We start from the raw sequence: 144,179 nt of genomic DNA, 5'->3' as shown, positions 1-144,179 counted from the left end.
ATTTAGTGATGAAATAAAACTTTAAATTGTAAAAAACTTTCCGGAGCTTATGGCGTCTTCTCTGCTGCATTCTGCCTCTGCTTATGCCGAAATGCATGCTGGGATATCTGCCTTGCCAAGTTGACACAAGTCACCAACCAGAGCATCCTCGGTAAAGTGGGCGTGTCGAGAACATCCGGGAATTTTAAGCGTTCTTGGCGAAATGTGAACTTTGTATTGGAACAGTACTTGGGCTGCGACTGATGACGTTTCACAAGGACACAAGAACGCAAGAACACACAAGAACGCTTATTGAGAAACGGCCATGGTCTCTTGGCAAGGAGCTATGGAAAGCTAACCTAGCTACAGTATTCTATGCGGGTGAACAAGATGGCTGCCTTTTGCTTTTCGTCGAGAGCTCTGAAGGGGCGTGGAGGACCTCTAGAGGCGGGACCATCTAGGTCAGTACAGAGACGGTATGTGCAGACAGACTGATCACTACAACCAAGAGCAGAGGCTCCTCATCCAGCTGTGTCAAAGAGAGGTGTAGTTCATAGGCGCTCGAGTTCCGCAAGCGGGGAGGGAAGCCGGGTGACGCGTAACGCGTCATCCGGCTTCCCTAAAAATGTGAGAGATGCCTGATAGGTCAGGCAGTGAAGCTCCAATTTCAAAAAAATTCTACGGATTCTAAAACCTTAGGGGCGTGAGATTGATATATATTCATATTCCCCACGGTAAAGCCGTCCTTTAAGGGGCTTTCATATGTTGGAAGTGAGAATTCAGAGTAATCACTCGTGAAGTCCCTTAATTTCAATCAAGAAGACTACTGTCCATTCATATTTCTCCCTATTCATGTTATCCAGTATGTGAGGAAAAATCATGAAAAAAAGAAAAAAGTGGATCAGACCTCAAGATTAACCAAGCAAAAGAGAAAGAGCACCACTATAGAGTCTATAGAGCTAAACAGTCACGTGACTTTCCGTGACGTCTCAAGCCCCGGAAAAAATAGAAAATTCGATCTCCCTCCCTTCCCAGTTTTTATTTTTTGTTTTTGCTCCAAGTGAAATGTTTTATGGTCACTCAGACTCATGATTCACTCACTGGTTGGAGGACACTGCACAGGGAAAAGGACACATTTTCACCAGGCTGCCATCACTTTTAGATATCATATAAAGGTGCTTTGTAGAATTCTGCCTCATTCGGGGTGGCTCACCTGGTAGAGCGCGTATCACTAACGCTTAGTCCTTTGCCACGTCATCCCCTCTCTCTCTCCACCTTTCCTATCTATCTACTGTCCTGTCAAATAACGCAAAAGTGCCCCCCAAAAATAAAAATAAAAAAGAAGAAGAAAAAAGAAAAATAATTCTGCCTGATTCAAAACGCTGACATGTGTTCCCTGTGCCAGGATCTTGTCGCTGGCAAGTTTTCCACAATAATTTATTTACGCAGCGTGCGGTATCAGGATGATAGCTATTGATTTGGATGTCTTTTGGCTCCACGTTAGGGCCTGGCCATTTCTCAGTCATTGTTGAGGGACTGTTGCTGGGGGGGGGGTTGCAGAGTTTAGTACACTCCAGAGGATAAAACAGAGGAACGGCATATTTTTCTTATCAATATTTTTAAGATTTTAGAGGAGATTTGCCAGTTGGTCATCAGCCTCTTGCAGTGTGTCCAATAAAGCTCTTGTTGCCATGTTGAAATCGTCTCACTCACTCTGCACAGCACAACACTAGACACACCAAGAGCAATTTAGAGAGAGAGTGGCGTCAGCAAGGGACCAAAATGCGTGACTCATTAGCCAATAAATAGCCAGGAAGGGGTCTTGCGCTACTTTTCAATGCTAAAATAAAGCTGATAATGTACAATTTGAAAAAAAAAAAAAAAAATCAAAGTACAACACAAACTGTCCATTTTGCTGCAACTCAACAGCGCTGCTTAATCCAGAACCTTACTTCCTGGAACTCTTGAGAGTAAAAAACGGGTCCATTGGAGTGAATGGAGATGTCGCAACTCTTGTCTCTGGACACACCCACACTGCCTATAACCATTTTGTGATCCACTGTATACTCGATTACTCTGCTCTTTGATTGACTCAGCTCATTATCTTATTACAGCAAAAAACTTTATATGAGAATTGGAAAATGGATAAATGAATAGAAGTAAGTACATCAGGTCCCAACACCCGCCCCCCCTCCCTTTTTTTCTGTTTTCCTTTTTGCCAAGCTCGCTACGGCCACTTAGAGGTTGTTTTTTGGGCTGGATTTGGCCTGCGGGCCGCCAATTGACTAGCCGATTACATTCATAAATATTTCAATGCAAAGAATCTAGGTTAGCCTAAATAAATCCAAGCTTAAAAGTGGTGAAATAATATTAGACAATATATTGAATCACAGCTATATGTTTTGTGAGATAAATAATTAAGAAAAAACATGAAAAAACAAAGATGCTATACAGAATATGGTCTATTATCCTGTTTTAGATGCTGGCACAAAATGCAAGCTACAAATACAGTAAATGGATGTAATGATTAAGCCCATGATATATTTATGAGGACCACACCATCAATTGAATGCAAATAAGGATGTTTATTAAGGAATATGAATGATGAAGAGGAGACTGTGATGAATGGAGGATGCAGAGATGTGGGGAAGGTTTTGGGCCTTGGTCTCCGGGCATGGCAGCAGACCCCCAGGGACCCTGAGAAGGAGTGGAGAGAGAAGGAGATTGGGAGAAAGGGGAGGGAGGATAGGGCCCGTAAACGAGAGTGAACAGGTATGCTGCTCCAACAGTTCCAGTTTCCAGTTTGTTAAACATCTGTTTTAATCTCTAGATCTGTCTTCCTCAGTAATAGTCTTTCCATGGGAGCCGCTGTCTCCATTAGGCAGTGGATACAAAAATGGACTTACATCATAACTCTGCTGACAGGTATCATCATGACCCAGCTGCATCTGGAAATCTGGAATATACTCGCATCTCACAGATGACCTAAGGAGAGAGGGCAGTGGACATGGGAAAACACAGGAACTCCCTAAGTGGGAAACAAACTAATCTGAACTGGCGTAATTAGCTCTTCCCCGCCCCCCCCCCTTTTTTTTGCCAACTTCCTTCTTATCAACTGACTCATGCGAGAACTCGTTTTTTTGAGTGTTCTTCAGACTGCCAACATTTTTGTGAAGTGAGGTCATTTTGTCCAGCCTCAATTGTTTGTTTGAGTTTAGCCTTAAATTCAGGATTAAGGTAAGGTTTAGGCAACACATTCTCACTCCCAACTCGTCAAAAACTGACGAGTTTGGTCAGGACCCCCCATGGTGTTATGTGTTACAGTAAAGCACTGGGTACTCCTTTTTCATCATTTCTCCACCCTTCCCAAACGCCACCTTTTTTCGACGCCACCTTTTTTGGTAATGTTTCGATGCCACGAGACCGTAGCCAACAACTTGTGTTAAGAAAAGCGTTAAATAAATGTACATTATTTAAAACACTGGGGATTGAACCACGGTCGTCAACACGAAGGAAAACGTATACCCTGACCACAACACTTACTCGTCAGTTTTATTTCATTGTCACACTCCTGTGGATGTCGATTTCAAACATTGTGGCAGTTCTAGATGTCTATTGGACTACCCTGCATGTTGTGGGAGCTCTAGAAGTCTATTGGACTACCCTGCATGTTGTGGGAGTTCTAGAAGTCTATTGGACTACCCTGCATGTTGTGGGAGTTCTAGAAGTCTATTGGACTACCCTGCATGTTGTGGGAGTTCTAGAAGTCTATTGGACGACCCTGCATGTTGTGGGAGCTCTAGAAGTCTATTGGACTACCCTGCATGTTGTGGGAGTTCTAGAAGTCTATTGGACTACCCTGCATGCTGTGGGAGTTATAGAAGTCTATTGGACTACCCCTGCATGTTGTGGGAGTTCTAGAAGTCTATTGGACTACCCTGCATGCTGTGGGAGTTCTAGAAGTCTATTGGACTACCCTGCATGTTGTGGGAGCTCTAGAAGTATATTGGACTACCCTGCATGTTGTGGGAGTTCTAGAAGTCTATTGGACTACCCTGCATGTTGTGGGAGTTCTAGAAGTCCATAGGACTACCCTGCATGTTGTGGGAGCTCTAGAAGTCTATTGGACTACCCTGCATGTGGTGGGAGTTCTAGAAGTCTATTGGACTACCCTGCATGTTGTGGGAGCTCTAGAAGTCTATTGGACTACCCTGCATGCTGTGGGAGTTCTAGAAGTCTATTGGACTACCCTGCATGTTGTGGGAGCTCTAGAAGTCTATTGGACTACCCTGCATGTTGTGGGAGTTCTATAGAAGTCTATTGGACTACCCTGCATGCTGTGGGAGTTCTAGAAGTCTATTGGACTACCCTGCATGCTGTGGGAGCTCTAGAAGTCTATTGGACTACCCTGCATGCTGTGGGAGTTCTAGAAGTCTATTGGACTACCCTGCATGTTGTGGGAGTTCTAGAAGTCTATTGGACTACCCTGCATGCTGTGGGAGTTCTAGAAGTCTATTGGACTACCCTGCATGTTGTGGGAGTTCTAGAAGTCTATTGGACTACCCTGCATGTTGTGGGAGCTCTAGAAGTCTATTGGACTACCCTGCATGTTGTGGGAGTTCTAGAAGTCTATTGGACTACCCTGCATGTTGTGGGAGTTCTAGAAGTCTATTGGACTACCCTGCATGCTGTGGGAGTTCTAGAAGTCTATTGGACTACCCTGCATGCTGTGGGAGTTCTAGAAGTCTATTGGACTACCCTGCATGTTGTGGGAGTTCTAGAAGTCTATTGGACTACCCTGCATGCTGTGGGAGTTCTAGAAGTCTATTGGACTACCCTGCATGTTGTGGGAGTTCTATAGAAGTCTATTGGAATACCCTGCATGCTGTGGGAGTTCTAGAAGTCTATTGGACTACCCTGCATGTTGTGGGAGTTCTAGAAGTCTATTGGACTACCCTGCATGCTGTGGGAGCTCTAGAAGTCTATTGGACTACCCTGCATGTTGTGGGAGCTCTAGAAGTCTATTGGACTACCCTGCATGCTGTGGGAGCTCTAGAAGTCTATTGGACGACCCTGCATGTTGTGGGAGCTCTAGAAGTCTATTGGACTACCCTGCATGTTGTGGGAGCTCTAGAAGTCTATTGGACTACCCTGCATGTTGTGGGAGCTCTAGAAGTCTATTGGACTACCCTGCATGTTGTGGGAGTTCTAGAAGTCTATTGGACTACCCTGCATGTTGTGGGAGTTCTAGAAGTCTATTGGACTACCCTGCATGCTGTGGGAGTTCTAGAAGTCTATTGGACTACCCTGCATGTTGTGGGAGTTCTAGAAGTCTATTGGACTACCCTGCATGCTGTGGGAGCTCTAGAAGTCTATTGGACTACCCTGCATGCTGTGGGAGTTCTAGAAGTCTATTGGACTACCCTGCATGTTGTGGGAGTTCTATAGAAGTCTATTGGACTACCCTGCATGCTGTGGGAGCTCTAGAAGTCTATTGGACTACCCTGCACGTTGTGGGAGTTCTAGAAGTCTATTGGACTACCCTGCACGTTGTGGGAGTTCTAGAAGTCTATTGGACTACCCTGCATGCTGTGGGAGTTCTAGAAGTCTATTGGACTACCCTGCATGTTGTGGGAGTTCTATAGAAGTCTATTGGACTACCCTGCACGTTGTGGGAGTTCTAGAAGTCTATTGGACTACCCTGCATGTTGTGGGAGTTCTATAGAAGTCTATTGGACTACCCTGCACGTTGTGGGAGTTCTAGAAGTCTATTGGACTACCCTGCATGCTGTGGGAGTTCTAGAAGTCTATTGGACTACCCTGCATGCTGTGGGAGTTCTAGAAGTATATTGGACTACCCTGCATGTTGTGGGAGTTCTATAGAAGTCTATTGGACTACCCTGCATGCTGTGGGAGTTCTAGAAGTCTATTGGACTACCCTGCATGTTGTGGGAGTTCTAGAAGTCTATTGGACTACCCTGCACGTTGTGGGAGTTCTAGAAGTCTATTGGACTACCCTGCACGTTGTGGGAGTTCTAGAAGTCTATTGGACTACCCTGCATGTTGTGGGAGATCTATAGAAGTCTATTGGACTACCTTGCATGCTGTGGGAGTTCTAGAAGTCTATTGGACTACCCTGCATGTTGTGGGAGTTCTAGAAGTCTATTGGACTACCCTGCATGTTGTGGGAGTTCTAGAAGTCTATTGGACTACCCTGCATGTTGTGGGAGTTCTAGAAGTCTATTGGACTACCCTGCACGTTGTGGGAGTTCTAGAAGTCTATTGGACTACCCTGCACGTTGTGGGAGTTCTAGAAGTCTATTGGACTACCCTGCATGTTGTGGGAGATCTATAGAAGTCTATTGGACTACCCTGCAGGTTGAAAGATTACAAAAAATGGATACCCGATGCGTGAAAAAGTGACGCCAAGGAGTCCTGACCAAACGTCAGTATTTGACGAGTTGGGGGAGTGAGAGCGGGTTGCAATGAGTGTTCAGTCAAGTTCCTTCCAAGTACACAAATGTGTGTGTTTATGCATACTTGAGATTGTCTGTGTTTGTGTACGAGTGCCTTGTGTGTGTGTGTGTGTGTGTGTGTGTGTGTGTGTGTGTGTGTGTGTGTGTGTGTGTGTGTCTCAAGCGTTGCTAAGGCACAAGCCCAGGAAAAAGAAGCCGAAAACTATTTATACAGGTCATTTCCTCCGCAGAGATGAACCCAACCCCTTACGTTTGGCAAAACGCTTGACATGCTGCTGTAGATGTACTCATCACATTGTACATCTGTTTAGTCTCATACCCTCCGAGAGCTGCAATTGATCCCGTTGATCCATGTTATAGATCAGCGGTGGTGATATGGAACAGGCGAATAACTTAGTGGCCGTGTCCGCTTTGTCATCCCCTGCTGCTTTCAAAGCTCATTTCAAAATGTGAGAACCAGACAAACTTTGAAACATCTCTATGATTCATTACCTAAGTAGGAGGTACAGTCTTCTAATTAGCTGTTTCTGCACTGTGGGAGGGCCCCACCACGTCTTGTTTTGTTTGTGAATTACAATGGCAACCATAATGGGAAAAACATGGGTGTTTATGCCTGCTGAATGTCCTTTATTTTGTTAAGTAAGTCTCAAATGAAAGGTGAAATTTAAAAGAAACAAATGTTAAGTGTTCCAGTATCTGGTAATGATTTATGAACTACGGTAGATAGATACATCACTGTTTCAAATTCTGTTCTGTTCTATTCGATTCAATCCTATTTTTGATGGCACCATCCATCTACTATGGGGTCCATAAGCAAGTTAGGAATTTTGAAAGACAAACGCTAAATGGGAAGCAGACATCTCTAACAGCTGGCGAAGAGAAAGGAAGAAAAGAAAATGCAAAAGAAAAAATGTTTTGAGCCCACGAGGAGGTATAAAATGGAAATGTGTTGCACATATGCGGAGCACAGCTGCAAGCTATCTATCAGTGATCCCATTTCCTTTGATTCCCCTCACTCTTCTCGGGATTAAACCGTGCTAGTCTGGAAGGACACCAGGCCCTTCAGAGGAGCCACAATGGTGGACAGACACTGGGAGTGACGTGGCCTTTCAGGCTTATACCTGGATCTTCATCTGACATGCTGCATTTGTGCAGATATTGCAAAAGCTAAGTAAACAAAGATGAAGAAAAAAAGTTCAGCGAGAAAATACAAGGCCCAAGGGCATCCTGTGAAACCCTCGCTTGAAACACAGTTTTCTCTGGAGCCTTCACACAGTTTTATCATTGTTCCAAGCTGTAATTTATACGTTTGCTTTAGATGATACAAATTGCAAACCGAACCAATAAAACAAGAACATTCGATCCCTCACATTAACCCTAAAAACTACAAAGACTGATGCTGTTCAGCCTTCATATGGAAACATCAAAGCATTTCTAGAAGGAGGAAAGAAAATAGTCCTTTCTTCAGTCTCCGGCTTTCTGATAGCCAACCCAAACATTAAACAATGTTATGTCATCATCCCAAGCTCAGATATTATCACTGGACTCTTGGTGAAAGCTTTGAGCTACATAGTTTCATCAGCTTCAAAGGAAGAGTGGCCGCAACCTCTTTTGATGAGCGGTCACTTCCCAAGGTCATGACTGCAACAGCCCAGCAGAGTGGCCTAGCAGGTAAAGGAGGTTCTCCTCTCGTTAGAAAGTGAAAGCCAATTCCAAGATGTTTCCTGTAAATATGTAATTTGTGGTCTTGAATGCATATAAAAACTGTATACAAAATATGAAAATTCTCTTTCAAAACAAAAATGTTTTTTTTTTTTTTTTTTTTTTTTAGTAGAGGTAAAGTGGGCAGAGTCAGCAATCTCCAACCAATCATAACAGAGCTCAACAGTCACGTGACATCGTGACATCACGTGACATCGTGACATCACGTGACATCGTGACATCACGTTCTGTTCCGGATGAGTATTTCCCATTCATTTTTCTCATCACGTTTAGAAAAATCCTTATCCCAAGATTATCCAATCTTCATCTTCAGAATGTGGGCAGCATACTGTTCATATCGTTTGCATGACGTTGCTCAGAACACTGGACAGGTAGATAGAACGTGATGTGACCACGCCTGTAATATCCTATAAAAAACTGATATTATTTGAGACTGTGTTGCCAGAGGCTTTAACAGGTTAATCTCAGTGAGCAACCTCAGGTTGTACTGTATATAACTGTCTACTTGAAATACACTATTTAAAACTCTTGCGCAAGGTTACTTCAAAAGTAAATGTATACATTGTTGATGGTCTGCATGTATGCAGAACATCAACAGAGAGTATAATTATTGCAATGTGCAGTCTTAATGTAGGTTAACAGTCTGTCGTTGCCTCTCCTGAGGCAAGGCTGTACTTTGATACATGTCTTGTTGGGGGCTCTTATTTGGATGAGATGATTACTAAAGCAGTAGAAAGTGCAAACAGCCAAATGTCAAGGAACAAGTCATCCCAGTCCAAGTGTCATTACTCAATTATTTCTCTTTGAAATGAATTCACATGGCTCCACATTAAGAAACCACTTTGGGCAAAACGCTCACTAACATGGCCAATCACGTGATGCACACATATTTCCATAGCCATTTTGGGTTTGGAAAGAGATGCTGGAATATTCCTCTCTTAGCTTTCCCATGGCCACCCTCAAGCCCCTCGATTACCCCTCTTCCTGCTTCCTGACATCGATGGACCGACCGGCCACACCTCCTTCCCACACCACCACCCACCCATTCTCACTGGGAGGTCAGCTCGAAGATAGGACCAGATACTGTCGATTCAGAGCAAGAACAAGTCCTGCCATCTATACGCAAGCTACCTTGTGCACTACTGATGTTCTAGAGCAGCGGGTTTTCAAGGTGGGGGCCGGGGTCCCCCTGGGGGGCCGCCAGGAGGCACTAGGGGGGGCCTCAGCAAATGAATGGAAATGCTTAAAAAACATCTTTATGGGAGAATAAATGATTCATTTATATTTGTTAATACTACAGTATAATAAAAAAAATATATATATATATATTTTAAATAAAATTTAGTATAGTGTCAACAAATATAATTGAATCCTTTCCTTCCACATAAAAATCCCATTTGCCATGATGACAATTAGACATGCCCATCAGTCTAATTGCCTACCAGTCGTAATCACATTCATTGTCATTTCCCCCTGGTGTGGGTAATACAGAAGTCTGACTCTGGAACAATGTTTATAATGGAAAGCAGATAAGAAAAGATTTGAGATACAAATGTACTGTAATTATTAGGTTATTACACTACTAAAAGTAAGTAAATATATTCTGAGGTATATGGAAGTGATTTTTGACATTTCCAATAGTATTGTCACTGGGTGTTTAAAGACATCTTGCAATAGGGGGGCCGCGGCCAAAGGCTAATGTTATTGGCACGGAAAATGTAGGGAAACTCTGTTCTAGAGTACGACTGATATTCTCAAAGGATTTTCACGTGGACACTTGGCTTATGGGTGAACGTATCTTTTACCTCTGATCGCCCTGATCACTCAAGGGTCCACAACTTGGTGTTAACAGACAATTTTCTATGAACGTTCTGCAAATGTCTGCCCCATATAAAGTTTGCTGCTATTTCTTTGGCTCACACACAACTCCGCAAAAGGAGGCAGGGACTGAATGTCTTTCCAACACTTAACTGCTGCAGTAACTAGCTTCTGGTGGTGTATCACATCTCCCTCTCGTTCTGCCAAGTGTAGCCGCACAGTCTCCCGCCTCTGGAGCTTCTCTGACTCACCAATATGACTGAACAATGGCCGCCATTGAAGTCTCAATGGGTGTCTTTAATTGACAGCTGGAATCTATTAATGCTGGACCCGGGGTAGCCATGGCTACTCCACAATAACCTACCTACAGTACTACGTACAGATTCATGAATAAAAAAAATCATTTTCAGCGGCGGGGTCAAGATGGAAACACGGTTGGACTTCGTTTCATGCTTCTAAACAGTGGGAGTGGATTTAAAAGGGCCCTTCAGAGTTGCAAATGTTTCGGGGTTGACTCACTATACTGTCGCCTTTTCCAGCCCTGGTCCATGAGTGGTATTTACCTCGAGGAGTTATAATTTCCATGATTTGGATAAATGAGTTTGGCCCGCTGGACATCTGGAAAGCATTTGTGCTCATCAGGCTTATAGTTTTGTTCTCCCCTCGTCTTCATGTCATGTACAGTGCTGAACGTGTTGCACATTGTGCCCAGAGTCATTACACTTGACTGATAGTGTGTGAGACACTGATAGTTACACTATTTATGCAAATCTGATGAATTTCAAAGTGTCAACCCACATGTGGTTTTGTCAGAGTTAGCGTGAACAAACCTATTATAGCCTACTGTGTGTTTTTAGCTGCGTCGGTCGGTCGGTCCACAGAAGGTTCACCGCCATAGTTTAGCGGGCACAGTTTTCGCCCTATTCACCTTATGTAGCACCGCCCACTTGACCCATTGTATCACGACTTCCTGTTCAAAACGCCGGCTGTTTTACCTGCTCAAACCCAGTTTGACTCACATTATGAGTCAGACTAAGTTTATGAGAAAGAGGAAGTGTAAATACAATTGGAACTTCCGATTGTATTTACACTTCCTGTGTCTCTCAAGCCAGACTGTCTCTTCTACATAAGGTGAATAGGAGACTGAAATTGGGCATGGAGGTCAAGGGGGGATTTGAAATGCAGGGTAGCAGAGGCAGAGTGGGGTGGGCTGTCCCCGCCATCCTGCATTTTGGAAATTCGCATATGTGGTCGCAGCTATCGAAGTCGCTCTTGTTTTGACTGTTGCTATGAAATCACACTGTGAGTTCAAGCAACATGGATATCAGAACCAGCTTGATTGGCCAAGTATGTACACATACAAGGAACTGGACTCCGGTGCTTTGCTCTCAAAGTACTGTAGGCTACTCACACACAGAAACAAGAAAGAAAGGTATGCACAAGTTAAAACAGGCAAAGCATTTAGGATGGCACGGTGGCTCAGTGGTTAGCGCTGTTGCCTCACAGCAAGAAGGTCCCGGGTTCGAACCCCGGGCCGTTCCAGGTCCTTTCTGTGTGGAGTTTGCATGTTCTCCCCGTGTTCGTGTGGGTTTCCTCTGGGTGCTCCTGTTTCCTTCCACCATCAAAGAAAGACATGTATGTTAGGGTTAATACGCCTGTCAGTGCCCCTGACCAAGGTACTGGCAAAAGAACTGGAGTTGGTCCCCGGGCGCTGCACTGCGGCTGCCCACTGCGGCTGCCCACTGCTCCTAGTTCTAGGAAGGTTCCTAGTAGAGGATGGGTCAAATGCAGAGGATGAATTTCCCCATGGGGATAAATAAAGGATCTTAACTTAACATTAGCAAACATTTACAGTAACTACTACTACTATACAATAAGTGTGGTGTAAAGCAGTGGTTCTCAACTGGTGGGTCGGGACCCAAAAGTGGGTCGCGGGGCCGTTTTGAGTGCGTCGCGGATGTGTGCATGAAAATAAAAAGTTCTTCTACTCCTTGAGGATGGCGGCGTTCACGGCCGACATTGCTGTGTTTCAGAGGCTGTAGCTCAGGCTCATCTTTAAAGCTGATATATCCTCTGAAACTAGAAGGCCTAAGGCATCCATTGGTATCACACATGTCATGCTACTGTAGCTGCGAGCATCACCAGTTTAAACTTGTTTAAAAAGCATGTAGACCTAAAAAAAAGAAGAAAATCCAACATTTGGGTCACTAAGAAAAATGTGGGTCGTGAGGCTAGACCAGTTGAGAACCACTGTTGTAAAGTGTCTATTTTATACATATATATGAAGTAAATGTGTAAATGTAAACAAAGATAGACAACCGTTTGCAACGAGACAGATTTTGCAGTGAGAAATGACAAAGATTCTTGAAGAACACCGTTACTATGACACAAGAGGTACAGTATCTGACGATGTTCATCAGCGTGTAATCATGAACCACCCGATAGCCAAATAAAAGGCTGTACAATGCAGTTGGCATGTAGCCAAGTGTTTCACGGAGGAGGAGAGCAACACGTCAGACCCGGCATGTTCTCTGCTCTGCAGGTTCACTTGGGGGAGCAGTTGTTACGTAATGGCCTGAGGCACGCGGCAACTGCTTCAGCATGGAGTAAAGAAAGCAGCCTTTTCAAAAGATGGATTGCTATAGTGCAGGACTGCATGCGCCTTCACAGTGACGGCTGTATTCAACAGATTCAAACACTCCAGGGTTTTGGAGACAGGTCAAAGGGTCTCTGTCCAATTAGCCTAATTGGGGTGCAGTGATTGAACCAGGGCCACTCTGCGTCATCTACAATGATTTATCCTAGTCGCTGCGCTTAAGTGTGTCGTCGTGTAGCCATTATGCAATCAATCTTGTTCTTCTTATTAGTTTTCCTTTTGTTCTCTGTCCGTCTTTCCTTCTTCTCTCTAACCCATACATGGGCAACATACGGCCCACGGGCCGTATGCGGCCCGCGGGCGCCCCCTGTGTGGCCCGCGATGGATTTTTTTTTTATTTATTTTTTTACAGTGCACTTGAACGCAACATGCAATAAGTGCTGAATAAGTGTCCAAATGTTCATGTCATCCTGGGCAATACTCTTCTGTTATAGCATTTCAGTCTGAAATATGGAATATCTTTCAATAATATTTATGACTAAAAGGCTCAAAGTAATCTCATGCGTAAGAAATGACTGTTCTACATTGAAGTAGAAATTTAAATAATTAACTTGTTGGTTTTGGATTTATTTAGCTTCAAGAGTGCATTTTTGTTCTTGTGTGACCCTCAACACAGGCTTTGAGAATCCCGGGCCACTTACTGATACTTATGCTTAAATTAACCCACTCATATTCTGGTTTATTTCAAGAAAAACATTTCGGCTAGTGGAAATTCTAATTGGCTGGTAACTTTAAAATCTAGCAGCCATATATTGGCAGGTGGTGAAAAAAGTTAATTTCAAGCCCTGCAGGGAGAGCAGGTGGTGACATAGGAGTGAATGAGGAAAAGGATCAAATATTGGTGTTTAAGACTGAATAATGACATCACAATTGTTAATTTAAAATGAGTTATTCCTCTAAACCTGGCTTCAAATGCCCCAAATTTTTCGTGCTGGTAGCGAGGACATTTTTTGATGCCCTCTCTATCATCAAAGTTGCCCATCCATGGGTTATAGCATGACAATATTTGTTCGGCCCCCGGCAACAATCTGGGTTTCTCATGTGGCCCCCCATGAAAAATAGTTGCCCACCCCTGCTCTAACCCATTGATACCTGATGCAGCATTTGTGTGTGTATCCCTTTAAGAGCACGAACCGCGTTAACGCGGTTCGCGCTCTTAAAGGGGTACGCACACAAATGAGGGATATACACGCAAATGCTGCATCAGCTATCAATGGGTTAACTAGATCAGTGGTTCTCAAATGGGGGTCCGCGGACCCCCAGGGGTCCGTGGCACTTTGCCAGGGGGTCCGTGAAAAGTTTTCAAGTAATTTTTTTTTTTTTTTTTTTTTTTAACACGTTCACTGCCAATGACGTGTTTTTACGTCAAACAAAATCCAACCGTTCACTGCCAATGACGTGTTTTTACGTCAAAAAAATCTATTTTGTTTTTTTGACGGTGGGATGTGCATCTAACCCTTTTACATCTCTTATATAAGTATTGGACGTGTACAACGTGTACAACCCATTCCACCGACCCACTAAGTGGCGACAGTGCTTTCCTGACTAGAGGAAGGCAAGCAAAAAGCAGTGTGACGAAACCATTCTCTACTGTAAAATGGATTGGCGAAAACGCTTTCACTTTCGCGCATTATCGCGCTGGGAGCTGGCGGTGGGGGATTCCAAAAATAGACTGGGTGGAAAACACACTTTGAAACACGCAGCATAAAGCCTAGAATCGCACAAAGCTTCATCAAAGCTCTCAAACCCAAGAAACAAGTGAGCCCTATCCACACTCGCTGCCAGGGAGGGAGGCTGCTCAGACTCGCAGCAGCAGCAGCAGCAGAACACTCGCTTGTGACAAACGCAGGCTGAAAGCCACCAGACACGCCCACGGAGGGAGGAGTTTGAAGGAGAGGGCGTTCAGAACTATATTGTTTAGATGTCTGATCTCTCACTGATGCCAAAAATAAATGGTTAAAGTGACTGTTCTGCCTGTTTGATTGAATTTCACAAAACTGCGATTATCTCAGCTTTCACTCTCAGACGCTGAAACCATGCTGTACTCAACGGCTAATATCTACATAACTACTAACTCTACAAACTAACTCTTTTAGACAGAGAAAGCACACATTCTATTAGTACTTTTGTGAACTTTGTGTTCACAAAGTCGAAGCAGAAAATAATCCTCGGCTCTTGTAAAATGAGCCAGAATCCTCAAAAAAACCCTCTGGCAGAACCTACCTACAGTAAAAAAAAAAAAAAAGGCTGGCAGTGAATGTGTTAATAAAATGCTACATGTTACTTATTCCTTCTCAAACTACTTCCTACATGGTGCTAGTCTATCAAAATATCTTGGCTGTCATTGATTGTGTTGCATAGTGGTTTTCTGTACTGTTGACAAATTGTGATATTGTAAGTCGCTTTGGATAAAACAAAAGTGTCTGCTAAATGACGTAATGTAAATGTAATGTAATAAATAAATAAAAAATGTTTTTTTTGCAAAATCTTCATAGTTCAACGAAAATAGTTTATGCTTTAAATCTAAAATGGTTCATGGATTACATTCTAATAACAAACCTATCAAATTAAAAGTCAAGCACGTTACCGTGGAAACAATTAAGCTTAGCCCAAAATCACAAATCAGAATGAGGGGGTCCCCGGTATATTTTCTATCTTGTAAGGGGTCCTTGGCTGAAAAACATTTGAGAACCTCTGAACTAGATAACTAGAGATAACTAGAAGACGTGTAGGCCTCTTCAGTTTCATTGGAAAACAGAGGCATACTTTTTGTGAAAGTATTTCACCATCTGTCTTTCGTACGCAGGACCATCCATCACCAACATTCCACTATATCTCAAGCATTAGTTATGAGTTTTAGTTCTTGGCTGTAATGCAAGTGGCCAGCTGATAATAAATCACTCAAGTCTGCAGTCTCTGTACTGCAATTTCAGTCCAACAAAAAAAGAGTAAGAAGGCAAATATGACGGTTAACTTCTTAGCTTATTAAATTGGGTTAGAATAACTATTGTCAATTGCTATAAAGCATGAGGAGGACATTTCTCAAAAGTAGACAAACGGTGAGGGGGGGGGGGGGGTTGATTCTCTATTGTAGTCTGAGCAGATGCCCTCCTCTCTCACCACAAGAAGCAGTCATCATTACGCCAAAACTAGTTCCCATGCTATTTGTGAATAAAGCTTGCTTGTCAGATTTTACCCACTGGTCTCTCATGATTGAAACAAATAGTAAACATGGTGTTCCCCCACCCTTGGGTCAGTCCCATTTGTTGACAATGCTGCCCCCTAGCAGCACAAAGTCAACCTTACAGTGTGACTAATGAACAGATGGACCGATCCATAGTCCCCCCCCTTTTGTTGGGGGACAATAAGACAGCCCCCCTGAGGAAACAACCCATCCCTAATGAAGAACCAAGCAAGAAAGAAATGAGCCTATACCTACACTATATATTGGCTCCAGTATTTCTCAGGTTAAAAGTTTAAAGGGCATATTATTTGCCATATTGCCGACAGCAAAAGGAGAATGTGGATGCCTTTATCGTCACTGTGCGTGCCCTACAAAGAGCGCTACAGCCCTCGCTGCTACTTAGCTTAGCGCTACAATGGTAGTGAACAGTACAGCTGCCTATCCCCGTTCAGTCACCCAAAATGCACATTCCAACAGTGCCAGAAACACTCACATGTTGTGACTCGTGTACTCACCACGCCATGAAATAATAATCCAAAGTTACTAATCCAAATAATTACAAAGTTACGTTAGCAAACGGTCATTTTCGAAGTAAATCCACACACTCAGAACTCACAAAGATTGTGTCATGAGGCGCATGTGCTGTGTGCAGTGTGCATGCGCTGTATTGATGACTGAGTCTGCACAAATATCCACAAATATACCTACCCTCCAGTTCTCCAGGAATATTACCTGTGGCATGTCTTACATTTGACCTTGTTGACCTAAAATAACTGGAAAATACTGTTGGGTAGCTCAGGTGCTCCACCTGCTGCTTGGATCCTCTCCCTACCACATTTTTTTTAAACCATTTTTAACGGCTTAGTACCTGAGGTACAAAACTGCTCTTGTCAATCTGGTATAATCCTGCTGCACTTAAACAGCTGTCATTGAACCACTCCTGAAGAAGAGCAAACTTGATGCAACCGTTATTGCTAACTAGGCCCATCTCCAATTTACCATTCCTCAGCAAAATATTTGAAAAACAGTTTATTCTCAGCTTAATAACTATCTAACATCAGTCTTCTAGACATGCATCAATCAGGTTTTCGGTCTCACCATAGCACAGAAGCAGCAATTATGAATGTTGTGAATGCTCACCATATAAACACAGACTCTAAAAAATGATCTGTTGGCCCATCATATTTTAATAGAGAGATTGAAAAAGTGGGTCGGCTTATCTGGCCCGGTTCTAAACTGGATCTGATCCTACATTACAGGGAGTTCTTCTTCTGATGTAAAGTCTCGAATGTACAATTAGAGACTTTACCTCAGACAGAGTGGACATCACATGTGAAGTAACCCAGTCCACTAGTTTTTAATCTCTTTATAAATATATTGTCATAATTATGATTCACAACTGTACATATCCCTATATCTCGATCATCGATCGTGTGAATGTATCAATATCATCGATACATTCACCATGTATCGATGTTATTCATGTATAGATGTCAGAGAACTTTTTGCAACTGAACAAAGATAAAACAGAAATACTCATCTTTGGTGCAAAGGCTCACAGACAGAAAATTGCAGATTGTCTCAGTTCTCTGTCTCTGGAGAGTAAGAGTGAAGCCAGAAAATCTGGGTGTAATCATAGACAGTGATCAAAATTTTAAAATCCATATCAATCAACTCGCAATATCAGCCTTTTTGCCATCTAAAAAATATTTCAAAACTGAGGGGCTTTTAATCAAAAACAGACACTAAGAAATTATTTCATGCCTTTATAACAAGTGCTGTAATGGTCTATTCATCGGCCCCTCTAAATCAGCTGTGCACAGTTAATTCAAAATGTGGCTGCACGCGTTCTCATTGGAACTAAAAAATCTGATTATTACACCTGTTCTTGGAACGCCCTGCCTGAGGACCTGAAAGAGGCCCCTGCATTGAACACTTTTAAATGCTGGTTAAAAACCTTTCTTCTTACAACAGCTTATCTCTAACTTATGCACGCAAAACACAATATTTAGTAAATCCATTTTCAAACAAAGAGAAATGAAAGGGAAAAAATAAGAAAGGAAAAAGTAGGCTAATGATTTGATTTTTTCCTGGGTTGTCTCTCTGGAACATGTGAGGCTTTGTGTGCTGCCGCTCTAAAAGAGCCTTTGTCACTTGGTCAAAAAGCAGCTCGCACGTAGGAAAAAATGCACCATTGACAGCCAGCAGTGCCCAGCTGGACGTGTGAGAGGAAACCCATTCAGCAGTCACGCTTCCAAAGTAGAAAACGGGGGATTCCCATAAAACTGCTGGCCCTTCTGAAGCCAAACCCCCTTTTGGAAAAACACAAGGAATTCCAGAATATGAAATGTATATCTGTAGTCCAGTTACAGCTCTCAATCTCACTTAACTGGACTTTTGAATGAGTGCCCATCAGGGACCATGACATTACCATCAATTCAGGATGGAATCATTCTCCACTTACCATGTAATGCTACATGAGTATGACCATATAAATATTACCAGTGCAGGCATGTCAAATCACTCAATTATAACAGATGCATGGTGGGATCCTGCTTTAACTGTGCAGAGGAAGACTGTAGCGTGTAGCCTATCTATCTAGCCTATCCTATGCCTACATAGGATAGGCTAGATAGATAGGCTACACGCTACAGTCTTCAGCACAGAGTTTGGCTCTCTGTGCTGGTTTTGGGATGCAGAGGGCAAATGTCACCATTTCCTGCTGTTATGGTTGAAAATTATAGGCATCACAGTCTATCACTGCATGGCAATGAAAACAGACCCTCTTCCTGCTTTCCTATGATTAGTGGAGAGGAGTGCCAACATTTTGAGAGCAAACAAGGAAGAGCCAATCAGCAGCTCCATATCAGAGTGAATGCTTATACTGGAAGGTCCTAATCTCACAGGAGGGATCAGGCATGGCAGGGAGATGGCAAAGCCATCACTGGTCAGGAGAGAAGCAATGTTAATAAAGGGAGCAAGGGGATCTTCATGTCAACAAAGATTTCCACCTTCAGTTTCATTGCGCCATAAATTAGAGGGTGGATTATAACCTCTGACACAGGAACTCTCTGTCTACCTCTCTCTTTCTCTCTCGTTATCTAATGAAATGTTTTTTTTAATTCATCATTCATTTTATTTTTTGAGGGGGGGCATCAACTTTGGTGCCAAGCATTCTCAGAGATCACTTGTCAATCAAACAGTGTGGGTGGTGCTTAGATTCCGTTCCTGTAGGTGGCACTATTTTCTTCATCTTTGCAGCAGTGTGTGTGTGTGTGTGTGTGTGTGTGTGTGTGTGTGTGTGTGTGTGTGTGTGTGTGTGTGTGTGTGTGTGTGTGTGTCAGTGGGTGGGTGCGTGGGTGCAGCTGTTTTTCCATTCTATTTCCATTGTGTTTGCCATCTTATCTTGTTTGCTTATCAGAGAGTTACTTTCAGAGAGTGTGTCTTTGTCAATGATGTGTAACGGCTGCGGCGGATGTAGCATTAGCATTCCGGCTCATGGAGTTAGCTACTACTACTATATGCAGGCAAATAGCGTTTGTGTTGAGGAAAGTAAAGTGAAAACAGCTCTTTGTGACTGATGGTACATGGAGGCTGGGTTTACCCAGGCTATGTGCTCCAGGATGGTTTACCCAGGCTATGTGCTCCAGGATGGTTTACCCAGGCTATGTGCTCCAGGATGGTTTACCCAGGCTATGTGCTCCAGGATGGTTTACCCAGGCTATGTGCTCCAGGATGGTTTACCCAGGCTATGTGCTCCAGGATGGTTTACCCAGGCTATGTGCTCCAGGATGGTTTACCCAGGCTATGTGCTCCAGGATGTCTCAATCCACTCAAATTGCATTATAAGTGGGTGGAGCAAACATGACATGATGACGTTGCTGAAAAAATGTGTAATAGTTCAGACGAGAGGTAAAACTCAGATCTCACAGGTTTTATTTCAAAAATAAAATGTATGCAGTTCAACATGGAAATATAATAGCCAATACTGACCTCTAGTAAACATTTAATTAATTGGTAATATAATTTAATCCACTGTATTATTATTATATTATTATTATTATTATTAGTATTATTAGTATTATTATTATTATTATTATTATTATTATTATTATTATTATTATTATTATTATTATTATTATTATTATTATTATATATTTTTATTTTCTTAAAATATAGCATTTTGAAACAGAACTTGGCTTGTTTCCCTTCTCTTGTTTTTGTTTCCTTAACCTTCAAATTTTTATTTATATTGTATGCTTTGTACGGATTATTATTAATATTAGTTTAATTTCTGATGTAGAGCCCCTGTATAAGCCCACCTAGGGTTTCCTGTCTCTATACCCACACATCATTTTGTTGTTTTCATTTTGTCTGTTTCTGTTTTTAAATTATGTACAAAAAAAGGTTTGAGCACTGGATTGCAAGTGGAGGATCCACACTATCACAACTTACTCAGGAGAGGAATTTGAACCCAGACCAGCACAGGAAGAAAGAGTCTTTTAATATTAACCATGAAATGCATTGACTCTGTGTACATGCAGACCGGTTTCAGGACAGTCATGTGCTGTGCAGGATTGTCATGGATGGTCTCTTGTTTGCACTGGGTGTGAGCCAAGATAAGATGGTAAGAATTTCATGCTAAGCGGTAGATTCCCTGCCTACCAACATGAGGGAGGTAGGCAGGGCCGTAGTATCACGGAGGAAAGTGTGGACAATTCCAAGGGCCCTTGACTGACAGGGGCCCAAAAAAAAAAAAAAAAAATTACAGTGCACCTGAACGCAACATACAATAAGTGTCCAAATGTTCATGTCATTCTGGCCAATACTCTACTTCTGTTATAACATTTCAGTCTGGAATATGGAATATCTTTCAATAATCTTTATGACTAAAAGGCTAAAAGTAATCTCATGTGTAAGAAATGAAGAAGAAGAATTGAAGTAAAAAATGTAAATAATTAACTTGTTGGTTTTGGATTTATTTAGCTTCAAGAGTGCATTTTTGTTCATGTGACCCTCAACACAGGCTTTGAGAATCCCGGGCCACTTACTGATACTTATGCTTAAATTAACCCACTCATATTCTGGTTTATTTCAAGAAAAACATTTTGGCTAGTGGAAATTGGCTGGTAACTTCTAGCAGCCATATTGGCAGGTGGCCAAAAAAGTTAATTTCAAGCCCTGCAAGTAGGGCTGGGCGATACTCGATGTATCGCGGCTTGTGCCACGTGAGATGTAGAAATTACTATATCGCGAACATTCGAGTATAATTGTCACGCATTGTTTATAACTTAATTATGACTCGCTTCACGTTTCCTCTTGTCAGCTCTCCCTCTCAAGGGAGAGCTCTGTCACTCAGGAAGGGAGGGGGAATCACATGGATACGTCAAACGCGTCAAACCGCATCAGACACACCCGTCCCAGCAACCAACCCAAGCAGCTGGCGAAACATGGCCGCCTCCAGTGTGGCTGTTGACAGTTTCAAATTATAACAAAACAACCACTATTGCAATTTGCAATACATGTCCCGCAAGGTTTCTGAGATTAGGGGAAAGTCTGAGCTGGCGTTACGCTAAACCAAACGTTGGGAGGAGGCAGCGGATTTGTTTGGCGTTAACGTTAGCTGTTGTGGTGGGGGCTAACGGGGCTAACGTTAGCTAGCTGCTTGTGGCTACCTAGTTGCAGGCAGCGCTCCACAAGCTCGTTGTGACCAAAATCCCCGCATTTAAAGCACCCAACCCTCAGCAAAATCTGGCCCTCTGGTGGCGAGGACATTTTTTTGTGGTCCTCTCTATCATCAAAGTTCCTGGGTTACGGCATGACAATATTTGTTCGGTATTATTTCAATTGTCACACTCGTCGATACATATTTGAGGTTTGTTTATTAATTGGGAAAAGGACCACTGGAACAAACGCCACGAACATGATCCGGCTACTTTTTCAATCTGACTGGCTACTCAAAAGTTTGGGGAACTCTCTGATTTAAAATGAGATATTCCTCTAAATTGGGCTTCAAATGGCCAACATTTTCCGCCGCCGGCCCGTGGGCCCGATGTGATATCCTTTCATGGGGCCCGAAATCCCTGGCTACGGCCCTGGAGGTAGGGCACAGGTTCGCGTCCCCCCTGTTACCTCCAGCTTGGTCGGGCGTCCATACAGGCACGATTGGCTGTGTCTGCGAGTGGGAAGCCGGATTGGGGGTATGTGGCCTGGTCGCTGCACTAGCACCTCCTCTGGTCGGTTGGGGCGGAAGGGAACTCGTGGGAATAGCGTGATCCTCCCACGTGGTATACGTGCTGCCGGTGAAGCTCCCCGCTGTCAGGTGAAAAGAAGCGTCTGGCAACTGCGCATGTGTCGGAGGAAGCATGGTGCTAGTCTACGGCTCTCCCCAGATCGGCAGAGGGTGGAGCAGGGACCGGGGCAGCAGGGGGAAATTGGCCAAGTACAATTGGAGAGAAAGTCAGAAAAAATAGAAAATACAAAAAAAGATGTTCATGCTAAGATAACTGCAGACTGGGCTCAAAGCCAAACCTCTGTAGTTTTTCCTCATCCATTGCAAATGAGGTTTGGGATTCCTGCTGCTGCTTGGGTATTTCCGTGTGGCCATGTAAGTGATGATATAATGCGTCTCTTTGCTGCCAGTAATGACATGGCTTAATGCATGTACAGTCCTCCTGAACATACAACACACTCATTTAAAGGTGCTTAACCATCTTAACACTGTTTTGAGTCACTGCTGCCAACTGAAACTGCAGGTTGTCTTGAAAACAGTCAGCTGACTAATGCCTCATGTTGGAAAAGGCAATGAGCAAGGGATGCTACTGTACATGTACATGTACATGTACATGTACATGTACATGTACATGTACAGTAGTCCTGTATTAGTATTTGCAGTAGTATGTGTGTACTTCCGAAGAAGCTCCCATAATTTAACATAAAAAAAACCTGTGCATGTGCTGTCTGTATATTATGTGTTGTTTTGTATGTATTTGTGGCTTGTTTATTACCTCCGCCAACAGATTTGGCCGAGATGTTATGTTTTCACCCGTTTGTTTGTTTGTTTGTTTGTTTGTTTGTCTGTTTGTGGGCAGAATATCTCAAAAGGTTATGAAAGGATATTGTGCACCAAACAAATTGACACAACACCACAGAACAACAGAAGGCGCCTAACTTCCTCACTGACTCATGTAACGCCACAAAACTTTGTAGAAAGGTTGGTCATGGGCCAAGGATGAACTGATTAACTTTGCATGCCCAGCCCACTGGCCAAAAGGGGCGTGGCCTAGAGTGCCCTCTAGTTGTGTACTGTATGTTGTGGGTATGTTCTGTTGTGCACTGTGTGTGTGAACTCATTTGTGGTTATGACTAGTGTTGTTTGATCTTTTTCCAGCTTTCTTTTCCCTCTTCCCATCTTTGTAATAGATTATGCGATACTTATTTTATGTCTATTCATTCAAATGTGCCATGTATTTTTGAATGTCAACCTTGGAAACGGTCATTCGTATGCACTGTCCCGATTAAACAGATCAATCACAAGGCATCATGAATCAGCCAATGGTCCAGCCATGCTCAAATCCTGAATTCTGACCGCTCGTTCAAGCCATAACAAGAATGAAGACCACACATAACATATGGTAAACAAACACAACCATAAGCATAAACACTAACAGCACGTGATGTGTATATCAGTGGAGAGAGAGAGAACGAGAGAGAGAGAGAGAACGAGAGAGAGAGAGAGAGAGAGAGAGAGTGTGCGTGTGCGTGTGTGTCTGTGTGTGTATCAGTAACTGGGTTTCCATCCACCTCTGGATATTCGCATTTACCCAAAATGCGAATATAAACTTGAATGGAAACACCAGAAATTCGAATAAACGTCGAAATATCGCATAAATGTTTTTACGCTTGTAGGGGGTGGATTTATCAGCGTATCGACAGTAGGAAGATGCGAACTTTTGCAATGGAAACAGATTTTGCGAATTAACGATGACGTACCAGCTGTGACTTCGCTTCCGCTTTATGCTACTCCAGGGGGAAATGGTGGCGATTAGCGCCAGGCAGTCTGAATGAAATTGAATGTAACGTTCCCAATTCTATGTATTAAATTCTAAAAAACGACCCTCAACATTTGGGAAGGCTAAGCCACACAACTAGTTCGTTATAATCTAACATCATGCTTTGAAGGCGACTTTACGACGATGAGGACGGTGATCATCACCATCACCGGGTGATGACTCAATCAAAGCAGGTCTCCGCTGATAGAGATCTCTTACAGGCACACAGGCACGTTACGCCTCCTCCTGACGAGAAGCGCCACCGACTGCTCAACCTGCCGACTCCCAAAACTCGCTAAACAAAACTGAATGGAAACATGCATGAATTCGCATTTTATTTTGCGGATTTTCACAAAATTCGCTTGAATTATGCGATACATTTGGATGGAAACCCAGTTACTGTCTTCAGCATGGACGACATGGCCGTACATCTGTGTAGAAAAAGGTGGTGTAAGGGGCAGGAAACGGAGTAAGGCACACCCGGGATCAACAGAGGCACAGCAGGCAGGGAAGAGGAGGAAAGCAGAGGGGAAGGAGGGGCTCTGTGGGTCGTTGGATGGGACGTCCCAAGATGCATTGCGTCACAACACACACCACATGCAAATGCCACTACTGTGTGCATACTGTAGCACACAGCCAGTTGACACAGCTGGAAAGATGAACAGCGTGTGTCTTAATCAATGGTGTGACACAAAGCACACCGCCCTTCTCCTGTAAAGATGCCTTCTCTGTTCTTGCTCCAACACAACATGGAAGCAACATCAAATTCTCCACAAGGACACAAGCTTCCTATTCCAGGATCACAGAGGGCTGAAGGCAGAAGGCAGGGAAACAGTACATGCAGTAGTAGTACTAGTAGTAGTAGTAATAAATGACAAAAAAAAATCATCTGTATGTGTATATTAAATGAAGTGCAGCATAGGCCATTTTCCCTAGAAGGCACTGAATTTAAAGTGTAACACCCCCAAAACACTTTTTTTCAGCTTTTAACCAACATAAATGTATGTATGTATGTATGTATGTATGTATGTATGTATGTATGTATGTATATATGTATATGACTTTGGGGGTGGTGTGTGAAGAATTCTGGTCAAAATTTGACCAAATATTTTTTTATTTTTTTATTTATCATTTATTTAGATAGGGACAGATACAAAAATATGTAACATTTACCCAAGAACTGATGTCATCTATCACAACATGTTTTACTAATTTGCAATGTCCCTCCCTAGACTTTTTCTGGAAAGAAAAGAAAAAGTCTAGGGGGGGACATTGCAAATTAGCTTAAGTAAAAAGGCGACATGTTTTTGTATCTGTCCCTATCTAAATAAATGATAAAAAAATAAAAAAAATAAAAAATAAAAACTCTGAGAACACATTATTTGGCCTCCGTACTGTTTAGGGTCAAATGTGGGTCACGAACATTTTTGAGAAAGGTTGGGAACCGCTGCCTTTAAAGATACCAGGTTGAGCAAAGCGGATTTCTGTGTCCTGGAGCAGCATTTAAAAGTATCAGGGATGAACAGCATCTCTGTTCCAGTGGGGAAACCGCTGGTAAACACCAGTTATTGTTGTCACACTGCCTCCACATTACTCACGATTACCTAAGCCGAGCAGTCTAAAATTAAATGAGCAGAGGGGAAAAGTTGCTAATTTTGCTGGAATCTGGTCTTCTATATTGAATTAGACTATCCTGTATTATGTAATCTGCTGAAGCCAGGGACAAACACCCTCAGCCTGCATGCATTGGAATTGGACCTGGTGAAGGCCAGATCGTATTGCATTTGCTATCAGTTTATCAATCAATCTTTTATTCCTAAAAAGTAAAGCAGTGGAGAGGCAACAAACAATACAGACATTAGCAGAAAAACATCTCACAATATGTTTGGGGTGAAAAGGCCACCACAGAGTGTATAGTATGCCTTTATGAAAACAGCTACACAGATTGTTCCATAAGAATACAATTTAATAAAGTGAAGGTTGAACTTTGGTAGTTCTCTCTCTCTCTCTCTCTCTCTCTCTCTCTCTCTCTCTCTCTCTCTCTCTCTCTCTCTCTCTCTCTCTCTCTCTCTCTCATCAGGTCTGAAAATCTTCTTCTAGCAGATATACAAATGTGAACAAAGCAGATTCTGACAGAATATAAGAAAAACTGCTACTGTCGCTCATGTTGTTAAGTGAATCACTTTCTTTATGTTTACTGCTTTGTTCGAGTTCATTTAGTGGTAGAGATGTGATTTTCGGACCTGCTCAGCTTCACCATACAATGGCAGTGAATGGTGAGAAAAAACACAATACTCCAATTGTCTCTGTCTCTTTAGATAACAGAGGATCACCGATTTTGGGGTTATATTATGGCCAGGAAGCTAGACAACCCATTTCGTCGTTTAGTCGACTGGGCCTGATGGTTGAGAAAACAAGAACATTGGATTGCTGGACGTGTCACATGGCTCAAATCAACCATTTGGAAAACATGAACTACTGAAGGAGGAACTGGAGGCAAAATGCTTAATGTCTGTGTCACTTTTCATGTTCGTCCCTAATGAGGCCGCTTCTAAATTAGCTGTACATGTCTGCATGCGCTGTCACTTTTGTAAGAGTTGATTTTGTCATGTTCATCATTAAACCCTCCAACTCCACATTGACATTGCATTAGGGTTATTGTAAAAAAGAGAGAGAGAAAGAAAATGCAAGATCCTCCTGACTTGTAAAAAAAAAAAAAAAACACATACTATAATGTCTTCCAAGCTGTAATTCCAAGTGGAAAACTCTGGCTTTGTGAGTGGAACATGACGTCTCCAACAGAACAAAAAAGTTCTGCATCCAACAACATTGCATCAATTATCAGCAGGGGGAAAGATGAAACTGAAACGTGCAGCCTTCACTGTGGGTGAGGTTTGGCATTCTGTTGTTCACATTCAGAGCCACCCCAGAGCGGCTCGAAACTCCACCAAGAAGCTGCAGGCCAAAGACTTTCCACATCAAAGATGTGAATGAAGCATAGCAGGCATTTCTAAAGAGGTGTAACTTGTTAGTTATTTGAACGACATAGACACAGCATCCCTCACTATGACCTCCGCACCTCCAACCTCCTACTTTAGAACGTCATGATCAATAGTGCGCACTGCAGCACCGAGATTCACTTTTATTGTCATTGTACAAGTAGGCTACAACTAAATTGTGTCCGCAGCTCCCAGTGTGATGCATAACAAACGAAACAATGACGGGGGCGAGCTGGAGGTTCAGCTCGGCGAGCTGCAGGGCGGGCGAGCCCATGCAGCGGGCGAGCCCACGCAGCGGGCGAGCTGCGTACGTGAGCTGCAGGGTCACCTTGGCGAGCTGCAGCGTGGTCAAGGCCACGCAGCAGTCGAGCTTGTGAGGAATCGAGCGCGCGAGGTGCCGCGTAGAAGAAAACATGCCATGTTTTACATAACCTAAGTTGAAGTCGTTTTCCTAGTTTGCCCAGTAGTGAATGTACATTTTGAAAAGCATATTATGTCTGCATCTGCCAGTGGGGCCATCACGATATATATATCGCATATATCGGTATCGGCAATCGGCAAAAGAGTTGGAAAATATCAGCATATCGGATAATATCGTCAAAAAGAAATCTATTACTGTGCATCCCTACTTCCTAATTGATTGAGTCCTCATAGAATGGGCATTTCCCAAGGCAGAGAGAGGTCAATCAATAACCAGTACAAGCCTCTTCATCACACTGTAAATAGAGCCAGTGAGCGGGGCCAAAGCACCAAAGCGTGACCTTTCTACAGTGAGTCCAGGGAGGCGGAGAAGAGCCGTGCCTCCCAGCTCCTGCTTGGTCCTCCTGGTTAACTAGGCATGTGATCAGCATAGCTGTCTGCTACTTAGTTTGTCCTGCAGTCCGCCTGCTCTGCTCTGCTCTCCAGGGAGAAAACACCCGCAGGCTGCTCACTCAACACCCACCCAGGTCAAGGTAAGTTACAGCGCTCGCTGATCTACAGACCATGTTCAAGATTGATGTTATGTTAGGTTACCAGCCTGTTAAAGCCTGTCTGTGTCTCAATCCCATAGGCCTTTGAGACTAGTCTACTGTTTATTCTAGTGGACAGGATGATAGGTTTCTTGCCCCCAGAGAATTGTGCTCTTGATACTGCCTGTGGGCTACGGGGATACAGTTATGGCTCTCAACTGTGAGAGGGTCCCAACCTGTTATTAGAGACTGACACAATGCATTTAGGAGTTGTTTGAAACACAACTTGTTTCATCTTGCACCACAGCTGCCCTTCCTAGACCTTCAAATAGGAACATGTACTGTGGCTTGAACGGCATTAAAACAGGGAGACATGCTTGAGCTGTGTTGCACTTTTGCTGCTGAAACCGATACATGAGTGTGTCTACATACTGGACATTAGGGGTGTCAAAAATAATCGATTATAAGATGCATCGCGATGCGGACGTGCACGATTCTGCATCGATTCACAAATGTAAAAAATCGATTATTAAAAAAAATAAAAAATAAATAAAATAAAATATAATGGAAGTACATGCAGTTGTTTATTTGGATCATAATACAATGCAATTCCAAATGCACTTTTATTTTAAAAGTAGCCACACAGTGAGAAAAAATAAAGTGAGAAAAAATAAATCATGTATTGGGGAAAAAAAGTGATGGATCGATTGAAGATGCATCGAGATGCATCGATAATCGTAATCGAATCGAATCGTAGCCCTCTGAATCGTAATCGAATCGAATCGTGAGGCCAGTGAAGACTCACAGCCCTACTGGACATGTTAGTGCTGAAACCGATACATGACTGTGTCTACATACTGGACATGTTATCAGGCCTAGCCTTCCTTTTGCAAACATGAGGAGTCTTTCAAATGGACACCTGTTGAATCCTGTGCGTTTGCCGCAAATATAATGCGTCCAAATCTTTCAATCAGAGCACACACTACACAGTACAGTCAGTTTAAAGACGTGATCGCTTTGGGAATAAGGACAAAGGATATTGTAATGTAATTGGAGTTTGTTTGGTTTGCTTAGTGTTGCCTTAATGTCGCAGAATGAGATGCCAGGTGGCTCACACCTGCTAAGCAAATACATATAGGGCCTAAGTATACATACCTGGAAGTATGATACCCTCCTTATGCATGAAGATGGCTGTGGGAAAGCTGTCTGAAGTGATATTCCACTGGTAGAAGAATATAATACACACATGTCAGATTCTAGCAATTTCCTAGATGTGATTTTGTTTTTTCATAGCCAAACTGGTGTGCTTGCGCTTGCCATTTGTTGCCATTTACAGAAATAGAAATTTAGATTACCGCATCATTTGACCATTGTTTTATGTGACCCATGACAAACAAAACAATTACGTGATGTCCCTGAACATTCCCGTGTGTGTGTGTGTGTGTGTGTGTGTGTGTGTGTGTGTGTGTGTGTGTGCGCGCGCGCGCGTGTGTGTGTGTGTGTGTGTGTGTGTGTGTGTGTGTGTGTGCGTGTGCGTGTACGTGCGCATTGCGCTTACGTATGCGTCTGAGTATTGCTCTGCCAACATTTGCTCATCTTCTGAAACTAAATCAATCCATTGTGAAGCTGGACCATGGGACATATTTGGGTAGGCTCCATTAACAGAGACTGCAGACGGTGATGAACCCAGCAGTGTGATGGCGAAACTGTGCCAAGCCTACGCAGATCACAGGGAAGCAATAGGGAGCTGTGTCAGGGCCTGAAAACTAGAACTTTTGATAACGGGTTCCAGACATTAACGAGTTATTTTCTCTTCGCCGTGTAAACTGGCAATATGTAGTTCTTGTGAAAACTCTGACAACACGTCCCACTTCGCCCATGGCTATTACGTTTTCAGCCAACAGGCAACAGCCATGTGTGAATAGAAGAACAACAACAATGGAGGCCCTTGATGGGCGCCCATTGTTGTTGTTTGTGCTGCAGACTCTGCTGAGCTTATTTACTCTCCTCCAGCAAAGTACAGTTATACAGTAGTCCAGGGTCACTCGGAGTAACAACCACATTTTATTGTCCGTCCAGATCAAATCATCTGTTTTCGAGTGCGCTTTCGCCATGTTCGCTTGTTTGTACTCGCCTCGCTAGAAGGAAGCATGTTGTACACAGGTATGTGGTGTTATGTTAAAGTACCAATATAATAAATATAATAAAGTATCAATACAACAACGTACGCGTTTCAGCAAGAAGCCTTCGTCAACGCTGATGAACGCTGGCGGCGGCGGAAATTTGAGGCAATTTGAAGGCCAATTTAGGGGTATAACTCATTTTAAATATTCCGATTTTAACCAGATTTAGAGGAATATCTCATTTTAGGATGAGACTTTGACAAACATACATACAGTATACCTGATTCACGTTGACTGACTGATATATCTGTCAGACTGTGTGCGCCTGTGCTGCTGCTGTCCGTCTGCATGGTTGCTCTGGCTGAGTGGAGTGCGCACTGCTGGAGTGGGTGGGGACGGGCCACATGCGTTTTTGGGTTGGTGCCTTCAGGGGCGGTTTAGAAAAACACTGCTCCATGCAGAGACCTATTACAAATGGTGCATTCAAGGCCAAGAGAGCTCGGAAAAGGCATTTCTCTTTGAATGCTGCCTTCAGTGATGGCATGGAAAGGGCAATTCCCATACAAAGCACCATTACAAATGCATTCATGGTCAGGAAAGGGCACTTTTTATTTTATTTTTTCATGTGTCTGAGCTGTTTGTTTTGTTCATGTGCTGTTGGAATGAAAATGAAAAATGTATTATAATAAAAAAGAAAAAAAAAGAAAAAAAAAAAGGGCACTTTTTACAGACTGAAAAAAGGCAGGGGCTCAAGCCCCCTTTCATGTCTATGTGTGCACGTGCCTGCTACAGCATTTTCAATCACTTTGTCGTATGAACGCAGATCGGAAAGACCAAAACGCAACAAAAGTTTGCCGTTTTCTCCGGAGACCGTTCTCTCTGACTCCTCATATAAACGGGGCCTCGGTGTGAGGCAGAGAGCTTTTAAACACCTGATGTGGGCAAACACATAACGTAAGTCACTGAAGTCTGACCCTTCTTGATCAATACTCTGCTCTGCTCTGCTCTGCAAAGGTGAAACAGCAGCAGCCTAAAAATCCATGCATGCAGGTTTCAAAGTACTTTCATGTGATTTTGAGAGGAATTAATAAAGCAGCCACCCTCCCTCCCTCTCTCTCTCCCTCCCTCTCTCTTTCCCTCCCTCTCTCTCTCTCTCTCTCCCTCCCTCTCTCCCTCCCTCTCTCTCTCTCTCTCTCCCTCCCTCCCTCTCTCTCTCTCAGTAGTAGCTACTATCTGTTGAAACCCCTGTACTGTAGCTTATATATGATTTACGCTGACAGGCTACAGCTTATGATCACAACCTTAAGGGCAATATACAGCAACACTTTCCGGGCCAGTGGCCGGCAACAATCCATCAATAACACACACACACACACACACACACACACACACACACACACACACACACACACACACACACACACACACACACACACACACAGCGCGACTGATTCATAGGCCGAAAGTTACTGCTCTGCATATAGACCTATCACACATCCTGGCATGGAGTATGATACAATAGCAATGATATGGCATATCATGGCATAGCTAGCATACAATAGCCTATAATATCCTAAAACAATCAATGTCAAGTACTAGGCTACTTGTAGGTAGCTATAGGAGAGAGATGGGGAGGGAGAGAGGGAGAGGGAGACAGGGGAGAGAGGGAGAGGGAGACAGGGGAGAGAGGGAGAGGGAGACAGGGGAGAGAGGGAGAGGGAGAGGGAGACAGGGGAGAGAGGGGGACACACCTCTAGTCTCCTGTGCGCCGTGAGGTGAGGGGAGGCTGCCCAGCGAGAGTGGCTGTGGGCGAGAGATATGCAGGCCTTGATAGCACTTCACACTGCAGCCTGTGAGAGATGTAGACAAGAAACATAACAATATCTCAAATTGTGGTAGTACAATGCATGCATAATGTGTGATTATCCCTCTACTCTTTTGTTCCTGCTTCTGTCAAATTCTTTAATGAACACTGCTAGCTCTGCATTGTGAGGCTCTCTCTCTCTCTACTGTATTATTGTTATTGTGCTTATTGTAGTTACTGTTTCTTGTTTGTAATGTATCTGTACTCGCTCTGGTGGCAAACCATGTTTCCCCTCGGGGATTAAGAATAAACACCATACCATACCATACTCTACTACTACATGGCTGAGAGAGAGAGAGAGAGAGAGAGAGAGAGAGATACATGGCTGAGAGAGAGAGAGAGAGAGAGAGAGAGAGAGAGAGAGAGAGAGAGAGAGAGAGAGAGAGAGAGAAAGAGAGAGAGAGAGAGACACACACACACACACACACACACACACCTCTCCTGTGCGTACGCGAGGTTAGACGAGACGGACACACCTCTCCTGTGCGTGAGATGAGGGGAGGCTAGCCAGCGAGACTACTTCGTAAGTAGCTACACTGTGTGGCTGTGGGCGAGAGATATGCAGGCCTTGAGATAGCACGTCACACTGCAGCCTGTGAGAGATGTGTGAGTATTCCCAAACAGTCAACATAGCAAATAAATAATACCAATGGCCAAATACTGTACTTACCCATTACTGCGACGGTGGGCGTGCATCTTTGCACAACAAAGCTCTCGAGGACAGTTCTTCGCTGTTAGCATCGTTCGTCCCTGACGGGCACTTTGCTAGCCAGCCGACTTTTGGGAAAAAGTGGAGACGGATAGTCTGTTTGTTGGTATGTTTTTCGTGTCTCATGCTCCTTTTGAGCCTTTCGCGCAGTGCGCCACTGCTCCGTTTTTACCATGTTTAGTTAGTTAGTTAGCACTACCCAATGGTTAGCACTAGCTGCTAACTTCTCTATTAACGCTAATGGTAACGTTAATTAGAGCAACTTTCACACCGCCACGTGGGAATTTGGATACACGCGACGCACGTCACCTCAGACCGTCCTTTCAAATTAACAGCATGGATGCATGATACAGATACAGGCACACAGCCCACACACAGCCAGGAAACCAAGCATACTATTATTATTATTTTTATGCATTTGCAAATAAAGTGGCTGCATTCGTTGGTTAGTAGGCCTATTCCAACGCACACACACACACACACACACACACACACACACACACACACACACCATCGACCATCTCAGTGACACACACACACAGGATGAGGCCACACTTGGTGGTGTTTTGGAGGTCCCCCAGTGGTTCTCAATCTCAACCTTTTTCATATTTAGTCCACATTGTGACCACCATTGATGACACTTTCTCTCTCAGACCCAAATAGAATGTTTTTATTGATATAAATGATTGTGTCCAGAATTCCATGACTAAACAACACGTTCTCACTCCGACCACGTAGCATAAACTATCTGTATTGTAGGAAGAGAGATGAGAGTGAAACCTATGATCAACAGTCAATCTTCTAATCTACATTATCGAATTGCGTTAACTTCTTGTAAATTAAATAATGCCACCCCTGGTGGTCCCCGGACCCCACATTGAGAACCACCGCCCTAGAGGTGGGAGGGCACCGGCCCGGTGGATAACCTGTGCCTTGCTAACAAATGTAAAGAGAGAACAGACACTCATTTCTCAGAAAGAGAGATTGTGGTCAAACGTTTAAAAAAAAAATCCTTAACCTTCCCTTTTCACGGTGCCACAAACCTTGCTTTCCACATTTTTTGGTAGGTCACAACAAGTGACAAGATGACAGTTTAGAAAGTGTGACGGTTTAAAAGCCATCTGCACACTGAATCACAGAGTGAAAGTAAACACTCACTGTGTTGCGGTCTGTAAGTGTTTTTTAACAGCTATAATGACCCCTCATTGCAGACTGTCATTATAGCAAATGGGCCTGTTGTATGGATGCTGCTGGAATTTACTTGAAAAACCCTTGGAGGTAGCTTCAGGGATGCTTCAGTCCAGGAGGTTGCTGTTCCAACCAGGTTTATATTGTATTTATCACAACATTGGAAATAAAATAAAAAAAACTTGCTACCAGTTCTATCAGGGGTGGATGGATGGAGGAAGGAAGGAAGGAGAGATATACTGTGTGTATATTATGTAGGTACAGTGTATGATGTATGGCATTATGGTAGCCTATAACAGACTTTGAGACTTGACTGTGATAACGAGCAATACTGTCAATAAACCAGGCTAGAATATAAATGAAACATTAGACTAGACTGCACGGAAAGAAGGGAGAAATGAACAACTAAGTGATTTCAAAAGTTAATTGTATAAATGGAATTCAAAAACGTATCTTTGGCCAAAACAATAAATACTGTATTGTATCTATTGCTGACTAACTGATTATGCTGATTATGATGATTATGCTGCACAATGTTAGGAAAGGGCAGTGATCAGTGATTCAGAGAGAACACATGCTGCTATCAATCTATTTTTAAATAAACAATCGAGTGCACGTTTATAGGGGTGTAACATTCACAAAATTCACAGTTCGGTTTGAATATTTCATTATTTTCACAGTATTTTAAGTGTTTACATTTTATTTCAATTCATGACAATGTTTTCAACACCTTTCGTCTCAGTTTTAGTTTACCCAGACATCCTTGTAGAAGACTTGCACTGTTCAGCAGTGAAAGATTTGTTCGTTTTGCAACGCATATTGAACCTAAAGCCTCGTACCTAACCGGTCCGGTATGAATAGCCGTACAAGTTTACATTCACTTTTTTTCTCTCTGAACGATAACCGGCACTGCAAAACTCCGTCACCTCTTTCAAATGATTATTACGTTGATGTTTCTCTTCCCATGTTGTTTCCACCCTCATACCTCTCTCTCAACAGTCTTTCTTCAGGTTGAATAGCAGCATTATTTCACATGCTCTGCAAGCACATAATTCTATCTTTTATTACCCCACTGTAGGCCAACACCGGCTTAGGGGCCTAAAGTGCACCATGATGCCTGGCATGACTGAGGGGAAGAAGCTGGATCTTTCCAAGCTCACAGATGAGGAGGCCAAGCATGTGTGGGAGGTCGTCCAGCGAGATTTCGACCTGAGGAAGAAGGAGGAAGACAGACTTGGGTAGGTTGAAAAGATAATAGCTGGTTTATTCCTCTTCCACGAAGATCTGCCTCTACTCCCAACAATGTCCGATTAGCTCAGTCTTTTGATGCTGGACTCTTTGCCAGGGAGTTAGCCTCACTTTGGACTCTTTCCTCTCTCTTTTGGGGGATTATGCTGTGTGACCTTTGGAATTTTGAGAGTAGTATCAGACTACTAAGGCCATATGGCCTTAGTAGTCCTTATAAGGCCAATTCACCCCCCCCCCCCCCCCCCCAAATGCCAGCGTAATTTCGCTCGAGTTGGGATATTAGGGGTACGGTGGTGCAGTGGTAACCGCTGTCGCCTCACAGCTCGAAGGTCCTGGGTTCGATTCCCACCTGGGACGCTGTGGGCGTTGGAGTTGTGACCCCCCCATTTCTTCAGTGCCTACTGCCCAGGTGGGCTATCTCGTCGAAAGGGCCTTTCTGTGTGGAGTTTGCATGTTCTCCCCGTACCCCCCAGGGGGTTCCTCCGTACATAAACCCCCACTAAAAACATGCAGAAGATCGTCATCCGACCAGTGACGACAACATCTGAAGTTGGTCCAATGAAGGTCCTCGGGCGCTGGAAAGAAATAGCGACCACTGCTCCTGGCCTGCCCCCTGGAGGAAAGGACAAGCCTGGATGGGTCAAAGGCAGAGGACATATTTCACCGGCCACCGTCAGCACGAGTGTGTGTTGTGGCCGCATGCATGTGTTGTAGTGTGTTCGTGTGACAATAAAGACGGGCTGCCGTCTGAAATCGTGTTTTTAATCGTGTTTTATATTTCATCTCGGGCGACGAGCGAATTTTCTCCCTATCGCTCTGTCTCTGTCGCTCGGACGCCCAGCGATTTTTCTCTCGGGCGAATATACGCTCAATCGCTCGTTTGCATTGACTTTGTATGTAAACTCGATGCCAGCGAAAAACTTGTGTCTCTGTATTCTGTGGTACTTAAATACCTCCCATTGAATGATCTCTGTGACCATGCAGTGGAAATCAGGGCTTTTGTCCATTCAGACGGATATCCCTCCAGCAAACGTGCTAATTCTGCTCTTTTTAATCAGCATTTCTGTGAACCAGGATTACAAGTCAACTGTTGTGCCAGAGAGAAAAATACACTGGCATGCTGTTGACTTGTCCTCAGATGACGGGCAGGAGAATATTGATGAGGATGTCGATTCTTCTGAATTAATTGTTAATTCGAGGCAAGAACTCTTGTTACTGCAAGTGACAAAGGGTTACAAGGAATTCAGAAGTTGCTGTGGAAAATAACTTTGAACAAATTTAGCAAACTCAATTTTCCTAGCCTGGGTAAACCCATCCCCCACGTGACCTGCTCTCAGACCTGTTCTCAGTCTAGTGACTGGGAACTGAGAGAGCAGGTCACGTGGTGGCTGGGTTTACCTAGGCTACAATTTTCCATCCAGTGTGTTGAACAAAGAAAAAAGACCGCAGTGGTGGCCCAACAGTTAGAGAAGCGAGTTTGTGAACGGAAGGTCGTCGGTTCAATCCCCAGGATAAATCTGTGTGGGGAAAGTGAGAATGCAGTGCTTGTCCCTCCCTCATTACCACCACTGAGGTGCCCTTGAGCAAGGCCCTTAACCCCCAACCACTCCAGTGGAGCTGCTCAGTGGCCAGCAGATCAGACTGTGGTTGTAGGCTACTGGTCAGCTTCCGTGTGTGTGTGTGTGTGTGTGTGTGTGTGTGTGTGTGTGTGTGTGTGTGTGTGTGTGTGTGTGTGTGTGTGTGTGTGTGTGTGTGTGCGTGCGCTACTGGTCAGCTTCCAGGTGTGTGTGTGAGAACAGGGCGGTCCTATAAAAGAGAGCATTGCTCTCAGTGAGACTCCCCTGAATAAATAATAATAATACATCGGATTTATATAGCGCTTTTCCTAATGCTCAAAGACGCTTAATAAGCGTCTAAATAAAGGTATTAAATAAAGGTTTAAAAAAAGCTCCTTGGTTCCACTTACCTGTGGCTGTTCTTCTGAACTTCATGATGGCTTCATTCCAGTGTACTAGCCTGTGTGAAAAGTACTATGAGTGCACAATAACGCTGTGTTAGCCCATAGTGACAACATTATGTGCTTTCAACGGTTTCAAACTTTTGCACTGGTTATTACACGGTTATTACATGGGAATAGGCCACTGTAAAGACTTAGTGTGTTGGTCTCAGATGTTGGCTCAGTGCACCGTAACATGTCAGCCCGGGCTTAACTGAACCATTCACATTCCACAGGGAGCCAGTAATCACATGACCTGACATCAAACCCATGCATGTAATGCCACATAATTGGTGATCTGCCGTTTTTATTTTTTTGCCCACTTAAAGAAGACGGATTCGTCAAATTGTCGGTTTCTGTTTGTATGCTGGATGATCAACCGGTTCTTGTGATGAACCCCTAACTAACCCTGGACTCAACATGAGATCCACCATTTGAAAAACACCTCCACTTTACAATAGGACCATTTAGTTGCTATATTCTACCAAGCATGCCAGAACGGTGGACTCACTCTGTTGAGACGTACGTCAACAACAGCTGATTCCAGATGACTTGCTTCTGACTCAGAGGCTGCTGCTCTGTCTGTCACATGGCTCGGGCAATGGGCACTGATGGACGGTATAGATATCAGACTGTAGGAGGAAAGGCTTTGCTGATGGACGGTGTAGATATCAGAATGGGGTGGGGGGAGTTGCTGGAATGTCCTCATATCCTGCATTGTGGATGAGGATCTAGCAGCAGCTGCCACTGGTTAGCTGCACACAAAAAGACTTTTCACTTAGCATAATGTGACAGGGACTGGTGTTTTGGGTAACAAGTTAGGCCAAGGTCATTCTTCAGTTTTTTTTTACAGATTATGAAAGTGCAGATTGTAAGCTTTCAAATGATGTGTCATACATTCAAATCTGAAAATAATTTAGTTGAAGAAGATCATGCTTATTTGAGTATTCATACTCACTAAAAGTTCATACTCCATTCAGACTTGGACTTGACTTGTGAGCGTCTCTGCGATGCATTCTGTCTATCACATTTTGCAGCAATATCGTATAGAGCAGTGGTTCTCAATTGGTGGGTCGGGAGACTCGGGACCCAAAAGTGGGTCCAGATGACTTGCTATTCTGAGTGGGTCGCGGATGTGTGCATGGAAGAAAAAGTTATTCTACTCCTTGAGGATGGCGGCGTTCACGGCCGACATTGCTGTCTTTCAGAGGCTGTAGCTCAGGCTCATCTTTAAAGCTGATATCCTCTGAAACTAGAAGGCCTAAGGCATCCATTGGTACCACACATGTCATGCTACTGTAGCTGCGAGCATCACAAGTTTAAACTTGTTTAAAAAGCTTGTGGACCTAAAAAAAAGAAGAAAATCCAACATTTGGGTCACTAAGAAAAATGTGGGTCGTGAGGCTAGACCAGTTGAGAAGCACTGGTGTAGAGGAAATGTGGCCCTCAGCTGAATGTGGAAAAGTCTCTTCTCTTGTAACAGAATTGTTAATATGTCACAAGGCCAATGTTAACGATGCTGCAACAAAATGAAAAACAACTCTCTCCCTTTCTCTCTCTCTCTCTGTGTCTCTCTGTCTCTCTCTCTCTCTGTCTCTCTCTCTCTCTCTCTCTCTGTCTCTCTCTCTGTCTCTCTCTCTGTCTCTCTCTCTCTCTCTCTCTCTCTCTCTCTCTGTCTCTCTCTCTCTGTCTCTCTCTCTCTGTCTCTGTCTCTCTCTCTCTCTCTCTCTCTCTCTCTCTGTCTCTCTCTCTGTCTCTCTGTCTCTCTCTGTCTCCCTCTGTCTCTCTGTGTCTGTCTCTCTGTGTCTGTCTCTCTCTCTGTCTCTCTCTGTCTCTCTGTGTCTGTCTCTCTCTCTGTCTCTCTCTCTCTCTCTCTCTCTCTCTCTGTCTCTCTCTGTCTCTCTCTCTGTCTCTGTCTCTCTCTCTGTCTCTCTCTCTCTCTCTGTCTCTCTCTCTGTCTCTCTCTCCTTCCCAAATAGAAGAACACTGTTCCTCTTCTTCAACAATTGCAACCACTTTAGGTTTTGTTCCGGACTTCCGGTGCCAATGTTCTTTTTCAGCCGTTTGTTTTCCATTCCGATTTTTATTCATGTGGTTTGCTTTAAAATCGGTCATGTCTGGATCCTGTGAAACCACAGATATGCCGGATAAAATGACACAACATATTTTGGAAATATTTCAGAGTTTGTTTTCGGCACACAAAATAACACAGAGTTCATATAATCTGATATAAATTCACATAAGTTTTATTTCCAAGGTTTGTTTGGTGTAAAAATTCATACTGGGAGAGATAATTGTGAAATTATTTGTTTATATTGGAAGTTATCGGCTTTTTCCAATAGGACTTTCCAAAAAACAAAACAAACAGACAAAATACAGTCTATCAGTGTAGGAAATTAAAAAAATATTTTGGGCGCAAATTTTGCCCCCATGGTCTAAAAAATAGGGGCATTTACAATTTTTTTGGGAGCACTTAAAAAAGTAATTATTACTGCATAAAGTTGCTAAAGCGGATTGTGGACAACAGCGTACTCTTTGTGTGAGTGTGTTTTCTTCATCTTCTTCTGGCAACCAGCTTGCAGGTGTTAGAGATGGAAATGAATTGAATGAAAATACAATTATTTAAATCATAGGGCAATTTCTGCCCCTGGATCATGGTTTTTGGGGGCATTCTGACTTCTGAGATTTCTTGGGGGCATTTTTGCCCTTGCCCCTGGCTAAATTCCTACACTGCAGTCTATACTGCATTAGTAGACATTTTTTTCTAAATAACTCCTCCTGTGGCAGCCTGGTAAACCAGCCAGTCACGTGAACTCACATTTCATTTTGGTCGCATAGAACGAAATGAAATGTGAGTTGACGTGACCGGCTGGTTTACACAGGCTGCTCCTGTGGAGCATCACTAAAGGAAACAGGTAAAGACTGGTAACTCCTACTCTAGCTGTTTTTTTCTGCAACTCACCCAGCATTATGTCCAGCATGTGACTGCTGCAATTGATATTTGTGTGTTTTTCTTGGTTATCTCTCTCAAAATTTGGTTGGTTTGGCTAAATTGGTTTGGCTGAGACAGAACCGGTCTGTTTCTGGATACGTAGGGCCCTATTCTCCCACAGGCCTTCGGCACTAAAACGGGCCTTAACCGCAAAAAAACGTGCCTTGCGCCTGTTTTGGGACGATATCAATATGGCTTTACGCTGCCAAATGCGCTTTAGGCCGAATGGGCGTGGCGCAGTCCCAGAATGGGCCAAAGTGGGCGTGTCGGCCTTAAATCTCGGCGTACTGATATCTTGGCACCTGCCTTAAATTTAGCGCTTTGCGCCTTTGAAAACCAGGCCTATTCACTGCGCCAGTGCACTTGTGCCTCTCCCCTGTCACCCTTCTCTGTCTCTCTCTGAAACCAGGCCTATTCAGTGCGCCAGTGCTCTTCTGCCTCTGAGTCACCCTTCTCTCTCTCTCTCTGACTCCCTCGCGCAAACAGACACAACACATAGCAGCACCCAGCTTCCCATAGGAAATAGCAGTTGTAAGTTTACTGCCTGTGAATGTCCACTCCCAGCATGCAATTGGGTCCTCCATTTCGCTACTAAATAGAGCCGAAATAGATATAAAAGGTAGATCTAAAATAATGTGTAATGGTAAGACAACCTGCAATTGTCGAACATTTCAATATTGGACCAAATAAAACATGAAATGAAACACCACCCTATGTGAAACATATATGTCCTCTTGAGCCTATATATACCCTGTGTGGATTTAACGTGATTTAGGTAAGTGACAGCGGAACGCGCTTCGGAAGCTTCTACTGTCATCTGCTATACTGTGATGTGCGCTCCAATAACTTCGCCCTACTCCACATTTAGTTTTACAATAAAAACACATTTATGCAATGACTTTACATAATGTAGGGTATATTTATGTGCATCATTCTACCTGCAGCAGGGGAGAGAAAACGATATCTTTCTGGACAAACTTTCACCAATCTAATAGGCTATATTTTTCTAGCTGATGCGTTTAGTACATTATTTTCACTTTGATCTTGCTATAGTGTAGCGTATTTACATGCTTGCAGTATTGAAACTGCAGTTAGATTGGTTTGAGAAGCATAATAATATGGAATAATAGCCTATAATGCAGACAGACAGGCTGGATGAAGGGAGGGGGGGGGGGCAGAGCGTTTGGCTTTCGTCTGGTTTTGCGGGATCACTGGAATTGGAGCTAAAAAGGCAAGCGTGCGATTCGTTTATTGCACTTATCCAATGAGCATGACGGTGCATAATTTTACGCCTAAAAGGCGTGGTTGTAATGCTTTGGGCTGCATCTAGCGCCAGCACGACGATATCAAGTGCGCCTTTCCACGCCCACTGCTTTGATCTGCGCCTGCCGCTCGGCCTAGAAACTGCGCCGATGCAACGATAGGGGCCGTAGGCTACAGGATCAATCTGCGGTTCTTTTCCCACCCTGATTCAGGCATTCAACCAACATTGTTCTCTGCAAAACAATACTTTCACTTGTCTGCCTTGAGATTTAGTCAAAGGTTTCCACACAAATTTGTCTTTCATAGTCCTTCGTAGTCTACCTATGAGAACATTTTCCTTATGTGCAGCTGCCACAACAAAATTAAATGTGGGGTTTGAAATATTCTATCTCTTAAATTCAGAAAGCTATCATGTAAGAGCTGAACATCTGTGATGAATGTGTGATTAAAAGCTTGAGTTGTCCCACGGTCATTGTTTTAATGAAGCAGATCAACAGCTGGACTGTGTAGTCCAGTAGTTTATCATTCTTGGGAGGAACATGGTAGAATCAATTATTTTTGGTTTTCAGTTTTGGTCAGTGAGACGAGCGAGTTGCAGTAGGCTTGACATGTTAAGTATTGTTTGTTAGAAATGTCTGATGTGAATGTTGGCGTTCACTCAGCAAAATCTTTGCTGGGTTTCTGCAGACTAAGGAGGATGGTTAGTCATCTGAGTAAGGACAGATGTACGACTGGTATCTGTATCACTGAAAGTACGGAAGTATATGGAACTTTTCAGGATTTTATTTCAGAAACACAGCTTCCTCTCGTGATTCAATGAGCAGGAGTAAACTCAAAATACAGCAGCATAGTACTGTGTAAACAATGCTAAATGCTAAGTAATGTTACATAAACACAAGTTTCATCCATTACCATTAAATAAGTGACTTTTCACATTTCCTGTCTGTCTGTCTGTCTGTCTGTCTGTCTGTCCAACCCGATCTCCCAAAAAATTGTAAAATAGCAACGTTTGTGGACAAACGTTGGTATTTTACAATGTCGGCTAAGAAATTGTAAAATGGGAACGTATGCGTCTACAGCGGTGGGCGTGGTTTGGGCGTGTTTTACGGAGATTTTCTGTTTCTAACCCCTCCCCCTACTCTAATCCTAACCCTAAAATCTCAGAACGTTACTATTTTACAATTTTCGAGCCGAAATTGTAAAATAGCAACGTTGGTCCATATCGTTGGTATTATACAATTTTCTGTGAGACTGTGTTGGTCTGTCTGTCTGTCTGTCTGTCTGCCTCTCTGTCTGTCTACCTGTCTGTCTGTCTGTCTGTCTGTCTGCCTCTCTGTCTGCCTGCCTGCCTGTCTGTCTGCCTGCCTGTCTGTCTGTCTGTCTGTCTTAAGGTGACCAGACGTCCCCGATTTTCAGGGACAGTCCCCGTTTTTGGTGACCTGTCCCCGGCTGGAGCTGTCCCCGAAAATGTCCCCGATTTTCTACTGGCGTCTGCGGCCGATATTACTCTAGCTCTATTAGGCTCATTCTTAAATCTAGAGTGAAGATACTTATAGGCCGGCAATCCTCAAAGTCCGGACTCCGGTCCGCATCCGGACCGAGACGCCGTCCTATCCGGACCGAGCCCTATAACCTACAAATCATTGATAACTTACATTTTCACGGAGCGTTTCTATTTTAACCGGCACATGCTTTTCTAGTCTTTACGGTAATACTGGTTCATCTGCCAGGAAGCTCACAGACCAATGAATGCGCTGTAAATCATTGCACGTGATGCTACTCGGCCAATCAAATAAGCGAATCGTTTCTCCCTGTCGTTTCCTAGTGCTGCTGTGAGAGTGACACATGGACGGAGGGGAGGCGAGACATAGAAGTAATTTCACATGGCGTGGTCAAAACAAATGACTCTTACATGTCCATTCATTGTTCTTACGGGCAGTTCAAAACCAGTATGTCTCGGTTGAAGTGCAATCCGATCCTGACCTGCCTATGGAAGCGCCACACATGAGCAAACACGTACACACACACGTACACACACGACACCAGCGCACACACACATTCACTTGCCCGACGGCATGAGAAGTTTGCATTGGGAACGCTCGACAGACAGACACAGACACAGACAGACACAGACACAGACAGAGGGGGCAGACGGATAGATTGATATATGGATGGATGGATGGATGGATAGATAGATAGATAGATAGATAGATAGATAGATAGATAGATAGATAGATAGATAGATAGATAGCTCACTTCTCTAAAGAGAAAAGGTGGAGCTGGAAGTTTGTTGGCTTGATTTAACAGTCAGTTGTATACAGACATTGTACCATTAGGCTACTTCAGTCATTGAGTTCAATGGCACTGAATCATAATGCAAGCTACGTTACAATGTTCCGGTCCTTTGCTGAAGGAAATTTTCTCGAACTGGACCTCTTTGAATTTTAATTGAGTGCCCCTGAAACTGTAAGACCTACAGCATCCATTGGGACCAACAATGCCATGCTACCTTGTTGGGAAGGAAGGAAGGCTAAATAATGAATTTTGAAAAACCGGCATGGTCAATTTCAAAGATATCTGAATGGATGGATTCTATGAGTACCCATGAGTCTCCCCTTTACAGACGTCACTGGCCAACCATTCAAGCAGGAAGGTTGCAGGAGGCTTACGGGCGGATTAAAACCATATCAAAGCATCTCATGTCTATGTAGCCCACTGATCAAGACATCCAACAAGTGTTTACAAGTTTTTCTGCTTCCTGCTCTTCCAGGAAGACATTGAAAAAGCAATTAGCACTCCACCGAAAATACATTTTGAGATCTGAGGCTATTCATCAGGGCCTCTTCGGTACAACAGCCATGGGCAAAATAAATGAAACCGGAATCATCCCCCTTTTTTATTTCATAGGTAATAACATTGGATATTTTAATGATATATTGATTGCCGGACTGGAAATGTCCCCGATTTTCATTTGAGAAATCTGGTCACCTTAGTCTGTCTGCCTCTCTGTCTGTCTGTGTGCCTGTCTGTCTGTCTGTCTGTCTGTCTGTCTGTCTGTCTGTCTGCCTGTCTGTCTGCCTGTCTGTCTGTCTGTCTGCCTGTCTGTCTGCCTGTCTGTCTGTCTGTCTGTCTGCCTGTCTGCCTGCCTGCCTGTATGCCTGTCTGTCTGTCTGTCTGTCTGCCTGCCTGTCTGTCTGTCTGTGTCTGCCTGCCTGTCTGCCTGCCTGCCTGCCTGTCTGTCTGTCTGTCTGTCTGTCTGTCTGTCTGTCTGCCTGCCTGTCTGTCTGTCTGTCTGTCTGTCTAGCTAACTATCTAACAAATTCACCTCAAATCAAATGAATGACTTCCTTCACGTGACGACATAATCGGCGTCTTGGCTGTAACCAATCAACTGAGGGGAGATGGAAAATAGCCTGCAAAAGCTAAGCTAGCCACCTGTGGGCTGCTGCTCAGGTCTTTCTCTGGAAACCATTATGCTATGCTTTTAGAGGAGTCTCTGCATCTGTGCCTGTTTGTCCCGCTCGCCGTTTCTTTATTTCTCTCTCTCTCGGCTTTATAGTGTGGCGTTTATTATGACAAATGGTCAGATAGCCTCTTTTTGCTTTCATTAACTTGTAAAGAAAGACACACACACAAAGACCGGGAGATGTTAACAGTAAGAGGAGAGAGTCTGACGAGGGACGAGCAGGAGAAAGATGCTCCGAAAGAATCAAAGTAAAAGAGAGAAATGAATCTGGAGAGGGGATTATTAGTGTCAGCGGACATGAGATCACCATGTATGGAAACGCATACAGTGACTCAGGTCTCCATAGCGGTGTGTGCTGTGCTCTTAACTCATTGAATGCCAATGACGACAGCTGTCGTCAATTCAAATACTGACGTAGAGTGCCAATGACGACGGTTGTCGTCAATTGCGTTTTTTGACGGTGGGACGTGGATCAAAGCCTTCTGCCTCTCCTGTACAAATATTATAGCTATTGGAGGTCTATAACCTATTTTACAGAACCCTTAGGTGGCGACAGTGCTCTCCAGGTTAACAGAAAGGCAGAGAAAAACAGAGAATAAGTCATTGAGGAAACGGAAATCGCATTGCATCCGTATGCATCGATATGCATGAAGCGTTTTAACGTTAGATGTGCCTGCAACAGGCAGCAGCCAATCTGCTCCCACAATTGAGGTCCTCCACTGCTGCGACAGCCCATTCGCATGATCATCGTTATTATTCTCAACTGGAAGCATACAGTAGTAGCCGGTGACAAACACACGCGGAAAAAGCTGGATGTCGCCGCGCACCCTTCACAGTGCAGTCAGAGCAAACTCAGCAGAGAGCCACCTCCCATACAGGGAGGAGTGTGCAGTTGAGGCGAGGCGAGGCGAGGCGGGGCGGGGGGGGGGGGGGAGAGCAGCACACAGCCACACAACACCCAGACAGACCCAGGCAGCAGGACAGGGTTGGCAAACGCAAGCCAGAATATCCGATGCCCACCAGCAGCAAGAAGCTGCAACCAGCAACGCACGCAGGGGCCAGCTAAAATAACCATATATATATGGTTGCAGCTAAAACTATTATTCTGCCAAACAAAATTCCCTGGCCTAAACTGTTTTATTGAAGGAAATTATTTTTGAGGTGTGACTACATTAGAAAAGATTAGCTTCAGAGTCAGTGATGTGCTTGAAATGTTTAATTTCACAAAAGGCCAATTATCTCAGCTTCTAGGAAAAAATTACTGTTTTTCGATGAATCAAGCTATCTTCTCCGGCTCATAACTAAAGAACGGAAAATGGGATCAATAAACTTTTTTTTGCAGATGATAGAATAGAGTCTCATCGTTCTTTGTGTGTGTTCAGTGTTTACAGAGTAATATCACACAATATTCTGTGGGCCTCGAGAAATCACTGAAAACGCTCTGAAACTCTGGCACTGGGAGCGTCCGTTCTCCAAAAGTGGCTGGCACTCAATGAGTTAAGTGACTCAGGTCTCCATAGCGGTGTGTGCTGTGCTCTTAAGTGACTCAGGTCTCCATAGCGCTGTGTGCTGTGCTCTTAAGTGACTCAGGTCTCCATAGCGCTGTGTGCTGTGCTCTTAAGTGACTCAGGTCTCCATAGCGGTGTGTGCTGTGCTCTTTAAGTGACTCAGGTCTCCATAGCGGTGTGTGCTGTGCTCTTAAGTGACTCAGGTCTCCATAGCGGTGTGTGCTGTGCTCTTTAAGTGACTCAGGTCTCCATAGCGCTGTGTGCTGTGCTCTTAAGTGACTCAGGTCTCCATAGCGCTGTGTGCTGTGCTCTTAAGTGAGCGTCTGGCTGCAGCAGCAGGATTCCTGAGCTTTGTTGCAGAAACACGGCAGTTCCTGGTTTGAATCAAAGTAACGGGAGCGACGCGACTGTGAACTCTGAACAGTCCACACAGTCCATTAAAGCAGCGGAAAACATCGGCAAACAATTGTGTTATATTGGGTTTTGAATTGATATTGTTAGACCTACTTAAACCGCCAGATATACTGTAGCCTAATGTGAGCGCTTTCCGCTGCCGTTTGAAATCTCATTCATTCTCGTCACTAGAATTCAAATGACAAATGTCTGATTCCCAATACCGATTCCACTAGTTATTTATACAGTTTAAAGTTGCAGAGTCATGCTGAGGTTTTTCATTCATTAATTTCCCATGTTTGGCATGCTGTCACACTCATCGTTGATATGGAATCCATGTACCGACGCAGCTTCGCCTGGAAGTTGCCTACAGCACGGATCTTATTCAAATCACAGAAGGGCATGCTGTAGTGTAGTCTCTGGGATTGAATGTTTCAAAGGAGGACAAATTGAACAGATATTACTTTTAAATCACATGACTGATGTCCAGCAGCTGCTGAGCTATCTGCAGAAGGTTAGATAGGGTCGTTACAAACGTTCCCCTTTCATCCCTGTGAGCTGGGCATGATTGAAAAAGGCTTGGGGGAAAAAGAAAGCCCAACAATAAGCATCCTCTCCTCCTCAGTGGGTGTTTGCCAGACTCTGCTGCTCGCACTCGATGGCATGTGGGACTTGTTAGGTGCTGCCGTCAGCAGCATCTTGTGGCACTGAGTGAGGCTGTTGCTTTTCCAAGTATCCCATAAGTCTGCTTCTCCTCTCCCAAACTTGTGCTCAAGAAAAGTCATGGAGTCATTTGTAATAGACGTGTAAGGAGCGGCCAAGAACGTCGGTGTCATACAGAATTAAGGAAGGATCTGTTTGTTGAATGGGATTTGGCTTCGCCTCCTTGCTTTTTTCTCAGCATTTTGAGTAGAAGTCTGTGCCTGGAGTTGATGCAGGATAATTATTATCTGATGACAGAATATTTTTGAAACATTCATCATGGAGTTCAGGGCAACTGCAGTTGAACCAAAACGTTAAGGGCCGTTAGGGGAAACTGGAAGGATGACAGGCTCAGTCAGCGCTGCATATGTTTTATGTCTTAACGTGCTTTTATTTCTTATTTCTTATGTTTTTATCTTTTTTTTTACACTGTCTCTTATGATTATGTATGTTTGTTTGTTTGTTTGTTTGTTTGTTTTTTGGTAGTTCTAGCCTAGATGACATGAGGCTTGTGATCGAGAATACCAATGCATTTTTATGTAAATGGTAAATAAACTTGAAGCTTGAAACTCAAGTGAAATAGCTCCCTTACTTACAACAGAAAAGTAATAGATATTATGCATTAGTCATTTTAAAGATAATTGTGTTGCTATGCCAGCTGAGAGGAATTTGAATAATTATGAAGGGGACGATTGGATTGGTAATTAATTGAGGTATAATAACTGAAAATGTAATAGTGAAATGTGTTATGCTGCTTGCCTTGAATAGTTATCTTACTGTAAAGTGTTACTGAGGAGCTAATGCATTACCAACATACACTGAGCACAAGGGCAGAGAAACGTGAGACCATCACATGCACTAACACACACTGGTGTTCCTGCTACTGCTTCTTTTATGCACAACAGAACCACAAAGTGTATCTGTTCAATGAAACACTACGTTTCCCCCCATATGAGACTTCAAGACAGACACTGTTTAATTTAATTTAATTTAATTTTGACCTGATGATGCCTTTTAGAAAATACTAGACTATTTGAAAGTCAATGTAGTGTCGTTTCTGGGCTCCTCTATCCACCCCAAAGTATACATTTGACTACTTGTGTTTGCTGGGTAAGGCAGATGAACCTCTTGCACAAGGTCACACACTTCAAGACACTAATCAGTTGCATGAGGATACATTAAAAGTCCTTCTCCTTAAAGGAACACTCCGCCCATTTTCAACCAGCTTTGTATCATTAGAACATCAGTAGTATATCAGAAAACTGTAAACGGTCTGTCATTTAATTTGACAGTTATTGAGTGTTAAAGTGTGGACCAGTGACATCACTGGTCCACACTAACTCAAATTAATAACTCATTAACTCAAATCAACTCTCAATAACTGTCAAACTAGATGAATGATGAATAGTTTGACAGTTATTGAGAGTTGATTTGAGTTAATGAGTTATTAATTTGAGTTAGTGTGGACCAGTGATGTCACTGGTCCACACTTTAACACTCAATAACTGTCAAATTAAATGACAGACTTCAAAACCGTTTACAGTTTTCTGATATACTACTGATGTTCTAATGATACAAAGCTGGTTGAAAATGGGCGGAGTGTTCCTTTAAAGAAATGCCCAAATCTATTCATGTATTAATGAATCACTTATTTGTTTGCTTGATATTCTTGCTTGCATTACTCTGATGTCATTCATTCTTTTTAACATATGGTCTCTCTTGAAGACAGCAAGAAAGCAATAACTGTCTTCTGGATAAATGATGGCATTTATTTGGGCTTTATAGGCTATTTGTGTTGCCATATACAGTATACAGTATTTGATTGTGCTGACTGGAGAGATAATTAGTAGAGAGAGGGGCATGTAACCCGGAGCCAGTTGCGTAGCTAATACCACTGATATGTTACCAGATGTGAATGAAAATCCGCTGACGGCATGGAAAACAAACCTTTGTTCTTGCAATTTGTTTTGTTTGCTGGTGTTTACCTCGCAGGCTGAGGCTATACGCACTCCGGCGGCTCACACAGATTCTTTACGCACTGCAGCCTGATGCCTGTAGTAGGGGTGGGACAAAATATCGATACTCACGGTATCGCGATATTTCCACTTGCGATACGTTATCGATACACTGGCACCAAGTATCGATATGTTTATTTAAAAAAAAAAAAAAAAAAAATGTAATGTAATAAACAGGCTAAAATATTATGCTGTGTGTGGTAATTGAAACATAGTTTCAAGTTGACGTTTATTTATGTTTGTAGTTGAAACAAAAACATAAATACTGTAGGCTACATGAATGGAAATGTTTGATCATTAATATCTACTTTTAGAAATGATGTAGGTAGGTTATATGGGTTTTCTTGTTTTAATAATAATAATAAAAATACTTAATGTGTAACTTTTCCTCCGTGGTATCGAAAATGGTATGAGTGAGTGAGTGAACTCTGAGAGAGTTCATGTCAATTCTGCTAATAAATACATAATACCTGCTTCTTGCCTTTTAGGGGTATTTTTTTCTCTTCAGTTACACAGATATCGTGATGTATCGTTAGGGATGGGTATCGTTCAAAATTTTTCGATATCGATACCGTTTCGATACTTTGATTTCGATACCGGTTCCTGAACGATACTTTTTTCGATACCAATTTTTAGAAAAATCAATTTTAACAAAAATAAAACTGCATTACACATTGACAATTATGATACCAATCAAGTTTTACAGCAGAAAGAAATAAAACCTACTGTATTTAACATAACTTTAAGTTGTCTAAACTTATTGCTGTCCCTACAAAAAAATATTGGAGTACTACAAAGGAAAGACATATAAAACAAATAAATCAGTGCAATAGTTTTCAGTGCAAAACGGAGAGTTGCAAATCAGTGTTTAATGCTCACTGATGCAACAGAACGCTATTCTTGTCCAAACTGATGACTGATGAGACAGCTCCACTTCATGCATGGAAGACAATAGTTGAGCATTGACTAGCCTATCAATATAGCCTAATGGCACAAAGTGAATCCCATTTATATTCAACAAACTATCATGACATCAGCGTTTGTTAACGAGTTGCTAAAAATACACAATAGGCGATAACTGCCCGCTTGCAATAATTGAAGATCTAACGCTAGCGTTGCACATCAGTGGTTAATGCTCACTGCTGCAACAGAACGTCATTCTTGTCAAAACTGACGAGACAGCTTCACTTCATGCATGGAAGACAATAGTTGAGCATTGACTAGCCTATCAATAGCCTATAGCCTTAATGGCACAAAGTGAATCGCATTTACATTCAACAAACTATCATGACATCAGCGTTTGTTAACGAGTTGCTAAAAATACACAATGCCCGCTTGCGCATAACGTTAGGGCGCCAATTAATTAAACGATCTAATGCTACAACTCACAGCCAGACTGTCAGACTGAGGGATCTGATAACCGCTAACAACAACAACTTGCGGTAAGCTGACCCACCTCTCGATTATTTCTCTTGTCTGTGGAAACCAGTCCTTGTTGTTTCTGTTTCTTTCCCTGCTTTTCATCATCTTCGCCATATGGTACTCCAGGATAGGACTAGCTTGAGTGGCTAACGCTAGTTCCACTTCTTGTATTCTGTCTCCGCAGCGCACGCTGCCTGCCTCAAAACAAACACACACCGGCTAAAGTGGGCGTAACTTTTCCTGCATGCCTCTACATGACAGCCAATCACCAGCCGTATTAGAGCGTGGTGTGCAAGCATGTCGCATGCTTATAGGCTCAATGACGCTGTTTTGTTTTGGTATCGAAAATTGGTATCGATTGAAAAGGGAGGCTTCGATACCCCTTAGTATCGATGTTTTCATTTCGGTGCCAAGTAAGTATCGAAACTCGATACCAACCCCTATGTATCGTAGGTTAAATTTCTTCCAATATATCGATTATCGCAGAATCGCTGTATCGTGATAATATCGTTATCGAGGGCCAAGTATCGTATCGTGAGTTACTCCACGATTCCAACCCCTAGCCTGTAGTATGATCAGGTAGACTGAAAAGCTTTCTCTAGGCCGGGACATCCATTCAGACAGAGCTGCTTTTAGCCTCGTCTATCCAGAGGAAATGTTCAGAGAGAAAACAGGCCAGAATCTTGACAGACACAGGTGTGTGTGCCATCAGACGCAGGTGTGTGTGCTATATGTAACAGACGCAGGTGTGTGTGTGCTATATGTAACAGACGCAGGTGTGTGTGTGCTATATGTAACAGACGCAGGTGTGTGTGTGCTATATGTAACAGACGCAGGTGTGTGTGTGCTATATGTAACAGACGCAGGTGTGTGTGTGCTATATGTAACAGACGCAGGTGTGTGTGTGCTATATGTAACAGACGCAGGTGTGTGTGTGCTATATGTAACAGACGCAGGTGTGTGTGTGCTATATGTAACAGACGCAGGTGTGTGTGTGCTATATGTAACAGACGCAGGTGTGTGTGCTATATGTAACAGACGCAGGTGTGTGTGTGCTATATGTAACAGACGCAGGTGTGTGTGCTATATGTAACAGACGCAGGTGTGTGTGTGCTATATGTAACAGACGCAGGTGTGTGTGTGCTATATGTAACAGACGCAGGTGTGTGTGCTATATGTCAAAGTTACTGACATGGCAGATTTGGATGGGATCACATTCATGGATGTGATCCGGTACAGATTATATTAATCCACCTCCTGATCTGGGGAGGGAGGGTTGGGACTTAATAAACACATTTAAATATTACCTTGTCATCCAAAAGCTTACCTGTTATTGTCTCTTCTTGGTCAAAGGAATTAAAAAGTCCATTTGGCTCTGCAGAAAGTTTATATTTGCAGCTTCTTCTTCTTCTTTTTTTCCTGTTTTTGTCCCATTTGTTCACACATGTGCACAGCTTCCTCCTTGTGATTAAGAACTCAATTCCAGAGCCGTGTAGATAGAAGAGTCACTCCCGACATCTCCATTCACTCCAATGGACCAGTTTTTTTACTCTCAAGAGTTCCAGGGAGTAAGGTCCTGGATTAAGCAGCACTGTCGAGTTGCAGCAAAATAGACAGTTTGTGTTGTACTCTGAAAGCGTCCCCCCCCCCCCCCCCTTGAATCAAATTGTACATTATCAGCTTTATTTTAGCATGCAAAAGTAGCGCGAGACCCATTCGTGGCTGTTCATTGGCTAATGAGTCTCGCATTTTGGTCCTCCGCTGACGCCACTCTCTCTCTAGACGACACATACTCAATTAAAATGAGTGACACACACTCATTGAAAACATCTGTACCTTTTACATTTTCTTCTCTTAGGGACCTGAAGACCATGATTGAGAAGGAAGACACCAAGAGAGAGTTGTTGGGCAACCAGAGCAGCCTGACTGAGACTTACTGCATCCGCTGTCTGCAGCCCTACAAGTTCCTGGCTAGTAAGCGTCAGTGTCTGGACTGCCACCTGTTCACCTGCAAGGCCTGCAGCCGCTACAACAAGAAGGAGCACGGCTGGGTGTGCGACCCGTGTCGCATGGGCAGGTAGGAAAGAGCAAATCAAACCAGCGAGGAGAATAATTAATCTGGGGTCATCATAACTCTGTAGGGGTGTCACAATATATCGTCCCACGAAATTTCGCGATAGTAAAACATCACGATATGTATCGTTGAGATGAAATCTCATATCGCAAAAAAAAAAAAAAAAAAAAAAAAAATTGTTTTTAATAGATTAAGAAACGTCTTTGTTTGTTGAAGTTCAATGTGTGGAAAGTAGTTCAGTTGAACAAGTCTCTGAAGAGACACATGAGAAGTTATACAGGAGAGAAACCATTCAATTGAGTTTCTGGCAAAACTGTTTACTTAGATTAAGAAAAGTCTTGTTGTTTGAGTTTGAAGAAAAACTGAAGATGCATAATGAGAATTTATACTGCTGAGAAACCTTTTAGTTCAAAGTAAATCTAAGTGACGGTGTAACTCATTCTATTTCAAGTTAAGCCTTATCTCCAATCTCATGTTTTTTCTAGTTGTTATTGTAATAACAATTTCCCACAACAGCATGTTTTGTATTTGTGCATTTCAAATAAAATACTACTTTTCCAGTCATATATTGTCATTATTCAAGTTTAAAAAATATTGTTAAAATCGTATCGTATCGTTATCGTGAACCCAGTATCGTGATACGTATCGTATCGTGAACTGAGTGTATCGTGACACCCCTATAACTCTGTGACCATTTTCAACTCTATTCAAGATTCACTTTAATAACCACAGTAAGTAATCAGATTACAAACGAGGAATTTGACTTTGTGCAAGTATGCAGCTCAGCGGTCACATCGGTGGTAGAAGAGGAAGCAATACAGAAAAACACTCACAAATTATGAAGTGCAAAATATAAATTCACATACTGTATGATGGGGGGGGGGGGGTTAGGATAATGTCCAGGGGGAGGGGGGGAAGTGATAAAGTCCTTATTTGTGGGGGCTTTCGGGGGGTCTCAAGTCTTTTTCCATCATTCTGATCAATTCTGACCAAAATCTAGTCAATTGTTTCACTATAAAGCTACCAAGTCTTGCTTGTCTGGATGTGGCTTTCCAATAGAATCATATAGGCCCACACAATCAACGCCAAAAACACCAAAATAATGTTTTTTTCCCGCCAACATATTGATTGCTTGCTCATCATCAGACATCCTTTTTACTCTGTTTATTGCCTTGTTTGTATCACAGAAAGTAGTCCACAAGCTCAGTGAGATTTATTCACAAAATGTCTTTACGAACGTGCATCTAAAGCTCAATAATGAGTGGATTTGATGAATCTCATATAAAGCACACATGCAGCTCTAAAACCTACTCACGGCTCAAGCTCTGCTGAATACATGGTGGTGAATATAAGCTCACCTCAACTGGTTATGGAACTATTATAGCGCCACTATTTTGTGGTTCAGATGAGAGTGAGTACTGAAAAATCTTTTCACTGTTCTCTGACTGTCTGCCAAACCCCTCGCTGTGTAGCTGCATAGCTGAACCTGACACAAGAAGTCCATCATACTTTGATCATCATCATACAAGTCCAGAGATTCTTGCCCTTGCTTTGTGCAAAAACAGATAAAATGGTGTATTGCACTTGTATTTGTATCCATATTTGTCTCTATTTCTACAGCTGCTCTTTGATTAATCTCATCAATTATTCACCCTTTTGTGAAGCAAAAATACGTTTAAACAAGACCTCCAACCGCATTTCCAACGTCAATTTTGAAAACGCCGCCGCGTTTCCAACATGAATTTGAAAACATTGCTTAATTTGAAAACGTTACTCAAATAAAACGACTTGGGTTAGGGTTAGGCAACTAAAACGACTTGCTTAAGGTTAGCGTTATAACAAACCAAATAACAAAAAAAAGTTCAATGCGACTTACCATAAGTAAGTACGATAAGCAAGTACCATAAGTACATGTATCTAGAAATGTTCATGCAACATGTTCTTGGTTCACAAACGTTGAGATTCAACATATCCGTGGTTTGCAGAAACATAACAGAACATTTTATTCTGTGTTTGAACAGAGTTCTGAAGATCGGCACTGTGGAGTGGTATCATGAAAATGTGCGAGCCCGCTTCAAACGCTTCGGCAGCGCCAAGGTGATGCGATCGCTCTTCAAGAGGCTGAACGGAGAACAGAGCACCCTGGAAGGTGAGCAGGCCACTGCTGAGTCTCATTGTCCCAATGCCTACGTGTGTGTGTGCCATCTGTTTAGAAAATAGTACTTCTAAGTAATAGTACTTGAAATATAAAAGTAGGCTAGGTTTTCTTGTGTGTGTCTTATGGTTAGAGGTTTGCCCCAAAAAATATCCATTCTCCATTCTCTCACTTCAACACGTCAACCCAGTCTGATGTCTCCAATTGTGCAGTGCGTGTCTAGATTATTATGTTACCTATAATGATAAGTTTAACTGTATAGAGCTGAACAGTCACGTGACATTTCTTGCCCCGGAAGAGACTTCATTTCGAAAAATCCCTATACAGTATAGACCTTATTCGATTGACCTCACTTAGTGCCCTCTAGTAAGAGAGTGGCGTCAGCTGAGGACCAAAATGCGAGACTCATTAGCCAATGAACAGCCAGGAATGGGTCTCGCGCTACTTTTGCATGCTAAAATAAAGCCGATAATGTACAATTTGATTCATTTCAAGGGATGAAAAACCGTTTCAAAGTACAACACTGTCTATTTTGCTGCAACTCGACAGTGCTGCTTTTTTTACTCAAGAGTTCCACTTTCTACTTCCTGGAAAAAAACTGGTCCATTGGAGTGAATGGAGATGTCGGAACTCTTCTATTATACGGCTCTGACCTCACTCACGTACGGGCACGCCCACCGCCGCCATGTTCTCGACATAGCGCTGCAGCTCTTAAGTGACAACCTATGTGAGAGCAGCGTTTATAGGAAGCTAGCCGCTGTTAGCGTTACCTGTATCGTTCCAATTGTGTTCGGATGGTGACCTGCGTTAGGCATGGCTGTAGTAATGACAGCAATAAAGTCCCCGTGGTTTGTTTCGATCTCAACCGTCCACAGACGTGAAGGGAGCGAGACTGAGGATATGTCAGCAGCACAGGAGAGGTGTGTGGATAGTTGGGAGAGACAGGTGAAACTTTCTGACAGCTCCTCACAGCAAAGTCTGTTCACCTTGTTTTTTCTTTTGTTTATTATTACAGGCATTAACGGCAGCATACAAACAACAACTCTGGGGTTTTTATTGCTGTCATTACCATCGCTATTTTGTAATGGAACAGAAACGACAATAAGGCCGATACTATAGTCGTCAGCTGCAGGACGGTATGTCAACAATATGGCGCTGTCCGGGATTAGCGAATAAGGTCTATAACGAGTTTTAAGGCTGGAACCAAGCTAACCCGTGACCTACTGAATCATGAGTGACCATAAAACATTTCAGTTGACGCAAAAACGAAAAATAAAGACGGACGCACACACGCGACGGAGGGAGACCGATCCATAGTGCCCCCTTTGGTGGGGGACACATAGCTCTCTCTCTCTGTCTCTCTCTCTCTCTCTCTCTCTCTCTCTGTCTCTATATATATATATATATATATATATATATATACAGTATATTTAAGCAATATAGCATGAGAGCCAGTGTGTTGTGGCAAATATATCCCGCTGATCAGTTGTTATCCCACGAGGCCGCAGGCCGAGTGGGATAACTGCTGAGCAGCGGGATAAATGCCACAACACACGCTGCTCGAGTGCTATATTGCTTTTATAAAACGGTTTCCAAGTATGATAATATAAATATAATAATAATACTATAAGTCCGACTGGCATGGTATTCTGATAGAGTCAGTTGAAACACTACTGTAAGGCGGGACTTCTAGCAAGAAGATAGACGTGCGGGTGATTTGATTGGATCGTTCTGGAGACTGAAGTTGACATTGGCCAATCCTGGCGCTTGCTGAGAAGCTGAGAGCTTTTTGCAAAGCCCGACACCAGAGCCGTATGCCGACACCAACTAACGTTACGTCTTATTTAGAAATGCGGGGTTAAGAGTGAGGGCGCGCGAGAGAGGGGTTAAGACATTAGCCCGCGTCTATTCTTGTACAAAACATAATTTTCTGCGAAGTATTAGTAAAGTTATAAGCGAAGATCGATTCACAAGGATCTGACAGCTGTCTCCGCCATTTGTTTTTTCTACACTGCCATTTGAGGTAACCAAAGCCTTTTAGTAAGAGAGTTGCCATGGCAACTCAATAACCCATGGCCATGGGTTATTGGAGTGGGTTATTGGATTTATACAATGGCTGTGAACCAATCAGATTGCTTGATTTGAGAGAGCCGTTTTATAAATATATATATCGACCAGATTTCAGTGTACACTTGCTCAAACTGAAAGCATTAATAACATTAAGAAAGCGATTCAATCAACAATTGAGCGACACAACAATATATGGGGTTATATCACGGCCATGAAGTTCAACATCCTTCTAACTCCAACTGTTTCACTGAAGCTGCTCAGTGGAACAGTTGAGGACTGTGGTTGTAAATGTCCAGAAATGTGACACGGCATGAATCCAAGGTTACAAAAACGGTAGGATGTCAGGTCTCAGGTCAAGGTTACGACCTCAGCAATTATCCATCTGTTTCTCTCATTCCTTTACAAGCCCTCAGGTGACACTGCAGGTCAGAAGAACTGAGTCTGCCGGGCTCAAGGTGCATCGCTGCAAATCTGCTGGAGCTTACCACCAGAAAGCTCCAATAAATGAAAGACTTTGAAAAACATACTATACTGTAACCACATGGAAATGATGTGCGATGCAGCCGCTTGAATCGAGATTCAACATCTTGATATCAGTCAAAGATCACTGTGACAAAGTCATCGCTTGTGGGAATTGAGTATCAGCGTTCAAGTTCAAGAATTATACTTGCTCCTAATGTGTTATTTATCATGTGGAATGTTTAGCTTGCAGCAAGGCACACAACAATATAGCCTACATAATCCCAAATAACAAAAGGTAGAAGCAGGCCAAATACATTTATTTACAGTTCTGCAAGTGTTATGGCCTCCCTAAACAACTTAAGGCTCAACTGGAGACGAAACATATAGGATGCCAAGAGCGCCAAGTCACAAAAAAACAAGGTTTTATTTGAGAAGAAAATAAAGCCGACTCAAAGCAAAAAAGGAAAGCAAACAGAAGGGGTTGGAGATCACAGCCAAACGGAACAGAAGTTGGGGAAGATAAGGGCCAGCCATGCAATGGGCCATGCGAACCCAGCTCTTCCCCCTAAAGAGAATTTCAACTAAACTGTACCATAACAAAACCTGATCACTGAACTACCGGTGATCTCCAGCCCAAACTCAAATAACAAAACTCAACACTCTGAAAACATGCTGATGGGAAACAATAGGAGAGAAAAGGATCCCCCAAAACAGCTGTCCTGCAAGCTGAGTGTCTGTCTGCCGCCCGCTGCTCCTCAGCTCCTCCCCTTTTAACTTAACTTTAATGGTTAATCGACTTAATTTGCTCCAGACCAGCTAGAATAGAAATCAGGTAGAGGAGAGCGAGACAGCATGAGAGAGAGAGACACAGGGAGAGGACTAAACACACCCACAAGCAGTGACGGTGAGTGCCAAAGTCACACCCTCTTCCGGGTTTGGCATCCACACCAAGGGATTTAATCCGCCATTAATTTTTCCATAGATATTTCATAAAATGCTTGTAAATATAGTTTTACTTGGTCAAGCCAAGCGATTCAGCTATATATAGAATCAGGAGAGACCAACATTTCATTCGGGGAAAAAGAAAAACGATTGAAAAACGTTTCAATTTTTTTCCTTTGTTTTGGTCCAAGTGAAATGTTATATGGTCTCTCCTAATTCTAAATATAGCTGAATCGCTTGGTTTGACCAAGTATAACACATTTTTATAAGCATTTTACAAAATGTCTTCATCAAAGTGATATATGTCCTTCTTGAAGTTTCCTTTCTCTTTTTCAGACAGTAAGCCCGCCTCAGGAGACAGAGCAGGGATTTAATCTCTTCCATCTTTTCTGTTCTTTTCTGCTTTCCGCCTCGGGCCTTTCACAGCTGCTGTCTGTCAGTCAGAAAACGTCTCTGCCGAGACGAGGCCCGGGCCTGGTCTCCAAATGTCAGCTCTTTGTCCTCAACTGACCAGCACTAGTAGAGACTAGGGATGTAACGATATACACTCAACTCACGATTCCATACAATTCACCATACTGAGTTCACGGTACGATTTTCTGAACAAAATGAGATTGCAGACAAATTATGACTGAAAAAGATTCCTTTAATTATCTCTGACAAATATTTTCTTCTCTTGATCAAATTAAAGAATCCCTTTTTTCTCCTGAGGTAGGGGAAAAACTGCAAAACACAAACTTTGCAACGAATGCCTATTTCCTTTTCTTTGTCAAAGAAAAACGGGGGAAAAAAGCATCGCAGTACATTTTTCATCTCCCCGATTTGAATCTTCACACATTAGTAGCGATTTGTAACTGTCCCGCGATGAAATGTTACAGTAGGAACACTGGGCTGTTGAGTCACATGCTGCCTGCTGCAGTTCAGGAGACAACGACATTAAGCGAGATGACTGATGAAAGCGTTTGTTTGTTTACTGCATGTGTTTAAAGTCTGATGCAGTGACGATCCTGGCCTTCATCAAAACCTTGTCATGAACGCGCTTTTGCCAAGATGTTCATACACTTGACAAAGCAGTGACACCATCCTGCGGCTACGTTCACACAGCACATAAAGCACGTCTCCATGAAACACACTGTATATCAGCAGTGTCAACATTTTCACCATTATAATACACAGCAGGTTTCCCGGGTGAGGTCATCTCATCAGGGGACCAATGAAATGTGGAGATACAGCCGGGTGCCCTGGTGCTGCTTACCCTCGCCGAGTTGCCCTGGAGGATTTGGGGAAAGCATGCGGAGCGAGCTGGTTGGCTGGCTCGGACCAGCGGATCTTGTGATCATCCAGTCACATGTCTCCCATTCTGCCTGCTGCAACTGAGTGATCCAATCCTGCAGAAACAGACAGAGAGAAAGAGCAGGAGAGAGAAAGCGGGAGAGAGAGACAGAGCAGGAGAGAGAGAGACAGCAGGAGAGAGAGACAGAGAGAAAGCAGGAGAGAGAGACAGAGAGAGCAGGGGAGAGAGACAGAGAGACAGCAGGAGAGAGACAGAGAGAAAGCAGGAGAGAGAGACAGAGAGAGCAGGGGAGAGAGAGACAGAGAAAGAAGGAGAGAGAGCAGGAGAGAGAGAGAATAAAGACTAGTTTCAGAGGAACTCCCCACATCTGTGAGGATTATAATGCGGAATGCAGCTCACAGGCTGTGCAAGGATGCAAACTAGCTATGAAACATGCACTCATACATTAAATATGCATGTGAACAGATGCAGCATTATGTTCAAAATGATCAACAACCAGCAGTCACAAATAGACTCCCATAGGACCAGCTGGCTTACGTTCAACATGCATGACTGTGTGTACACGCACACGCGCACATTCTTTGGACTATATATTTCACTGTGGTCCGTCAGGCCCCCAAAGCTCTGAGGGTGTCGTTGTCTCTACATTGAGAGGAGATGAGATGTAACAGTGCTGCTGACAACACTGTCTTTGTTGACATGAGGGGCGCGCAAAAAGGATTTTAAGTCAATTAGTCGTCTATTTTGGCTCCTTAGTTTCCTGAGGTTGCTTTTGTTAATTAATTCTATTTGGAAAGTTAAGCAGCTACGTAAATGATCTCCATCTGTACGGGCGTATTAGAGTTAATGAATGGCATCGTTACTTTTCATGACTCATTAACTTTCAATGAATGAATGAATGATACAATGTAATGAAAACAATCAAATCAGTGTCCACGATCATTTGCATGAAAGTGGAATTGAACACCACCCGAATCAAACTCTCTCTCCCTCTCCCTCTCTCTCTCCCTCTCTCTCTTCTCTCCCTCCCTCCCTCCCTCTCTATCTCTCTCCCTCCCTCTCTTCCTCCCTCTCCCTCTCTCTCCCTCCCTCTCTCTCTCTCTCTCTCTCTCTCTCCTGTTTTCCAGAGCCAGATGAGTTTGATACTCAGAGTATCCCCGAGGTGCACAGTAAGTAGACTCATGTGCATCTGTCCCTGTATGTAAGACCTGGATCAAATGCTATATGTGAATCATTATTTATAGATCTCTTCCCATCTCAAACCAGCTTGATTGTAGATGGTGTGCGATTGTCCAGATGCCATGCATCTGGACAATCCAGACAAGCGCTGCTGCCGGGCACAGAAAACCATACTCAATTGATTTTAATATGCTTTCCAGTTATTTCCTCCACCATCCGGTGCTCACTGTGCTGGTAACCTGCCCGAGGGAGGTTGAAACTCAACTGTTTGTAATAGTATTTGACCCGGGCCTTTTTCAAGTCTAGAGCAGTCAGACAATACTGAGAAGTCATTTTCAATAACCTACTGAGCTGTGTTATACTGTAAACACAGTGGGAAGTGGAACATTGCTGATTTTTTTTTAACTCTCTCCTTGGCTTTGAGTTTTGATCCAGCCTGGACTGGAGTCATGTTCATGTGTAATGCTTAGTCTGCTCCTTTGTTTGCTTACAGTACCATGACTTTTCTTCAGACTAATCATGACGCTTTACTGTAAACATGAAAATGTGAAATTAGATGTCAGAATTGAATGCTCTCATTAATGAGAACATTAAACAATACAAATGATCCCTTTAGGGCGGCTGTATAGCTTTGAGCTCCTCCAGCAGCGGTTTGGGCTCTGATGATCAAGAGGTTTTGGTCAGGCTGGCACAGTCAGAGCCTATGGAGAGGCATGAGAGCAGAGCCAGGGCAGAATTAGTCAGGAAGAGTCAATGAGATTTATTTTTTTATTCCTCTGCCAGCGACAGCCGTGGCCGGAGGCATTACGTTTTCGGGTTGTCCGTACATGTACGTCCCATTCTCATTCAGACGCGATGTCTCAGGAACGCCTTGAGGGAATTTCTTCAATTGTGGTTCAAACGTCCACTTGGACTCAGGATAAACTGATTAGATTTTGGTGGTCAAAGTTCAAGGTCACTGTGTGACCTCACATCCGTCCGTTCATTGCACGTTAACGTGATATCTCAGGAATGCCTGGAGGAAATTTCATTACGTCTTGCACAAAATGTCCACTTGGACTCAAGGATGAACTGATTTCAATTTAGTGGTCAAAGGTCAAGGTCACTGTGACTTCACAAAATATGTTTTTGGCCATAACTCTATAATTCATACGCTAATTACAGTATGACCAAATTTCACACAAATGTCTTATTGGATAAAATGATGAATTGATGACATTTTATATCCAAAAGTTCAAAAGTCAACTTCACTGTGACATCATAATGTTTTGCTTACCACTATCATTCTACAAACACAGTGGAAGATCTGCCACTTACTTTTTGCAGAAACCAAAATCCTTTAAGTTGACCTAATAATCACATTAATCATCATTAATCACCCCAACATACTTGTATGAACAAACCAGGACAGGGGACCTCCTGGACCTCTGGTAGTCCACCACAAGCTCATTGGTTTTGCCGATATTGAACTATAGGTGATTGTTGCTGCACCATGTGACGAAGCTCTCTATCAGTCCTCTGTTCTCCTCTTTAAATATTGTCTCTGAGTGAAGATCATGGGCCCTATCGTTGCAATCGGCGTAGAAACTGCGTTTAAGGCCTGGCGCAGCCCAGATTAGTGGGTGTGGACCAGCGCACTCGATATCTTGGTGTCGGCGCTACACGCGGCCTCAACCATTATAACCATGCCTTTTAAGCGTAAAATTATGCACCCTCTGCTCATTGGGGAAGTGCAATAAACGAATCACACGCTTGCCTTTTAAGCTCCAATTCCACGGATTAGTCCAGTAAAACCAGAAAAGCCAAGCGCTCTCCTCCCCCCCTCCCTTTCATCCCCGTCTATCTGTCTCCATATACAGTATAGGCTATTATTCCATATTATTATGCTTCTCAAACCAATAAACTGCAGTTTAAATACTGCAAGCATGTAAATACGCTACACTATAGCAAGATCAAATTGAAAAGAATGTTCTAAACGCATCAGCTAGAAAAATATAGCCTATCCCTATATGATGAGATTAATTAGATTGGTGAAAGTTTGTCCAGAAAGATATTGTTTTCTCTCCCCTGCTGCAGGTAGGATGATGCACATAAATATAGCCTACATTATGTAAAGTCATTGCATAAATGTGTTTTTATTGTAAAACTAACATGTGAAGTAGAGCCAATTTATTGGAGCGGACATCACAGTAGGACATGACAGTAGAAGCGCGTTACGCTGTCACTTATCTAAATCATGTTAAATCGACGAGGGATATACTGTATATAGGTCCAGGATGACATATATGTTTCACATAGGGTGGTGTTTTCATTTCATGTTTTATTTGGTCCAATATTGAAATGTTCTACAATTGCAGGTTGTTTTACCATTACACATTATTTAGATCTACCTTCATATCTATTTCGGCTCATTTGGTTGCTATTTAGTAGCGAAATGGAGTAGGCCAATGCATGCTGGGACATTTCACAGGCAGTGAACTTACAACTTCTTTTTCCTATGGGACGTGTGTTGTGTCTGTCTGAGCAAGGGAGTCCGAGAGAGACAGAGAAGGGTGACAGAGGAGAGGCAGAGGAGCGCTCCTCGCAACTGGCGCACTGAATAGGCCTGGTTTCAGAGAGAGACAGAGAAGGGTCACAGGGGAGAGGCAGAGGAGCGCCCCGCTCAACTGGCGCACTGAATAGGCCTGGTTTTCAAAAGCGCAAAGCGCTAAATTTACGCCAGGTGGGAAGATATCATTAGGCCGGCATTTAAGGCCGAAACGCCCATTCTCGCCCATTCAGGGAGTGCGCCACGCCCATTCAGCCTAAAGCGCATTTACCAGCCTAAAGCCATGTTGATATCTTCCCGAGGCAGGCGCAAGGCACGTTTTTTTGCGTTTAAGGCCCGTTTTAGCGCCAAAGGCCTGTGGGAGAATAGGGGCCCATGTTTCTCACTGGAAAATATTCACTGGAGTCATACATGTCAACATAGTGTCACACAAAAAAACGTAATCCCTGTTATTAAATTCCGTCAAAGTGTTCACTACATACAGTATATTTCTATTTTTGTACGTTTTAGTAGTATTCATCATTATAATTTAAATAATAGCTTAATATATTATAATATTTTTTATTGGTCATCTTTGTGGTGGAAGTAGCAGCAGCAATAGTAGTAGTCATATTTATTAGTGTGTATTTGTCTTCTGTATCCATGACTGTGATGTGGCAAAAAGTGCATAAAAAATAATTTATCTTGGAAATCATAGGGATGTTCATACAAGTAGTCAACCAAGTGTTTAATGTGCATAACCAATCTGTTGCTGTTGTTGTTGTTGTTGCTAGGCCTGAATTATTTTCAGCTTTTTCACTCTCACTCAGCCTTGAGCTCCTTCTCTTGTTTCTACCACCTTCTTCCTGTCTTTTTCCTTCCATCTCTCTCCCACGTCTCCTCCTTGATTCAGTAAGAGAGGAAACTTTTGGAACAAACTGTTTTGTATAAAAGCAGCTCGCTCATAAACGCTCTCGTAAAAGCCGGGCTGAAAACACACTTGCTCTTAACTCCTTGTGCCACGCTCGCTCTGCCAGATAGAAATGTAACATTTGATATGCTGGGAAGAAGAAAGCTCTGGCAGAGAAGAGATGTGTCAAATGTACGACTGTATGGTGAATTTCCCGTGCATAATGCCACTAAAATGTTCACTTTGCTCACGTAGAAAATGCACAAATCACGTTCGCACACAGAATTGATTTTATTGATTTTATTTGTAGACTGCATTTGTTTTCAGATGTGTGACGGGGTATTTCATTATATGTTATAGTTATTACCAGCTTTAGATGAACACCAATATGTCTGTCTGTCTTCTTCATTACCAGATGGATATGAGGAGCACAACATGGATGCCACAGATGCACAACTCTACAAAGGGGTATGGCAAATCTTTTCTTCCTCTACGATACCGATACTCGTTACTGATTGTATATTACAGGTAGTACATGTGGTTCTTTCACATGTTCAATGTTTCACTTCCCAACACACGTGTATGAGCAAATAGATGCAACACAAACACTTTCCCCCTCTCTCCATTCAAATCTTTGTTTGCTTATTCGGAAAATGAAAATAAATAAACAACATCATGCGACTCTTTTGGAGGCACTTAAGTTTTAGTGACTTTGTGGCTAGCGGAAAGCATTCCGCTTATAGCGCATCATAAACCAAGAAGCATATCAATTTGCGTCCAGACAGCTGAACTGAAGTAGCTCTGTCTCTTTTCACGAGTAATCCATGTTGAGACCGCGAGACCTTGACATGTGGAAACCATCAATAAACGACACCTGATCCGCTTCAGTGCTCTGGGTTTGTTGCTCACTCCTAACATGTTTCTTGTTTGTTAATAAAAAAAAACACTAAACGCTAATCTGCACAGAGACAGTTACATTCACCTTAAACTGACTGTCTGCATGCGCTCTCTGACATCAGCTGACCCTGATGTTTGCAAAGGTTCACAGCGGTCAGTGCTGATAGATGTCATACTGACAGCAGATCCTTCTCGTTGAGGAGCTGAGGTGTGCACCAGTTATCTGCTCTAGGCCGGCCCCTCATGAGCAGTTGGAATGCCGTGACAGCTGCTGAAGACTAAGGTTAAGCATGACGGAACCGGCACCGGCCACGGTGCATCGTGGGTAAATACCACGCTGTCACACTGTTAATCACACACATGAAAGAGTCAGAGTGAAAAGTTGAAATAACCTCTGGTTAAAGTTGTGAGCTTTGAAAAGAGGCACTGGAATTTGTCATAAAACCAAGACTACTATTGTTTATACCACAGTGTCTGCGCAGTGTAAAACCTTAGATTTGTTTATTTTCAATCACTACAGCGGCTGTTGAGGGGAGGAAATGTTTTAAGGGACGTTTGGACTCTGCCGGGTCCCTACAAGCATTTTCCTTTTGCTTGCAATGTGACCATCAAGTAAGGTTTCATTTGTCTCTTATGACTGGACTTTTGATTGATGTTGCACAAAGGAGGACCAGAAGGCAGAGTGGTGCTTCTTGCATCACTGGTTGTATTTTCACAGAGTGCCCTCTAGTGTTCCATATAGAGTAGTGCTCTTTTAGGCCACAGTCATGAAACACAAGTGTAATAATGATATGAATGTAGCGGCACTAACACTTTACTGACCCCCGTAGGGGTATTCTCTCTTCACTTGCCCCTTCCAGTGAAGTTCAAATCTCCAGAATTGTCTTGCTTCTTCAGTGTCTTGCCCATGTGTAACCTGCATTGTGTAGTCCCCCCCACAGCTGGGGATCGAACCGGGAACCTCCGGCATGGGAGCCGGACGCTCTAGCAAGGAGGCTAAAAGCCATGAGGCTCTAGCATCTGTTGCAGAGCGTGTCTTGAGGCGTCGGGGAGTGAGGTTTACTCACTGCACATCACTTGCCGCTGGCAAGGACACTTCATTAGGCCGGATGCTCTGGTTTGAAATCGGGTCTTCCAGTTGTAGGACAGTGTCTTTAATATTGAGTTGCAGCCACCCTGCTGCAACTCATGCAGTTAAAGATCTCCAGAAGCATTTCATTGTTGTTTTAGACCCACACAGTAGTCCCTGAAGTCTTTGTTATGCTCCCTTAAGTGTTGATAACCTCTTTCGTCACACTATAAGAGGTTTCTATAGGAGGTTTCCACTACTCTTTTATCCTCTCTCTCCTCTGCTCTTGACTCTCTCTGCCCTCTCACCTGGAAACCTCCTCGATCCTCTCCCCCTGCTCCTTGGCTGTCTGAACCTCTGCGATCTCATCGAACAGAGCTTCGGGCAGCTGAGAGGAAATGGAGAAAAACACAGAACCCCAGAGATCTCTTTGCTTACCACCTTATCCACTCTAACGTTACATCTGCTGTCTCAACAGCAAAAACCTCCGTCTTCATTTCTGAAATCCAGTCCTCTGCCTCCAACCCCAGCAAACTATTTTCCACCTTTCCCTCTCTCCTCAACCCTCTCTCATCTCCCCCACCATCCTCCCTCTCAGCTGATGATTTTGTAACCTTCTTTGCTAAGAAGGTAGAGGACATCAGCTCTTCCTTCCCCCCTCCAGTCAATAGCTGCAATACTCCCGACCCCAACTCTCTGACTCCTGCTACAGGGCTTACTTCCTTCTCTCCCCTCTCCTCCGAAGAGGTCCTTAAGCTTGTCAGGTCTAACCGTGCCACCTCCTGCCCCCTTGATCCTATCCCTTCCTCTCTTCTCCAATCCATCTCCACTGATATATCTCCCTTCCTCACTACCCTTATCAACTCCTCTCTATCCTCTGGTCTTGTGCCAGCTCCTCTAAAGACTGCTAGAGTCAAGTCACTCCTTAAGAAACCCTCCCTTGACCCTACTGCCATCCAGAACTACCGTCCTGTCTCTCTTCTCTCATTCATTTCCAAAACCCTTGAACGGGCTGCTTCCGAACAACTTTCTCTCCATCTCTCCCAGAATGACCTACTGGATCCTCTACAATCTGGCTTCAAGGCTTCTCACTCTACTGAGACAGCTCTCCTTTCAGTCACTGAGGCCCTACACACTGCTAAGGCCTCATCCCTCTCCTCTGTCCTTGTCCTCCTTGACTTGTCTGCAGCTTTTGATACAGTAAATCACCAGATTCTGCTCTCTACTCTCTCTGATCTAGGCATCTCAGGATCTGCACTCTCCTGGTTTGCCTCCTATCTCTCTAACCGCTCATACCAGGTTCTATGGCGAGGATCCCTATCCAGATCCTGTACTCTTAGCACAGGTGTGCCCCAGGGCTCAGTCCTGGGCCCCTTGCTATTCCTTCTCTATATCAGATCTCTGGGCCATGTGATCTCATCTCATGGCTTCTCTTACCACTGCTATGCTGACGACACTCAGCTCTACCTCTCTCCCCCCCCCCCCCTCAGACACCCAAATCGAGGCACGTATCGCTGCATGCCTCAAAGACATTGGTGCTTGGATGTCTGCCCACCATCTCAAGCTGAATCTTGGGAAAACAGAGCTACTCTTCCTCCCCGGGAAAGACTGTCCCCTCACTGACCTTTCCATCTCCATTGACAACACTACCGTGTTTCCCTCTCAAACAGCTAAGAACCTTGGAGTGATCCTCGACAATCAGCTGTCCAACTCAGCGTACATCGCAGCAACTGCCCGCTCCTGCAGGTTCTCCCTGTACAACATCTGCAAAATCCGTCCGTTTCTCACAAGAGAAGCGACACAACTCCTGGTCCAGGCACTTGTCATCTCTCGCCTGGACTACTGCAATGTTCTTCTGGCTGGGCTACCTGCTGTAGCCATCCGACCGCTTCAGCTCATCCAGAACGCTGCAGCCCATCTCTTATTCAACCAACCCAAATTCTCTCATGTCACTCCCCTCTTCCGGGACCTTCACTGGCTTCCCATTTCTGCACGCATTAAATTCAAAACACTGGTTCTGGCCTACAGGGCAGTACACCAGTCAGCTCCCCTGTACCTGCAATCTATGGTCAGGCTCCAAATCTCTCACCGTTCCCTCCGCTCCTCCACCAGTGTAGGACGCTTTGCCCCTCCTTCACTACGGGGGCTCAAAAGTCGCTCATCCCGTTCGCGACTCTTCTCGTCCCTGGCACCTCAATGGTGGAACGAGCTTCCACCTTCGGTCAGGACTGCTGAATCACTGCCGATCTTTCGGAACAGACTAAAGACACACCTTTTCAGGCTCCATCTGGGCCCTTCTTGAGCTAACTTCTTTCTCTCTCTTCAAAAAAAAACAAAAAAACTTAACTTGTACCACTGTTCCTTCAAAAGTTGTAGTTATCATAGACTGTGTAACATAGTTGATTGCTCTATTTCTCACAAAAATGTGTTTTGGATAAAAGCTACTGCCAAATGACGTAATGTAATGTAATGTAACTATAGAGTGACAGTCAACGGTTAATTTTCCTTCCAACTGATAGCAATCACATATTAAATGACAACCGTAACAGAAGAGAATCCGTCGAATTCAGCCTTTAGCAATAGGATTTCTTTAAGGCTGTTTGAGAGAACAGAGCTTTCCTCTCCTATCATCCCTTTTCTTGTCCTCTCCTCTGTCCCCCGCCCCTCCTCTCTGTTGGTGATTCCTCCTCTCTGTTGGTGATGGTGTCCCCCTGCCCCTCCTCTCTGTTGATGATGGTGTCCCCCTGCCCCTCCTCTCTGTTGATGATGGTGTCCCCCTGCCCCTCCTCTCTGTTGATGATGGTGTCCCCGTGCCCCTCCTCTCTGTTGATGATGGTGTCCCCCCGGCCCCTCCTCTCTGTTGATGATGGTGTCCCCCTGCCCCTCCTCTCTGTTGATGATGGTGTCCCCGTGCCCCTCCTCTCTGTTGATGATGGTGTCCCCCCGGCCCCTCCTCTCTGTTGATGATGGTGTCCCCCTGCCCCTCCTCTCTGTTGGTGATGGTGTCCCCCTGCCCCTCCTCTCTGTTGATGATGGTGTCCCCCTGCCCCTCCTCTCTGTTGGTGATTGTGTCCCCCCGGCCCCTCCTCTCTGTTGGTGATGGTGTCCCCCTGCCCCTCCTCTCTGTTGGTGATGGTGTCCCCCTGCCCCTCCTCTCTGTTGGTGATGGTGTCCCCCTGCCCCTCCTCTCTGTTGGTGATTGTGTCCCCCCGGCCCCTCCTCTCTGTTGGTGATGGTGTCCCCCTGCCCCTCCTCTCTGTTGATGATGGTGTCCCCCCTGCCCCTCCTCTCTGTTGGTGATGGTGTCCCCCCTGCCCCTCCTCTCTGTTGATGATGGTGTCCCCGTGCCCCTCCTCTCTGTTGATGATGGTGTCCCCCCTGCCTCTCCTCTCTGTTGGTGATGGTGTCCCCCTGCCCCTCCTCTCTGTTGGTGATGGTGTCCCCCTGCCCCTCCTCTCTGTTGGTGATGGTGTTTCCCTGCCCCTCCTCTCTGTTGGTGATGGTGTCCCCCCTGCCTCTCCTCTCTGTTGGTGATGGTGTCCCCCTGCCCCTCCTCTCTGTTGATGATGGTGTCCCCCCTGCCTCTCCTCTCTGTTGGTGATGGTGTCCCCCTGCCCCTCCTCTCTGTTGGTGATGGTGTCCCCCTGCCCCTCCTCTCTGTTGGTGATGGTGTTTCCCTGCCCCTCCTCTCTGTTGGTGATGGTGTTTCCCTGCCCCTCCTCTCTGTTGGTGATGGTGTCCCCCTGCCCCTCCTCTCTGTTGATGATGGTGTCCCCGTGCCCCTCCTCTCTGTTGGTGATGGTGTCCCCCTGCCCCTCCTCTCTGTTGGTGATGGTGTCCCCCCTGCCCCTCCTCTCTGTTGATGATGGTGTCCCCCTGCCCCTCCTCTCTGTTGGTGATGGTGTTTCCCTTTCTGCTCCCCAAAGATGAAAAAGACCAAAAGGCTGCTCACTGTCCGTCCCTTCGATTTCGATCTGGACCGTGACTACTCCGTCGACTCCAGAAGCCAGTCCTACCAGGTACAAGCCGGACAACGTTGTCAAACCTGTCCTAAAACAAACAAATCTTAATGTGCACGCCTTCATCCAAAGATGCCCTCTGTTTCTGCTTTAGCTTCTCTCTTCCTCCTTTGTCAAGCCAGACAATATTTGGCAAAGGAACAATGTAGTACTGTTTCACACTGTAGTTAATCATCCTCTTTTACGGCTACAGGCAGCACACACTCATGATGTACATGCAAATGTGAATTTTGGTGTATACACAGGCACAAACATACATACATACATACATACATACATACCAAACAAACAAACAAACAGACAGTCATACATACATTCATACATACATACATACATACAAACAAACAGTCATACATACATACATAGACTGTTGAGGATCAACTGAAGCCCCATTCTGATGATCAAATCTGTTTTATGTTGTATACGTGATGTCATCTCATGATCCTCTGATAAACAGAAAATGCTGACAAGATAACATTTTGCCAAATGTAAGAGAAAGACTCCAGGACTGGCATGAGCTCAAGTTGAGACAAATGTAAGAGAAAGACTCCAGGACTGACATGAGCTCAAGTTGAGACAAATGTAAGAGAAAGACTCCAGGACTGACATGAGCTCAAGTTGAGACAAATGTAAGAGAAAGACTCCAGGACTGACATGAGCTCAAGTTGAGACAAATGTAAGAGAAAGACTCCAGGACTGACATGAGCTCAAGTTGAGACAAATGTAAGAGAAATACTCCAGGACTGACATGAGCTCAAGTTGAGACAAATGTAAGAGAAAGACTCCAGGACTGACATGAGCTCAAGTTGAGACAAATGTAAGAGAAAGACTCCAGGACTGACATGAGCTCAAGTTGAGACAAATGTAAGAGAAAGACTCCAGGACTGACATGAGCTCAAGTTGAGACAAATGTAAGAGAAATACTCCAGGACTGACATGAGCTCAAGTTGAGACAAATGTAAGAGAAAGACTCCAGGACTGACATGAGCTCAAGTTGAGACAAATGTAAGAGAAAGACTCCAGGACTGACATGAGCTCAAGTTGAGACAAATGTAAGAGAAAGACTCCAGGACTGACATGAGCTCAAGTTGAGACAAATGTAAGAGAAAGACTCCAGGACTGACATGAGCTCAAGTTGAGACAAATGTAAGAGAAAGACTCCAGGACTGGCATGAGCTCAAGTTGAGACAAATGTAAGAGAAAGACTCCAGGACTGGCATGAGCTCAAGTTGAGACAAATGTAATAGAAAGACTCCAGGACTGACATGAGCTCAAGTTGAGACAAATGTAATAGAAAGACTCCAGGACTGACATGAGCTCAAGTTGAGACAAATGTAATAGAAAGACTCCAGGACTGACATGAGCTCAAGTTGAGACAAATGTAAGAGAAAGACTCCAGGACTGGCATGAGCTCAAGTTGAGACAAATGTAAGAGAAAGACTCCAGGACTGACATGAGCTCAAGTTGAGACAAATGTAAGAGAAAGACTCCAGGACTGGCATGAGCTCAGGTTGAGACAAATGTAATAGAAAGACTCCAGGACTGGCATGAGCTCAGGTTGAGACAAATGTAATAGAAAGACTCCAGGACTGGCATGAGCTCAGGTTGAGACAAATGTAATAGAAAGACTCCAGGACTGGCATGAGCTCAGGTTGAGACAAATGTAATAGAAAGACTCCAGGACTGGCATGAGCTCAGGTTGAGACAAATGTAATAGAAAGACTCCAGGACTGGCATGAGCTCAGGTTGAGACAAATGTAAGAGAAAGACTCCAGGACTGACATGAGCTCAGGTTGAGACAAATGTAAGAGAAAGACTCCAGGACTGACATGAGATCAAGTTGAGACAAATGTAAGAGAAAGACTCCAGGACTGACATGAGATCAAGTTGAGACAAATGTAAGAGAAAGACTCCAGGACTGACATGAGCTCAAGTTGAGACAAATTTAAGAGAAAGACTCCAGGACTGGCATGAGCTCAAGTTGAGACAAATGTAAGAGAAAGACTCCAGGACTGACATGAGCTCAAGTTGAGACAAATTTAAGAGAAAGACTCCAGGACTGGCATGAGATGAAGGATCAAGTTGAGACAATGGCTTTATTACTGAGGGATCAAGTGGGGAATTGATACTCGAATCCCGGCTAATGGAAGCCACTGCGAAAAACAAGTGGAACGAGGAGAGTTTTTCAAGACAAGTTCCATGTTGCAGCAGTGGCCTAAATCAGAACAGATGAACAGAAACCTAATGGCAATAAATGAGCAAATGAATGTGTTGTAATTGTAATCTTAAAATGTAGTTATAGTATTTGATACTGTTTGGCTTTTTATGTTTCATTGTCTCAATTTAAATAATCGAATGGTTCACAATTGAGCAATTGTAGTAGACATGACCGATACATTTCTTGTGAATTCAATATTTCACAATTTATTAGAAGGATAAACCCCTTGAGATGAAGCATCTCGTTTTCGAGGGGGTCCTTGGCAGGAATATACAGAAAGAAAACGGGTGTTACATAAAACAAACAACATACAAATACACTCACACATACACATCAGAAGCTCTCCCAGGCCGAGCCACTCCCCAACCCCTTAGTCCCCCAAAGATAGCATAATATATACAGTGAGAATACATACTGTAAGTGTACACATACCCAGATAAGGTGAATTTACATGCATGATGTATCATGAGCAAGTTATTTCAAAATCTCAATCATAATTAGAAGCAGGAGCAGGTTGTTTGAACATAAGTGAGGAGAGATGCCTTGAAGGACTGAAAAGATGTGAGTGAGGTAAATTGTACCAGTCAGATGGAGCTTTAAATTGAAACGCACGACATCCAATTTCTTTGTAAATTCTAGGAACAAAGAAGAATGGATGCTCAGCATGCCTGCTGAGACTATACAGTGATCTATATGGAATTAAGAATTATTTTAAGTATGAAGGACAATTAAAGACAATACATTTAAAAACACACTGCAGCCAGTGAGAATGTCTACGAGCTTTAGGCGTTAACCAGTTTAGTATAAAAACTATATAAAGCAGTTATGTCCATTTGAATTACGTTCACAATAGGGAAGATTCAGATCTTCATGAAGATGATATTGAGCTTGGCTGATGATATATGAATCACAGAGTGCCCAACTGAACGGATTCTTTTACAGGCCTCAATACCTCCTCGTATTTGTTTAATCATATAATTAATCCAAAAACTAAATAGCTCTTTAGTTTGCCTGCAGGGTGAATAATATCAGACACAACTTTGACTGTGGGTGTTTGTATAGCCATGTAAGTGGATAACCCTGTACTCTCTTTTAATCTAGTTAGCTGGGAAATAAAATTAAGTGGTAAATTCTGAGATTTAAATGCCATGTGGCCAGTGATCCAAAAAGTTAGTTTCCTAGTTTCCTACCATGCTTACAGATGAAAGTAGCCCAAAATGTACCTACCTCCCTTTCCTCTCACATCCAAGTGTCTACATCGGTGCTAGCCCAAAACAGCCCAAGATCGCTGCAATTCCTGTGTATTGGTATTATTGGCTATCGGGGATAAATGACGATGCTATTCCTAATTCCTCTCTCCCAGCCCCCACACACTCTGGATATCATGGAGGGGGGCATGAGGGATTCCATGATCGGTGAGGAAGACTCCGTTTTCCATCAGATTTTGGAAAAGAGAAACCAGAAAGATCAGGAGCCAGATCTCAATACTGAAGTCGGGCTCCACTCCAACCGGAGCATGATCCTGGGCATGGCTCCGCAACACGGTAAAGAAAAGAAAAGGGGACACACATCTCTGGTCACCTGAATGGCTCCACCAATCGGCACAATTATACACATAACAAGCGCAAAAACCTTGAAGCCCACAGCACAGTGGTGTGGCCATTCAGCCTGATGGCTTTAGGCAATGTTTTCGAGGGTACGTCAACAACATGGCTAAATGCAGGCCCGGCGTTGGGCGTTGGGTGTTGGCCCAAACTGGCCCCCCCATTTTTTTGGCTAAAAACGTTTTTCCGTTTTTCTGTTTTAAAGTTTAAAACGGAATCTGGCTGTCATTAGGCATTGATTAACTGAATGCTATTGCTAACTGTTACTTTGAACATCCATTTGCAATGATTCTGGCTGGATATTAACTACGGTATTGTAAATTTGTCACAATGAATGCAATTTGTGCACAATGTGTAAATACATTTAATATTAATTGTTTAGGCCTAATTATTTGTAAAGTCACAACCCATTAGAGATGTGTGTAGTTCTTCATAGATTTAGCCTCTTCATTTTGCTCTCAAATGCACCAGGTTGATGAATTTTACTTTAAAATGTACAAAATCTTCTTCCGGGGGAGAATCCCCCCGGACCCCCCTTGGGTAGCTTGGCCCCCCCAAGCTAGGGGCAGGCCCCCTCTGTAATTTGGGTCTGGAGCCGGGCCTGGCTAAACGTTTACAACATGGACAATGGTCCTATCCCTAAGCCCACCCTAAACCTAACCCACCCACATCCCTCCAGCCACTCCCCATACCCACCCCTCAAATCCTAACTCTCTACGACCTGCCTATCCCTACTGTCCCTTTTCCCTAGCCCTGCCCCCTTCCTGACCACGCCACCTACCACCAACCACATAGCTACACCTAGCCACTCCCGTTACCCACCCCTCGAACCCCGACTCTCTATAACCTGCCTATCCTTAGCTAGGGCCCCTTTTACCCAGCCCCGCCCCCTTCTTTGACCACCACCCACATCCCCCTGGCCACGCCCCCTAGCCACCCCTCGAACCCCAGCTCTCTTTCCTTCCTATCACTAGTTTCGACCCCTTTGCCCTTTGCCTCGCCCCCCCAACACGACTGCAAGCCAGAGTTTTAACCTGTCAAATGTCTGTCAAGTGATGTAACGGTCCCCACTAGATCGACAGAAGAAACTGAAAGACTGAGTGTTCTGAGCCTACTCTCTTTCCAGAGGACACTGCGTACCCAGACAGCCGGAGCATGCTGCCTCGCCCCGCGTCCCGGCTCAGCCACTCGTCATGTGGCAGCGGCAGTGTCGGGGCGCCCCGCTGCAGCAGCTTCCTGTCTGGCCTGTTTGACTCGGAGGAGGAGGAGGAGGAGGAAGACGGCGGTCACCGCTACCCGCTCTATCACTCTCACCAGCCGCCCCGCAGCCACACCTCCCAGGAGAGCCTGAACTCAGGGACCCCGACTCCACAGGTGCTCATAATGACTCACAACAGTTATGCAGGTTGTTGTGTACGTATCAACACATCGTGCACACAGACACTTAACTGCATAAGCACACACATGGAAGGATGATGAACATAGTTGTGATGTTCATTCTTCACACAATGCTCAAAATGGGCTTCTCTTAATTCAGTTCTTATGTCCTATATCAATCAATGTTGCTAAAGCATCTGCAAAGACTACAACCCATATGGTTTTTAATAATGGATTGTAAAAGTTTAGAGCGTCCAGGATTTTCCTTGGCAGAGCTTTTAGGCCTCTGAAAAAGCATTTGGACCAAGAGACACTAAAACCAAGGAAAGCAATCAAATGAATTGTTTTAGGTGACCTGCCAGCAGCTCCACAGGGTTCTGCCCCGGCAGAGTGAGTGGTAGGGGACAAACTGGAACATGAAATATGCTAAGCTTGGGGTACTCTTCAGCATTAGTGTCACAACAAGCGATGAGTTGATTTTAACCCATTGATACCCATTTGTGTGTGTATCCCTTTAAGACCGCGAACCGCGTCATATGCGGTTCGCGGTCTTAAAGGGATACACACACAAATGAGGGATATACACGCAAATGCTGCATCAGGTATCAATGGGTTAAGAATTGTATGGTATTTCTGCTTTGCCAGATGCAGTGCATTATTAGAGAACGAAAGGAAGAAAGAAATCGATAGTTGAGAGCCAGATTCAGACGCTCCACTTTTCTTACATCCTTGCCCACTGCAATGTTCTAGGGTTCTTGTTTCTTCCTTAACACGTTCACTGCCGTCGACGAGTTAACTCGTCAAAAAAAAAAAAGGATCAAACCCTTTTACATCTCCTATAAAAATATGGGAGCTATTGAATGTGTATTACCTATTTTACCGACCCACTAAGTGGCGACAGTGCTCTCCAGACTAGAAAAAGCCGAGCAAAAACAGCAGCGTGAGGAAGCCATTCTCATGAAAATGGATTGGCCAAAAACGCTTTCGCTTTCGCGCTGGGAGCTGGCGGTGGGGCATTCCAAAAATAGATTCTGGGTGCAACACACTTTGAAACACCAGCAGAAAGCTCAGAATCGCACGCAGCTTCATCCCAGCTGAGCTCACAACCGAAAACCCAGAAACGAACGAGCCCCATCCAGACTCGCCCGACGAGCGGCCGCCAGCAGCCAGGCAGCACAGACAGGCAGAGACTCGCCTGTGACAAACGCTGCAAAGCCACCAGAGACACACCCACGGAGGGAGGAGTTTGAAGGAAAGGGGGGTGGGGGTGCTGTTATGGAGGAAATTACTGTTCAGAACTATTGTTTAGATGTCTGATGTCTCACTGATGCCAAAAATAAATAGTTATAGTGACTGTTCTATCGAATTTCACAAAAATGCATTTTTCTCAGCTTTCCTTCTCAGACGCTGAAACCATGCTGTATTCAACTGCTAATGCCTACATAACAGAACATGATAAAAACTAACTCTTTTAGACAGAGAAAGCACACATTCTATTAGTTCTTTTGAGATATTTTGTGTTCACAAAGTCCTAGCAGAAAATAATCCTCGGCTCTTGAAAGATGAGCCAGAATCCTCAAAAAAAACCTTGGCAGAAGCTACCTACAGTATTGAAAAAACTGTTGGCAGTGAATGTGTTAATAGGCCTATATCCGATAAAGATTAAGGTTTGTTTTTATGAAAATAAACTCTACTGTCACCATAGCAAAGCAAATTATACACTTCATATTGTCCCCACTTGGATGAGTCACATGGGTGACGACAAATTTGGCATGAAATTCTAACACATGTAATTGTATTTTTGTCATTTGATGGTCTGGTAGAACGAAATGAAATGTGAGTTCACGTGACCGGGCTGCTTTAGCAGGCTAGGTGATGGCCTGTGGGTAGAAGCTGTTGTTGTCTCTGGTGGTTTTGGCGTACACAGTGCTCTGTAGCGCCTGCTGGAGGCGAGGAGTTCAAGTTCAAGTTCAAGTTCAAGTTTATTAGTGTCCCAAAGGGCAAATTGAGTTGCAGCATATAGACATACAAATAAGAACATTGACAAGAAACAACACAAAGTAGCATGTTAAATGTTACATGCCTATAGTTAAAATAAATAAAAGGCTAAATAAAACATCAAGGACCTTGTTTGTGGCACACAATGACCGATAATGTGCAAGGTAGCATTAAAGTGCACAGCAATCGGTAAAGTGCACAGCAATCGGTAAAGTGCACAGCGATCCGTAAAGTGCACAGCGATCCGTAAAGTGCACAGCGATCCGTAAAGTGCACAGCGATCCGTAAAGTGCACAGCGATCAGTAAAGTGCAGACACGCAGCGACCGGTAAAGTGAGGTAGTAGAATAAAGTGCACAAATGGCCAGTAAAGTGCACAAAGTAATGAAAGATAAATCAATAGTTAAAAACAATAAAAGCAATAAAATAATAGAAACCATAAAATCAATAGAAACAATACAAACAGCGGCGGAGGCTGAAAGTAAAAAATGATAATAAAACACTAAACCATCAATGTCTTCCCTCAGCAGCGTTCAATGCTCGAATGGAGACAGGGACAAAGGAGAACTTGTGCCTATTTTTTGTGGCCCGTGGGGCACACAGTCGACGACCTGAAGGAAGGAGCCTGTACTCCGAGCTTAGAGGGTGGGCTGCGTCTGAACGGATGGACAAAGCCTTCTTAAGTACTTGTCTGTTAACACATTGAGTGCCAAGGACGTCTGTGCACGTCCTAAAAAAAAGTAACGTTCAGTGCCAAGGACGTCTGTGCACGTCCTAAAATCATAATTCATATTATTCCATAATTCTGCTGTTTAAGGTCGTACCCAGCCAGTGAGCATGAATCCCTTCAAGGGATCACACGGCGCCACCTTAAACATCGTCACAGGAGCTGCTCCACCCACCTCAGATCCTTTACTTTGTACAGGAGACAGCGGAGAAAGCCGTGATGAAAGTGGAAACCGATGCATGCTTTCTGCCAGAGCCGTATATATTGCTCTGTCTACAGCGAGAGTGGGCTCGGCTGCATCCGCGCTCACAACTGAGCTCTTATGCTTCTATCTATCTCCACACGATTTCCTAGAAAGCCAGCATCCGAAGCCGAACGGGCCAAGCCTTTTCGTTCAGTCGCGTTTGCCAGCGCGCATCATTTCCTTGATGGGCGCTGGGATCTGTCCGGGGCAAAAACGGAGTCGAGAAAGCAAACTCTGTGCGTGTGGGAGGAGCCCGCAGCTCAGAGGTGGAGAGGAGAGGGGGGGGGGGGGGGGGAGAGGGGTGTGTGGCTGCACAGAAACCACACCACACGCCACCACATCAGAAAACACCAGCCAGAGTCAGTGAATGTGCTCGAAATTAGAGTGCAAAAGGTATTCATAAAAGGGGCTATATCTTGGAAAGTAAAAAAAAACGACAGAAAACCCTTGAAAGTGCACTTTTTTGAGAGGCTGTAATTTCATAATGGAACTGTCTAGAAACAAAATTTCTTCTTTGGAAGAAGCAGGAGTGTTCAATGTTTCATTAACTCATTGAATGCCATGGACGTCCTTCGACGTCCAATTAAATAGTGACGTAGAGTGCCACGGACGTCCTTCGACGTCCAATGCGTTTTTTGACGGTGGGACGTCGATCAAAGCCTTCCGCAGCTCCTGTACAACTATAGTAGCTATTGGAGGTCTATAACCTATTTTACAGAACCCTTAGGTGGCGACAGTGCTCTCCAGATTACAGAAATGTCAGGAATACACAGCCTGAAATAGCCTTGATGAAAGAGAACCCGCTCATGCTGCAGTCCAGAGCCATGTAGATTGTTCTGGCTGCAACTGACGGTGCGTGCGAACACAGTCAATCCGCGCACACAACTGAGTCCTTCTGCCTCTGTCTGTCTGTCAGCATAGTTTCTCCACATGATTAGCCGCTAGAAAAGCAGCAGCGCGACACTGAAAAGCCAAACCTTTCACTGCAGTCCGCGTGTGGCTTCTCCATGTTGCGCTGCCTGGGAGGCGGCGCTTCCCAGGCTTCCTAGACGCTTGGTGCGAGGCTGTGTGTTACTAGTGTGGGGAGGAGTTTTCAGCTGAGGGGGGGGAGGGGGGGAGGGGGGGGAGGGGGGGAGGGGGGGAGGGGGGGTGGGGCACGCAGGGCAGGACACAACTACACCACATCACTACATCAGAAAATATTACCGTATCTAGAGTCAGTGAATGTGCTTGAAATGCTGCATTTCACAAAAGGCTGAATATCTCAGCTTATAATTTGAAATGCCTGAAAACGCTGAAAACAACCTATCTTCTCCGGCTCATAACTAAAGAACGGAAAATGGTATCAATAAACTTTTTTTTGCTGATGATACAATAGAGTCTCCTTGTTCTTTTTGCGTGTTCGGTGTTTACATAGTAATATCACACAATATTCTGTGGGCCTCGAGAAATCACTGAAAACGCTCTGAAAACTCTGGCACTGGGAGCGTCCGTTCTCCAAAAGTGGCTGGCACTCAATGAGTTAAAGTCCAGCCCCGTTAATATAGCCATAATAGAAAAAATTCTATAGCTGTTTTCAACTGAATGGAAGTGAATCTGGCACAGGCTCCAGACAATTTTACTGAAGCGCTGTGGCACTCAATGTTAAAGACATGGTCGAGGCTGTCCAGATGGATACCGGCTACTTTAGAGGCCACCTTCACAATTTTTCCGAGGGAATTCTTATCCTTAATACACAGGTTACCATACCAACAGGCAATGGAGAAGGAAATGACTGACTCGATATAGGCACTATAAAACAGTTTCATCAGAGTCTTATCAATTTGGAACTTTGCAAATTTCCTCAGGCAATGTAGACGTTGCTGACCTTTTTTACACAACATGTCAGTGTTCAGGTCGAATTTGAGCTTGTCGTCAATTATCGTGCCTAGATATTTATAACTGGTGACAAGATCCACATTCTGACCATTAAAAACACTGTTCTGAGGTGCAGGAGGGGAACGTCTGTAATCAATGCAGATTTCTTTTGTTTTCGAGACATTGATCTGCAAGAAAGCATCATTACACCAGGACAGGAAATCATCGATAACCTGCCCGTGGCCGTCCTCATCATCCTTAGTTCAAACAGGTCATGGCCAGGGTCAGTCAGATGGGTCAGTGATGATCTTTCCTGCCCTTTTCTTGACTCTGGAGGAGTACAAGTCTTGGATGGAGGGCAGGTTGGCACTGATGATTTTCTCTGCAGTCCACCTGACAGTCCTAACATCACAATAGATATTTCAGATCCATAATGGATATAGTGATGATATTGCTACATTCATATTGGTTTGGATTCACGTTTCTGAAAGAGAACAGCTCAGCTCGTGATTGGCCCTTTTGTTATTGAAGGACTCTGTAACAGTGGCGCGCGCGCGCGCACGCACACACGCGCACGCACGTCACACACACGCACGCACACACGCACTCGCACACACACACACACACACAGGGTGCTTTGAGTGAGCCCATCAGTTTGACACATTGGGGAGACAGCTGCTAGATCAGAGTGAGCAGAGATTACGTCAGTGTCTATTTGTGTTGTCCCTGGAAAGGATCACAACAAAGTTACAGTGAGATCCTGTTTATGAAAGCAGGGGAAAAAACACATTGTGTTTACTATTAGCTTCGCCTACTTTAGGTAGACTGCTTATCCTACTGCGATCAGAAATCAATAGTCTATATGTGTCTCATCATCAGCCCTTCTAGTTTAGCGGCTATTTTAATAAACAAATCTCTTCAGAAATCTCTAACAATGATGTGCAATGTCTATAATAAGAGTTCAGTTAGTCCTATAACTTACACTGTAGACTGTCCAAGATAAATGTGCGATTGTACGTATATAGATTAGAAAGATACGGCAGGTGAAAACAAAGGAGGTCATTCAGATCTGTTATGGAAGACTGTCACAATATCAAAGGCTTGTTCTTATCGCTCCCAGCTGGCCCTGTGCTGACTCCCACCTTGCTTATCTTGTGTCATGCCAAATTGCTCTCACAGCTGGGCAAAACCAAGGAGACAGGATACTGAGGAAAACATGGTGGACAGACAGTCCACACATCAAAAACACCCATGAGACATTACGCCTGTGCATTTCTCTGCGGCTGCGATGTCCAAGCTTTCTCCGAAGACAGTTTGTAACACCACCCTGCATCACGTGGACTGTTGCTCAGTGTTGCATTACTGACCCCTTTGAAAAGTGTTGAGTCAGCGAGCTTGAAAGCCAAGTGATGTGTGGTCAGTTGGATTATGTCTGTGGAAACCAGGTGTGGAGATGAGAACAAGACTAGGTGGAACCTAATGCTGGACGACGGCGTGTGATAGCAATAAGGCCGGAGATGTACTGGCTTTTGGCTATGCGTTCGCGTTAGGGATGGGCATTTCTAGCAAAAACACTATTCGAAATTCGCTGGCCAAATTCGAATTTAATTCGAAATTCGAAAATAAAAATAAAAATGTAAAAAAAATTAAAAATGTAATTTATTTTTTTATTTTTTTATTTTTTTATTTTTTTATTTTTTTATTTTTTTATTTTTTTGTGAGTGAAATGTTGCATTGTCTCCCCTGATTCTAAGTCTACGGCTTTATTAATTAATATAAAAAGCTTCTGGTGTGGATTTTTAGCTCAAACAAGCATTGCACCACTGAAGTAAAGAACATGTTACATGACATTGACATTTTCGAAAATAAAAAACAGTTTTGACAATCATGAGTGGTTCATTAAATATTTAGTAGGCTCAGGTCTGAGTGCCAAAGGGGTGCCAAAGTCACCCCCTCTCCCTCTTCATGGGATTTCATCCGCCATTCATTTTTCCATAAACCTTGCTTAAAATGCTTATAAAAATTGTTTTACTTGCTCAAACCAAGCGATTTGACTATACTTAGAATCAGGGGAGACAATGCAACATTTCACAATTTTTTTTTGAATTTCGAATTTCAATAATAAAAGTCGACCTTGATAATAACAACGATTATTCGAAAATTCGAAATTCGATGCCCATCCCTAGTTCGCGTGCGTATATCCTGCCACCGTTTGGAGCCTCGGTTGTCCACGGCCTGTTCATTTGTGTGGGCGTGCATTAAAGCTACACAGACATGCACACAGACACACAATGTCGACTTTATTATATAAGCAAAGCTAATAATAACAAGTATTATTAATATATTGTGTTACAAGTTATGGATGGAATTATACCTAAAATAAAGTATCCCCCTTTTTGCTGGGGACCCCCTAGAACCCACTCAGGGACCACCTTGAGGACCACTGGTATAGTATATGGCCCAGCCAATACTATAGTTTCAACCTAGTCTTGTTTCGGGAGGGGGAAAAGCGAGACACTTCTCGTCGTTTGCCATTTGAGACATAGCGTTTCGGAGGCTGACTGACGCCACTTTGGAAATCGCAAAACTACCAAATCTGTCACTTTAGAGAGCCAGTTCAATTCGGCATACATTCATGTGAAGCAGCACCTATTTCCATAAAATATCCGCCTTTACTGGATCGCCTGTCATTCCCAGTCTGTTTTGCGTGCAGTGCGATTGAAGCATACACACACACCAGCCAACTGCAGTTCGGCGCATGTGCCGACTGCATTTTACCACCCAAATGTGCATAGAGTGACCTACCTACAGACATGGCCTTGTGCAGGCTGGCCGGCCTCCCGTCCAGCAAAGAAATGCTGCTGTAGAGGGTAGCTTATTGCCAGACATTGCGACACTGAATAAGGATTTCATTAGGAAAAAACTGTATAATGTAGAATTCTTCCAAAATGTAGATTTGACTCTTTTCTTGTTATCTGTGAAAATTTGAATCTGTCACTGAGCTGCACAGCTGTTGTTATTATTCTGCAGTGGAACCTCTCAAGTGTTGTGAAATTGAACTTGGGGATGACGTGCTTTGGCTCTGAGCGGCGAGCATCAACACCCTGATGATGAGGACATGTGAAAGTGCTGCCTGAAGTTCCTCAAGTGGGAATACAATTGAAGACTATTTCTATTTAAAAAAATAAGCTCTGTACCAATTAGTCTTTTGATTAGCTCAATGTGAGGGAAGCTGACTGAGGCCAAACATCATCTGAGATGTTGCTACCAACAGCTTGATTTCAATAGTATCATATCTTTTTTGTAAGATTCTTTTCCCTCTTCACCAACAGAGTTCAGTTGGCCGGGAGGTCATGTTTTCGCCCGCATTTGTCTAAGCAGGATATCTCCAAAGGTTATGAACGGATTTGCATGAAACTTCGTGGAAAAGCAGATCATGGGCCAACTTAGATGGAGTAACTTTCCATGCCCACTGGCCAAAAGGGGGCGTGGTATTGGGGACGGCCAATCACAAACAGGCGTGCCTAACTTCCAAGCAGATTCGCGTAACACTACAAAACTTTATCGAAAGGCTTGTCATTTGCCAAGGACAAACTGATTAACTTCCCATGCCCATTAACTCATTGAGTGCCAGCCACTTTTGGAGAACGGACGTGCCAAACTCAGTGCCAGACTCAGTGCCCAGTACTCAGTGCCAGACTCAGTGCCAAACTCAGTGCCAGAGTTTCAGAGCGTTTTCAGTGATATCTCGAGGCCCACAGAATATTGTGTGATATTACTCTGTAAACACCGACCACGCACAAAGAACGAGGAGACTCTATTGTATCATCAGCAAAAAAAAGTTTATTGATACCATTTTCCGTTCTTTAGTTATCAGCTGGAGAAGATAGGTTGTTTTGAGCAAAAAGAGACGTTTCAAATTAGAAGCTGAGATATTCAGCCTTTTGTGAAATGAAGCATTTCAAGCACATTCACTGACTCTGAAGCTAATATTTTCTGATGTGACACCTCAAAAATAATTTCCTTCAATAAAACAGTGAAAACAAAGGAATTTTGTTTGGCCAAATAATATTTTTTAGCTGCAACCAGCAGCGCTGGCCCCTGCGTGCGCAGACCCTACACCTTCTTGCTGGTCTTGATTTACTGCTGGTGGGCATCAGATATTCTAGCTTGTTTGCCTGTCTCTGTCCATCGAGCCTGCTGTCTGGGTCTGTGTTTACTGTCAATGGTTGTATGCTGCCCTGCGTGCCCCACCCCCCTCCTCCTCCTCCGTGGGAGTGTCTCTGGGGCTCTGCTGCGTTTGCTCTGCGTTTGCTCTGCACTGAAAGGTGCGCTGCACCCCGCTTTTTCACAGCGTGTCGCCGGCTCCCAGCTGAGAATAATGTAACTTTTCAGAAAGACGCTGGTGTCGGCAACTAAATCATATGGAGGGGCTATCGCAGCGGAGACGGAGGGGCTCAATTGTGGCAGCAGATTGACTGCTGTTCACAGGCACAGCTAACGTTATGCTTCATGCATATCGATGCATACCGATGCCGTTTCCGTTTCCATAACGACTTCTTCTCTGTTTTTTACTCAACTTTCTCTAATCTGGAGAGCACTGTCGCCACCTAATGGGTCGGTAAAATAGGTTATACACATTCAACATGCCCCAAAATTTTACAGGAGATGGATCTGGCTTTGATCCACGTCCCACCGTCAAAAACGCAATTGACGACAATCGTCGTCATTGGCACTCTACGTTAGTATTCGAATTGACGACGATTGTCGTCATTGGCACTCAATGAGTTAACCAAAAGTGGGTGTGGCAATGGTCATGGCCAATCACAAAAAGGCGCCTAACTTCCAAATTGATTCACGTAACACCACAAAACGTTGTAGAAAGGTTGAGGTATGTTTCAAATATACATACTACACAGCATGCGCTGGGACGCGTCATCAGTGATGTTAACTGGGGTTGTGGGGTGTTTCGGGTCTGTCAACATCATACACCCTCTCCCAGTACACCCAGCCGAGGCCGATTACGACCCCGACCCGTGTCCCAGAAGCAGCTGCTCACGGATCAGCCTTCCTACTCTGTCTGCAACGTTGCCCGCGGAAGGGTTGATCACGCCCAATCCGCTGCAATAGAGTTAGTGCTACACCGCAGTATTGAAAGACCCTTCGGTGCATGGAGGTCTAAGGCCCTGTGGGGTGATTCCAGGCCGGGCACCTCCTTCGTCTCACCAGAACCTCCCGTGGAAGAAGGCAATCCTACCATGCCGTAGGGAGGATGCCGTAGGATGCCGATCACCCCTCCCATGCCGTAGGCAGGGAGGGGTGATCGCACAGGTGATCGCACAGGTGATCGCACAGGTGATCGCACAGGCCTCCTTGAGGCATCCTCCCATGCCGTAGGCAGGGAGGATGCCTCAAGGAAGCCTGTGCACTGCACGTCATTCACCTGCGCCGAGCACCTCGCTCTAGCCTGAAGGACCCCAGGCCGCGCCGATGTTTACGCAGATTTTCAGGAGGCTGTTCGAGAGAGAGCTAGGCTGGGGTGCTAAAACCCATCACGTACCGGATGCCGTCTCTCCGACCGTCAACTGTCTCTCCAGCTTGTCACCAAACTATACTTGGTTGTCACCTAGTCTATTCCTATACACACTACCAAATGCCCTGTAGTTGACTGTTGTCTCTCCCTCTATGTCCCCAGATCACTGAACTGAACAAACGCATGTCAGCCATTGAGACGCTGTTAAACCGCTTGGAGCAGAAGGTCACCCCACCTGCTGACCAGGTAAATCCCTGCAGTATCACACAGCAGAAGGTCACCCCACCTGCTGACCAGGTCGCCTGCATCATCGTCCCTCAGACCAGCTGTTGGAGAAGCAGGCTTGTGACCACCAGAAGGTTACTGGCTTGAATCCGCACAACAGCTGGAGTGGTCTGGAGGGGAATGACACATCGCTCTCAACAGCTACAGTGGGATCACTCTTGAGCAAGGCAGCTAAGCACAAACTTCCAGTGGGTCAACAGGGCAAAACTGTGCTTGTACTGGGCATCTCCCTTCTTTAGACATCAGCTATGCAGCAGTAAACAAACATGGGGACTGTTTTTTTGTTTTGTTTTTAGAATCTTTGATCAAAACAATAGATACAGTCCGTCTGTGTGGGAACGCCCACAAAATGTTACTACAGCTGGTGCCCGAGTGGGGTAAACCCCCCCCCCCCATATATCTCAATGGGCTGACTCACCAAAGGACGGTGCTGCGGCTCTACACTACAGGATTGGGGATTCTAGAGCAAGTACATTAGACATCTGTTCAGATGTGCGTTTACTGCGGTGGTTGAATCACCGATTCTGTCTGCCTGGGCTGGGCTGCTATTAACTATGCTGAATGGGGAGAACGGGAGGATTTACCCCACCCTGACCACGCCCCCAGCCAGCTACCCCAGCGTCTATGACGAGACATTGACTGTATCTATAAGAGGTTTTATCATCTCTAATCTCATTCCAGATCAGATCATCGTTCAAGCATTCATTCGATTGATGAAGTGGGCCGCTCAGTTACTCATACTTGCCCAGCTCTCATCAACCGCCATGTCTCATGTGGGTTTGGAGTCTGTTTCTAATTGAGATGTGAGCTCTGAAATAGTATCAGGAGGGAATGAGCCAGCCCACAACAACAGCAAACCATAAATGAAAACAGGACTCTGAGTTAGTCTGGTAATTACTGGCTATTGGGCTTCAAATGAGGGCAATATTTGATACACTCATGCACGGCCTCTCTCTGTTGTGGCAAACCAAATCTTAAAGCAATTTGTGCAAAGCACTTGTTTCCGCCAAGCACAGAACATGCATAGTTTAAACTCATGAGTCATGTTACATGCATTGTCTGTGTCATAAAAACAGTAGAGGTGTTGCACTTTCACTCATGCTGTGCATATAATTGTTCTTTATTCCAAACTAGTGCAGTGCCCGTTCCCCCATTCACCACCCCTTGGGCGCTCTGACCCCCCCCCCCCCCGTCAGGTCCCCCTAAGCGCACTCCCCAAATTTGAAGTCGATCCGCCAAATGGTTCTCGAGATACACGAAGGACAGACATACAGAAGTCGATTGGACGGACAGTCCCAGAGATACGTGAAAGCTGTGATCTTATTGGTTGAATTGCACGAAGTTTAACGCTGCAATTTCTCGGCAATGCATCCGCAAAGTTGATCGGAGGAATTGTTCTCGAGATAAACTGCTTTTTGTGTTGCCAGTAGTTAGCACTATGGCTATGCAAAAGTCCAAAATGCATGAATTACGGCACCACACTCCATCGGGTTCCGAGCAGCGCATCCCCCAAGTTTGAAGTCAATCAGACCAACGATTCTCGAGATAAACCGCTTTTGGTGTTGCCGGGAGGTGTGCCGAATTGCACAGAATTTGGCACTGCTCTCTATCGGGTTCCCAGCAGCGCAGTCCCCAGGTTTGAAGTCGATCAGACATGACACGCATTGCTTTTGCTTAGTAGGCTATGAAATGTGCCATCTAAATCAAGCTTGATTGGTTGATTAATTTATTTCAGACATATGTCCTATCTTCCTCAGACTCCAGCCAGCAGCTCTCCTCTCCCGCTGTGGGATGATGTGGACCTGGAGGAGCAGCAGCTGAGACGGAAGCTGGATGAGATGACGGGCAACATCAGTGACCATGAGCTGTCTTCTGACGAGGATGAACCCAACTTCCTGGGCTTTCTCGGGGGGACAGCGGCCTCCCCCCGAGAAACTCCAGGATGGAGGAGCCCAGAGTGGGAGGGCAGCATGACCAACCCTCCGTCTAGACCCACTTCCAGAACAGGTGTTCTGGGCTCTTTAGCCATCGAGAAGCAGCATATTCAAACCCAATCTGAAAAGGTAGAGGTCTACTGTATATGAGGCCATTTACATGTGGCACTAACATGCATTTTCTGTGATCAGATTGCAATCGGATAGTGCTTGACCACTTGTAAACACCCCCAAGACACATTGAGTACGGATTGCGATCTGATCAGCCAAACCACCTCCGGAGGTGGACAGGGTGACCACATTGAACACAAGTGTAAATGCAATGCGTCCTCTCAAACCACATACAACAGCAGTCACCGCTGTTTTTCTGCTGCTCTATGCTATGGAGCTTGCCTGATGCGATCGCAATAAGATCTCAATGTGGACACTGGAGACACATATTAATACCAGTTGTAAAGGAAATCAGGTTAATGTGGTCAAGCGCTATCCGATTGCAATCTGATCACAGAAAACGCATGTTATGCCAGGTGTAAATGGCCTCTATGTGTCCAGCAGAATCTATTTTTATGTTTTTTATTGAAGTTCAAATTAGGGAGGCAAATTTTAATAAATGTCCTTAATCGATTAATTGGTCAAATTAACGATCAATTAATCATCATGTAAAAAACAGCTTTTGACATTGAAAATACAAAATGCAGGTTTGTACACCTGTCTTTAGGTCTAATGTTACTCAACAAGTTAATCAACCAGGCAAACCTCCTGCATTCGCTGTCATTGTGCTTGTAGACTTGTAGTACAATGAATACTGTTGTCTTTTTGGCTGTAATTTTGCCTGCTTGCTTGGCTTTCTCTTTCCCTCCCTACAAATGGTGAAATTTTAATTGTGCCTTTGTGGTGTTAAATCATTTCAGTAAAAAAGAAAAAGAAAATAGCACATAGCCTACATTGTCAATTAATTAGTTAATATATGTTTGATCGATTCTTAGCGGTGGTTAATCGAATGATCATTAATAAATCATTAACATCCCTAGCTCAAATGATAATCACAAATTCACATCACATTGTCAGATTTCTTAAGCGTATAAACATGTTTAACGAAAACAATCTTCAGACAGCCAATTTAACATAACGATAACAAATTACAAAAAGGGGGGGGGGGTTGGGAAATGTCAACAAAGCTTTGTCCTTCGTTTTAACCCATTGATACCTGATGCAGCATTTGTGTGTGTATCCCTTTAAGACTTAAAGGGATACACACACAAATGAGGGATATACACGAAAATGCTGCATCAGGTATCAATGGGTTAAGAGCTACCACATGAAGAGTTATGACTACTGCTGGTCTGTAACACCTTTTTTCTTTTTCAAAGCTGAAGCAGGAAATACTTGGTCATTATACAACCATAGTCAATTAACTGTTGTTATGGTGTAGTCAGTTTGCCCACTGCTTCAGATATACCAAGTATAATCAGCATGGGATCTTTCTGTAGTGTCGTGTCTACTATAGACCTTATTCGATTGACGTAACTCACGTACGGGCACGCCCACCGCCGCCATGTTCTTGACATAGTGCTGCAGCTGCTCTTACAGTCTATGTAAGAGCAGCGTTTATAGGAAGCTAGCCGCTGTTAGCGTTACCTGTATCGTTCCTGTTGTGTTCGGATGGTGACCTGCATTATACATGGCTGTAGTAATGACAGCAATAAAGTCCCCGTGGTTTGTTTCTATCTCTACCTTCCACAGACGTGAAGGGAGCGAGACTGAGGATACGTCAGCACAGGAGAGATGTGGGGATAGTTGGGAGAGACAGGTGAAACTTTCTGACAGCTCCTCACAGCAAAGTCTGTTCACCTCGTTTTTTCTTTCGTTTATTATTACAGGCATTAACGGCAGCATAGAAACAACAACTCTGGGGTTTTTATTGCTGTCATCACCATCGCTATTTTGTGGAACAGAAACGACAATAAGGATGTTACTAGTTGTCAGCTGCAGCGCTGTGTGCGCGCAGGACGGTATGGCAACAATATGGTGCCGTCCAGGCTTAGCAAATAAGGTCTATTCTAGAAAATATTCTTAAAATGTCCTCCCAATATGTTTCCAGCTTAGGACAGAGACTTAGATTTATTGCATTATTGAGAAAGGTCAGCAAAGATGGAACGTTGAAGTACAGTCTATCAATTGCATGAGCAGAATCTATTATAGGCCTACTACTGAAAACAAGAACACAGGAATATTGTCTCCTATATGCTGATGATGGAATATTCTGAGTGGACGAGTTCAAGGCACAAGCATGCATGTTGGACTGACACTTGCCAGCAAGTTCACATCTGCACATTCTGTATTGTCACGGGGGGGAAAGTGCTCTCGCTCAAACGCTTTCCATACCACTTCTTCTGCTGGGATCCAGCTCAAGCGTATAGTCATAAATCAAGTCACTGAGGCTTATCGTTTATATTTCCTTTGTGACCATCTCCTTCAGATTTTCTCAAACAGAGAAAGGACTAGAAAAATACTTCCTAGTTGTGCTGCTCAGTTGACTGAGCTGTTTTCACTGGCGTTCCCTGTAGTTTTAAATCAGCAAAGCCCAAGTGAAAAATTGGATTCTGTCTTTGATTCGCTTATAGTCGGTAAACAGGATGTGCCCTTTTCACAAATGTGAAAGGATTTCACATAAATATCATGCAGCATTGGCTTGTTGAAGCAGGAAACCATGTTGTGTGATATTATCCTTACAGTCATAGCCGGAGTTTGACTTTCTTGCTTTGGGGGGGCCACTTCTGCAGGAGTCAGAGGGAAAAAAATTGTCCGGCTGGCATCATCATGGTCTCTCTCTAATTATGGTTTAATAAGTATAAGAATGGAAATATAAGAAATAGCTTTGGCCTGTCAGATGTGACTGGGGAGGGCATTCCAGAGGGAGGGGCGGCTGCAGCAAGGCCCCCCTGTCACAGCTTTAGCAAAGAGATACCTGTGATTCTTGTCAAAGTGGATATAAATTGTATGATCATATTCAGCCAGACAGTGAGATGGAGATTTACAATGGTGAGCTTTATTTATTTATTATTATTTTTAACTACTGGGAGGGCCTGGGCCTGCCCCCCCCCCTGCCCCCCCATTAACTCCGCCCATGCCTACAGTATTATTTATAACCATATAAGGACCAAAGCTGTGATGCTGACGTTACTTGGCAGCCTGACTATTGGGTTTTGACATTGACTCAAGGGGGCAAAGGTCAACCTCTATGGAGCCATTTATCTCCCAGCAGGCCCTGTTTTCTGCTCTGGCTATCCTCAAACTCATGGTCTTTTCTGGCTCATTGGGGCTACAGTAAGCTATGAATAGCAGCTTGTCACAGCTAGTGACACTAGCTGTTCAAATAAATATTATGGACTTCACGATGTGTTTTGTTATCAGCAGGATCAAGTTGGTAAAATAGATGTTGACTCTAGTTATTCTTCATTTTCATTGAATTCACGAGGAACCTAATAGTATGATGTCAAACTTATTGGAGACCTAACTGTATATGGCTGTCCTTCATCATTCAAAATTGTAAACCAATGCGAGATCAGTTAGGGAGACAAAAGCAGTTTTATTTGATGAACGGGATTGTTCAAAAATCTATGCAGGCCCGCCGCACCCCATTACGCAGAGTACGCAGACTGCGTAGGGCATCATGTGACTGAGGGCACCAAAAAAAAAAAAAAAAATTTTTTTTTTTTTTTTTTTTTTTTGGTGCCCTCAGTCAGGCCACTCACTGAACAGCAGGCCAGGCGCTGCCTACTGGTTTACTAGTGGTTTTATTACTTTATTCAGGGTTAAAGTGGGTGCATCTCATTGTAAAATTGGAGTCGGCCCAAATTGGGCTTCAAACGGCCCAAATCTGGCTTCAACCGGCCCAAATCTGGCTTCAACTGGCCCAAATCTGGCTTCAAACGGCCCAAATCGGGCTTCAAACGGCCCAAATCTGGCTTCAAACAGCCCAAATCTGGCTTCAAATGGCCCAAATTGGGCTTCAAACAGCCCAAAAAATTTGCCGCCGCCCTTCGGACGCCGGCACACACGTCAGCCCGTATTGGCCTGGCCTGCTTGGTATCTAATGCCTGGCCTGAATTATGATCCCAGTCCGCCCCTGCTTGCATGTACAGTTTAACAATCGCTTGTTTGCTGACATGTACAGTAATTCTAACAATTGTTTGTTTGCCACATGTAATGTAATGTGAGATACACTAGTATCGTTCATAATTAATGATTTTGCAGTCTTTCGTTTGACAGTTATTGAAAGTTTTGCGGGGGGGGGGGGCACCACAAAACAATTACGCTTAGGGCACCCAAATGGGCAGCAGCGGCCCTGAATCTATGTTCTATTGGTTGGAATGTATATATATATATATATATATATATATATATATATGTGTGTGTGTGTGTGTGTGTGTGCGTGCGTGCGTGTGTAAATATATGAATATATATATATTTTATATTTTTATATTTATATTTTTATATCACACACACACACACACACACAGAGTGTATATATATTTAGCGACGTTGAATTTGGTGGACGCGTTTTCTGCCAGGACTCGAACTCCAGTCTCCCGCTTGAGTCGGCAATCTAACTCTCTGCGTGCCACGTGACCCATTCACTCAATGTACAGTATAGGTATCGGTATCGGTATCGGTTACTTGTGTTCAATGAAGTGTCTTTGATCACTTTGGATCTGAATGCAGAATTCACTTACAAATCGGCATTTCTCTGATAGGAAAACTGTTCAGCAGACGGCCTGGAGAGGAAGTGTCACCCCCTTGAGGAGGGATCCAATTCAAGCTTCAGAGGCTCAACTGCTTCCTTACTGTTCGTGCTGGAAGACAAAGTTGCTCAGGCAGCGGCCAATGTCCAGAATGCCCAGAGTGAGGTAAGGAATAACCAGCAGCTGGGTTAGGCTAAGTTAGGATGGTAGATGTGTTTTGAAGAGACAAAAGTCTGCACATTAGTGATGCGCGGATCACCCAGAACCCGGAACCCAGAACTATGAGGTCTAACTGGCCCGCCCCGCAGGCGGTCTGGGTTGGCAAATTATGAAAATATCGCGGGTGCAGGCGGGGCAGGCTCAGAACGTGACAAAGCAACATTCTAATATAATTGAGTTAGAGCAGTGAAACATGCAGAGTAACCCTTGGCTTTATTAAGACGTGCTCTCTCTCACACGTACACACAATCAGCGAGTCTGAAGCCGTCTGCAGTGCAGCTGCTGCACTAGTAAAGAAACGCTTCAAATGAGGTACCCTATGTGGTGCGGGCGTTAAAAAACCCTGACCCGCGCATCACTACTGCACATCGATCCATCCTGATCCTTCCCTTCTTCTCCCAAGGTCTCCTACATAGAGAACAGAATTGCCGCCCTGAGCGCTGCTGGCATGTCAGTGGATAAAGGCAAGAGAAAGGTAACACCACTTCAATCCCATTCAATTCATTTCTGGACTAGATTGCATTCACAGTACATAGCGCTTTTATCCAAAGTGCTTTACAATGCCTATAAATAATCACCCATTCATACACCGATCAATGGTGGCACGCTACCACGCAGGGTGCTGACGTAGCCATCGGGAACAACTGAACTGACCTTTTCACTCAACCTGCTGAATGAGAGTAAGTACTTTAGTAAGTTACTTTAGGAACTTTAGTAAGTACTAAAAGTGGTGACCGTTTGAATGGAGTTTGTAGCTTAAGTATGAAGGAGTAGTTGAGTTCAGAGGGCATGGTTTGTACTGTCGTCCCAAAGACTTACAGTATAACAGGAAAGGAGAAAGTTGACTGGGGTTCTGCCAGGTACCAAGCTTGCCCAACTGTTATTAGAGCACAGAGAAAAAAGCGGCAGGACTTATGGAAGGTCAATTTAAGGTTCAGTATTTTGCCTAATGACACTTCGACATGAGGAGCCGGAGATCGAACCACCGACCTCTTTTATCCGAAGCAATTAGTGGACGACCCGCTCTACAGTACCTCCTGAGCCACACATGGCCCAAATTTAATTGATTACATTTTTATTGTCAATCATCTAGACAAGAGCCAGTTTACAGAGATTGAATAGTGATTTCACTACAAACATCAATATAAATCTCCATTAATGCAGCATAAAAAAAGATTCTTATTAAATAGCCTGTATTACTGATCTCATGGAATACCCAAAACATCAACACATCACATGCATATTTTTTGGCAGGGCAACCGATGTGTTCACCCGTCCACCCACCTAGCCAATTTTTATTATAGGATAGGATAAGTGGAGCTGCTGGAGTCAGAAGTAATCTCATTGGTTGGTTTAGTGAACGACTTGATTTGGCGTTATTGGATTCAGCTCATGGTTCTATGGCCCATAGAGGTGTCAACTGTCAATCAACCAATAAGATTATTCTTTACATCCAGCTCTGTCTGTCTCCGAGAAATGTTTCTATAACTGAAACTTCATTCTGCCAAATGTGCAGATAGTCCATAGTATGTCATTGACACATCATATTTTATGTTTTGCCTGTTTTGTCTTGTCTTCTAGTCTGCGATCCCGATTCCATCAAGGAGACTCTCCCACAACTTTCCCACAAGTAAGAAAAGACACTGCTCCTGACTGACTCAAACAGCTTAACCTTGTTAACCTCAAGGAACATGAGTCTAGTCTGTGGGAATAATCCAGTCAAAGGAACGATTGCATTACGGGTTTAATTTGACTAAATGCTTTACATACGGAATTTGAAAAAGAAGCACGATCCGCACACCTTTGCAGCTCCCGTTTGAAGGTTTTTATAACGTGACTCTTCCTCAGACGCTTTCTGATGTCACAGAGAGACGCCATCTTTAAATACCCATACAACATACATCACGTGACATAGTTCACCAGGTGTCAAGTCAAGTCAGGTTTATTTGTATAGCACATTTCATACACAGATGCAGTTCAAAGTGCTTCACATAAAATGGATGACATAAGAAAATAAAAAAAGAGGATGAAATAGACATTTCATAACAGCTTTGTCTTTATACTGTAGTTTGGACATCAAGCATACCCTCTACTACTGGTACCTTGCGTCTTCTGTTGCCCGTACATGCCACAGCATTGGGTTTGCATAAAATCAGATAGAGGCAATTCAAAGTGCTTCACATAAGATGGTCGACACAAGAAAATAAGAGAATAAAAGAAGAGGATAAAATAGACATTTAAAAGCATCACAACAGAGTAGTTGCAAAAATAGTTAAAAACTTACAGAGGAATAAAACAAATCTTCTATCTGTCAGCAGTTAAAAGCGACGGTAAACATAAAAGTCTTTAGTCTATTTTTTAAAGTAAGTAAAGTTGGGGCAAATCTGAGGTCTTCAGGCAAATTGTTCCAGCTAGCAGAAGCATAGTGGGTGAATGCGGTCTTCCCATGATTTGATTTGATCCTAGGGACAGTTAGTAAGCTGGACCCTGCTGACCTGAGAGGTCTAGACGGTTCATAGCGTGGGAGCAATTCAGCAATGTATTTTGGGCCTAGGCCGTTAAGTGATTTGGTGTGAGTGTGAGTAATTCAACAATCAAATCATCATTTACATTTTTAAAATTATATATAAAGACAAAGTATATACAGCATATGTGAAGCACAAAGGTAAGCTAAGCACACATGTATGGAAATAGTACTAGGATAAGAATATACAATATAATATACCGCAATACAATTGCCCCAAAATAGTTTCTAGTCCTAAGGGCTCCAACTACAAAAGCCCACATACAGTACTCACTGTTGGAGGCGTCTCTATCTATTTACAAAATTTACATTTAAAATACAGGGATCAATGTAACATCAAATGTATTAGGACCAAACCACTTCAGAGACAGCACACTGCATACTAGAGCATAGAGAAAGGTGCTACAGTTAAGTTCAGAGAGAGAGAGAGAGAGAATAATAACAATAATGATGGAAGGAGGAGGAGATTCCCACCCTCTACTACACAGAAAGGGTCTGATATCAAATTCCTCCTTGAGGCCTTTAGGGGCCAGAGTGCCCAATGTATGTATCCAGAACAGTTGACGTTTAAGGAGCATAGTATTCATGTCACCCCCTCTGCGTGGATGTTTCAAAGCTTCCAACCCTATATATCTGAGAATTTAGGTATTGTGTTTTGCAGTAGAAAAATGTACAGACACAGGACTGGACGATACATTGTTTCTAATAGTGCTACGATGTTCAGCAATACGGGTTTTTAGAGGTCTAGTGGCCTGTGTGGCTCGAAACATCACGCTAATAAGTTATAACAAACCTTCAAACAGGAGCTGCAAAGGTGTGCGGATCAGGATCATGCTTCTTTTTCTTTGTCTAAAGTATTTTTGATCCAGCACCCAACCCAGTGCGTTTTTGGATGTGTGTGTCTTTTTTCCTTCTTTACATACAGAATTCCCCACTCAGACTTTCCAATAAACCTTATTGTCACTATTGAATTTAATAACGTACCACTGCCACCAAACAGGATATGGACAGTCCAATGTTGATGCGCAACTATCAGGTGACAAAAAGCAGATGTTCAACTAAGTGTCACTTGTCTATTTGGTGCATCTCTACAGACTATGTGACCCAGACTATGTGTCCCCAGTGCTGTAGTGGTAAAAAAAAAGGTGGGTAAACTATACTTTTGACTCGAGGCAGCTTTCTCACACGGCACCGGCAGTGTTATAACGGCGGATAAATAAGCTTCCGTGACCGATATACAAGACAAAATATGAGAGTATATAGAACAACTTAATCTGAATCATATAGCCCTATAAGGTATATCAGGGGGTTCCCCCACATTTCTGAGTAGCCAGCCAGATAGAAAAAGTAGCTGGCTATGGGATGGGCCTTGCCCCTCAAGGGGGGTCCGGGGGGATTCTCCCCCGGAAGATTTTTTTTTTACATTTTAAAGTAAAATTCATCAACCTGGTGCATTTGAGAGCAAAATGAACTACACACATCTCTAATGTGTTGTGACTTTACAAATAATTAGGCCTAAACAATCAATATAAAATGTATTTATTGAACATTTGTTGAATTTCTCCAGGTATGAAAAGTTAAATTATACAGTAGGTAGCCTACTTTAAAAGACCTTGTATGAACCCAGTATATACAGTTTGAAGAGTAATATAGTTCTTTCTCTCATACACACTGTACCTGTGATTGTCAGCTTCAGCTTTATAGCTAAAAGTGTGTAGACAGATTTAATCTGTGATTCTTGAATACCAATATATAATTCAAACCATGTTTCCCCTCAGGGATTAAGAATAAACACCATACCATACCATACCATACCAAACTGTCCACAAACACATTGGGCAAGGATAGGTAGACAACATACTGTACATGGAAATAAAAGTAGTTCTGCCACTCTGGCCACTAAATTTTAGTCAGCCAATATTTATTTATACAGATCTCGGCACAACAAACACCAGTATGTTTCTAGATAGTTTTCAACATGGTCGTATTATATAGGCTTTATACAGTAGCCTAGCACCTGGACTATTCAAGTCGACTCGCACGCACCTAATGTTACAAACTTTACTTGATCAGAGGGAAATCAAGCATGTTTCTTACACCAGTGATTCACTCTTCAGTTGTAAAACGGTGAGCCTATATGATTTTCCCCACTCCGGACACACATTTTTAACCAACCTTACCTATGTTCAGCTCTCCAAATGCGCATTGCGCATCGCTGGCACAATGGCACCGTTAAGTTGTTTGAAGGGAGCGCTGTCTGGGCAGGCAAGCACAGCTCGATAAAGGCACCAACGTGACCGGGGCCGTGTACCTTTCCCGCGGAGCGCTCCACAAAAATAGGCTACGGTTCGCGGAGATCCTGGTCAGTGCCATGCCCATGAGTAATCTTTTTTCTTTTCTTTTGGTGTGTGACGTGCTTGGCGTGGTCTCCGCATCAACGGAGTTTACGCGAACGTGTTAAAACTCGTGCAATAATAAGTGTGCATAAACGATTTAAACATGTGAGTAAACGATCTTAAAAGGTGCCTAAACGCTGCAGAGCATTGAAAAAGGTACGTAAACGCCGTTTACGTGCGTTTAGCCACCACTACAGCCCTGTGTGTCCCCAACTCTGACCTTAGCCTAACCCCAACCCAGACTTTAACCTCACCCCATTTTTAAACGTAGATGTATTTCTAACATTAACCCTAGCCTGAAGATTAGCCCTTGCCAGACATTTTAGTGACACATTATAGTAATTTAATAGGAAATTGAGTATCATCTTGGGGATTAGGCCCTAATTAAAATACACATATATTAATGAGGTCTAACATTTTGAAGTCTGCATTCTGCATCAACATTGGACTATCCAAATGACTAAAATTCCACAAGGAATCGGAACAAATGGCTAGAAAGTGGATGTGCAATGTAGCTGTTGTATGTTTCCAGGCCCGGGGGACAGGTTTGTGAGGAACTCCCTGTACACGGGCTCCCTGACTCAGAGGAACGCAGTGGTCAAACCCAAGACCGGGGCAAACTGTGCGGTACGACCCCCTCCTGTGGTGCTAGGTGCTAGATGCTAGGTGCTAGATGCTTGGTGCTAGATGCTAGGTGCTAGATGCTAGGTGCTAGATGCTTGGTGCTAGATGCTTGCTGCTAGATGCTTGGTGCTAGATGCTTGGTGCTGGGTGCTGCTGAGCTGAAGAGTGTAATTCCAAAATGATATATCCATTATCCATTTGGAAAAGGGGCAGCCTACTCCAATAATAATAATTAATAAAAAAGTATAGAGAGACTGCATGAAATAGGACATGCCCATCACGGGGGAAATCGTTCCGTTCACTCCCATAGACCAGCATCATTTTCCTTGAATTAAACATAGCTAAAAGCTGTTGTGTGGTGGGCTGCGCAGACAACAAATGTAAAAAATCGCCAGTTAAAGTTTTTTTGTACTCCTGAGCAAAACAAGGAAGCCATTGAGAATTGGCGAGAAGAAAAATGTGGATCTAGCTGTCAAGGAAGTAGTTCATCTTCCGTATATACAATCTTCTTGTGCAACACGCAACCGTGCACGCGACATAGGAGAATGCCAGGATTGGAGGGGGGCGTCCTGTTTTCCCCCGTTTTGGGCATGGTTTCTGAATGACGCGCTCCGCAGTGTCTCTATCAATAGCACAAAATTATAAATTTGTTTTTTTTAAGATAGTCGGTCACTTAAAGGCCGGCTTTTCCGTGGGGGATATGAATATATATTAAATCTCATGCCCCTAAGGTTTTCAAATCCGTTGAAATTTTTGAAATTGGTTGTTTACAGCCTGAGATATCACCAGAAATCCACTCTGTGTGTGGGGGGGGGGGGGGGGTGGTGGGGGGGAGGTGCGGGGACTCGAAATACTACATTTCCCACAATGCACTGGGCTCGCGTGGCCTTCGTTTCCATGCCCACCCCTCAGGCGTTTGGCTGATATCAAACTCCAGTAGGTGGCGGTAATGCACATATATGTTTGCCAACCGCCATAAAACTCAAAGAAGAAGAAGAAGAAGAAGGCTTCGACCAAAGAGCATGGAAGGAAAGAGAGGACACTCCGGCCATTTTTGGAAACAGAATGCGCCTCGCAGTGGTCAGCTGCGGTAGCGTGGGCCCCTATAATCAGCCTCTCTAAACAGTAACTCAACGGGAGAACACTCTAAATTTCGTGGATTCACATCTTTTCTGGGCGTACTGTAAATCTTGATTGAAGTGGTGTAGTGCAGGGATGTAAAACAACAACCATATTGTGGAAACTAAGCAAAATGTTTCATTTTTTTCTTTTAGTTTTTTCAAGATAAATAGTAAATGCAAAGGACCCGAGGTTAAAACCACGGCAACGCACTTCTGACGGAGTGGACGACAGCCGCATAGCTATTTATCTTGAAAAAACTAAACAAAGAAAACGACAAATTTTGCTTAGTTTCCACAATATGGTTGTTGTTTTACATCCCTGCACTACACCACTTCAATCAAGATTTGCAGTACGCCCAGAAAAGATGTGAATCCACGAAATTTAGAGTGTTCTCCCGTTGAGTTACTGTTTAGAGAGGCTGATTATAGGGGCCCGCGCTACCGCAGCTGACCACTGCGAGCCTGTGCGAGGTTCTTTTGGCGCTGTCACGCTTCCAAAAATAAAAAATGGCGGAGGCTGCTGGGCGCTGATGTTGCAATGGGGCAATATGGAGCTGTCAGTTCTTTCCATAAAAGTTCTTTGCTTCGACAATAATATATGGAGAGAAGAAGAAATAAATCGAAAATAAATCGAAAATAAATTGCCTCCAAATTGCACCAAATTTAAACTGAAGTATATATGTCGGGAGCTGTCTTCATAAAAAAAAATTCATGCATTTTAAGGCATTTTCGTAGGAGTTACGCACATCTGATGTTGTAACTATTTTCTGTAAAAATGTGTAAAAACGGGTACATTGCTCAGCGTTGATTTCGTTACTTCAACCCACCTACTACTAGATGTAAAATTTGACGAGCTTTCCAATGCCGCCAGTCACGTGTCTGTCCGTGCTTTCCTTCCCGAGAAAATCGTCTCTTTGCAAGGAGCTATGGAAAGCTAACCTAGCTACAGCAGGCTAGGTGGTCGAAAAAGATGGCTGCCTTTTTGTTTTTCTTCAGACCTCTGAAGGGGCGTGGAGGACCTCTAGAGGCGGGACCATGGCTCACAACAGTTGTAGTTCATAGGTGCACGACTTCCGCAAGGCGGACTTGGGCCAGATGACGCGAAACGCGTCGGCTGGCCCAAAAAATATGTGAGAGATGCTTGATATCTCTGGGAGTGAAGCTCCAATTTCAAAAATTTCAACGGATTCGAAAACCTTAGGGGCGTGAGATTTAATATATATTCATATCCCCCACGGAAAAGCCGTCCTTTAAGTCCTTGGTCGAAATGTGGTAACACTCTGACAGGATGTTCTCTACTTTAAAATGGGTATAGTTTTGGAAATGAACTAAATTCTCAGTAGGACTGGGCTTGGACTTCCTTTACTGGTTACTATGAATCATCCCCAATCCATCTATCCACCTGTTTGCCCATCTGTCTGTCATGTACAACATGTTGGAATGGATCCAGCTGATTGGGATTTTGATGAAACTTCGGGGAAGAATGTGCGTAGTTGCTCCATTCTGGCATGTTACCATGTTACACTGATTGGCCAAAGGAGGGCACTATAACATTTGTGTAATTGTATGTGCAGCTCACAGAATATATTGGAAATTGCTGATTGGATATTTACAAAACTGAGGGGAATAAGGGCGGCCACACTGATCCGTGGTGCCTGTCTGTCTGTCTGCGTTCATTTCTCTGTTCACTTCCATTCATTTTCAAGACAGCTGTTCGTCTGACCGTGGAGCACTGATGAAGCGTACGTATCCAGCAAATTTGCATACGTTTTGGACAGAAAAGTTCAAGAGGGCTGAACTTTTTCTGGATGGACGGATGGACGTATCGTCATCGTCCGTTTAGCCAATCAGAGTCGAGGAGGCGTTCTCAGAGCGGAAATGGCTGAGCGGGTTGTCCACATCGATATAACGTAATGTTATTTTACCGTTATAAATATCAACAACTAGCCAACAGATATCAAAGCTGGTGGGCTTCATGGAAACAGCATGACTCGAACTGGCCGACCATTACATCAATCTGGTCATTCAGTGGTGTTTTATTGCCACATAAGTAACATAGCGCACAGAGCTAACAGCTAGCTAACGCCAGCTTTCTTCTTCTCTCGGTTTATAGGCGTGTCGCTGACACCTTCAAGGTGCTTACCGCCACCTGCTGTACATGTAGGTTACTTGTACATGCAACGGACATACAGTACATCTATCCATTTTATAATTCTGTCCATTTTCTGACGGATCAGTGTGGCCACGGCCTAAATAATACATTTCATTGTTCTGTTTTGGTATTTTCAAAATTGCATTGATTGTCCGGCCTATGGAAGATTGGGGATGAAATGTTTACGGTTAGTTTTTGGGAGTCTATAATATGGCTCAAACGGATACGCTGTGCGCTTCTATGCTCACCATCACGGAGTTATTCAATCTAATGTTACATGTTCTTTGCTCAAGGTCACAATCTAAAGGGCTTTTTTTGTCATACCTGGAAGCGGCCTTCCCTTGAACTGAACCGTCCTAACGTTTTCTTTTGTAGATGTGCCAATGTGCAGACTTCTGTTTATTTTGTGCCACAATAACAGACATGGAGGCTGTGAACATAATTGATAACATAATAAAGAATGAGAGGGATGAGGCAAGAGAATAACAAGAGTGTTATGACCCTTTAACTTGCCTTGAATATCTCGTGGATTTCTCATGAACTTTCTTCTTTTAAGAGGTTATCTTCTTCAGCCTGACTAACAATACCCTCAAATGCTGCATAATCATCAACAATCATATAGACCCATTCCTGTTTTCAATCATGCGCCTCAATTGCTATCAATCTGTCATTCCCGTGATTTAATGAATCCAATCAATGCATGAATCAACTGATCACTCAATCATTCAATTAGCCAATCACTGTCTGGCTCTGTCTGTCTGTCCATCTCTCTCTCTCTCTCTCTCTCCCCGCAGAAACCAGTAATGGCACAGGGCCCATGAGGAGCAGGCTGCGCATCATGTGAAGCAGCATCTTACCTTCTCTTCATGTCAGGAATTTGTGAATATCTTTTCATTTATATATGGCCTGCTGGAGCAGTGTAGAGCCCACCTGCTGTGCATTTAAGAAGCGCTTTCCTGACATGGTCGGATACCAGTTAAATAGTTTCCAATTTAGTCTGAGATTTTCAGCACCCATCAACCTGTTTGGGATTGGTTTAATATAGTGTATGTCAAGGCAATTGTCTTTTTGATGTTATCGTGTTATTTTACTCAGTCAGGCATACTATATCTCTGCCTGAGCAGATAAACAGATATGATTTTCAAATACAATCCTTAGATGTGGGTAGATGCACAGTTGCGCACAGTAAGATGTGTGCACGCTTTGAAGACAAAAACTGTCTGAAACTGAAACAAGTTTGAAACAGCTTGCCATGTTTTAACTTTCTTAATTTCTTAATTAGGGATTGGTTCTGTAAAATCAAAGAAAGGTGATATGATTGTAAAATTTGAATGACATGATAGGAGCAAGCCTATAAAGTAACTGGTTACTTTATAGTATATGCCCAAGAATGGAGAACAGCAATAGAGAATATTATCATGCTTATATTTATGACATAATATTTAAAGAAAAACATTTCTATTATAGTGTATATTATGCTTTTATACGCCAATAGGATCTGTAAAGAGATATATTTAGGGGGCGGCTGTAGCTCAGGCTGCATAAAAGCAGTCGGTGGTTCGATCCCCACCTCCAGTCTGCATGTTGTCCTTGGGCAACATACTGAACCCCAAATCGCTCCTAATGGATGTGCAGCACCCTGCGTGGTAGCTTCCCACCACTGGTGTATGAATGACTGTGTGAATGGGTGAATGTACCTACTGATTGTAAAGCGCTATATAAATGCAGGCCATTTACCTTATATCTTTTCACTTTACTTTTTTCAATATAATCAATAATTTTATAATAAGAAATTGCACCTTACCATGGATATAGTGGCAAATTTAAAATGGAATGGAGATGCTCCTGAAATTGAGATTTATGTATCATTCTCCAAACATAACTTTTCCGGCCCAAATCTCAGTGAGGAAATTTTGAGTTTATCATTTTATTTACTTTGATTTCCATCAAGGTGCAGCCACATTGGATTGAATTGGAACAAGCAAAAAATAAAGTGAAATTAAAAAAATTAACACAAGGATGCAAACACAAACGGAGGCAGGAACTATTTTTATTTTTATTGCCATATCAATTGATTCTAACAGTGATTATCTGAGATTTCATGAGCCAAAATGATGATCTATATTTCAATAATGAGAGACTAGAAGGAAAGTACAATAAACTTTAATGATAAACAAACAACACTTAGATTTGGCGAATGACTCCATGGTATGATGACGCTCCTCTGAAGCGAGAGGAGGACGTCAGTGATTTATAGGATAGAGAACCCCCATAGGGAGTTCTACTGGAGTCATGACATTGGTGGTGTTCAGGGGAGGAGGAGGGGCGAAGCAGCAGCTACGCAGGAACAGCAGCTATATGGGTGAACAAACAGAGTGAGTTACGACTTGCAAGAGTCTTAAATAGAACTTCATTTAGGTGATTGGCCAACGGCCGAAGAGAGGGAAAGCGTGGGAGACATTGATTGGACAGGGATAAAGAGGGCGTGCATATTTATGAATGGCTGATGTAACCTGAGGGCGTTGCTGCAGGGGAGAGAGAGATGAATGGAAAGGAACCATGGATTAGTGAATGGGATGGATAAACAATCATTGACTAGTGAAGTAGTCTTCATTATTGAAAACAGTCTAAGACATTATTATGCTTTGTATGATGATAAACCATCTATATTTTTGCTTGAATGTGATTTCATGATTTGCATGAATGTTTTGATGAATGTATTTATTAGATGTTCTGTTTTCTGTTTTATTATTCGTATAACTTGCGATTTTAATCAACCATATGAGATTATGTTAGTGAAAGAAAGAAAGAAATAAAACATCGACTCCACTGGCAGCACTGAGGGCTTTGTTAAGGTTTCCCTTAATCACCACTGAACAGATTGCTTCAAGCCTCTTCGGCCATAATGTCATTGTCATTATTAGTCTGATTAGTCTATTAGCCTAATTCTAATTATGCAATACCAACACCTTTGTCTCATTATTCAGATTAAATTGTTTACAAATTAAACTGATGTTTTTTCTTTCTTTCATTCTTTCTTTCTTTCTTTCTTTCTTTCTTTTTTACCATTCAGCCACTAATGCAATGCAGTTCTATTGTTAATAATTAATTGATAGCATGGGAACCTGACAACTCTGCAAGCTCATGTTTTATTTGTTCTGGCAGATGCAAAATTTAAAAAACAAGTTAAAGAAGTTGCCAACCGAATCAAATTCAACCTGGCAAATTTCAAATATATCAGGAACAATCTGACTACTGAGGCCTCAAAATTGTATGCCAATGCTATGATTTTTTCACATATGAATTACTGTCTCACTAGTTGGACACAGACAGGTAAAACTACTTTAAAATCAGTAGAAACACTTTATAAGCGAGCCCTGAAAACACTGGACAAAAAATCTAACTCATATCACCACTGTAAAATCTTAACTAAATATGACTTTTTAAATTGGGAAAACATGATCAAATTTGCAGATATTTTACTTGTGTATACAATTTTTCATGGTCTGGCCACCCCTCCGCTCAAGGAATTCATTTCACAAATCCAAAATTCATCTACCAGAGCCTCTACCAGAGGAGACTGTAAAATTCCACATAGGAGAAGTAGCTTTGGGCAGTCAGCCTTCTCCTACAGAGTAGCACATACCTGGAACACTATACCCGTAGGACTGAGAAACATCACATCTTTCAACTCCTTCTCCAACTCCATAAAACATTGGCTATTGAACAATCAAACATGCATCCATACTCCAGGATAGCATTTCTCGTTGTTTGTCATTGTTTGTCTGCTTTGTACGGCATGCGGTTTTGTCTGTGCTTTACAGTAAACCAGGGGCTGCATAATTGTGCTTATATGCTTTTGTCTGTTTTTATGTGCTGTTGCTCTGGCATGTATTGTATAGAATATGCTAATGTAATCTTGCATGTTCTTTTTTATATGTGCTCATGCATGTTCTTTTTATATGCTATTAATCTGCTTGTGCTTTTCTTCTTTTATATGCTTTTGTCTACTTATGTCTATTGCATGTGTTTGTTAATGCTTCACATATAACATCAACCTGCCAGGGACTGCAGATGAAAATTAGCCTGTATGGCTAAATCTGGCACATTTACATGATGGACTCACGTGCTCATGTTAATTAATGAGCATTGTCCCTTTTCTTAAATAAATAAATAAACAAACAAACAAAATAGTAAATTTGACTCACCCTGAGCCCTGTAAAGTAGCCTACGTCGATAATCATGTTTGGATACTATTTTGAGACCAACAGCAAATTAACGAATGCGCACATTAGGAATAGAGTTCCTGGGCCAAAGTTCTTTGGCTTATGGCCTTCAGTGGAAAGGAGGCTACAAATGTGAACTGAAAAGCCGCTTCCCAGGCTATTTCCATCATGAAATGTACAGTGCTGCAGAGACGGTACTTCAACATGGACAACAAAATAAAATATCTGCACCACTTTCATATTAATAACCTCCATTTTGGCTCTATGTCACTGTAGAACACAAACATATCAAGTGGCTGTTCTAAACACACTGGTGAAGTAAGAATCTCACAGATTGCCTCTCTGAACATCATAAATAAAGTTCGGAAACAAGACCAGGCCTCAAGCTCATATTCAATTTCCTGCTCCACCCTATCACCTAATCACGACCTCTCCCTCTCTCAGTTCTCTCATCCAAACGCATGTCATGGCAGCTCACAAACCAAATGGAGGTGGTTCAGTCATACAGACGTGGGGTGCAGGCTTTGCGTTTTGTAATGAAATCCTGCATGAGTGAGATGGAACGCAGTCTCAGAATAGATGCGACTACCATGATAGTGTCAATATAGAAGACATAATGACCTTCATATGTGACTCATGACCCTGATGAAGATGCATGTGGCGTTAAACGTTAGTCCTCTACTCTGCACCTAAATAAAAGGTATAAATGGTCCGAGCTCCTCCAGTTTTCTTCCTCCAGTGTGTGTGTGTGTGTTTGTGAGCGAGCGAGAGAGAGAGACAGACGGCGACATAGTGTATTAACCAATCAGTGTGGCCCTCCTGGAATATAAAGAGATGGAGGTCAGTGTATTGAGTGTATTGAGAGACTCCCCTGCACCTCCAGCCAGCATCTTCAACAAAGTTTGTTTCCTGAGGCTACGACTCCTGCATCCAACAGATATCGTTCCTCGCGGTGAGTCTATGCACACTCTCTGATGATTTTAGGCTAACGCTTTACACTGTACTTACACACTGTACTTACACTGTACAGTGTGTACTTACACACTGTACTGGACAACTGAACTTATGTCTTTATTCTATGCAAATGATTTATCATTTATTTTCCATAATAGATTAGTTTGTGACATCCGGGAGACCATGAGTAATATGTTCCTTTTGTATAAAGATAAATGGTCCGTTGACTTATGGTCTAAGCCTAAGTTAAGAACCTACCGTCTTATAAAAGACAGTTTTTCTGTAGAGCCTTATGTCAAGTTCCATCTGGACAGAAGAAAAAGGTCCTTGTGTGCACAGTTAGGATCTGGAACGTTGCCCTTGGCACTGGAGACTGGTAGGTTTAATGCTACCCCTGAAGAAGACAGACTTTGTTTGCTCTGTGACCTGGGTGAAATTGAAAATGAGATTCATTTTCTATTCTATTGTACTGTCTATGATGAGGTAAGGGAGATACTGTTCAGTAAAATGTCCTCTATTTATGATGACTTTTTTGAGATGGACGATTATGAAAAACTTGAGTTGTGTTTTAAGAAAGGCACTTTCTTTATTGGAAACTTTCTTTCCCAGGCATGGGAGCTAAGGCAAAATGTTCTGTTCAGAAAATGATGTAATGATTTTGTTTTGCTGATATGGTGTATGTTATGTTGTGATGTAGTTTTATTACTGCGGCGTTGGCGTATGTTGTACTGTATAATGTATCATTTGTGTGTCTTGTAAGCCCATGAGGGCTGGGCACTGTCAAGTGCATGACACATTTAATAAAAATCAATCAATCAATCAATCAATCATACAGGGTAATTTGCGGGCTGTTTTCTAACGCGTTACCGATTTTAGTGGTGTACATTTCATATTCAAGTGCTGAGGCAATTGTCCTGAATGACCAATTGAAAAAGTTGTGCCTATAGTATTTATACTATAGCATCAATTTACTACTAAGCCGCGACGCACAACTATAAAGGACGTTTAACGTTATTTACTACTATAGGCACATTTTAAGTTTCTTTGCTGCAATTTACAAAGACTAGGCTTTATTCTCAAATTATTCATAGTGTTTAAGCACAGTGCCAGCTAATCAGAGCCAGATTAACACCCCCAGGGGCCCCGGGGCACTGAAGCTCCCAGGGGCCCCCCTACCCATCGTCCGGATGTTTGGATGTTTTTTCGCCATATTTAGAGGAATATCTAATTTTAAATTAACATTAGTATTATACTGTTATGTTATTATTCCGTTTCTGAGATTCCGTTTCTCACTGGACAAAGAAATTCTGTACATTTTAAAGTAAAATGCATGAATCTGATGCACTCTGAGAGCAAAAGGAAGAGGCTAATCTTCACATTAATATCCTCTTCACTGTGCTGTGGCTTTACAATGATGAAAAAATAATTGACATTACATTTCCAATACAAAACAGCAGAGGGTGCCGCAGCACCACAAGCACCCCCACTTCCCGCGCCCCTGGTCACCACTTGCCCACAGGCATCCAATGAGACTAAATCATCAGACTTAATCTTCTTGGAAACACATTTTATTTTGTCCTGATTGGTCTTAGATTTGTGTCATAGTTCTGTGGAGCCCAACATGAGCCCAACCAAATTTTTTTTTTTTTTTTTTTTTTTTTTTTTTTTTTTTGGAGGGCTCCTTCACCCCGAGGGCCCCGGGGCACCTGCCCCGGTTGCCCTATGGTTAATCCGGCCTTGCAGCTAATGGTCAATCACATGAGTGCAAGTAAAATTATACCATTATTTTCAAACAAACTAGATTTAGTGGCACTTCATTGCCCCTCACCAGGTCAGGTTAGCACTGTGAGACTTGACATGCATAACATTTACATAACTGTACTAGTCACAGTAAGTTGCTGTTGTCTAGAAATCGTGCGCGCTTCGCATGCTCCTTTTCTAGCGTCCCTCGCTGCCTTCACACAGTGCGTGGTGCAGCACTCTCGCTGCCTTCACACATAGCGCTTTCAGACAGACACGGTTCTGGTTCTGGCTCCGGCTCCGTTCTGGAGTCTCAGAACCTTGGTGCTTTCTGGCGAACCAGCCCGTGTTCACACCAGTTTAAGCGGAACCAAAGTGGGAGGACATTATTCGGTAGTCCTTCTTCAGTTTATTTTTTATTTTTTTAAGTTTATTAATTATTTGGTCTGGCGTTCGAGTGAACCCAGCCTTGGCCCTCTCTTCTGCAAGTTCGGCATATGACTTGCTCTTTCTTGTACTGCATTCTAGCTTTTCTTGAGATTCGGTAGATGCCCAAATCGCCACTAAACATTTGGTTTCCTCAGGAGACCACTGCAAATTATTTTTCTCCATGTTGTCACTGCCTTCTTCTCCTTCCTGCTCGTTTTCACAGGAAAATGAATGAGAATGAGACACGCCCACTGATGATGTCACGGTTCCCAAGGAAAACCAACTATTTTTTGGTTCCGCTGAGAACCAACTTTTCAGGTTCCGAACCAATTATTTTTTCGGTCTGAACGCGCCGGCCAGTTCAGATTAGGGTTCTGGAACCGGAACCGGCACGGAGCCCTGCCGGTGTGAAAGCCCTATCAGTGCGTGGTGCAGCACTCTCGCTGCCTTCACACAGTGCGTGGTGCAGCACTCTCGCTGCCTTCACACAGTGCGTGGTGCAGCACTCTCGCTGCCTTCACACAGTGCGTGGTGCAGCACTCTCGCTGCCTTCACACAGTGCGTGGTGCAGCACTCTCGCTGCCTTCACACAGTGCGTGGTGCAGCACTCTCGCTGCCTTCACACAGTGCGTGTGCAGCACTCTCGCTGCCTTCACACAGTGCGTGGTGCAGCACTCTCGCTGCCTTCACACAGTGCGTGGTGCAGCACTCTCGCTGCCTTCACACAGTGCGTGGTGCAGCACTCTCGCTGCCTTCACACAGTGCGTGGTGCAGCACTCTCGCTGCCTTCACACAGTGCGTGGTGCAGCACTCTCGCTGCCTTCACACAGTGCGTGGTGCAGCACTCATTTATACGGCCGTGCCTCGTGGATTTGCCCTCGAGCTCTCAGATGCAGCTCGCACGCTATGCGGCCGAGCCGGCTCAACTGCGCGTGCCAAATTGTGGACTTTGCATTCCTTGTGGAAACTAACTTGACATTCTACATTTTGAATTCATTTTTGGATGAGAGAGAATAAAGATCAATTCAGCGATTGTTTTTCTGTTGTAGCCTATTGCATTTGATATTTGACACATGTTGTGTTTAGATGTTATTGTTTGTGAGATTCATTGCTGTGTATCAAATGAATGATGCATCCTCTTGATGTTCTGGTTCCAGGTAGTCTTCAACTGGAGCTGTAATGAGGGTGCGTTCAAAGCTCTGTGCCCTGCTGCTGCTGCTGCTGCTGAGTCAAGGAGGCACCACTCTAGTCCTATGTAAACCACACGGAGGAGGCACCACTCTAGTCCTATGTAAACCACACGGAGGAGGCACCACTCAAGTCCTATGTAAACCACACGGAGGAGGCACCAGTAAGTGGCAAACCATTTTATCCCGCCCCCCACTTTCTTTTCTTTTCTTTTTTAGAAAGCTGCTTGTTCAGCTCTTATTTCTATTCGGTATTCTTCATTATTGTTGATATATGAATAATTTAGGGACATTCCTACTTGTTTCACTTACAATGTCGTGTAAGCCTATAGTGGACTGGGTACAAGTATACTGGTGTAATCTTAAAATTGGCTAAGTAGATGCGGTCTGTGGTTGGCGGCGGTGTCAGTCACGATTGTGATGTCATCATTGATGCCATCAGTGATGTCACTCGAACAATTGTGATGTCATCAGTGATGTCACTCAAGCAATTGTGATGTCATCAGTGATAAATAAATCCTTCCAGTTATGAGCCGATGGTGCACAGTTGTGTTTTCAGATGACGGATTAAAAAACTGTATAGGAAAACAAAGACCTTAACACAGTACCAATAGGATTTCAGCAATATTATACCAGTTATGTATTGTTATTGTACCAGCTCCTCTTTAGGTTCCATTTGGAGTATTGGCCTTGGCGGAAGTCTGCGCTCTCCGTCTGCACTTATTTTCGTGAGAGTTTTCTTTCTTTTCCTTCATGTTTCCTCTTATCATGTGTCATTCAGATCCAGATCCAGACATCGATGCCTCCTGGGACACAGGCAGAGGGATCCGCCCAGTGCCGCGGTTTGGTAAAAAAGTAAGCAGGAGTTCTGCAGTCCAGATTGGCTCACTCAATGGTGATACTGGGAGAGTGACAGTTCATTGTCCCACTGCCATGTCCATGGTCCCTGTCTTTGACCAACATTTCTTAATTTTTGTTTTGTTTTTTGTTTTTTTGTTTTTTTTGTTTTCAACATTAACTTTTTTGTTGTTTTTACATTATTCATAATTTATTTTGTTAAGCCAGACCTGGGCAACTGGCGGCCCGTGCTGGATTGCAAAAAAAAAAAAAAAAAAGTACAGTGCATGCGCGATTATACAGTACGTTGGTGCACTGGCTGCACGTGCAACCCCTAGTGGCCAGATTATTTTTTTGACCAGCAGCCAGCAGAGCAGGAAAAACTTGAACGTGAAAGTCAAAAAGTGCGCTGCTGGTCAGAGAGGTTTTCTAATGTTTACTGAGTGGATTCAATTGATATTTTGTTGATCCAGTTGCTGGGGGTTTTTGTTCTAAGTTGCTGTGCGTCCAAGAAACAAGTGAGTGTTTAATGTTTGTTGTTGTTAGTGTGGAATTACGTTTGTATTGTGTTCTACATGAGCTGGATTCGTCTGCCATGTGGCTCCTTGTTGATGCTGGGTTGCAGTGCCCGTTCGCTGTTCACTGGTAGTGCCTTGATTTGACAGTTATTGATGTTTCTTTGTATTGTGCGAGTGCCAGTTGTTTTAGCTGTATGTGATTGACTGTGCTGGGAAAATGTGTTTGTTGGGTTTATTGGGGAGAGGGATTATATAATTTATATGTGCTGGAAATATTCTCAGCTGATGGCATGATGCCTTATTGTTTACTTATTATTTACACATTGATGTTTATTTGTAGATTGATGTTGAGTTGAATGAGTAATGTATATTTGGTTTACTGTATACATTTAAGGCATTTGCTGTAACAACAAGTATAATGCAGATTGTAACTGCTATTTTCATTTGGTTTCAGAACCACACACATACCTACCAAGTAAACCCTGGCCTGAACATTCAACATCTTGAGTGAGCATCTTTACTGATGCCCCCCGGTCACAAACTTTAAGAACTTTATACAGTCCTAGCATTCATCAAAACAAGGATATTAATGTGATGTGTGTAGTTCTTCATATCTACTAGCCTCTTCATTTTGCTCTCAAAGTGCCCCAGATTAATGCATTTTATTTTAAAATGTACAAAATTTCTTGATCCAGGGGGGGCATAGCCCCCCAGGAGACCCCCCTACCGGAGTCATATTGACTTCTGGGTGGTGCAACCCCTGTTGGGAAGGTCTAGAATCGCCTATGTGAATAAGTGTGCAAATGTTCATGTCATTCTGGCCAATACTCTTCTGTTATAGCATTTCAGTCTGGAATATGGAATATCTTTAAATAGTCTTTATGACTAAAAGGCTAAAAGTAATCTCATGTGTAAGAAATTACTGTTCTACATTGAAGTAAAAATGTAATAATTAACTTGTTGGTTTTGGATTTATTTATCTTCAAGAGTGCATTTTTGTTTGTGTGACCCTCAACACAGGCTTTGAAAATCCCGGGCCACTTACTGATACTTATGCTTAAATTAACCCACTCTTATTCTGGTTTATTTAAAGAAAAACATTTGGTTAGTGGAAATTCTAATTGGCTGGTAACTTTAAAATTTTGCAGCCATATTGGCAGGTGGTCAAAAAAGTTAATTTCAAGCCCTGCAGGGAGAGCAAGTGGTGACATAGTGGTTGAGAAAAGGATCAAATATTGGTGTTTAACTCATTGAGTGCCAATGACGACAATCGTCGTCAATTCGGATACTAACGTAGAGTGCCAATGACGACGATTGTCGTCAATTGCGTTTTTTGACGGTGGGACGTGGATCAAAGCCTAATATATCTCCTGTAAAATTTTGGGGCATGTTGAATGTGTATAACCTATTTTACCGACCCATTAGGTGGCGACAGTGCTCTCCAGATTAGAGAAAGTTGAGTAAAAACAGCAGAAAAAGCCGTGATGAAACCATTCTCATGAGAATGGTTTGGCTTTTCGCTGTCGCGCTGGGAGCCGGCGCACAACGGTGGGGGGCTCCGAAAATAGACTGGGTGCAGCACACTTTGAAACGCGCAGCAGAAATCCCAGAATCGGACGCAGCTTCATCCCAGCTCACAACCGAAACCCCAGAAACGAGCGAGCCCGATCCAGACTCCCCCGACAAGCGGCCGCCATCCAGGCAGCAGAGACTCGCCTGACACACGCAGCAGAGCGGGCAGAGCCACCAGACACACACCCACGGAGGAGGAGTTTGCAGTAGAGGGGGGTGGGGGTGCTGTTATATTGAAGGAAATTACTGTTCAGATGTTTCAGGTCAGAAAATATTAGCTTCAGACTCAGTGATTTGCTTGAAATGCTTCATTTCACAAAAAGCTCAATATCTCAGCATCTAGATGGAAACGCCTGTTTTTGCTGTTTTTGACCTATCTTCTCCGGCTGATAACTAAAGAACGGAAAATGATATCAATAAACTTTTTTTTGCTGCTGATACAATAGAGTCTCATCGTTCTTTGTGCGTGTTCGGTGTTTACATAGTAATATCACACAATATTCTGTGGGCCTCGAGAAATCACTGAAAACGCTCTGAAACTCTGGCACTGGGAGCGTCCGTTCTCCAAAAGTGGCTGGCACTCAATGAGTTAAGACTGAATAATGACATCACAACTGTTAATTTAAAAAGAGTTATTCCTCTAAACCTGACTTCAAATGCCCCAAATTTTTCCGCGCCGGCGCCGTTCGGCCCCCAACCCTCAGCAAAATCTGGTCCTCTGGTAGTGAGGACATTTTTTTGTGGTCCTCTCTATCATCAAAGTTGCTCATCCCTGGGTTACGGCATGACAATATTTGTTCGGCCCCCGGCAACAATCTGGGTTTCTCATGTGGCCCCCCGTGAAAAATAACTGCCCACCCCTGAGTTAAGCTGTATCACTGAAACTCAAGTTCACTACTGTAGCCTTTACAGTATGCAGCAAAAATGACGTTTTAATTTACATTAAGATGGCAATTAGCACTGTAGTTTAAGTAGCTAGTTTATAGACTTTGGTTCAGCCATGTTGTTTCAAATGAATAAAAGGTTAGAGTAAATAAAAGATGAAGTAAGATTGCTCAACATCAGGGGTGTTCTCGCATCATATGGATTATAAAAATAAAACAGGGAAATCACATACAATACAATTGTACTCTAAGGATTTTGTTTACCATCTGAAAACATTAGTTCTGCCTGTGTTGTTCCTACTTGGTGCTTGTCTACAAACTGTATGATAGTGCTGTCAAAAAATGTGAACTTGAACTTGCTTGATTAACCAATACATGCGGAGGGCCACATATGGTATATTTTGAGAGACAAGCCGAGGGCCACTTAAGATGGGACAAAGGGCATCTGGCCCCAGAGCTGGACTTTGGACATGCCTGCTCAACATCATGCAAAAACTAAAGCGGTGGAACTGGGGGTAGCTTCACTATCTTTTATAGGTTATTCATAATGAATGAATGAGTTTCATTATTGAACAGAGACAGATATCCTTAATAAGACAAGGAGAGATGTAATGTACCAGGTTTGAGCAAATTGCTATTTTGTGCCGGTAGTCCTGGGCAGGTAAGTGAAGTAAAGGAGTTTAACCACCCCTTTGAAATGAGGCAGATAGTTTACTCAGCTATTTTCAGATCAACTGTATAAATCAATGAGGACAAACAAGGTGGATAAACTACTCACCTTGGGATAGTTTACCCACCTTTGTATTTACCACGACACCCCTGCATAAGAGTACAGTACAAACACAATCAACCCCACATACCCTGAAACAACCCCCCTTCACCCTCCCACCAACAGCACTCATTTACAAATGTGTGCAACTTTGCTGTGTGAGTATAGGCTTATTAGGCTATGTTTTTGTTATGGAAGAAATGTGTTATTAGTTCTGTTGGAAGATTGTTCCATTGTTTGATGGCCATATAAGTGAAAGATGATTGGCCAAGGGAGGTCTTGGCATTGTGAATTTGATAAGATTCATTTACTCCTAATTACAAACAAGCCTTTTTTTTTAATGGCATTTCATCTAAACGGCGCAAAGTGTTTCCCTATTCTGAAGCTCCCCAAATGAGGCCCAGCAGTCCCTCTGGCCCAACAGAAGCTTCAATCATTGACAATTCATCAGCCAAGACCTCAGCTATGTTTGAATCCAGTGAGCAGTAAAACAGCGTACAAACTTGGAAGCGTCCAGCAGAGTAAAGTGCTTGTGTGTGTTGAGAAGACACAAGAGGATAATATAGAATAAACAGTAAGAAGGATATAGAGGCGTGCAGATAGAACGTGACTGGACCCCCAGGGGAGTCACGCACTTCGAGGGGGCCGATTGCAAACATTTTAGAGAGCCTGGCACGGCATATTTAGGTTGAAGATGTTTATGGAAGCACAGAGACTCTGTGAGATTTACGCTTGTCATCTTCATCCATGGTGCATCAATTTCAATGCCAAAATGTAGTCAGAAATAAGCACCGCAGTTTCTATTCGAACACATGTTGCAAATAGGCTAGGGAAGCTTTCATTGCATCTTGTATAACCTTTTAGCAAAATATTGTTATGTAGCCTGATGTTAATTTATTTTTTCCCAAGGCGCTGGGCCAGTCGGCCCCGCCGGGGTCAGAAGATGGAAAAGTCAGGATCTCACTCAGTCACTCGTAGACGTTTATGTGAGTTTAGTGGGAAAAGAAGGGGTAGGGGGGTAAGAAGGTGGTAGAGAGTTTGGATTTGAGGGGTGGGTGAAGGGATTGGGGGTATACAGTATATGGTTAGTGGGAGGGGGCACACCACTGTGCTATGGGCTTAAATGTTTGCACTTATTTTTAACCCATTGATACCTGATGCAGTATTTGCGTGTATATCCCTCATTTGTGTGCGTATCCCTTTAAGACCGCGAACCGCGTTAACGCGGTTCGCGGTCTTAAAGGGATACACACAAATGCTGCATCAGGTATCAATGGGTTAAACACCGTTGATTACCTTCTATTTTGTAAGTAAAGGGTTCAGACTACTAGTAATTTAATGACATGCATTTAATGTGACACTCATTGGTTCGATTATTATGTCAGATTGTCACATGTTTAAAATGGTTGGAATAACACTTCATATTCAAGATCAAGATTCATTTTAATAGCCATAATCAGATTACAAAGAAGGAATTAGACTCAGTGCATGCAGTGCACAGACATACAGTACACAACACCACTTCTTGCTACAGTATGAGAAATATTTACAGGAAAATCAAGGCATACAGACTGGGGCTTTAGTTAGCCATTTTATAGGCAGATTCATTCTGGAGGTAGAAATAATCTGATTGGTTGAGTTAAACCTCAGTGGGCTTGTAAAACTCAAAACGATAATAATTGACCTTACAGTAATAATTGCCTAATGTAATACAATCAGATGTAATAAAGCCCACAACATACTACAAAACCAATAAAATAATAACATCTGAAACTTGTAACTATAGAATTTTGCCAATATATTCCTAATTATTATTTGACTGACCATTCCTCCACAAAGTGCCACAAAGCATTTGACAAGAATCACAAAGAATCCCCCGAGCAGAGTAACAGTCCCTCAAATGATCACAAAGTTTACTGTAAATTATGAAAAGCAGCACAAAGCATTAACCAATTGATACCTGATGCAGCATTTGTGTGTATATCCCTCATTTGTGTGTGTAGACCGCGAACCGCGTTAACGCTGTTCGCCGTCTTAAAGGGATACACACACAAATGCTGCATCAGGTATCAATGGGTTAAGCATACATGTGTCACAAAGGGAGCCAATCCCAAAGCACCAAAAGGTCTATAGAACAACAAAGTAAATTAAACAACATTTTAGACAGTTTCAACTTGACTGTTTATTACATTATTTAGCAAAAATGTTTTCAGGCCTGTAATGTAGGGCGGTTGTGGTTGACTCTGTGTGTGAGTGGAGTTCAGCTTCTCTTGTTGTTCAACTTATTCGCAGAGTGAAAGTAATGCCAGGCAGCAGCACCACCAGGAACCTGGAGGCTGTTGCTGGTAAGAATAAGCTTTTTAAATCTTGTCTCATGAGGGTGGCCTGTTTGTAAATTCCCACGTGACTTACAGGTGGCTGTTATGTTCTATAGGTTACATGATGGAGAAGTGTGGCTGCAGCAAAAAAGATGTTCTGAAGATTGTCAAGGAGGTATTTGAAATAAAGCTTGTGTGTATATAAAATTGAGTAAGGGCTCCGTCTGTCCCACTGATGATGTCATCAGTGATGTCAGAGGTATTGTGACATCACACACACACAAGAGACAGATGTGCGCGTGTGTGCGCACACACACACACAGTCCCAGTGATGATGTCATCAGTGATGACATAAATTGTGACATCAGTGATGTCAGAGGCATTGTGACATCATCAGTGATGATGTCATAAGAGGTTGTGATGTCATCAGTGATGGCATAAAATCAGTTGTGACATGATGTCATCAGTGATGTCATAAGAGCAAAATCAAGTCCCAGGGGCAGACACTGAAAGAAGTGGGAGTCTGGCCTCAGACCCCCCGTCTTCAGCCATGGACAGCTGTATGTTGCCAGCTCCAGGACAGGTGATTCAGCATCCCTGAAGTATGCCATCAAGCAGCAGCCAGGGCGAGGCCGCGCAGCATGCGAGCTACATTATGTGAGCTGCAGGGCCTGCTCGGTGAGGTGCAGGGCAGGCGAGGCCGCACAGCGGGCGAGCCTAGGAATTGAGCGCAATAAACCAGCAATAATGTATAGGAAGAAAAAGTAAGCTATAGAAAAAAGGCACAAAAAGAAGCTATTAAGTTGATTCAAGATTTTATAACGTTATTGGATTTTTTGTATTACATTGTGGGCTTTAGTTATCACATTTGATTTTCTTACATTATTGGCAGTTAGGTTATGGTCAATTATGACATTATTCAGAGCACACGATAGCTATAACTGGCTAAATTGCACTGGTCTATTTGTTATTCATTCATGATCATGACATTCATAATGTTGGAAGGCCAACAGGCTAGCTAACTAGATCACCTAGCTAACTAGCTCACCTAGATAACAAAGGTCAGTTTGATTTGGGAAGTCGTGGGGACACAAATTGGTGGGGGTACCTTAGAAAAATTAGATCACATGAATCATTACCTGCAATTCAATATAATAATCTATGACTACGTAATGATGGTGTCTGAAGAAGGGCAGGGTGCTGCCCGAAACGTTACCCACTGGTGTTGCAATAAAAAACCTTAACTGGAGCCCTTGCAGTGTGCAAACCTTTTACAACTTTCTCTACGTAATGATGGTAAACACAAACTGGACACAATTAAATGTCTACACACGTACTTCTGATTCATGTCAGTTAATTTGCTCTGCAGTAACTTGCTAACTTGTGCTCTCAACCAATGTGATCTCCAGAGCAGCTCTGCTTCTGAGAAAGGTCCAACATTTAGATTGTCACGTTATTCTGTCACATTTTTGCCATCTTTGACAGGATCTCTGTTGTGCAAGTGAAGGAATTTGAACAGCCACACTCATCGATGCTTGGGGTGAGGCTCTGCTGGGTTTAATCACAGGCTAATGGCAGCAAGACAGGAGACAAGGCTGGAGGTAATTATTATCAGTTCAACATCTGGCATGGACAACGACCCCTGGAGGGTTACAGCCTAGCCTACTAAACCACCGAGGAAAATCAATCCCACACTGGATAGGCAACAAGTGGAGCCGTTGATATTTGTTCCAGGAGAGGCTCTCGACTTTAGGGATGTGGAGGAGATAGATGGATGGATGAAAGGACTTCACAGGATTTGTTTTGTCACTCAGCTGTGAAAAGTTTTTTGAGTAAAAAGGCAGCCGTCCTATCAGCCCAAACCACAAAATAGTCAGCGGTGATCAGTTTCCAGTGAAAAGCAGCACAGAAATTAACCATGCCTATTGAATTCCATTGAGACGGCCAAGTTTACGTTTACAAACACAAACAGCTGTTCACAAAGTCACTGTTGCCCAAGAGCTGTGGATCCTCCAACATGAGAGGGATCATTACATCACTTGAATGTCCTCTGTTGACAGAGACAGGGAGGTTAGACAGGGAGGTTAGGGCCCTCTGTTGACAGAGGCAGGGAGGTTAGACAGGGAGGTTAGGGCCCTCTGTTGACAGAGGCAGGGAGGTTAGACAGGGAGGTTAGGGCCCTCTGTTGACAGAGGCAGGGAGGTTAGACAGGGAGGTTAGGGCCCTCTGTTGACAGAGACAGGGCGGTTAGGGCCCTCTGTTGACAGAGACAGGGAGGTTAGGGCCCTCTGTTGACAGAGACAGGGAGGTTAGGGCCCTCTCTGTTGACAGAGACAGGGAGGTTAGGGCCCTCATGTTGACAGAGACAGGGCGGTTAGGGCCCTCTGTTGACAGAGACAGGGAGGTTAGGGCCCTCTGTTGACAGAGACAGGGAGGTTAGGGCCCTCTGTTGACAGAGACAGGGCGGTTAGGGCCCTCTGTTGACAGAGACAGGGAGGTTAGGGCCCTCTGTTGACAGAGACAGGGAGGTTAGGGCCCTCTCTGTTGACAGAGACAGGGAGGTTAGGGCCCTCATGTTGACAGAGACAGGGCGGTTAGGGCCCTCTCTGTTGACAGAGACAGGGAGGTTAGGGCCCTCATGTTGACAGAGACAGGGCGGTTAGGGCCCTCTGTTGACAGAGACAGGGCGGTTAGGGCCCTCTGTTGACAGAGACAGGGCGGTTAGGGCCCCACTTTGGGGCAGCAGGAAGCAAAGGGGTTGAAAGTGTCAGTGCGCTGCAGATCCACCAGGGGTGCCTCCTGCCACTCTGTCAGGCCCTCCTGCTGCCCTGCAATACTCTGCTTCACTCTGTGGGCTGGAGCACAACACCGTTACATGGAGACCATAGATAGACACACAGTGATGATATATCACACAGGAGAGCATGCAGACATTTTGGAGGGCAGCGGAACAAGCAATAAAATAAACGAGGTTGGAGGCTCTGGAGACGATGCGCCGTGCACTTTTTTCGGTGTGACCAAACTCATGCCGAAATTCGACACTGCACTTTGTCGGGTCCACAGCAGCGCACCCCCCAAGTTTGAACTCGATCGGACGAACGGTTCTCGAGATACGTGAAAGCCATGTTCTGATTGGTCGAATTGCATGGAATCTGGCACTGCACTCTGTTGGGTCCCCAGCAGCGCACTCCCCAAGTTTGAAGTCGATCAGATGAACCTCTTTTTGTGTTGCCAGTAGATGGCGCTGTGACTATGCGCATGTCCGAAATTCGGCACCGCACTACGTCGGGTTCACGGCAGCGCACTCCCCAAAGATGAAGTCGATCGCATGAATGGTTCTCGAGATAAACTGCTTTTTGTGTTGCCAGTAGGTGGTGCTATAACTAAGAGCGTGTCCGAAATTTGGCACCGCACTCCATGGGGTTCCTGCCAGCCCCGAGTTTGAAGTTGATCAGATGAATGGTTCTCGATCGGTTCGCTATCACTATGCACATGTCGGAAATTGGGTACCGCACTCTGTCAGGTTCCCGGCAGCGCACTCCCGAAGTTTGAGGTCAAACGGTTCTTGAGATAAACCACTTTTTGTGTTGCCAGTAGGTGGCTATGACTGTGTTTCACGCACTCCGTCAGGTAAGCACACTCCACAAGTTTGGAGGCGATGGTGTGCGAGTTATGGCCATTTAAAATCTAAGTCATTGCCATAGTGCTCCATATGGGCGCAGTTTCGTTTTTTACATGCCAGATTCATGCCAGACCACTCAAAAGTGTTTTGGCAAAGTTCAGAGGCAATCGGAGTAATAGTGCGCCTAACTCCGGACATGCATAAATACATATACGCGCTACAGCTCTCCCACTCCAGTTACTCATTTCAGACTGATCAAGAATATAAATGCAATAGCTACTTTTTTTTGTCCAATGTGTAATGAGTTACTTTTTCTTAATACAAAAAGCTTATTTCTCTCAAACTATGCACCGATTTGTTACATCCCAGTTGCTCCTTTGTCCAGAATGTCTCTCAATTGATTGATTTTCCTCTATGAACTAAGTAAGTAAAATCTTAGTAAAATCTCAAAAATTGTTGTATGCTGCCTTTAGGTTTTTAGTCAGTGTAGATTTATTATGAAGGTGAACATCAGAGCCTCGGTTGCAAAACCTCTTAAAGTAGCCTACTTGTAGAAACTGCTGACCACTTCACATTCAGTATGATCTTGAAGGATCAACTGATCTGATCCTAGATCAGCACTCCGACTCTGAGATAACTACCAGCCCTCCCTGCATTTGTTTTCTTAGATTGTATCTGCTGCTCTCTAGTGGTAGAAGGCCGACTTTTGTATTGCAGCTTGTTCAAAACGTACCTATAGCCATGAGCAGCTCAGTGACTTGATGCCCAGACAGCGCTGATGTCTCCATGAAGAACAAGCCCTTGTCAATAGCCAGACCATGTCCCTCCTGTGTGGAGACATTGAGAATCTGAGCCGTGATGATAACAGTTGATTCACACATTCTGTCGAATGATTTTGGCGTTTATATGCACTGTATAGGCCGGGGTTCGATTAGGACGTTTATGTTTGTTTCTGTATGCATGTGTTTGTGTGTGTCTCTCTGTGTGTGTGTGTCTCTCTCTGTGTGTGTGTGTGTGTGTGTGTGTGTGTGTGTGTGTGTGTGTGTGTGTGTGTGTGTGTGTGTGTGTGTGTGTGTGTGTGTGTGTGTGTGTGTACCTGCACTGATACTTGTCGATCCTGAGCCAGATCTCCCTTGTTGCCTACCAGTGCTATGACAGTAGATCCTGGCGTACACTGTTTCTCAAGCTCTTTGAGCCACACCTGGACCCTGATGAACGACGCCTTTTGACAGCAAGACACACAGATACATACAAAATACACATCAGCTGAGCTATGCTTTGGATGAACACACACACACACACACACACACACGCACGCACGCACGCACACACACACCCAGCGTGACTTAATTAATACCTATGAGACTGGATTTGCTTCGACAGTGAACTCAACAGACATCTCATTAGCAGGTGTAATGGCTGTAGTCAGTGTGTCTCCGCCGTAGTTGCATCATGTCTACCTCTTAATGATGAGAGATGATGGACAGATCCACCCTCAGTGGCCAAATTAGTGTCCCTCACCTATAGCCAATTAGGCTAATAGGTGCAAACAAACAGAGACAAGTTCAACACATGACGTAGCCCTTTCACTTGATGCAATTACGGCTTAAGAAACGTAACAGTTGCTGCTGGTTGTAAACAAACAACAATCACAACTTTGGACATGTTTTAGTTTTTGCTAAGAGGCCAAGATTGGTGGCTGTTTGCACTAAGCAGGGTCAAGTGTCATAATAATCAATGACAAAGTTCTTTTTGGTAAATGGCCTGCATTTATATAGCGCTTTTAGGGGAAACAATGTGTGTGTGTGTGTGTGTGTGTGTGTGTGTGTGTGTGTGTGTGTGTGTGTGTGTTTGCACTGCTCGTACCCGATTGCTGATGTCGTAGACCAGCAGTGCAGCGTGGGCTCCTCTGTAGTACAGTGGGGTGACACTGTGGTACTTCTCCTCTCCCGCCGTGTCCCAAATCTCAAAGCGAAATGTGACGTCACTCAGATGCACCACCCGGGTCAGGTAGGCACCTGGGAGGAGGGGAGGGGCTTGTTAGAAAAGTGACATCACTCAGAGGCACCACCCGGGTCAGGTAGGCAGGCACCTGGGAGGAAGGGAGGAGCTTGTTAGCAAAGTGACATCACTCAGAGGCACCACCCGGGTCAGGTAGGCACCTGGGAGGAGGGGAGGGGCTTGTTAGAAAAGTGACATCATTCAGAGGCACCACCCGGGTCAGGTAGGCACCTGGGAGGAGGGGAGGGGCTTGTTAGAAAAGTGACATCACTCAGATGCACCACCCGGGTCAGGTAGGCACCTGGGAGGAGGGGAGGGGCTTGTTAGAAAAGTGACATCACTCAGATGCACCACCCGGGTCAGGTAGGCACCTGGGAGGAGGGGAGGGGCTTGTTAGAAAAGTGACATCACTCAGAGGCACCACCCGGGTCAGGTAGGCAGGCACCTGGGAGGAGGGGAGGGGCTTGTTAGAAAAGTGACATCACTCAGAGGCACCACCCGGGTCAGGTAGGCAGGCACCTGGGAGGAGGGGAGGGGCTTGTTAGAAAAGTGACATCACTCAGAGGCACCACCCGGGTCAGGTAGGCAGGCACCTGGGAGAAGGGGAGGGGCTTGTTAGAAAAGTGACATCACTCAGAGGCACCACCCGGGTCAGGTAGGCAGGCACCTGGGAGGAGGGGAGGGGCTTGTTAGAAAAGTGACATCACTCAGAGGCACCACCCGGGTCAGGTAGACACCTGGGAGGAGGGGAGGGGCTTGTTAGAAAAGTGACATCATTCAGAGGCACCACCCCGGTTAGGTAGGCACCTGGGAGGAGGGGAGGGGCTTGTTAGAAAAGTGACATCACTCAGATGCACCACCCGGGTCAGGTAGGCACCTGGGAGGAGGGGAGGGGCTTGTTAGAAAAGTGACATCACTCAGAGGCACCACCCGGGTCAGGTAGGCACCTGGGAGGAGGGGAGGGGCTTGTTAGAAAAGTGACATCACTCAGAGGCACCACCCGGGTCAGGTAGGCACCTGGGAGGAGGGGAGGGGCTTGTTAGAAAAGTGACATCACTCAGAGGCACTACCCGGGTCAGGTAGGCACCTGGGAGGAGGGGAGGGGCTTGTTAGAAAAGTGACATCACTCAGAGGAACCACCCGGGTCAGGTAGGCACCTGGGAGGAGGGGAGGGGCTTGTTAGAAAAGTGACATCACTCAGAGGCACCACCCGGGTCAGGTAGGCAGGCACCTGGGAGGAGGGGAGGGGCTTGTTAGAAAAGTGACATCACTCAGAGGCACCACCCGGGTCAGGTAGACACCTGGGAGGAGGGGAGGGGCTTGTTAGAAAAGTGACATCATTCAGAGGCACCACCCCGGTTAGGTAGGCACCTGGGAGGAGGGGAGGGGCTTGTTAGAAAAGTGACATCACTCAGATGCACCACCCGGGTCAGGTAGGCACCTGGGAGGAGGGGAGGGGCTTGTTAGAAAAGTGACATCACTCAGAGGCACCACCCGGGTCAGGTAGGCACCTGGGAGGAGGGGAGGGGCTTGTTAGAAAAGTGACATCACTCAGAGGCACCACCCGGGTCAGGTAGGCACCTGGGAGGAGGGGAGGGGCTTGTTAGAAAAGTGACATCACTCAGAGGCACTACCCGGGTCAGGTAGGCACCTGGGAGGAGGGGAGGGGCTTGTTAGAAAAGTGACATCACTCAGAGGAACCACCCGGGTCAGGTAGGCACCTGGGAGGAGGGGAGGGGCTTGTTAGAAAAGTGACATCACTCAGAGGCACCACCCGGGTCAGGTAGGCACCTGGGAGGAGGGGAGGGGCTTGTTAGAAAAGTGACATCACTCAGAGGCACCACCCGGGTCAGGTAGGCACCTGGGAGGAGGGGAGGGGCTTGTTAGAAAAGTGACATCACTCAGAGGCACCACCCGGGTCAGGTAGGCACCTGGGAGGAGGGGAGGGGCTTGTTAGAAAAGTGACATCACTCAGAGGCACCACCCGGGTCAGGTAGGCACCTGGGAGGAGGGGAGGGGCTTGTTAGAAAAGTGACATCACTCAGAGGCACCACCCGGGTCAGGTAGGCACCTGGGAGGAGGGGAGGGGCTTGTTAGAAAAGTGACATCACTCAGATGCACCACCCGGGTCAGGTCAAGCCCCCAGGAATAGCGCTGGGCTTTGAAGCCATTTGAACATGCTGGCGAAGCTCTGTATTGCAAGTCACGTGACGCCATGCAGCCCAGAAAGGAAAATTCCCATCCACTTGCATGGGGACTCCGGCAGCTGTTAAACCCAGGGGAATTTTTTCCGGGTGTCACTCAAAGTATAAAACAACTCTTTTAATTATCAACTAATTTTTTATGGGGCATTTTTTTCTTCAGAAGCCACTAAGAGCCGTATACGGGGGTATTTTCTTCTTGTAATACAATCCATGGGTGGGAGGGGTGGGAGACGTCATGGAACACGTCATGGCACACATGCACACTTCGCCTTGGGCTGCATAGTCAGGAAGTAAAACCAGGAAGAAAAAGCCCCCATGATGGCTTCATGCGCCAATGAGCTACCTCCGTCCGAATGCATGGGTGGGCGTGGCAGGTCCCCTATCCAGTTATTTTAATACATCCATGGGTCAGGTAGGCACCTGGGAGGAGGGGAGGGGCTTGTTAGAAAAGTGACATCACTCAGATGCACCACCCGGGTCAGGTAGGCACCTGGGAGGAGGGGAAGGGCTTGTTAGAAAAGTGACATCACTCAGAGGCGGGGCTTGTTAGAAAAGTGACATCACTCAGAGGCACCACCTGGGTCAGGTAGGCACCTGGGAGGAGGGGAGGGGCTTGTTACATAGAGAACTTTTAACTTAACCCTTTGACAGTGGGAGGAAACTGGAGCACCCAGCAGAAAACCTACACAAACACGGGGACAACATAAGAATTAGACACAGAAAGGACAGACGGACGAGGGTTCGAACCTAGGACCTTCTTGCTGTGAGGCAACAGTGCTAACCACTTACAAAACCACTTACAAAATCCAATGTGTGTGTGTGTGTGTGTGTGTGTGTGTGTGTGTGTGTGTGTGTGTGTGTGTGTGTGTGTGTGTGTGTGTGTGTGTGTCCACACAAAGATCATCTTTGTCTTTTGGCTGATCATAGAATATTATCTTTATGAAAACTGGACTAGAGGCAGTATATCAGAAAATAGACATGAAAAAATACACAGGAAATTGCAAATCTAAAGTTTTTTTTTATAATACCAAACAATTTGTATTTTTTTTATTTAGCCTTTATTTAACCAGGTTTGTCCCATTGAGATCAAAGATCTCTTTTACAAGGGAGACCTGGCCAAGAACAACAATGTAAGGATGGAACTCAAATTCAAAGAGATCTCCCGTCTATGAAGATATAATTAACATCATATGACAAGTCCACACTTTCCAGCATTAATAACAGGCTAATTTCCATGATAAAGTAGTTGAATCATACTTGTATTTGTATTCTTGTATTCCCTGTGGGGAAATGTATCCTCTGCATTTGACCTATACTAGCCATGCCTGCCTGCCTGCCTGCCTGCCTGCCTACCTAGGAGCAGTGGGCAGCCACAGTATAGCGGCTGGGGACCTACCAGTGCCTTGGTCTGGGGCACTGACAGTAGTATTAACCAACATACATGTCTTTGAATCTATATGTCACCATTAGCATCCACAGCTCACAGTATTGTTGTGTGTAGGCCTACTCACAGCCCACAGTAGGTGATGTGTTCCTGAACTCGTCCTTGCTAAACCGCACGGCCAGACTGGACTTCCCCACCCCAGAACTTCCCAGGAGCACCATCTTCACCCGCAGGGTCTGGAATGGTCTGTGTCTCCTCACAGACATACTGTCACTGCGGAGCCGAGCAGCTCCTCCTGGCACGCTGTGGAGCATCAAAAGTAGGTCACTCCCAACAGAGCAAGAGAACTCACATGGACCAGCCTGAAAAAGTCCAACAAAGTCCTGTCTTGTAGTACCCCCCCCGCCCCCCCTTCCGTTTAAGGACTAGCAGGTATTCCAAACTGCTCAGAAGAGTTATTATGTTTCCTTCTGATGTAAAAAGCTCAAGATCAGCTAACAAGGTAGCTAACGCTGTGCTCGCTTCCCATTCTTTGGCAGAAAACGAAAGTAAAAAGTTACAGTCAGCCAAACTCCAGTCTTGACTTGTACAACACATGTAATTTCACTTCCTTGTTTACACCTCCCCCCCAAGCCATAACACCTTAAAAGGCTTTGGTTATTTCATGAACTGAGGCAGTTCAAGGTGCTTTTCAAGTCATAAAAAATACAGTAGTTAATTCAAGCCGGTTTACAAGTCAGCAATCACATGATGCACTGTAACTCCTCTCTTATCAGACCCATAATGCTGCTGCTGCCCGTCTAAAAGTGTAGAGTCCATTATTCCTTGAGAATGATGACAATAGGGGAGCAAACAGGAAGAAAAGGGAGAATGTGGGAAATGTTGCTATTCATACAATTGTATTTGTTTCTGTGAACAAAGCTATTTTGATTTGGCTGTTATATGACTTACAAGCAAAAGTCTGAACTGAGGCTATGGTAAAATATTGTAGATAAACACAAGGAAGACCACATCCTTTGCTGACAACTGCAAAAGTGTCTCCTGAAGATTTTCTGATGGGTTGTTCATGATAATGATAGATAGACAGATATGCTCACAATGACACATCCCTTTTATGGGTGTATTGTGGGCTACATAAATGCAGTAGTAGACTACATACAAAGATACATGTTACCTCCCCTGCCCCATCAACACCATGTGTGTGCCAATATGTGTTGCTTGAAATGTACTGTATTAGAAATCTCGCGCGCAGCTCGGCTGCTGCATGGCCTCGCCTGCTCTATTGGCAGGCACAGCGCACAATTGGCCCAACTTCACATCACTGTTGACATCGCTGATCACATCATGGAGTGCTCGAGTGACACCACTCAGCGCATAATTTGTTCAACTTTGCATGTCATAGACATTGTGACATCATCAGTGACATCACAATTCCTCGAGTGACCATCACTAATGACATCATCCAATGTGGGACAAAAATCGCAGGGGAAACAGACGGTGACATCACTCAGCGCACAATTGTTCAACTTCGCATGCCATAGGCATTGTGACATCATCAGTAACATCACAATTGCTGATGACATCATCCAATGTGGGACAAAAATTGAAACAAACAAACAGAACCCACTTACTCCCTTTTATATATGATGATGATGATGATGATGTGCAAAAAAGCAACTCTTATGTGTGGCATTCCAAACTACACACACAAATGCATACTGTACCTGTAGACTACATACATAGCTTACATACATACACACTACATACATACATACATACAAACAAACATACATACATACATACATGTAACAGCCACTATTCTGCGTTGTGTATTTGGTTGTTGTTGTACATACATACATACACATACATACACATACATACATACATACATACATACATACATACATACATACATATATACATACATACATACATACATACATACATACATACATACATACATACATACATACATACATACAGTACATACATACATATAGATACACATACATACATACATACATACATACATACATACATACATACATACATACATATAGATACACATACATACATACATACATACATACATACATACATACATACATACATACATACAGTACATACATACATATAGATACACATACATACATACATACATACATACATACATACATACAAAAATCCCAAGACAGATGCATGTAGCCTGTATAAGTATGTAGCCTAAGCATATAGGCCTGAAACCATCTGGCCAAGAAGGAAATAAAAGATAAAATAATCTTCAAACCAAAAACCAACAAATTACTTTTAAGTTACAGTAGAATAGTTTTCACTGCAGGCTCTCATGTCTGCCTAATATATATAACACAATTGCAGGCAGTTTATGTAGTTTACATAATGCTACAGTAGCCTATATCAGTAGTCAGATATGCCTTGTAGAATGGGGGCAAAAGCATCAATATTATGTGGAATGGAACAAACATACTGTATAGGCTAAAATTGTTTAGTTTAGTTTAGGGATGAAACTTACAATAAAGGAGAAACAATGTTCCATTATGATTATTGTGAACATTTGACTGAACCAATTGTCTTACCCCCCCCCCCCCCCCCCCCTTATGATCTCCTCCCAAGGCTCCCACGGCACTGTCTCAACACAAGAGGGCGACATTGGATTAGCCATGGATTTACTGGGGCAGCAGTAACTAGGCCTACATGAAGGCAGTGGAGATTCACACAGCATCAGATATTGGTACATCAATAGGCCTACTTCTATATCAGTAGCCTAATTGGCATCCTGCCTCTCCATGTCTCCACAAAAAGGTTACAACATAAATAGTAGCCTACACCTCTGCAACAATGGTCTCTCACTTCTACAGTGTTTCACAAAGTTGTGCAGCTGGACAAAAGTTTCCCCAAAGGGCCTTGTGATACACTGATTATTTTAAGCATCATATATGGAAATAAGCCTAAAATATTATATATAGAAATATGTGAAAAGGAGCTAATAATCCCAAAATAAGTTTTAGAATGATGCTAATTAGAATTGCTAATAAAAAAAAGTAGGCCTATAGGTCCCAGGAATTATATGATATAGTGACACTGTATGAATTGATGATGAATTCACTCACCATTAACTATTAGACACACTCTAAATCCATGGAAGAATATTATAGCCTAGCCTATCTTATTAGTCCAGGCATTTTACGCAAATATGTGGGTCAACCTCACACTAATTGCAACAAAACCAAACTCAACTGATTTTGTATCCTCAATATGTCCTCAATGAAGGAAAAAAAGTGTTAAGGAAACGTTTGAAGGGAAAGTTTTGAAAATGACCTAAATATGATGGTAGCCTATGGAAGCCTATGGAAGCCTTTTTTTTTTTTTTTTTAATGTGCCATAAATCTCATCATTTATATCCTGTATGTGTTTTTTGCTTCAAGGAGAAAATAAAAAAAATAAAATAAAAAATAAAAAAAAATGTTAAAAAATAAATAAATAAACGTTTTTGGTAGTAATTTTCAAAAATTTCCCTTCATACATTTCCTTAACACTTTTTTTCCTTCATTGAGGACATATTGAGGATACAAAATCAGTTGAGTTTGGTTTTGTTGCAATTAGTGTGAGGTCAAGTGACATTTTTACTGGACTATATGGGAACAGTACAGTGATGCTGGTTTATTGTTTTGATAGACAGGCATGTGAACCCCATGCAGCACAGCAGTCATATACGCCTTTAAGAAGCACAGGACTGTTTTAGAGCTGGATGGTCATCATTAAAAATAGCAGAGGGGTGTGAGAGAGTGCGATAGCCCAGGCGGTGTGGTTGCTGGTTGGAAATTGAACCCCTGAACGTGTATAGAGCGTCTCCGTCCGGGACTGATGATGCCTTCAAGTGCTCCGCGTAACCTAGCCACTTGTTCCGACTTCGAGAGTCGTAAATACGAACCAAAATGGACGAAAATGGATGACATTTTTGCATGTTGTTTTATAAATCAAGTGGCATAGAGCTACTTTGCGCTGGAGGGACATAATGTAGTAAGACATGTGCATCAACCATATCATGATATGGTTGATATCACACATCATTGCAATGATGTGTTAAAAAAGAAAAAAGAAAGAATTCAAGGCAGCAGCTGCTGTGGTTCACTGTCCCCTCTCCCATCACCTTTCCTAGACCTTTTCTAGCATTACGCCAACATTTGCTGTAGAACTACCGTATGCACAAAAATGTGTAATTAGCCTATGAGGAATCGGTGTGACGTCACAACACCGCAAATCCCCCGGAAATGCGGCAGTTAACTAGTATGAGTTGTGCCAAACAAACGTTCATATCTCAAAAACGATAGGCTACATCACATGGCTTATATTTTGACATTCTGAGTGAGAACAGAAGTAGCTCAAGAGTCCGATCATGTAGGCTATATGCCGTGTTAAAGTTGTATGAACTGTCGCAGTTTTTTAAATGTAAACAACATAGCCGGGGCTAGAGTGAGACATTCAAGGCTGGCTCCATAGGGTACCATTGTCGTTTCCCCCCAGTGACGCAGTTTGTTTACCAAAATGCTGCTCGGCTGATCCATCGTATAGGCCTACGTAAAGATAAAAGAAAGAGTGAAATAGAGAAATATAAATATAAAGAAATATATCCAACAATGCAAGGTGTCATAGGAAATTGCGACATCCCTACTAGTGAAGTTTACAACTTTGATGGGCCATTCATGTGCGCTCGAAACGAAAATACCACATTTAATAAAGTACCTGAAGGCAACATGATGTGCAGACTTTCAACTTTTTCAGTCTGACAGGTCCCCCAGTCTGTTCCTGTGATGCAGGTGGAGGTGCGGCAGCCCCTCTCAACATGAGAACATTACAGGACGTTTTAATGGACAAGTAACGTTACTTTACTTGTAGTTTATTTCATTTGTTAAGAGTTTGTAGAGAGGAAGTTCAACAGTTTAAAGTACAGTGAGTCAGTCTAAACTTAGAGCGGACGACTTGTAAATTGCGAAACTGTCAGGAAACGCACATGGTGGTGCAGATGCTGCTGCTAGTGAGACTGCGGTAGTTTAATAATTGCGACAAAGCTGTGAGTTGTGCGTCGACACAGCAACACAGGAAGAAGTCTGCAAACGGATATGTGACAATAATGACCCATGCTGCGAGCTCGGCCCAACAACGGGTAGTCTTCTCTCTTGGTCTGTAAAGTTAGTTTGACTTTTTTTTGTTAGCGACACATGCTTCCCAAATAGAAGCCTAATTGGTGGCTGCTGCTACTCGTGTTGGATTATTCTTGCGCTGTCGGAGCGGGGCAGCGGTGTGAAATAAGGTGATTGGACAGGCAGCGAGGAGCCATGGGGACCCAGGGCGCAGGACGGAAAAGAAACCCCAATAAGGAGAGGTCTACGGCCGAGGATGATGCCCTGAACCTCATAGCAAGAGAGGTGAGTGGAGAACAGAACCGAGAATGAGTCATTTCTATCTGGAACATTAGTTCTCTATTGACAGTTTGACACTGACTGACACAAAAGCCCAGAAGAGTCTCCCCTGTCTCCCCTTCCCTCAGTCCTCATCCTCATCTTCCTCCTTTCTGGTGGAGCTCATCATAACGCCCCCTACCGGCTAACATGTGGCCCCGAAACCTACATATAGGGACAGATCATGAGTTTTTGAAGGCTGATCCTGGTATGTTGAGAAGCTGCCATCAGCCCATCTTCAGTCTCTACTAAAATATATATTAGTATTAATAGTACACATATTCAGAGTGGAAAAGGCTTAGTATGAACTGACTGTTAGAGGGTCATTTGCCACCAAAACTCCATTGTAAATGAACCCAGACTAATGACATTCCATAGAGCAGGCAGCAGGGTGATCCACCTATTCCATGCTAGGGGAGTCTGGGATACATACAGAGCACTACCTTTTTGAATTAAGAATCCATTCACAAAAAACTTTATTGAGCAATTGCATGAATAATAAAAGCAACGTTAAAAATGTCAATGTTATTGCAGGTTTTACAGTGTACTTCTAGTTGCAGTCAGGGGGGAATCTTCATAGCACTGGACTACATGACTATCCAATGTCATAATAAAAGACTGATACATTGACAAACTGATATAGCTAGGGCTGCAAGCCTGCAACTAACTTATTTTCATTATCGATGAATCTGTCGATTATTTTCACGAGTAATCAACTAGTCGCTTGGGCTCTAAAATGGTGAAAAATGTCAATCACTTTTCCCCCAAAACCCAAGAAGACAACCTCAAAATGTCTTTCTTTGTCCTGACCAACAGTCCACATAATCAGTTTACTGTCAAGGAAGAGTAAAGAAACCAGAAATATTCACATTTAAGAAGCTGGAATGAGACAATTTTTGTATTGTTTTCTTCTTAAAAATTAGTTGGTGATTATTAATTCTCTGTCAATCGTCTAATCGATGAAGTAACTGACGTTAATCGTTGCAGCTCTAGATGTATCTGTCTAATCCTACTACTACACACATCTATTTAATAATCTTCAAGAACACGACCAGACAGTATCACAAAGCTGTCACAACAACTCATTGTATTTATTGATTAAAAGGGATCCTGATTATGATAATCCCCCATTGTTGCAGGAAAATCTGTCACTACTGTTGACTGCTTATACATGTGACCTGCAGCTCTGTTAAACACTTTAGTGTATTAAGAAATACATCTTTCATGTGCTAACCTGCAGGGATCCTTGCTTGCCCCTCAACAGACTTGGCAGCAGTTGCAGGCAGTTGGCTGTAATGTTAACAGGTGCTGTCGTGTTGTGACTGGTTCACACCTTTTCATGGGAGACCGGCACCCACCCTAATCTCTTTATGTTGGGTCGTGCAATGTTTGATTTCCAAACAATGGCCACCTCCTGTAATTAAACACTATTATGATGAGCCTGGTGTCGGCTAAATGGCTGTTTTGCAGTAAGAAGTAGTCTAGCGTGTCTAGGTCCTGGTGCCAAGGACTTTGAAAGGAGACTACTGTCTTCACACTAACTTAGACCCCTTGTCTTATCTGATCTTATACAGGCTGGAAATCCATATTTGAGTTATATTAAAAAATTAGATGCTGATCATTTATGGGGGGGAAAAGAGCAAAAACTGTCATCTACGCTTATGGAGCGACATCTTGCATGAGATTTAAACCTCTCAATGGAATATTGTTGAATATCAACCATCTTTGAGGATGTAAAAAAAAAATCTTCTGTATCTGTGAAATATTAAGCAGTGAACATGATATCATTTTTATTCCCCCACAAACGTATTCTGCATGGCGTGCTCGTGCTCTCTCTTATCAAGCTTCTCTGTGGCGTTCAGCTTCTCTGTGCAAAACTCGGCTTCGTACAGGAAGCTGCACGTCGCCGTCATCAGCCTGCATCGTGCCACAGCATCGAACACCTTCCTTCAGTTTGGGAGGAAGTTTGCTCTGTGCAACCCAACCCGGATGTTTCATCACATTTGCATATCACAACAGTAACACGTCCCTATGGCCGTCTGTTACTTCCTGTGAGCAGGCAGTTTAAATGTTATCGTCTTTTAACTGCTTAGCTTGACTATTGACACTGCACTAGTTGGTCTGAGGTTGCACATTCCTGTAGCCGCCGCTGGTTGTAGTCTATTTGCGGTGGTGGGGAATGTTCTCCGGCCGAAGTTTGCAGAGATGTAAGTTGGACAAGAGTTGTTGCATAATTGTTCAGCAGCAACAGATACACGATCTCTGTACGCAAGTTGTTCCCTGCAGTTTGTTGGCACCAGCTCCTTCAACGAAACCTCTGTTGGGTTTGCTGTCACATCTGTGGAGCGGACAGAAAGCCCTGTGCCTTTAAGTGTCGGTGGGGTAAAGTCCCTCACTGGCAGTCCTCCCCTGACAGGATGGTATGTCAGCCCTGATGAGCTGGCCCATTCTGCATCAGAGTTTTAAAAATAGACGCTCCTGAAAGATCAGCTGTTGTTACTGCACCCTGCTTCCAGACTGGGCCAATGGAAGGGGGATGGGGAGGGGTGTAAGTGACGGATGTGGCTCACGAAACGGGCCTTTCCTGCTACTTGAAAAAATTTGAAATGGTAAATTGATGGATAATTGGCAAAGTTATGGCAAGTAAGTGAGTCCATAAAGAACAGAAATTGAATTTAAACGTTTGGAGACGCTGGCGTGTGGAGCTGCTAGGCGCTTCATTATTATCATGTTGCTGCTACACAATCCTTTACTCCCACAGTACTACAGTGTTTATGGAAACCGTCAATAGTGTATCCCCGACTAAGCTTGGTCCAAATGGGAGAAGACCACGCTAGGAAAGAATGTCGGTACTGGACGCCGGAGAGTTTGTAATACTGTACTCCTGGGCGTTGTTTCTGTCAAACATTTTGAATCCTGTTATAAACATCCATTTGTAGCGCAATGATTGGCTTCCTGCTCTTGAGGTTTCACTTGTCCTCATTAGATGGGAATGTGAGAGGTTTGGCAGGGCTATGATGGCAGTTAAATAGTACACAATACTTTAATTAATCATATTGATTGTGGAACATTTATGAATCTGTGTCACAGGTGTCATTTGTGGACCTGCTGTGACCCAGATTAAATGTCAAAACATTTCAAAAGCAATTCCTTCGAACCGTGTGCCATGGAGGGTTCGAGAGGCTGCATTTCTAACACTACTACAGTGTTTCCCCTACCATTCTACAGGCCTGGCTGGCCCGCCAGGCCAACGACGCGACGCCCCCACCAGGCCAGAAAAAGAATAGCAAAATAAATATTTTTTTTCTGCTCTCCCCAAAATTTCAATAAACCTTTATGGCATATTATTACAATACAACAATACTGGTGTTGACAGTATAGGACGAATCAGCGTGACGTCACTTGCCACCCAGAAATACGGAACCCCACGGCAGTTAATAGTATGAGTTGTGCCTTGTGGCGAGAGTCAGACACTCAAGCCTCGTGCCACTTGGGCTCCATAGGGTTCCATTGCGGTTTGTTTACCAAAATGCTGCTCGGCTGATCCCTCGTATTGACAGTAATAGAAGGTGCCAAATCATTCAAAACAATAAGCATTTTGCTTTCAGGAGCATTGTGCCAGCGTGCAGCGCTGTTCCAAAACGTGTCAACGTGTGTCGTTGCCTGGGAAACGCACATCCCATAATACAACTGTTTGCATCGCATCCCATAATAGTATGATGATACTTGGGATGCCATTGATGCGAACAGGTTAGCTAAAAGTTTAGCGTCGCCAGCGAGGGCCCCCACCGTTGCGGTCGGGGTACGTTTCGAAATCCCTCCAGGCCTGAAAAACCTTCTAGGGGAAACACTGCTACAGTACACCAGCTGATTGCACTGATTAGCACACCTTCAGCCAGAGAGGAGGGACTTATATCACTGGTCCTGTTTGCTTGGCCCTCCTATTGGACGTGCTCTGAGACTCCTGGCTTAAGATGGAAGATAAGATTTGTACCTGAGGAGAGAGCTTCTCTGACCTCTGTAACACTGTGTTACATACACTAACCCAAGAGCAGCTTTATTTCATACTAGTTAAGTGCTGCACTGGTGCCCCGGAAGTGCTTTTTTCGTTGTGATGTCACGCTGACTCGTCCTATAAATCTAACAACTGAATCCATTTCTAGGAATTAAAAGATGAATAAGGGTAGAGAGAGGGAACTGGATCATGATGTCACTGGAGAACACTGCTCCTGTAAATAACACTTGCAGAGAGGGGATTGATGTGTGAGTTGATAAGTTAAGCCTATATGTTTAGTGCCTTCATGTTCCTGTTGACCATTTTGCATCATGAAGCATCATGTGAATGACATCTCACTGTCATGTTCAAATCATAGGCCAACATCTGCTTGATTTATGGTCTTATTTGTCCCCTGATCCTGACGTGATCCTGACATGATCCTGACCTGATCCTGACCAACCTCTTAGCAATGAGTCTGTGAAGCTATTTTGATGCGGCCAAGAACTCAGTCCGTAATGAAGAGGTTGTTTTTGTTCAGATAGAGCAGCACTTTCTTGGATCCAGTATTTGTCCCTGGTCTTGTTAGTTGATATCATTCACCGGTGAGCGAGCCAACTCCCTCTGTTGGTTTTCACATTATTGACCAACCAGTTAATTATAAAGCCCAGGCGTTGCACATTCAAAACAAGACCACAATCTTGCTGTAGGGAGCTTTAGCTTGTCAGACTCATTTACGTATTCTTTTAGTCTCCCATACGTTATGTTTGTGGTGGACATGTATCTGTGAATAAAGTAGATACAGTATCTTTGCTATCTTGATCTTTAGCATTTTATATCAACATCAATCAGCCATGTAACAAAATGTACCATGGATTCTTTCATCTAAAGCTCTTTAGGGCCTGTGTCGACCTAGCGTCTTTTCATCAGCTCCAACGCCTTTTTTCAGTTGTTTCCAATGAGGAGAGAACGTCTATGTGCGGGGCGCATACGGACGTCTAGAGAAAGTGCGCTGCGCCCAGCGGCTATTTTCACAGCGCTCCGACTGTTTTGTGCGCCGGCTCCCAGCGCTCCCAGCGCTCCCCCAGCTGAAAATATTTTAACTTTTCAGAAAGACGCTGGTGTCAGGTGCTCCTTTTCAGGCATCTAATCATAATGGAGAAGCTATCACAACAGAGACAGAAAGGCTCAATTGTGGGAGCAGATTGGCTAAACACTTAATATTTCTGGTGAGTGTTGAGCTAAATCACTGTATGTGTGTTGTTAGCTAATGTTAGCTGTCAGCTATCAAGCTAGCTACCGCACTGAGCTAACGTTACTTTCAGACTGCTTCCTTGTATATTGTTGTGCACTGAGATCAGCGCTTCCCAGCGTACTTCCAGCGTTTAACGGTCAGAAAAAGACGCTGGATGGACACACGGCCTACAGACGTTTTTCCAGTTTTGACACAAATCTCCTAGAATCCACATCTGGTGCCTTCATGGAGGTGAATTGGAAAAGTGTGTCTGTCTAGTGTGCAATAGATACATATTTAAGAACTGGGCAGGAAAAATGAAAAGATCTGCGTTTTTCACAGCTGCAGTTGGAGCTGGAGAGACTGTCAGTGGGTGCATTTACAGTACATGACCTGAAAGCCCTTTTTATGTACCGCACCACAGTTATAATCTATAATATAATAATATAATAATCTCCTTGTTATTCCCATGACTCTCTGAGCCATAGGCTACGACAGCACCACAAAGTCATTATCCTTTTTGTATTTATTTGTCTCTTTGCCCCATAGGGAACTGTTGTAAACGTGTTTGGTGTCGACTGTCACCAGTGGAAGTTAGCGTAGCTCGCCTCAAGCCATGTCCACACGACACCACTTTCCCCCCTCAGTGTGGGATCACATATCAATCATGACAATAATGATGACAGTCCTGGAAGCTGGCCTGAGGGAAACAGTCACTCTCCTCCTGGAAGCTTCTGCTAAACACTCAAGTCAGCCCCAGTGTGAAAGATCACCCCCAGTTCCATGTGTCTGTGTATTTTCCAGCGGAGTCGGTTGGTGAGCGCTCAAATTTAACCTCGACAACACTCTTGCTAATATAGTCATTTAGGAGTTTTGTTCCAAAATGAAATAAGTATCAGTTATTCTTTGTTTAAAAAGGGAATACCACTAAGATTCTGTGTTGAACTTAGTCCTGTGCCTTAGGCAGTCCAGAAACTAGAGATCCTTAAACCCCTGTACTGCCCCCCAGGGGTTTAGAGCGATATGTTTAAAAGATGAAAACATGAACATGGCAGCAGCAATTATTCTGGTTTGGAAGAAGAGGTAACTGTACAGTAGCATTCCAATACTACCTACTGACTTTATTGTCCCCATAGGGAAAATTCTTAAGATGAAAGAAAATAATTTCAATGTAGAACTTTAGATATTGACCATCAGCCATTTATTATCAATGGAGCTCAGCAGCTTCAGATTGTATTAAATCACAAATCTAAGTTTTGGTGTGTTCTGTGCTGTGTCTGCTTTTTCTGATGAGGGTTTCACTTAAAGTCGAGCTGAACTCATAAATGACTTTTCTTTTCTTTTAGTTCAAATACCTGGGTATGCAGTGCACCTATTTAATAATGTATGCAAACAAAATCACAAAAGTCTAATTTCTTTAGTTTTTCACACTTTTTCACATCAAAAGTTAATTTTTCAAGATTTCATTGATAACAGTAATGTACAGTTTGCTGACGTCACCTAGTACTATCAAATTTCTACCCCATTTCAACCAATCATATCACGACATGCAGCTGTTATTCAAATCTTCATTTCAGGATCATTTTCTCTTCCAAATGAAGTAGAAAATGGCGCCTAGTGCCTGTCATCTGGCAGAATTCCTATCCCATAAACTAACTACTAACTTGGCCAATTGTTAGAAACATGAACACAAAACAAAAACTATAATCTCTAAGAATGCAAAGAAATGTAACTGGCTCGTTAAAACGCGCATTCCAGGGATATCGTATTTACAGAAATAGCGTAAAAGGCGCGCGCTTGAGAGCGTTTGAGAGCGTGGTTTTCAGGGGTCTGCCCTCGGAGATTCCAGGCGGGCGGGCAGCACCCATTCATCGGATTGTCCGCTCCCTCCGCACGAAGCAGCTGGCTGCCTGGTACTCCGCGGATCCCACTCGCGTAGCACGACAACACGCTGAATCCCACTGGATTTGGGGGTGGAACACACCATGATTGACCAATGCCAAAGCCAGTCGACAGAATTGTCAAATCAAATCATCGACATGATACTATGACCCGCCTCTCAATTTGTCATCTCAGACAAATTATGTTTTCAGTCTGAAACGGACTGCGACGCACGTGACGATACGGGTTCAGTTCGACTTTAAGGTTAAATTTTCCCGTTTATGCAGAGAAATAAGTGAGCTTGACGAAGACAGTTTAAACAAACATCTGAGGCTGGTTTGTGTGGGTAAGAAAAAAGACAAAGTTCTTTGCCATAGTCGAGCTTAAAGTGTAATTTAACACCAACCTCCTGTCTGTGTGAAGCCTGACATCAAATGGCAAAAAGAATATTCCTGAAATGGACACCTGCTACAGGCTGATCTTTGGGGCCAGGTGAGGTCACCACCTGTTGTACTCTATAGAAGATGACTATCACTGGGCACCAGAGATCAGCTGATCTTAACAAAATATTTTTTTTGGTGTGTTTTACTATTCTGGTTGAGGATTTGTTGTAGTTAGAAGTTGGGTATAAATAATAATAACACAATTGGCTCATTCAGTCCTGCTCTTGGCAGTATCCACCACCACCACCACCACCACCACAGAACGGCTCTTCAGGGTTCTGTTGATCGTCTGTTGTGTCTGTGTGAGTCTGAGGAGACAGTGTAAGCTGGGGATGAAGTTGCCAGGTGGTCACGGTGACAGTCAGAACTTAGTTCAGTGGAGCGTAGAGGAGAAGTAAGTGTTGTTTACAGAGGATTAATGTGGGCCTGGATGGTACCGCACCACTCCCCTTTCACTCTCACACTGTCATCTAGGGCAGGGGTTCCCAAACTTTTTGTGCCGCGGACCGGTAGATAGATGGGAAAAAAAGTCACGGACCGGTTGTCAATTTTAATAATAATATTTTTTTTTCTTTTTTCTTCTTTAAAAAAATAAATAAACATAGGCCATATTATAGGCTGTGTGGTAGTTGAAACATAGTTTCAAGTTGACGTTTATTTATGTTTGTAGTTTGTAAAAAATATATATATATAGTAAAAAAAAAATATATATATATATATATATATATATTTGACCGGGCTCGCGGCCCGGTACCAAATGTGTTGCGGCCCGGTACCGGTCCGCGGCCTGGTGGTTGGGAACCACTTGGTCTCGGTTTCCAGACGTTTGGTGAGCGGAGCCAACAGTGCCACCTAACCACCAAACGTCTGGGAATTTACTGTTCCAAATCTGGTTCAGAGCCCGGCGAGAACGGCCGGCAGCAGACACGCCTACATTTATTATTAGAATTTTATTTGGTAGCGGCAATGCAATGTTTCATAGTTCCAATATAGAGCAAGACACTGATGTGCTGCAAAGAGAGTTTATACCTGTTGTTTATTTTACAATAATTTGTCCTACCCGGAAGTGGTCCGCTTGCTACTGTGAAGCGCTGTGAGGTCATCAGCAGGCTCTGTAACGTTAGCTTCGGGAGTCGGGCTTATCGCTGGGGGAAAGACCTCTAGCCGCCGGGGCCGGATGAAACACGTCCTATTAACAGGTTATGTTTATTTCTAAGTGATTAATATGTTTCTCTGCAAACGCGGCGATGTTTTGCAAGACACCGGTTCTGCATGAGCGTCACTGCCCCCAGAAAGCAGGCCCGCCCACAGCACTCATGATTGGTTCTCTGATGCAAGGCTTCCAACAGCACCACCTAACGTTATGAAAAGATTTAAATAGTAATATTCTCAGTCTTACAGGAGTGAAACGGATTAAGACTCAAAGATGAGTCTAGGAACCACTGATCTAGGGGGCAGTGGTTCTTCAAATTCTTCATGTCAAGGAGTCAGGACCCCTAAACTGACACAAATTAGCCCACAGACCCCAATTTGTTCAGATTTTCTCCCAGGGTCCCTCTTCTGATAAGAGTTTAGCTTTTACATGTCTTATTACATAAAGTGTATTCAACGCATCACCAAAATAGTCATACATTCATTGCGTTACTTAAAATATATTAACCTTTTTGCTGGAGACCCCCTGGAACCCCTCAAGGGTTCATCTTGGATGTAGAAGCAAGCAAGACACACTTGTACAGCACTAGCCTGGTAAACCAGCCCGTCACGTGAACTCACATTTCATTTGGTTCTGCGAGACGGTCTGGCCCCAAGGCCTGGGAGGGTGTAAAGCGGAAGAGCCAATCAGCGACTGCGCTCAGTGCCAGTGTCAGTGATTGACAGCGCAAGTTGGCCAATCAGGGGCGGACTTGGCGTAGTTGATGACGTGAATACAGGCCGACGCTGTAGCAGACATGGCGGCTTCCGAAGTAACTAGCAGTAACGTGAACGTTAGCATAACCACAGCCATAAGTGATGTTATTGCAGAAATAGACTCAATAACAACAATTAAACAAGAGCAAGGGTAGGCGCTTGCGGAGTTTCTCGGCGGAAAAGACGGCAAAAATAATTTACAGCGGATTCAGCCATAACGCTACTTCGCTAGCTTGCTAATGTTGCTGCTGGCTCTGAACTAAACAGCGCCCTGGGATGATGACGTCACTTGTTTTTGGTACGCTGATTGGCTGAAGGCGTTTGTCTGTCAAGGTAACTACGCCCGCCCATGCTCCCGCCCCTGCTAAGGACTGGGTGAAGAGTTGGGGCCAGACCGTCTTGCAGAACCAAATGAAATGTGAGTTCACGTGACGGGCTGGTTTACCAGGCTAGTACAGCACATGAGGCAGCCGACAAACAGCAAACATTATGCACATATACACATTTAATTGACATTGTATTCAGTTTTGTCTGTTTTATTGACCAAAATGAACTCTCAATGCACTACACTTCAACGCATGATGACTCAGGCATCGTCCAGCATTTGCAAAGGCCATTGAGTTGAATCAGGTTGGCTGAAGCAGATTGACACCTCCCAGTGAACAGCTGTTGTCAAGACAGACTTTCCACTTGCATCTTGAATCTGTCTGCAGGCTCCGTCGACGGCACGGTGGCTCAGTGGTTAAAGCTTCTGGCATCCTCTTCGCGCACGCGCTGGAGGCGGGGCTCAGAGGAGGGCGCGCGCACTCTGCGCGGGCCAAAACAGAACATACTCAGTGCGCAGCTCCAGGCTCCAGGCAGTCTGAATGAAATTGAATGTAACGTTCCCAATTCTATGTATTAAATTATAAAAAACGACCCCTCCACATTTGGGAAGGCTAAGCCACACAACTAGTTCGTTATAATCGAACAGCATGCTTTGAAGGCGACTTTACGACGGTGAGGACTCAATCACAGCAGATATCCGCTGATAGCCTACCACGGAGATCTCAGGCACAGGCAGCAGAACCGACGCGCTGATAGAAAAATCTCCATGGACGCGCCGCGCTGCGCTCAGCCCTCGCCCCCCGACACGCCCCGTGCGATGTCGTCATAATCGCCGTGCGCCCTATGCGCTTGGCTGGGCGCGAAGAGTATGCCAGAAGCTTAACACTGTTGCCTCACAGCAAGAAGGTCCCAGGTTCGAACCCCGGTCCGTCCCAGGTCCTTTCTGTGTGGAGTTTGCATGTTCTCCCCGTGTTCGTGTGGGTTTCCTCCCACCATCAAAAGACATGTATGTTAGGGTTAATACTCCTGTCAGTGCCCCTGACCAAGGCACTGGCAAAAGAACTGGAGTTGGTCCCCGGGCGCTGCACTGCGGCTGCCCACTGCTCCTATAGTTCTAGGAAGGTTCCTAGTATAGAGGATGGGTCAAATGCAGAGGATGAATTTCCCCATGCGGATAAATAAAGGATAACTTAACTTAACTTAACTTTAAAGGTGTGTAACAGCACTCGCACGCATGCTGCGCTTGACGCCATCAAAATGAAAGTGAACGTGACCGGTGTCGTGTAGTCAAAACTTACCATTTTCAGCGTATAGCAAGTTGCTACTAGCAACGAGCTAGAGTTGTTATTGTTGTTTCATAGCGACGGACGGATTTGAGAGCGACACGCAGCGAGCAGAAAAGAAATGCATTAATGGGCGGAGCCGGTCGGTTGGAGCCAATGGCAGAGCTCGCAGGGAGCGGAAAGGGATTTTCTTTTGCTGCCGACCGCGCCTCTTGAGTTCCTGTTGCACCACATTGAAAGCGGGCTGCACCCCAGAGGTTAGAGAGAAACATTTTACTTTTAGTTTTTTGTTGGTTTAACCGATGGGTTCCCAGATTGGGCCCTGAAGAACTCAAACAAACATTAATAGTCCAAACAAATGCTGCTCGTGCATTTCCTGATATGAGTGTGTGTGCACAAACCACTGGCTGCCCTGACGCCTGAGCAAGGCATGTGTCCTTAAAAGGAAGTGGAGGCCCTGTGTGTGTGTGTGTGTGTGTGTGTGTGTGTGTGTGTTGGCTTCCTCTTGATGACATCATCACATGTGCGGGCCGAGCAGGCGGATTGTTATCACAAACTCCTTCCTGTTTACTCAGCACTGCAGGGAACAGTGGTGGGTGTGGGTGGGGAGTCAGTGGTGCTTCTATAGAGACAGTCGGCATGTCTGGGAACGCCCATACAGGCTCTAGGAACGCCCACAATAGACGCTGGGTTAGCTGGCTCAGCCTGGCTGGGGGCGGGGTCAGGGTGGGGTAAAAACCCCCGTTCTATCCATTCAGCAAAGTTAGAATTTAGCTGATAGCCCAGCCCAGGCAGACACGATCGGGGATTTAACCACCGCAGATAAACGCACATCTGAGCAGACGTCTTGTGTTCTGCTCTAGAACCCCCAAACCTGTAGTTTAGAGCCGCAGCACCGTCTTTTGGTGAGTCAGCCCATGAGATATTTCGGCGGTTTTACCCCACTCGCGCGCCAACCGTTTAACATTTTGTGGGCGTTCCCACACATGCCGACTGTCTCTATACTGTAGATTAGTCGAGCAGGTACACTGAGGCTGGTGCTACACAAAGATGCTATTGTGCCAAAGTAACTTCCCCCCTGCAAGTGGGAGCAAAGTGAGACAAATGG

At 43.9% G+C, this 144,179-nt stretch overlaps 3 protein-coding genes across 3 annotated transcripts in view; 2 read left to right on the top strand and 1 right to left on the bottom strand.

Annotated features, from left to right (window-relative positions):
* Positions 1–34,832: 34,832 nt before the first annotated feature.
* Positions 34,833–102,807, top strand: LOC310781655 (melanophilin-like; the record flags this gene model as incomplete). Its single annotated transcript, XM_083642254.1, has 15 exons — positions 34,833–34,957; positions 52,583–52,801; positions 54,820–54,947; positions 64,753–64,805; positions 70,230–70,322; positions 73,904–74,084; positions 75,271–75,518; positions 86,042–86,207; positions 86,846–86,937; positions 87,922–88,227; positions 92,856–93,008; positions 93,466–93,537; positions 94,644–94,692; positions 98,515–98,609; positions 102,674–102,807. 15 exons carry the CDS (start codon positions 34,833–34,835, stop codon positions 102,698–102,700), a joined length of 2,007 nt encoding a protein of 668 aa, XP_083498380.1. The 3' UTR covers positions 102,701–102,807.
* A 14,257-nt stretch (positions 102,808–117,064) lies between these two features.
* On the bottom strand, positions 117,065–126,980 carry LOC310781184 (ras-related protein Rab-17-like). Its single transcript, XM_083641737.1, has 5 exons — positions 126,652–126,980; positions 122,802–122,953; positions 122,032–122,157; positions 121,669–121,762; positions 117,065–120,168 (listed from the first exon to the last, which is right to left on the bottom strand). Exons 1-5 carry the CDS (start codon positions 126,836–126,838, stop codon positions 120,035–120,037), a joined length of 693 nt encoding a protein of 230 aa, XP_083497863.1. The 5' UTR covers positions 126,839–126,980; the 3' UTR covers positions 117,065–120,034.
* Positions 126,981–131,380: 4,400 nt separating this feature from the next.
* The window catches only part of LOC310781440 (leucine-rich repeat flightless-interacting protein 2-like), a 90,068-nt gene continuing 77,269 nt past the window's right edge, over positions 131,381–144,179 (top strand). The window contains exon 1 of the mRNA XM_083642069.1: positions 131,381–131,968. Within this exon, the coding sequence (XP_083498195.1) occupies positions 131,879–131,968 (90 nt within the window). The 5' untranslated portion in view covers positions 131,381–131,878. The remainder of the gene's footprint in view (positions 131,969–144,179) is intronic.

Source organism: Poromitra crassiceps (genome assembly GCF_964638095.1).
Source record: "Poromitra crassiceps genome assembly, chromosome: 8".
Classification (NCBI taxonomy): Eukaryota; Metazoa; Chordata; class Actinopteri; order Beryciformes; family Melamphaidae; genus Poromitra; species Poromitra crassiceps.
The sequence above is the reverse complement of the archived record's forward strand: the minus strand, read 5'-3'. Positions and strand labels throughout refer to the sequence as shown.

Coding starts and splice junctions, on each gene's coding strand:
- LOC310781184 (XM_083641737.1), bottom strand. CDS start 126,838: ATGCTCCACAGCGTGCCAGGAGGAGCTGCTCGGCTCCGCAGTGACAGT. Junction 122,954..126,651: donor CACATCACCTACTGTGGGCT/GTGAGTAGGCCT, acceptor CCCTCCTCCCAG/GTGCCTACCTGACCCGGGTG. Junction 120,169..121,668: donor TGAGCTGCTCATGGCTATAG/GTACGTTTTGAA, acceptor GTTGTGCTCCAG/CCCACAGAGTGAAGCAGAGT.